Source organism: Sylvia atricapilla, chromosome 20 (genome assembly GCF_009819655.1).
Source record: "Sylvia atricapilla isolate bSylAtr1 chromosome 20, bSylAtr1.pri, whole genome shotgun sequence".
Lineage (NCBI taxonomy): Eukaryota > Metazoa > Chordata > Aves > Passeriformes > Sylviidae > Sylvia > Sylvia atricapilla.
Window position 1 is genome coordinate 8,605,574 of NC_089159.1, and position 136,481 is coordinate 8,742,054.

The 136,481-nt window shown below is 41.8% G+C and overlaps 3 protein-coding genes across 3 annotated transcripts in view; all 3 read left to right on the top strand.

The window, feature by feature from the left end:
- The window catches only part of MED13 (mediator complex subunit 13), a 51,442-nt gene extending 29,630 nt beyond the window's left edge, over nt 1–21,812 (top strand). The window contains exons 9-30 of the mRNA XM_066333507.1: nt 350–1,033; nt 3,540–3,756; nt 4,580–4,664; nt 5,000–5,121; nt 6,288–6,378; nt 6,558–6,772; nt 7,206–7,402; nt 8,572–9,488; nt 10,884–11,051; nt 12,085–12,308; nt 12,836–13,025; nt 13,519–13,987; nt 14,585–14,804; nt 15,376–15,567; nt 15,674–15,897; nt 16,328–16,470; nt 16,596–16,754; nt 16,845–17,030; nt 17,191–17,339; nt 17,564–17,737; nt 18,788–18,888; nt 19,539–21,812. Of these exons, the coding sequence (XP_066189604.1) occupies nt 350–1,033; nt 3,540–3,756; nt 4,580–4,664; nt 5,000–5,121; nt 6,288–6,378; nt 6,558–6,772; nt 7,206–7,402; nt 8,572–9,488; nt 10,884–11,051; nt 12,085–12,308; nt 12,836–13,025; nt 13,519–13,987; nt 14,585–14,804; nt 15,376–15,567; nt 15,674–15,897; nt 16,328–16,470; nt 16,596–16,754; nt 16,845–17,030; nt 17,191–17,339; nt 17,564–17,737; nt 18,788–18,888; nt 19,539–19,671 (5,260 nt within the window). The 3' untranslated portion in view covers nt 19,672–21,812. The remainder of the gene's footprint in view (nt 1–349; nt 1,034–3,539; nt 3,757–4,579; nt 4,665–4,999; nt 5,122–6,287; nt 6,379–6,557; nt 6,773–7,205; nt 7,403–8,571; nt 9,489–10,883; nt 11,052–12,084; nt 12,309–12,835; nt 13,026–13,518; nt 13,988–14,584; nt 14,805–15,375; nt 15,568–15,673; nt 15,898–16,327; nt 16,471–16,595; nt 16,755–16,844; nt 17,031–17,190; nt 17,340–17,563; nt 17,738–18,787; nt 18,889–19,538) is intronic.
- Nucleotides 21,813–24,191: 2,379 nt separating this feature from the next.
- Nucleotides 24,192–39,294, top strand: INTS2 (integrator complex subunit 2). Its single transcript, XM_066333508.1, has 24 exons — nt 24,192–24,772; nt 25,239–25,377; nt 25,985–26,087; nt 26,247–26,360; nt 26,688–26,818; nt 26,906–27,079; nt 27,530–27,756; nt 28,275–28,400; nt 28,933–29,004; nt 29,104–29,218; nt 29,881–29,949; nt 30,112–30,246; nt 30,670–30,846; nt 31,057–31,165; nt 31,840–31,944; nt 32,402–32,566; nt 32,724–32,925; nt 33,445–33,570; nt 34,133–34,322; nt 35,280–35,531; nt 36,419–36,526; nt 37,135–37,240; nt 37,377–37,553; nt 37,996–39,294. Exons 1-24 carry the CDS (start codon nt 24,480–24,482, stop codon nt 38,163–38,165), a joined length of 3,585 nt encoding a protein of 1,194 aa, XP_066189605.1. The 5' UTR covers nt 24,192–24,479; the 3' UTR covers nt 38,166–39,294.
- Nucleotides 39,295–40,597: 1,303 nt separating this feature from the next.
- On the top strand, nt 40,598–87,915 carry BRIP1 (BRCA1 interacting helicase 1). Its single transcript, XM_066333510.1, has 20 exons — nt 40,598–40,637; nt 41,171–41,299; nt 41,913–42,024; nt 42,403–42,597; nt 43,321–43,448; nt 43,938–44,072; nt 49,073–49,363; nt 49,834–50,046; nt 50,338–50,537; nt 53,317–53,449; nt 53,990–54,141; nt 54,225–54,396; nt 54,509–54,646; nt 54,996–55,157; nt 71,861–72,020; nt 72,412–72,533; nt 82,358–82,470; nt 83,873–83,955; nt 85,338–85,646; nt 86,356–87,915. The coding sequence occupies exons 2-20, from the start codon at nt 41,207–41,209 to the stop codon at nt 87,201–87,203; spliced, it is 3,759 nt and encodes a 1,252-aa protein (XP_066189607.1). The 5' UTR covers nt 40,598–40,637; nt 41,171–41,206; the 3' UTR covers nt 87,204–87,915.
- The last annotated feature ends 48,566 nt before the right edge of the window (nt 87,916–136,481 follow it).

A 136,481-nucleotide genomic window follows, 5' to 3' on the forward strand; every position in this document is an offset into this window, starting at 1 on the left:
CATCAGTGCTGGCACGAGTTGAAAGTGATGAGGTGTTCATGTGACAATCTATTTCTGCTAAAACAGTTATAAAATACTGTCTTAATTCTGAGCATTATTTGTGTGTTTGGCTCGTAGGACAGATGTAACAATTTTAAAAATGGTTTTCTAAAATCGTGCAGTGCTGCTCAAGTCACTCAAATTCTGGTCAGAAAGAAGAGGCAGCTTCACTTCGTAACCGTTTCAGCCTCAGACGTCTCTCCTGGGCTGTTTAATGGCCTAGAAGCAGGTTCTTATCTAGCGAAAAAGAACACCACAGACATATTTGAAAGATTAATGTGGAGTCTTTTCCCCTGTATTAATTCTGCAGGCACAAAAATCTCAAACCAAGAAATTCAGGTCAACAGGGGCAGGCCCCACCTGTGGGCCCCCAGCAGCCGGCGGCTCCGAAGCACAAGACAAATGAGAAGCAAGACAAAGGGGATAAGCCACAGAAACGCCCTTTGACTCCTTTTCATCATCGTGTATCTATCAGTGATGATGTTGCCATGGAGGCAGATTCAGCGAGTCAGAGGCTTGTGATGACTGCACCAGACAGCCAAGTGAGGTTTGCCAATATCCGAACTAACGACGGAGCCAAGGGCCCTCAGCTGCACGGGGCCGAGCTGGCAAACTCGCCGCAGCCGCCGCCGCTCAGCCCTCACCCCTGCGACGGCGCCGACGACGGGGTGCCCAAAGCTCCCTCCACGCCCCAGAGTCAGCATTTCTACCAGATGCCAACTCCAGACCCCTTGGTGCCCACGAAAGCCATGGAGGACAGGCTGGATGGTTTGTCCCAGCCTTTCCCGGCCGCCTTCCCCGAGGTGATCGAGCCCACCGTGTACGTCGGCACTGCCGTCAATTTGGAGGAGGATGAAGCTGACACGACTTGGAAGTATTATAAAGTTCCAAAGAAAAAGGATGTGGAGTTCTTGCCGCCCCAGCTTCCAAATGATAAGTTGAGAGATGATCCAGTAATACCTGCTGGACAGGAGAATGTAACATCGGTTACAGAGTAAGTGGTGCTTGATCCTGGAGTAACAACACGAGAAGTGAGGGAACAGGAGAGCAGGATTTTCTCAGTATGAGGAGCAGTAATGCTGAGGGTGTGAGCACAACTCTGGGTACAAGAAGATAATCCTTGTGAAATGGGAGCACAAAGCACAGTCAGAGATCTGTAGCAGGACTTTCCAGCTTTTTCTCATTTTAGCTCTGATTTAGCTGACAGCAATGATATTTATTTTTATATTATAAAATTAATCTGCAGCCAAACAATGCTTCTTATCTGGGACTTAAGTCCCTTCCTTCCCTCTCCCCCAAAAAACAGAAATAACTTTTTCACTTTAGTATTTGCTTTCTTCATTATTTGAAGAAAGTATAGATAGTCTCAGCTGCAGAGATCCTGTTAAAGTTTCTTCTCTCATTTCTGCCCTTGTCTTCACTTAGAAGAGCTGATGTTACAAGCCCCAGCTTGTAAAACATTCTGCTTTGCTGCTTGCTTCCACTGGGATAAAAGAATTGAGCACTTCAGATACTGTTTTAAGTTTTAATAAATTCTGGAGCTTAGGGCCACTGGAGGAAATAAAACTCTGGTGGTTTTAGTGTTAAAACTTAGGTTTGAGCTCTGTTTTACTGCAGAATGAGCCAAGATAAATTTCGCTTTACCGATTAGAGCGAAAACAAACCCCCCAAGAACAATCAGCACCACCAAATCCCCAAACCATACAAAACCCCTGCAGCAGAAGCCCTTGGCCCTGTGTCCCGGTGCTGCTGGAGAGAGTAGGGATTGTTTTGTCCCTGTCATCCCTGTTTCACAACACTTCCCTGTGAGGACACGGCCCTGGGAAGCAACAGGTGCTGACAGGGCTGTTAATTGCAGGCAGAGCTTAACAGGATTGGGACGTGCACGCAGAGGTGACAAACTTGGGCTCAGGGCTGTGATCGAGGAATTAAGGACTGCACCCAGAGCTGCCTCTGTTCATGCACTGCTGTTGGTTATTTTTGGTCCAAATTTTCTTACTCCTGTTCAGGTGAAAGGAAACTTGCTGTGATAGGTATCAAATTATTGAGAGCTTTGGTTTTATTTTAGGAGCTGAGATGCTGAATCTGGGGTGGAAGAGCAGCTGCTCACAAGGCAGAAGCCTGGAGTTGGTTTTTGTCCCGTTGCTGGTGGTGGGAAGCCACTGGTGGCAGCACTGGAATGGCTGGGTGGGGAAGCTGGGACAAGGAGTAAATGTGGTGTAGCTGTTGCTCTGTGCTTACACACAATTTTACACAGTCTTTGTGATCACTATTTAAGAGACTCTTTCAACATGTACATTGTACATCTATAGGATTTTTTAGTCCTTTTTTTTTTTTTTCCTTTGCCTTGAATTCAGCCAAGTAGATCAGGAAAGATGTTTCCTTTTTTTTCTTCAAGACATGATCTTTCCTAGTTTGATTTGACAAGTTACAGAAAACCCCTGGAATATCTGGCTGTTAACTTCTCTTCCTCTGTGCTGGTCAAACCACAGCAGAGGTGTTTAATTCCCCATTCCTAGAAAGTAGTTTCCATCTCTTCCCCCCTCCTCCTTTTTTTTTTTTTTTTTTTTTTTCCCTGATGGCAATTTTTGCAGGATTTAGAAAACTTTTTATTGAGCATGGAAAAGCAGCATGGATGAATTTACCCTTGTTGTTGGCTGTGAGATGTTTTTTGGGACAGTTTGTTGCTAGGAAGTGTCTTTGACAAAATCAAACTGTTTCTATAATTGAGAGGAATGTGCAGGAACTTCTCATCTTGTTTGAGGGAGCATTTTCTTCACCTGGTGCTTTTGTGTGTTGGGGTGCAGAAAATAAAACTGGCTCAGGGGCACATCTACAGCTCATAATCATCAGTTTTTTCCTTGCCAGTGTCTTTCTTTTCCTGGTGCAATATTAGATTTGTTAAACCAATACTCCTGAGAGAAAAAACTTAATTTCTGTGTACTTACCAGCTCCAGTTTTGGCCCAGAATGTTAACAAAAGAAAAATGCTGATAAAGGCAAATGTGGTTTGATTTTTCTCATTAGTAAATTAGTTACTAGTGTGCTGCAAGCTTCATTTGTATTGATCTGAGTGATAGAAATGGCTCCTGAGCACAGTGGCATTTGTGTGCTTTACTTGTGATTATTGCTTGGGCTTTTTTCGGGAATGCAGTGAGTAATTCTTTAGCCTGGTGAGTTTCTTTTAGTGGATGTGGAGACTTGAATCCATTTGTGCCTTATAATAAATGACAGCCATGACCTGGGATAAATTACTAATCTTTATGTGAATTGACAGTGCTTGAGGAGAGAGGGGCAGGATGAATCACAGGGCTGGATCTGATGTGTGGAAAAGAGGTGATATTAAATGAGTAATGATTTAATCTTCATCCCCAAAAGTTTTCTGAAGCTGGGGTGTGAAGGAAGGAAGTGGGAAGATGAGGCTGTGTGATAGCAGAAATAATTCCACGTAATAAATGCTAAATAAACGATTTTGTGATTTTTGTTTTTTCTTCTGTTCAGATTAATGGTGCAATGTAGGAAACCTTTGAAGGTTTCAGATGAACTGGTGCAACAGTATCAGAGTAAAAACCAATATTTAACAGCGGTAGCAACGGAAGCTGACCAGGAACCTGAAATCGATCCTTATGCCTTTGTGGATGGAGATGTGGAATTCCTATTTCCTGACAGTAAAAAGGACAGGCAGAACATTGAGAGGGAAGTGGGGAAGAAACACAAGGTGAGTAAAGGAGCGAGGCTACAAATCAGTGATGAGATTAAAACAAATTGCCTTAGGCACTGGATAGAATTTAAATCCTTCTTCATGTATTTAGAAGCAAATAAAAAAACCCAAATTATATTCTAGCAGAAATGATCAATGAAATGAAGCAGCATGTCTCTAACAGCACCTCAATGTTTTTTTGGCACACTGGGGCTGCCATTGCATCAGGGTTTATGAGGAAAAAGCAGCTGGATCAGTCTGGCTCAGTGGCCTCCCTGTGGAAATAGGTGCTGGCAGGTGCCTGGGGAGAGAGGAAGAACAAGGCCAGTGCTTTGTTCATGAGTGGAAAGGTCTGGGGGTAGGTGAGGTGAGCCCTGACTTGTTTCTTGGCCAGTGAATTGCAATTTTTATTTGTTTTTTGTGCTTTAGTGCAGCTATGTGAGACTTGTACTTAAAGCAAAAGGGCACCTACAGAAAAGGAGAAAACAGAACTGCACTGGGGGGTTGTCTGTGAAATAAATTAGCTTGTTAGAATTAGTTATGTGTGGATGCATTCCACTCAGGAACTGGTACAGGTAACGTGTAGTATCTGATTGCAAGGGGGTTTTCTGTAAGGTGCTGCAGCAAGAATCCACAACTTGCTTTGTAAATTTATCCCCAGGACAAACCCTGTGCTGGCAGGCCAAGCTCTGCTCCCCTGAGCTCTACCCAGCCTGCCCCTGCTGAGCTCACAGGGTAATGAGAACCTGATCCTTCTCCAGGGACACAATTCCCATAGGGGCATCAAATACCTCCAACCCCACCCATTAATTAAGCAAACTTTTCTCTCCTTTTTTAATAGGCTGAGGATGGGACATCCAGTGTTACAGTTCTATCCCATGAAGGAGAGGATGCAATGTCTCTGTTTAGTCCTTCTGTCAAGCAAGGTAAAGAGATTTTTCTTCCTCTCTGTCTGAATTGTGTTACATTAAAGGTGTCCTGCATTGTCAAGAGGATCTAACAGGCTGCTAAGTTTTCTATTTTATGGTTTGCATTTCGCTTCAGTCTGCTTGGAACATTTCTTTGTTGCACCTTGCAAACAAACGTTGGCTATAAAATCCCAACGCTCTAAAAGGGAAGGGCCCTCACCTCTGTGTAAGATGGACAAGTGGAAGCAAGGCCACCTCACCCCTTTGGTTTCCTTTCCCCCCAGCTGTGGAAAGAGCCCCATGTGAAGTCTCTAATGCAGGTGCAGTGTTGTGATGCTGGTGTCTCCCCACAGATGCCCAGCGCCTGGCTGCCCACGCCCGCACTGCCTCCACCAGCCTGTTCCACGAGACAGACCTGGTGGTGTCCTACACAGACCTGGACAATCTCTTCAATTCTGATGAGGATGAACTCACAGTAAGTGACGTGCAGAAACTCCTGGCAGGTGCCAGCCAAGAAACCAGCGAGGAACAACTCTTGTGTTTCTGTGGTTTGGGTTTGATTTTTTTTTTCCTGGAGTTTGTAGGAGAGGTTGCAGAACTTTCACACAAACAAGAGCTGTGGCCCCTCAGTGGCAAACGGACCGTTCTGGTTGACTCATGCAGGCAGATTTTTGATGCAAACAACCTTTTGATGTTACTTCCTTACAATCCCCACAGTCTGTGCTGTCTGAACATACCTTTAGTTTGAGTTGTACAGATTCAGCGGGTCCTAATGTGTTCTTTTCCTGTGGTCTGGGCTCTGGTTAACTGCTTCCTCAAGGTAATATTGAAACAAAACAGCAACTTCTGAAAGAGAAAAGGCATTTAAACACTGGACATTCTGCCAAATAAGCTGCTTCTCTGCAGCAGCTATTATCTTGGAACAGTTTCTCTTGCAGCCTGTGATGGCTCTGAATCCATTATCTTTCTAGTTTCTATTTCAATACTGTTTGTAATCAGTTGTCTTTTCTGAACTGTATTTTGCTCCATGCTTAATCCTAAATCCCCTTACCCAGACAAAATGCCCATCAACTTTAATGGGAGCTGGAGCTGAGTAAGGGCTGAAGGGTCTTAACAGCCATCAAAGGTCATCAGCCTGTAAAGGAAGGGTGCTTGCTCTTAAACATGGCCACTTACATTCTGTAGGCATCAGAACTGTTTTAAAGATGGTAAAATATCTCTTATTCTTTTATTTTTGACAGTTTTTCTTTCCTGTATTTCTTGTTGCAGGATTTGTGTTTGTCTTTTCTGTTCCTGTGGTAACACCAGTGATGTTAGTGTGGCTCTGGGAGTGTTATGGTTTGTTCTGGTAGACTGTGGGCAGCTCTAATTTAGCTGCTTTTACTGTCTGCTCATAGGCTGAGGGCTATTTTGTAACTGGCTTTTCCCTTCAATAACGTTGTGAACTGTTGGGAGAGATGCTCTGGGTTCCAAGAATTAAGAAGAAGTGTAAACCCAACCTTGGGCTTCTGAGCTATTTTAATTTTTCTAAATATTTTACAATGTCTCAGCTTTGTATGTGGAAGTGAGATTTCCTGTTAGCAGGAAACATGAACATGTGTTTATGTCTGACGTGATTTTATGACAATACTTCTTTCTTAGCCTGGATCTAAACGAACAGTGAACGGCACTGATGACAAATCCAACTGCAAAGAGGCAAAAACAGGAAATCTAGACCCACTGTCATGCATAAGTAAGATTTATTTGTGTTTTCTTTTTGCCTAAAGAGAATGCTAGCTCTAAACATTTGACTCTTAATACCTTGTGGCAATTTGGAAATGTACCCTTCACTTGCCTTTGGGAAATTTTGAGACTCAGGGAACACTTCAGGAAGTTTTCGTGCTCTAAAGTCTGTTTCTGATCTGAAATTAGGCACTGCAGATCTCCATAAAATGTATCCAACTCCCCCTTCACTGGAACAACATATTATGGGCTTTTCTCCAATGAACATGAACAATAAGGAGTATGGCAGCATGGACACTACACTTGGAGGAACAGTGCTGGAAGGGAATAGCTCTACTGTGGGAGCCCAGTTCAGAATCGAAGTAGATGAGGGTTTCTGCAGCCCCAAACCTGCTGAAATCAAGGTAGGCACTGCTGACAGCCCTGATCAATGCTTGTGATGAGTGATCAATGCTTGTTGATCAGTTTATTACTTAAATCTGAATAGGGATGGGGGGAGATTTGGGTACAATTTCTAACTTGGCCTGCATTATCTGGGGGGAGGTAATACACTTTGTAGTAAGTGTGTAATTGTTTTACCATCTAAATTTAAGGGAGTAATAGCTGAGTAGCCATTTAGTGGGCTGCAGAACTGCCTTTCAGTCAGTGCAGTTCACTGAGGTGTGTTTTGGTGTATTGTGAATATCGTGTGTACACATCTCAGCTTTCTCTTGCAGCTGTGTCAGGATTTTGGGTTAAAGAGCTGCTGCTTTAACTCAGTCCTGTTTTTTGGAGAAGCATTTCGTTGCTGCAGCGATCTAATTTACACACTAATGCTTTCCCATGTCTGACTTCCAGGATTATTCTTATGTTTATAAACCCGAGAACTGTCAAGCTTTAGTGGGATGTTCCATGTTTGCACCACTGAAGACTCTTCCCAGCCAGTGTCTTCCTCCCATCAAACTGCCTGAGGAATGCATTTACCGCCAGAGCTGGACTGTGGGCAAGCTGGATCTGCTTCCTCCAGGCCCTGCCATGCCTTTCATCAAAGATGGGTACGACCCTGGGGGGTTCAGCTTTGTGAGGTGCTCACTTTGCCCCCCGCTAAATATTTATTTTGTCCATCAGTAATGGGAATATTTGTATATACTCTGTGTTTATACAACTGACAAGAGCCTTTAAAAATGTCTTGCAGGCTAAACCTACTGCAGGAGACTCTTCTCAAAGAGCTTCTTAACTGTACATACATTTTATTTGTTGTCTCCTTTAGAGGTTTCTTGGGGAAGCTTAATGGTGCAAGTCCAGGTTTAATAAGTAATGAAGATGGTAACAATCAAGATAAATGTAAACTTGGGACTTTGTTTTTGCTGTGGTGTAGTCAGTGCTGGAAGGGCTTAGTAGGTGGTGCTGCTGTTTCTTAAATTATTTTCTTAAGTAGCAGTAAACTCAGCTGTGCAGGGAGTAGGAAAACACATTCTGTGCTGTGTGACTGGGGCTGGTCACAGCAGAACTGCAGGGGACATTTCTATGCCCTGCATTTGGTAGGGATGGTCTTGCTGCCAGCTCTTCTTGAGGAAAAGATCTTTCTCTCTTCTGCATTAGCAGCTGGTATAAATGCATTAGGCAGCAAGGAGGTGTTACAGATTTCTTGACAGAAATTTATGAATATTGAATCTTGGATTAAATACTGATGTTGCTTCTGTTACTCATTAGCAATGTTTCCAGATCTCATTAGCCTTACAAGGCTTTGGAGATATTCAGGTGCTTAGGAAAGAAAATGTTAGACCTTTCCAGGTGCTACTTTCCTCGTGGATTCAGCTGAATCTGCTGTCAATAGACCTGGTCTATTTTCTTAGTATGTGTCAACACAACATGTAAATAAAACATGAATAAAAAAGGTGTCCTTTAGACTCCATACAACCACAGAATTGATAATTTATTCTGACCACACTTGTTTCCTGGGAGCTTTCTGCAAAGGGAAAGACGAAAGGAGGCAGGGAGAGATTCTTTAACGGTGCTGTCAGTGGGAGTCCTGCAAAGTCATTTAGAACAAATGCTCTTGAAGTTCCTTAGGGAATGAAAATCTTGCTGTGGATTATGAAAGACTAGCTTAAAAAGGCAAATATTAATTAGGAAAGGCCCTTCTTTAGAAATCTGAGTCTTAAACTTCAAACCCAGTATGCCGTGCACTTAAAGCCTCTCCTTCTCTTGCGGCCGCCGGCAGCGATGGGAGCGCCATGGATCAGGAGTACGGCCCTGCCTACACCCCCCAGACCCACACTCCGTTTGGGATGCCCCCGAGCAGCGCCCCTCCCAGCAACAGCGGGGCTGGAATCCTCCCTTCTCCTTCCACGCCTCGCTTCCCAACGCCCAGGACGCCCAGGACTCCGCGGACGCCGCGCGGGGCCGGCGGGCCCGCCAGCGCGCAGGGCTCCGTCAAATACGAGAACTCGGATCTGTACTCGCCCGCCTCCACGCCCTCCACCTGCCGGCCCCTCAACTCGGTGGAGCCGGCCACGGTGCCTTCCATCCCCGAGGCACACAGCCTGTACGTCAATCTCATCCTCTCCGAGTCCGTCATGAACCTCTTCAAAGACTGCAACTTCGACAGCTGCTGCATTTGCGTTTGCAATATGAACATCAAAGGTGCTGATGTTGGAGTTTACATTCCCGACCCGACGCAAGAGGCCCAGTATAGGTGTACCTGTGGTTTCAGTGCTGTCATGAATAGAAAATTTGGCAACAGTTCCGGGCTGTTTCTCGAAGACGAGTTGGATATTCTGGGGCGAAACACGGAGTGCGGCAAAGAAGCAGAAAAACGCTTTGAAGCTCTCAGAGCTACTTCCATTGAGCACGGCAGTGGAGGGCTGAAAGAACCCGAGAAACTGCCCGATGACTTGATACTGTTGCTGCAGGATCAGTGCACCAACCTGTTCTCACCCTTTGGAGCAGCAGACCAAGACTCCATGGCCAAAGTTGGTGCTGTCAGCAACCTGGTACGTGTAGAAGAAAGGGATTGTTGCAATGACTGCTACTTAGCCTTGGAACATGGACGGCAGTTCATGGACAATATGTCAGGAGGGAAAGTTGATGAAGCACTTGTGAAAACTACTTGCTTGCACCACTGGTCAAAAAGAAATGGTAAATATTGAAAACGGCTTATTTTCTACTTGTCCACCTGTTTGGGTTTTTGTTTTTGAAGGGTCTTTTTTTTTGTGTGTGGTTTTCCTTTGTGGATTTTGAATGCTGATTTTGCCACCTGTGTGCTTGTACAGACTTCTGGTTGATGGTGTTCAGAATAACCAGCCCCTCTGTGTCCTGTGCTGATCACCAAGCAGAGTGAGGCCTTGGCTGCCCTCAGCTGTAAATTCCCAATATATTTCTGAAGTGTAACATGAGACCACTGTCAGTGCCCACAACACTTCATTGGGTTTATCCTTTAAAGAGCTTTTGGTGAGTGGCTCTACAGAGGCTCTGCAATGATTGATGCCTGTAGGAAGTGCAGGGGGTTCGAGTGGTGACCGTATTGTCAAGGCCACTGTGGCAGAATTAAACAGCTCTGATTCAGTTGGCTTCCCCCCTTCTTTAAGGAGGAGAGGGGGGCAGTAGGTTAATGGCACATGTGGCAAAAAAAGCATTATTGTAGCCTTCACTGTGTGTTGGGTCTGCCAGAAATCCTTGGATTTTTTTCCTTTGAGGGCCTGACTAATGATGCAGTGTCTTCTGGAATACCCTTCATTGTGTATATTTGCTTGCTGTCCTCTAATAGAATTTTCAAGTGGCAACTCTTAACAGAGTTAGGGTAAAAGATAAAGTTATGAATCACAGGTAGCTGCAGTTATAGTTGTAAATGAAGATGAGGAGGAATCCTGGGAGAACACAGCCAGGTTCCTGTGCCTTGCTGGGGAATTAACTTGGAAAGCCCAGACTGTAAATAAATTGATGTTTTCAGGCACACGGGAGAAGACTCCGTGTTACTGTGACTCTGGAGTTTGGGATAAAAAAGATGTAAAGATACTTTAAAACAGAAGACTTGGAAATTGTAGGCATGCCAAATTTTGTGTCAGCTTTTCATTCTAAAGGCCTGTACCTGAAATGGCCCAGTGGTGGCTCTGGATGAAATGGGCTGAGTCTGCTCGAGGCTTCCCTCGACTTCTCAGAAACGAGCACTGGGTGGCAGCCTGCAAATCCGCCTTTGCTGGGAGGGACAATCCGGGAGTTTCAGGCTTCTGCAACTTGTTTGGGGGTTTTGGGGTTGTTTCTGTTTGTTTTGTTTTTATTTCAGGGTGTTTTCCCTTAGTTTAACTTTCAGCGGGAAAAATCCTAGAGGCAAAAAACAAAACTAAGAAAAAAAGATCCATCGGTGTATTTTGTCAGGGGAAGAGGGAGAACCATAAAATCCGCGTACGCTCGACTTGATCTATCCCAACTTTGGGTGGCCCGCGGGTGTTTTTTAGGAGAGAACGTTTACAGTGGAGGTGGTTTGGGGCGGGTGGCCGTGGTGCAGCTGCTCTGAGCACGTTTGTGTCCCCGCAGTGGTGGATGTGAGCATGCAGTGTTCCCAGGACATCCTGCGCATGCTGCTCTCGCTCCAGCCCGTGCTGCAGGACGCCATCCAGAAGAAGAGAACGGTCCGGTCCTGGGGCGTGCAGGGACCCCTCACGTGGCAGCAGTTCCACAAAATGGCTGGGAGAGGCTCCTACGGTAACAGCTCCACGGAATCCTGCTCTGTGCAATCTCTTTCCTCTGCTCCTTCCACCCAAACTCCCTGCCTGGTGCCGCTCAGCCTGTTGGAATTCTGAATGGCACTTGACCTTTCTTTAAACTAACGAGAGCTTATTAGATAGAGGAGAATTCTTCTCTTTAGAAAAACAGAAAATATTTATGTTCCTTAAAATAGGCAATGAATTAAAGATGTGCATTTAAAATTTACAGCTTCAGTTGCACTGTTTGTATACACCTGACGCTTCAGCCAGTGAGGGACTGAAATTGCAAAGATGGGTTTAGTGGTAAAAACAGGGTAACTGCTCAGATTTTTATATTCAGACTTTTCCATTCACCCCATTTTAATCACTCTAAAGATAGAGAGTTAAAAATACTGATTTTGAAATGCTTGAGACAGCGTGCTTTATTGCTCAGTACTGTGTTCAAGATCTAGGGTTACTCAGTGTCTTGTCTCTGATAAATGTTTGGAGTGGTCAACACGTGATGCATTTACAGATAGGTGAATTTTGTGCACTCACGATTTAATGACTTCATTAGCATATGAGATTGATTTACCACTGTGTTACAAGAGTGACCTTTCACCAGCAGATCCTCTGTAGCTATATTTAGAACATGAAAATTATACATTTACATGTTCTTAAGTTTGTTTCTTTCTCTGGCCCTTTACCTATCTCCTTAGAATACTGACATTTTTTCCCTTGTCTTTGGCTCTGTGGGAAAAGGCTTCCTGGACAGTGCAGATCTGTTCCTGATTGCCTGTGTACTGATAGAAAGATGAAACACTGTGGAACTTCTTCCCGAGGCCCTGAGATATTTTAAATAAAACCGATCAGCTGATGGGGTTTTTTGCAGAGGGTTGGAGCCTACACTTTGGATCTGTAAAATGAGAACTATTCCATTGACAGCCAGTGCTCCTTCCTGCGAGATGCTGGGAACACCAGCGCTGTTCTATTCGTGTTTCCTTGAAGTTCATTTTAAGCTTTCTGCTTAAAAACACGCCTTGCTTTTCCAGGAACTGATGAGTCCCCAGAACCACTGCCAATCCCAACGTTTTTGTTGGGATACGATTACGATTTCCTGGTGCTGTCTCCATTTGCATTGCCCTACTGGGAGAGGCTGATGCTGGAACCTTACGGATCTCAGCGAGACGTCGCTTACGTTGTGGTGTGCCCGGAGAACGAGGCTCTGCTCAACGGAGCCAAAAGCTTCTTTAGGGATCTGACTGCAATATATGAGGTACAGGATTTGTGGCAGTTTGCAGTGAAATGGATTTGGGGAAAGGCTGTTTCTAATACGTGCTCATAAGGACTTATCAGGCTTGTCGGAGCTGATAGCGACGCCTGCTCAGAATGCTATCTGGGAAAGCTGCTCGGAGGGATTTTAGGAATGGGCACTTGCAAGATAAGGGCTGTTCGTGCTGCTGCTCCCCGTTCCTCTCAGTAAACGCCACCCGGTGGCAAAGCTCTGCATTGCCACGTTAATTGTGTTACCGCCACTTATTTAATTAATTACATGCTTGGATTGCTTGGATTGAATGAAGATTAGAGCTGACTGTTATCAACCTGGTTTTCTTGCGTTCAGGAAAACGCTGACAATAACCCGTAAAATCGCTATCCAACACTTCCTACTGGTGGAATTCTAGAGTTCAAATGTTACTTTGGGATATTGTAAATAAATTGAGAGTTCTCTGCCTTTCTATGATATATCCCTTGTGTGATATTGAACAGCTTTTAAAGCTTTGGGTTTTTTTACCTTCTTTGCAGTCCTGCAGGCTTGGTCAGCACAGACCTATCTGTAAGTTACTGCCTGATGGGATCATGAGGGTTGGACCTACAGCCTCCAAGAAGCTCTCGGAGAAGTTGGTCACGGAGTGGTTCTCACAGACAGCCAACGCCAACAACGATGCGTTCTCCAAACTCAAACTCTACGCTCAAGTGTGCAGATATGAGCTGGGTATGACCTTTTTCTAATGCTCCTTATTTCATACAATTGCCACTTACTCCTTTGCAGTAGAGAAGAAGGAATCATGGCTTATTGGCTTATTGATTGGGGCAGTTTTCTAGTTTTAAACTGTATTTGAGTATGTGCTAAGATGGCCCCTTACCATCCAGCAGTGCCTTTAGGGAATGGCAGTGTGACTGCCTGACAGGGATTATGGTTGTCTTGTATTGGTGACTTGGATTCTGAAACAGTGATTTTCAGCAATTCAACATATCTGGCAAAAAGTTCTATTAAAAACAGATTTCTTTGTATTTATGAAAAGCTCTTATGCAAATATTAGTATTTGAAAATATAATACAGGTATTTTAAATTGAGAGGTAAAATGTCTGCTCAAGGTTTGTTACAACTGTAGACTTCCTTAGGTGACATAAACATCAAAACAGATGTTATATAAAATTTATGCCTTTTTTTTTTTTTTTTTTTTTTTTTTTTTCTCTGGTTTTAGGTCCTTATCTTGCTTCTCAGCCTTTGGACAATTCTCTACTGTCCCAAACAAACCTGGTCCCCCCTTCCAGCCAGGCAGCCTCTGCTCTGCCCCCAGTGACAGCCCCTGCTGCCAACCCCAACACTCCGTCGTCGGCTCCCGCAGCTCCCACCAGCAGCACCATCACAGTGACCTCCAGCAGTGCCATGTCCTCTGCAGCCACTACAGCCAACTCCACGCTGACCACCACTGCCCCCTCCTCGTCCTCCTCTGCCAGCCTGGCCAGTGGCATTCCAACGAGCAAGCCTTCCTCCTTCCCACCTTTCAGCAATATGAACAACACCACTCCTGCCTCCCTGCCCGCCCAGGCTGCCCCAGTCCCAAATGGGCAAACTGGGGGGCAGCAGCAACAGCCAACACTGCAAACAGCAGGGATGTCTGGAGAAACGGCTGCAGCGCCTGCACAGCCCCATCCAGAGGTTTCTGAAAGGTAGGGAGATGCAGTCAGGCCTTCAGCTGAAAAATCAGCTCAACTGATGTGGGCTTATGATTGCACTCTCACCCCTTTGATAAAAATCCTGAGTTTAGTTGTGGTGCAGCTGAACCTTTGGGTTCCAGTTGTAGCTACAGTCCTAATTACATCTCAGTGTCTGCTCTGGTACAGAAATAAACTTCCTTTTTTTTCCTTCTCTCTCTAAAGAGAGAAAATTCACCAAACTACTCACTTCAATATTTTAAAGGGCTGGGGAAGGAGGAGGAGATAGATAATTGGCACCATCTTAGAGTTCTATTTTCTGTAATCAAAGTTAGTGTGGTGAAGACAGCTCTTAGTGTAGATATTCTTGTTGCCCAGTTGAGCAATAGTTGAGCTGTTGAGTTACTGTAATAAAAAGGCTAAAAGAAAGAAAAGGGATTCAGTTACTGATAAGCTCCTATACAAAAATGACATAAAATGACTGTTTCTTACACCACAGTCGACTCCAAGATCTTTCATATTAATATTTGACAATTTGCTCTAGTTTTGAAGTAAACCCAAATCTTTATAAAACTCAGCTGTTTGTAACTGGTTTCAAAATTTCATTTCCAGCACTATGGATCGTGATAAAGTCGGAGTCCCCACAGATGGAGATTCACATGCTATCACCTATCCACCTGCAATTGTAGTTTACATTATTGATCCTTTCACATATGAAAAAAAGGATGAGAACAGCAGCTCATCCAGTTTGTGGACACTTGGACTTCTGCGCTGCTTTCTGGAGATGGTTCAGGTTCTTCCTCCCAACATCAAGAACATCATTTCTGTGCAGGTGAGCCAACAGAAACAGACAGAGTTCCTTGGCTTTGGCCATGCTTTGGGGGCAGTAACACCCTCAAGGTGGAAATTTCATTTCCTTCATGAACATCACTTACAGTTCTCCAGCTGTTAAATTAGATTAAAGCTTTTAGAGCAGTTTGGGTGCTATTAACCAAAGCTGAATCCGGTTGTACTTTCCAAACTTATCAGTTTTATCTCAGAGGAAATGTAGTGCCCACTCCAGTGATGAAGTATGGGAAAACTGCTGGTCCTGTACTGGAATCTGCAGCCTGACCCTGCTGGGTTGTAGGCAGAGCTCCTTCCAGCAGCAGCTGCAGGACCAATTAACAGAGGGCAGCTTTTTAGGGGAATCATTAAGATTCTCTTCTAAACAAATGACTTTTTCCTCGAAGAAAACTTCAGTGAGGATAATTTCTTGAAGCCCCACAGGGCTTTAGAAGAAGTGGAAGAAATTTGACTGCAATGTAGAATTAAAAAAGCACTGTACCAAGTGCTGTGTCAAAAGCCATTGGATCTGTTGATGAAACAATGATTTACCTTTTTTCTCCTCTGCTGTGTTGTAGATTGTCCCATGTCAGTACCTGCTGCAGCCTGTGAAACACGAGGACCGGCAGATTTACACTCAGCATTTAAAGTCTTTGGCATTTTCAGCTTTCACTCAGTGTCGGAGACCTCTCCCAACTTCCACCAACGTGAAAACCTTAACTGGCTTTGGCCCAGGTTTAGCCATGGAAACTGCTCTCAGGAGCCCTGATGTGAGTATTAATGAGATTTGTGGAATTATCCAGATCAACCAACTACCTTTTATGTTAGGAATAATTTCTTCCCCAAACTTAATTTTCTGTTCTGTCACCTTTCTAGAGACCTGAGTGTATTCGACTCTACACCCCTCCTTTTATACTGGCTCCAGTAAAGGACAAGCAAACAGAGCTGGGAGAAACCTTTGGAGAAGCTGGCCAGAAGTATAATGTGCTTTTTGTGGGCTACTGTTTGTCTCATGATCAGAGGTGGCTGCTTGCATCCTGTACAGACCTCTATGGAGAGCAGTTAGAAACTTGCATAATTAATATTGATGTACCAAACAGGTAAGAACCAAACTTGAATTAATTTTTAGCAAGTGTGTTTTCTTTCATTCCCCTGAAGAATTACATTGGGTTTGGTGCTGTAAGAATGACTGACTTTTGTAGACCTGCTGTGTTGCTGAAGTGGCTAAAGCAGATGAAAATTTTGCCTAATTATGTGCATATTGTTTTGAGTTAAATTTCTAGAAGAGCATAGTTTAGTTTCATGTAATTCTTGAGTGTTACTCTGTGTGTGTTCTTATCTCCCCATCTCACTTACTGGCTGTTAATATCAGTTTTAGAATGTGATTCAATTAAAAAACCCAAACCCCTGAAACTGCAGCTGGTGGACTGCAATACTCTTGGGTCCTGTGACTGTTCAGCTTAATACAAAAAAAATCTAAATATGGCATTCAGAACTTCAGCTTTGTTTTCCCTTCTTTCTTACTTCTAGAGCTCGCAGGAAAAAGGGTTCTGCTCGCAGACTTGGTCTCCAGAAACTCTGGGAATGGTGCTTGGGGCTGGTTCAGATGAGCTCTTTGCCATGGAGAGTTGTCATAGGCCGCTTAGGAAGAATAGGACATGGGGAATTAAAAGGTAACAGCAGCCTATCTTTTTTACAAGCTGAAAGCTTGATTTGAAGCTTTAATTTTTCAGCAATATCAAGTGTGTCCATCCCTGTTTCTGGAAGAAAACCTGACTAATGAGATTTCCCTCCTCAGACTGGAGCTGTTTGCTGAGCCGCCGGAACCTGCAGTCCCTGAGCAAGAGGCTGAAGGACATGTGCAGGATGTGTGGGATCTCTGCTGCAGACTCCCCCAGCATTCTCAGTGCTTGCTTGGTGGCCATGGAACCCCAGGGATCCTTCATTATTATGCCAGGTATTTAGGAAACTCTCTCTGTTTTTGGCACGAGAAGTAAGAGTTGAGGCTTTGCAAAGCTAAAGGAGACCCTTGATTTCTCTCCCAAAGATTCTGTGTCCACCGGCTCCGTGTTCGGGCGCAGCACCACTCTGAACATGCAAACGTCTCAGCTGAACACGCCCCAGGACACGTCCTGCACTCACATCCTGGTGTTCCCCACCTCTGCCTCTGTGCAAGTGGCATCATCCACTTACACCACTGAGAACCTGGATCTGGCCTTTAACACAAACAATGGTTTGTACTCTGCATTTGTTCTTGCCTTCTAAAAACCCCTCAGCACTTCCCCTGTCATTCATTCTAAGGAACCATTTCCATTTCTATGGAAAATCACTTTTTTTTCTGAACGTATTCATAGTGAAATTGTAGGAATTCACTGGTCTTGTTCTTTTTCAAGATGGAGCAGATGGAATGGGAATCTTCGACTTGTTAGACACTGGAGATGATCTTGATCCTGATATTATAAATATTCTTCCTGCATCTCCTGGTGGATCCCCTGTGCATTCTCCAGGGTCCCACTACCCCCATGGAGGTGATATGGGCAAGGTAACTATAGGAGTAAATACAGTTTTTGTGTATGTGTGTGTTGTGTCTGTTTTTTCTCCATCTGTTCATTTCCTTAAGTGGTATGAAAGGTTTTAGATCACCTGGGTAATGGATTGTCATGTCATGCTTATATGTTTCAAAATGCTTTGTGTTTCAGAAGCTACAGATAATTTCTATTAAATTTGTGCTCTCCTAATCTGAAACCCTTGCCTGTTGTGTTCCAGGGTCAAGGCACAGATCGATTGCTTTCCACAGAATCTCATGATGAAGTAACAAATATACTGCAGCAGCCACTGGCCCTCGGTTATTTTGTGTCTACTGCCAAAGCAGGTCCATTGCCTGACTGGTTTTGGTCAGCGTGTCCTCAAGCACAAAATCAGTGTCCCTTGTTTCTAAAGGTACTGTCCTGGCAGAGACTTGTGCAGCCTGAGGGATCTGGGGGTGAAAACTGCTCTGGTTAAACCAAAGGCAGTGCATGTCTCTGGGGAGAGCTCTGGTTTTGGTTCTGGAGTGGCCAGGTGTTCAGTTTTTGACTGTTTGGAGGGTTCTGCCTTGCTCAGGGTTTCTTCCTGGCAGTCTGGACTCTTTTCCTGGCTTTATGCTCCAGGATTTTGTAAGAACAGGTCGAGTTCCTGGACAGAGCTCTGGCTAAGGCTGGACTCCTGTGGGCACTGGTGGTAGAGAGGGAGGTGCACAAGTACAGTGTAATAACTGACTTACCCTGGGTGAAATAATGAATAAATGAATCTCTCTGTGTATTGCACAAAGCATAAAAGCTGTTTTTTTTCCACGTTGGCTTTGCCAAGTTATAACCATTGTATCATCTGTCTGGGTGTTGTCTGAGCCCCTTATCTCCTTATGGCACAATCAAGACACACTTGGCACATTAAAGGCCCTACATTGGTTTACAGAGAAACTTTCTGTATTAACAAATCAGCATCTCTAATACTGTGCTTTGTTTTCTAATGATCCAGAGATATCTTCTGCAGCCTTGTTTGTGTCTGGATTAGCAGTTCCTCTTGGCCTGAGCTCAGCTGTGGCTTTGGTATAGGATATTATTTTGAAGAGAGGATTTATTATTTACACTAAGCAGCTCTATATATGAAACATAAATAGACCAGGCCTATAGAAAGCAATTGAACTTCCAAGTGTTATTAGACATCTTGGGCCACTTGAGTTGTTTTTTTAATTATCACTTACTGTAGAAAAGGGATTTAAAAACCCCCTAATATATATTTCACTACTAGCACTGTGCTTTTAGCAGAGATCTGTGAGAGAGGATATAAATATTCTGATAAGTCCTGAACTGTTTGATGGCCTAAGGATAAGATTTGTTTAGGCTTGTGTGTCAGACAGAGAAGGTGACTGCAAGCTACAACAATATGGGGGGAGGAAATGTGGTGTAGTTGATCAGGCAGTAACTTCTGGCTTCCTTCTTCCTTCCTCAGGCCTCTTTGCACCTCCACGTGCCTTCAGTGCAATCAGACGAGCTACTCCACAGTAAACACTCCCATCCACTTGATTCTAATCAAACTTCTGATGTGCTCAGGTATTTGTCATTGGTCACTTGCAAAAATATTGTGCATTTAATTTTTAATGCTGCTGCAGTGAAGCTGCATGTTTGTTTTTCCTGCTGGTAGTTTTTTTTCTTTTGTGCAGCTGATATCCTTAGTGCAGATAAAATGCTGTGCTTTAAGTGATTGTCACAGAACAGTGGAATTAAAGCCAAACATCTCTAAGCCCTTCTTTAACATTCAGCCTTTGAAAACGTTTGAAAAACAACTAATTCCTCAAACTAGAAGGGAGTTTGAGGTGTAGCAGAAAAGACAGAAATATTTAAGGCAGAATATTGCACAGCACTCTTGTGGAAAATCTGGAGTGCTGAAGGACAGGAGCCCAGGCCTATGTAAACATGGGATGCTAATTGAGAAAACATCAGAATATTTTTAATTTTCTGGGGGTTTTTTATATGTGAACCTCTTGGTCTGAATTAAGAATAGACAATTACAATGACAATTTTCCAGCAAAAGCAAGTTTAGCTCTGAACTGCTCTAATAATTTGGAAGACATATTATTTCTGAATGCTGGCAAACCTATTTTATGTTTTTGATGCCAAAGAAGCTGGATTATAGTAAATCAGGGCTGTAAAATCGTGGTGAGAAAATGTGTTGGCCTGACAGAAGGCTGTTTGTTTTTCAGGTTTGTTCTGGAACAGTACAATGCACTCTCCTGGCTAACCTGTGATCCTGCAACCCAGGACAGACGGTCATGTCTCCCAATTCATTTTGTGGTGCTGAATCAGTTGTATAACTTTATCATGAATATGCTGTGATCTTCATCTGAATTTTGCAAGACAAAAAATGAGGAAAAGGGATTATTTCACTGCAGGACTAAGTTATAATTCTTCTCAGTGCAAGTTGTTTGTGATGGGGTATGAATCTTGTTACTTCCAGCAAATATTGTTCTGACTTGTGAGAGGGGCACCCATCGCCCGGCTGTCTTTGAGTCACTGACTATGGGGGACGCTTCAGAATGATGATCAGAAAGTGTATTATAACATTTTTAGTAGCAAAATTAACCATTTTTCCCCAGCCACAGTATTTGTGAAGAGTAATGAGCCATAGTACCCAGTCATGGTTAATGAATTTTAAAAGCATGGAGATGAGAAGAAACATGAGGAACAATTAAGTTTCAACCTATGGCTTCGGAACATCAAGATGTTCTTGTATTGGATTATAGTACTTAGTATTCAAAAATGCCTGCATCTCTTATTTATTGTAAGTTTTTAAATGTATAAATTGTCTTATATTTCTTAACCTCTTTTATAAAAATTTTCCTAGAAGGTTTATACTGCCTTCTTGCTTTAAAGCAATTGGTCTAAAATATATGTAATCGTCTTAATTAAAAGTTGCAGTAGGTTGCTTTTAGAGTATTATTTTTTTGTAAGGGGTGGGTGGGGACAGTAAATTTGTATTGTCTTGATGTACAGTTTAATGGGGATAGAGGGGTTAATGTCCATACCATTGTGTGTGGGGGATTTACAGCTAAGCTGTAGTTGCAGAGTACATGTACAGTAATGAAGTTCACTGTGTTTATATAAATTGAAAAGGTACCGGGTCTTACAGCATTTTATATCACACCTTTACAGAGTAACAATGGCAATATATAAGTGATATTGTAGGTGGTTTAACTTGTAGTGAGAATAACATGAATAAACTCTTCAATTGAAGTTTGTGTTATGGTTCAGGGCTGTGGCTAGATTCTCAGATCCACTTCCAGGACACAAGTTTTAATATCACAAGAATATCTCTTGTGCATTGTTGCTCCCTGGATACTCTTGGCACTGTGCTCATTGCATTGTTTGCTTCCACTTTTGTGATAAAATGCCAATCTGAGGCAGAACACGCAGAAAACTCTGACCTTATCCAAAGTCTCCTGCCAGGCTGAAATTTAGCCCAGCTCTAGCCATTTTACAAATGCAAAAATAGTCAATCTTGACTTTAAGATTGGTGTGTGTTTAACTAAAATGTGGTGTATATAGATTCTCAGTGAATTCTGGTATTCAGATTTTATTCCACTAGTAAAAAAAAAAACAGCACGAAACCCTGAACATTTTCCTTTTCCATGTAATTTTTGGCACTGTGGTGAAGGTCCCAAGTATCAGTGTGTGGCCTTCCCCATATCCCGTGTTCAGGCTCTGGCTGGGGCATGTGCCAAGGAGGCTTTGCCCTCCCCAAGGAAGGGACTGACAAACCCACAAGGCTTTCCTGAATGTCTCCCTCTATCTACAGTCACTATTTTTTTCCTCAGTAGTTTCCTTCCTTTTTCCTAGCACATGCCAAATGTCTGGTGCTGCTCTAAAATAGCCCCTACGGGTGCTGAAGAGCAGCTGCAGATGCTTTTTCTGGGTTCCTTATCTGACTGCCAGATGAAAAACTGAACTCCTGCAGCGCTCCCGGGAGCCTGTGTCACCATAACCCAAGTCCTGGGTCTTAATATTGTCTGTCTCGCTGGTTTAAACCTGTAAAGGAGCAAGTTTTAAGATCCATTTGTGCACCTGCTGTTAACCCTCTACAAGGAAGAATTTGCTTGCATTTACCAAACTTAACTGTGCTCATGAAAATCTTGTTTCGTAAATGCAAAAGACCTGCCTGAGGTGATTTTTTTTTTTTCATATGAACAGTCTGACTGAATCGTGTACATACAATATTAGCAACTTTTTTGGGTTTTGTATAAAGGAGTTGTACAATTGGTGATGAGAATTTTCAGTCATTTCTTCAGAACAACATGAGTGCAATCAGAAGTTAGCATATTTTGATAAATAAGAGTTAAAAACTGGGTCTGTCCATGACTTTATCTCGGTAATGCACCGCAGATTAAACGGCACATTATTGTCTTACAGAAGGGTTTTCTCATTTGGTTGGCATTTTTGAAGTGGAAAAGTGCTCCTAAAACTGGAATTTTCGAAGTGTATATCCTTTTTTTTTTTTTTTTTTTGAGATTTGTTGCTAAGTGTTCATTTCTAACCCTGGCTCAGTTAACCAAGTTCCAAGGGCTGGGTTTTGGTGTGGCTTTGTTTTGTGTTCAATCTGAGTGGTATTCCTGAAGGTAAGTGAATCAGCTGCCTGAACGTTGGTGTCACTGTATTCTGTTACCTGGACCAGCCTTCCCTGTGAAACTCCTACTGTGAAAGCTGCCAGTTTCCTGCTCCTCTCCTCCACCAAATACAAATTAAAGTAAATTATAATATTATAACCACTATAAAAGATTAAAAGGGCCATTTCTGGAGTGATAGTCACAGCCGGCAATGTACATATCAAACCTGCCAGCACCAACTACTATATTGGGCTTACTTTTTTTTTGTTAGCTACTTTCATTTAACTATTTTAAGTGCACATAATAGCTGGTTTATAAATAAAATTGTCACAATCCAATAAGTCGAGGTTGTTTAGCAAGTACAAGCTTAAATAGTTGAAAATTTCTGCTACAGCTTTTTCAAGATGGCCTTGCAAGAAAATGTTGTTCCTGTCAGTGCTTTAAGTAGCTGTGGAGATTTCTCTCTTCCAGTGAAAGAAGAAGCTGAGATCCTTCCATTCCAATTAAAAATACATATTTTAACCCAGATATTACTGTATTTAAGCCTTTTAGTCACCCTTGACTCACTACTACTTGAATTGGGTTTCTGAAAACCCAGTTGCTAAGACCAGCGAGGCCACCAGCTGTACTTGTAACAACCCTCACATTTTAAAAGTAGCTGTAACATTTAGATCTTTCTAACATTCTCTGAAATAATTTAAGATAAATGGATTTATATTTAAATCCTCAGCTATGTTCTTACTTAGCTGTCAGTTATGGCGCAGATTATTGTATTTCTATATTTACCTCTGATGGTAATTTTAACTTTGTGTGTTGCTATGAAGACTTGCCAATGTCTTTAATCAAGCACTATTTGTTAATACTGTAATATCAACATATTATGTTGCATTATTTTAAAGCTTTCAAGATTAAGAGTAAAAAATTAAAAAAAAAAAAAAAAGCTATTGCACCATATAATTTGCTGCACAACAGTATGGCACCGCATATCAGTCTGTTGGGATAGTAATACTGCATCAACCTTGTTTTGATCTGGGTTTCTTTGGAGAATTCATTAATGGGGTGACATTGTACAACGTTCTTGTCTTGCAATCTCCAGATGGGAAGGTGGTTTTGTTTGTTTTTCTTTTTTTTTTCTTTTCTTTTCTTTTCTTTTTTTTTTATTTTAAAGTAAAGGGCCCAGGACTATGCTTCATACTTAAAGGGTTTTTTTTAACTATTATTTGTGGGTGTACGTTTTATTTTCAGTGGAGTAAAGCTTAATTTACAGTAAAACTGGATTTGGGACCTACCACAATCCTCAGGGTCACTTTTTCAGGATGCTACTCATGGAGCTTTAGGTTTTTCCGAGTCAACTGGACGTGAGGACCTTGCCGAGCGCTGGCGTGGGATGGCGCAGCCTGTGGCCTGGTGCCTGGACATGGCACCCCTGGGGCACGGCTGGACACAGCGGGGAGCTGCTGGCACGGCTGGACACATCATGGAGCTGCTCCCACACCTGGATGGCACGGCTGGACACACCACGGAGCTGCTCCCACACCTGGATGGCACGGCTGGACACACCATGGAGCTGCTCCCACACTCTGCTGCTATGGCTGGACACAGCAGGGAGCTGCTCCCACACCTTGGTGGCACGGCTGGACACACCACGGAGCTGCTCCCACACCTGGATGGCACGGCTGGACACACCATGGATCTGCTCCCACACTCTGCTGCTATGGCTGGACACACCATGGAGCTGCTCCCACACCTTGGTGGCACGGCTGGACACACCATGGAGCTGCTGCCACACCTTCACGGCACGGCTGGACGCACCATGGAGCTGCTGCCACACCTTCACGGCACGGCTGGACACAGCAGGGAGCTGCTGCCACACCTTCACGGCACGGCTGGACGCACCATGGAGCTGCTCCACATCCTGGCATGGCTGGATGCACTGGGAAGCCATTCCAACAGCTCAGCTGGACACATCATGGAGCTGCTCCAACGCCTCTCTGGCACGGCTGCACAGGTCCAGGAGCTGCTTCAATGCCACTCTGTCATGGCTGGACAGGTCAGGGAGTGCTCCCACACGCCTCTGGCACGGGTGGATGTGCCCAGCAGTCTCACATGGCCGCCGCCGTGTGCCCTCAGCCGAGCCGCCCTCGTCTTTATCGTGACAGAACACAGAAACAAAAAACCGATTTAAGGAACAAACACTATTTCTGCCGAATGCCATAAACACTGAGTTGTACAAATTGTGATCGAGGAAATGAAGAAGAAGAAGGAAAAAAAAAAAAAAAAGGTTTATACTTTTTAAAAAAAAAAAAAATTCAGATGGAATAAATTATTCATGAAGCCTTGATTGTGCTGTGGGTTTATTGAGGGGGCGGGCAGGGCCGTGCCCCTCAGCCTTTCCCTCCCCTCAGCTTTTCCCGCCTCTCCCTTGCCTCCCCTCAGCGTCTCCCGCCCTTCGCCCCTCCCACCGTGACGTCACTTCCCGTTTCCCCCGGTAGTGGCGGCGGCGGCGGGTGGGCGCGGGGCCGTGAGGGCGCCGCTGCCGCCGCCATGTCCGAGTGCTCGGCGCTGCAGTTCGTCAGCCCCTACGCCTTCGAGGCCATGCAGAAGGTGGACGTGGTGCGCCTGGCCGCGCTCAGCGACCCCGAGCTGCGGCTGCTGCTGCCCTGCCTGGTGCGCATGGCGCTGTGCGCGCCCGCCGACCAGAGCCAGAGCTGGGCGCAGGACAAGAAGCTGATCCTGCGGCTGCTCTCGGGCGTTGAGGCGGTCAACTCCATCGTGGCGCTGCTGTCCGTGGACTTCCACGCGCTGGAGCAGGATGCCAGCAAGGAGCAGCAGCTCCGGTAAGGCAGAGAGCGGAGATCCGTGGCGGAAGCGCTGTGTGGCTTTTCCAGCTGTTCCATTCGGAGCCGCTGTTTTTTAAGTGCCGGACGGAGCCGGCCAACTCATGTCCCTTGATAATCTCCTAGGAAAGCCCTGGGGTTCAGTTGGGTGTCCTGAGGATCTGTTCCCCGCCGTGCCCGGCCGAGGGTGTGGGATTCCCGGGCAGGGAAGGGCTGGGCTGGCTCTGTGGGATGTGGGGACAGCTCCGGTGGACGCTCTTTCCTGACTCCCGCCTATTCTGGGGAATAGAAGCGCTTGAAACTTTTGTGATGTACTGAATTAACTTTCCTGTACTGCAGTTAAAAGTCTTTACAGATCTTTGGCGGGGTAGAAGAGATCCGTAGAGAGCTGCTGCCGTCCTTTAACCGGGAGCCTTTCTGTCTTTGCACAAACGTTTAATACTTGTTGTTTTGAATTGTGTGCCAGGCACAAGCTGGGAGGCGGCAGTGGAGAAAGCATCTTGGTGTCACAGCTGCAGCACGGGCTGACGCTGGAGTTTGAGCACAGTGACTCTCCTCGGCGGCTCCGGCTGGTGCTGAGCGAGTTACTGGCCATTATGAACAAGGTGAACTTCCCCACAGGAGGATATTTGTGGGGTTTAGGTTGCCCTCTGGACTGGCTGACGCATTGGTTCTGTTTCTGGTGCTGCTGCTGGTGTGAGCACTCCTCTCCAGTCCTTACCTGCTTTATCAAGATTCAGAGTCTCAGTCTGATTGAACAGTGGCTTGTGCTTAAACTCCTTGTGACTTCTTAGAGGAGGTCTTTGGTGATGTTATAGAGACTCTAAACAAAATGTGATTTGGTGATCTGTCAGTGGAGAAATAATTTGGAAATGAACTGATGACTTTTCTCCATCCCATTCTTTGCAGTGTGGTATTAGCCATCATATTTCTCTTCCCCCATTTCCTTGCTCACCATTTTATTTTCCTTGTGTAAATTTATAATGTCAGTGGATTGTTTTTCTTTCTTCTGAAAAGAGGCAGTGATGCCATCTGTGTTGAAGTATTTCCAGCAGTAAATATTTCTTATTCTACAAACTTTTCCTGCTTGTTCTGTGTTGATAGATTTATGTTTTTGGCAGTTTTTAATCTATTAAGCATGCTGAATTTAAAGGCCATTTAGACAAATTGCTTCATAAAACCTGTTCACTGATGATAAGTGTTGTCTTGCAGGTGTCAGAATCAAATGGTGAATTTTTCCTCAAATCTTCTGAGCTCTTTGAGAGTCCTGTTTACCTGGAGGAGGCAGCAGATGTTCTCTGCATTTTGCAAGCAGGTGTGGTATTTCTGTATTTATGGCATTTTCTGACCTTTCATGAGCATAACAAAACAACTTTGGGAGCTGTTGGGTTGATCTAAGCTGTGCAGCTCCTGGAAACAGGGGTTTTGTTTCCCAGTGAAGCACTGTGACTTCTAACACCCTCTTTCCATCCAGAGCTGCCATCACTGTTACCAATAGTGGACGTGGCTGAAGCTCTGCTGCATGTTAAGAACGGAGCCTGGTTCCTTTGCCTTCTGGTGGCCAATGTCCCTGACAGCTTCAACGAGGGTGAGCTACAGCTTCTTCTCCAGCTTTTGAAGTGATTTCTAGCAGTGTGGTTAATCCTGGGCTAAGCCACAGAGTTATACAGGTTTGCAGTGCTGGCTGCTGCCCCCTGAGCATGTTGATTGCCATTTTGTGCAGGCTGATTGCAGGCCAGGCTGGCTCTGTGTGTGTGTGTGTGTCACAGCTTTTCCTCTGTAGGTCACTGTTACAAAGGCTGACTGGGGCTAGGAGCCTCATCTATCCCTGCTGACAGTTCTTGTCCATTCCTTTGGGGCACCTGATGTGTGGGGAAGGGGACAGGTTTCCTGAGGGCTGCTCTTGGATCTTCAGTCTGCAGGGGTTTGATTAAGAACGGCGAGCGGCAGGACGAGGAGAGCGTCGGAGGCCGGCGCAGGACTGAAGCTCTTCGGCACCTCTGCAAGATGAACCCTTCCCAAGCCCTGAGGGTCCGGGGCATGGTGGTGAGTCTGTCAGGAGAGACACCGTTCAGAGCCTTCCCGAAGCTTCAAACCCAGCCAAGATCGCTGAGCCTGAGTGTTTTTATCCAGGTGGAAGAGTGTCACCTGCCGGGTCTCGGTGTGGCTTTGACCTTGGATCACACCAAGAACGAATCCCCCGATGATGGAGTGAGTGACCTGGTGTGTTTTGTGAGTGGTTTGCTGCTTGGGACAAATGCAAAGGTTCGGACCTGGTTTGGAACTTTCATCCGAAATGGCCAACAGGTAGGAAAATCCTTGAGGATTCTGCTTTGAAAGAAATATTCTTGTAGCTTGCTGTAACTCTTCTGGATGCGTGCTGCAGATTTGTCTGAATGCACATAAATCCTGTTGCATGTCTTGGATGCAACCAAGACCTTTACAAGGGAACCTCCTCTTATGGGGCTGTATAAATCATGTCCCTGAAAGCAGCAGCTATTTGGTTGCTCCCCTGAGAGGTTTTTGGGCATGGAAACCAGAGAGTTAGAGATTTGTAATATCTCCCTGATAAATATGTTCATTCTTAGTGTTCACAGTGGGAAGATGCATCTTGCTCAGGTGACTTAGTTAAAGCTTGGAACTGAAAACTATATTTAAAAACAATAACCCTCTTCCTTTGACTGTGGAAACTTTTATATAAAACAGTTTCAACGGGCTGAATTTGACATTGTTCTCACCTTTTGACCTCTTGCACAGAGAAAAAAGGACAACATCAGCTCAGTGCTGTGGCAGATGAGGAGGCAGCTGCTGCTGGAGCTGATGGGGATCCTGCCCACGGTGCGCAGCACGCACATTGTGGAGGAGGCTGATGCTGACACAGAGCCCAACGTGTCCGTGTACTCTGGGCTGAAGGAGGAGCACGTGGTGAAGGCCAGCGCCCTGCTGAGGCTCTACTGTGCTCTGATGGGCATTGCTGGCCTCAAGTAAGGAACCTTCTCGTGCTCTGGGGTGTTGTTCATGGCCATTTCTGCAGAGGGTGAGGGCTTTGGGCACTTCTGGCTTAATGCCTCAAAGCTTGAGGCAGGACTCACCAATTTCAGTCCTCTGTTGCTGCAAAATGAGGCTTGTTAACAGAACTCTAAACCCTCGTGGTTGGAGCAGTGTGTGGAGTTATCAGCTATTTTCTCTTCTAGCAACATACATTGTATGGCTTTTGAATTTCTATTCCTTTGCTTTCACTTTTTTAGAGAGTCCTAATGTAGCATCTTTATGCATTATTAGTTTTAATTTGTGTAGTTTGTACTAATAGGCAAGATTATATCCTGGGGAAGTTTTCTCACTGTTGTCTCTTCACAGAGACTTTTATGTCCTTAAGTTCAGAGCAAATTGCCACCTTGATGGATTGAATAACAGGGAAAACTCAATCTTTGGGCATTGTGAGAGACTGGAGATGTGTTCCCTGTTAACCCCCCAGCTTTGCTGTGTTCTCTGTCCTGCTCAGGCCCACGGATGAGGAGGCTGAGCAGCTCCTGCAGCTGATGACGAGCCGCCCTCCCGCGACCCCGGCCGGTGTCCGCTTCGTGTCCCTGTCCTTCTGCATGCTCCTGGCCTTCTCCACCCTGGTCAGGTACTCTCAGGACAGGAGGAGCTTTGGAAGATCTGTTTTAGAACCATTAAGGCAATGCTCTTCTTCCCAGAGCTGCAGAGGGTTTTTTTTCCTCATTCTTTGTAAAATCTCTGTATGTTGATGGAAGGGATTTGTCTCACTCTGTGGTGAGTGGATGGATATTTCACTCCTGTTTTGTAGCAAGTCTTTTCAGAGGTGAGCATGAACTTAATGTGAGTGGTTTTTTGAAGACTGAAGTAGGCCTGACTAGTTCACTTTTCCATGGAACAAACTCCTGGCTGAATTCCTGAGGGAGAGGCAGTGCAGGTAATTCAGGGGTGTAGCTTTCTCTTGGGTGCATTCCAAAAAGGAAGTTGCCTGACAGTTGGACTGACCTTTGTGCCAGGTATCACTGCTTATCAGCAGTTGGATGGTAAACTGAAAGTGACAAAAAGTCTCCTGGTGTAAGAGTCCTCAAATACTGGCTTTTCTGCAAATGAGACTAGCACTGTTTTTTTGGGAAAAAGATCTATTATGGATTTTCTTTGTGCAGCACCCCAGAACAGGAGCAGCTCATGGTGATGTGGCTCAGCTGGATGATAAAGGAAGAAGCTTACTTTGAAAGGTGAGAGCAGGCTGGATTTCTTTGTGATTCCAGTAATCTCACATTTATTTATGTCCTATTTACTTATGTCCTGTATTTCTTCCTCTTTGTTATCCTCAGCATTTCTGGTGTGTCTGCTTCCTTTGGAGAGATGCTTCTCTTGGTGGCCATGTATTTCCACAGCAACCAGCTCAGTGCCATCATTGATTTGGTCTGCTCCACCTTGGGAATGAAGGTGAATCCTAAACTATTTCTGGCCTGTACATTTGTCTGTTAAAATCAGCTTTTTTACTGGGTTTTGTTACTTTGGTATTTAGTTCACTTTTGATAAAAACGAACTTTGGTTTTGCTAATATACCTGAAGTAAATATAAACTGAAAAATGTGCAATAATTCCTCTGGAGGAACATTAAAATGTACATAGCTCTTGATACAGAGGAATGTGATGATAAAGTATCTTCAAAAAGTGCTGCCTTGTTGAAATCATTATTTCCAAGAAATGATCTTTTTAGAAGACTAACTGAACTAGTTTCCAAATTGAGCTGCAAAGTTTTTATTTTAAATAGTTAAGAGAAATATCTATATATGTAAAAATTAATTTCACTGAATTGCCAAAGGAGATTTGCCAACAGTTTGCTGTTGTGAAACTGTGTCTCACCAGATGTAAAAGCTGGGAAGGGAGTTTTTAGGACGAGGAAGACGTGGAATGATAAACTTGTGACATTGGAAAATATTTCTGTTTGACATTTGATACAGATGTCAGTTGACTGGGAAGTTGACCAGGAAAACAGACAAGTTTTAAAAAGCTAAAAGTTACCAGTTTATAAAATAAATTTGCAGTCCTTAGTTATAAGAAAGACAGAACTTGCAATTCCAAGTGCTTTCTCCTGAATTTCAGATTGTTATTAAGCCCAGCTCGCTCAGCAGAATGAAGACAATCTTCACACAGGAGATTTTCACTGAACAGGTATTTTCAACCTATGGATTTTTTTCTCCCCTTTGCCCTTTCCCTTTGTATTCCCCAGAAATGAGGAGAAGCCACTCAGGGCTGTGGCTGTGTGACTTTAACACCTTGTGCCTTGTGCTGAGTGGTGTTTTTGTTTTTGTGTCCATTGTCTCTTCCCTCCAGGTGGTTACAGCCCACGCTGTCCGTGTGCCTGTGACAGGCAACCTCAGTGCCAACATCACTGGCTTTTTACCTATTCACTGCATTTACCAGCTCTTAAAGAGTCGTTCCTTCACCAAGCACAAAGTATCCATTAAGGTAAACCTTTGTTTTATTTCTGTTCGTAATTCTGCGTGCTGATGAGGTTGACTTACAGGAGCAGAATTCTTGATGAATCTTGTACCTTCCTACCATGTAATTTAAGAATGAACTGTGTTTTAAGATGGGGTGCCCATTTTTAACTCTGTAATCCAGAGACCACAGCTTAATGAAGTTAAAAATAATAAGTCTCTCTCCCCCATCTGTGCTTAATTGTAGTCAGAATGATTTTCCAGCCACGACAAGTTCTATTTGTGAATCAAGGTCCAGGATAGAGTTTATGAAGTGCTTGAAGTGCAGAAGTGCTTGAATTCTGAGCAATTCAGAAGTGATGTGACACTTTCCAAAGTGAAAGCCTCCTTTATTCAGAGGGGTTGCACTTGCAGACAAGGTCCAGCTGCTCGTGTCACTGTTCTCTTGTAGGACTGGATCTATCGGCAGCTCTGTGAAACCACCACCCCACTGCACCCTCAGCTGCTTCCCCTCATTGATGTCTACATTAACTCCATCCTCACTCCTGCATCTAAATCCAACCCAGAGGCCACCAACCAGCCTGTCACAGAGCAGGAGATCCTCAATGTTTTCCAGGGACTCTCTGGGGTAATCATCTTGTTTGGATCTTTATTGTACTTGATGTGGACACGGTTCAGGATTTTTTGTGTTAAGCTGCGTCACTTTTTGTTTTCACTGCCTGTAAAATTGCTGTCTCACTGCCTGTCTTCCTTGCTGTCAATGTGTTTTGAAGTGAATCTTGGTACTCAAGATATTCAACATAAACCCCCTGAGCTTTGTGTGTGGTTTTCTGTGCAGGGAGAAAATCCTCGTCCCACCCAACGCTTCAGCATCACCACACAGCTGCTCGTCCTCTACTACGTCCTGTCCTATGAAGAGGCACTGCTGGCCAACACAAAGATCCTAGGTAAATTGGAGACCATCAGGGGGAAACAGATGAACACAAAAATTAGGTGCAAAGAAGGGAAAAATACATGCTTCTGTCAGATTTAAGCACAGCATAAAACTTTCAGAAGTTTGGATTAAATGAAACGTTGCTGTAGAGATTCAGGGCATAAAGTTCCTGCTAAAGCTGTGGAGTAATTTGTTTTACAGATTAAAAGAGGTCCAAGTTACAAGAAATGTTTAGGAGCATCTAAGGAATGGAATAACAGCAAAGACTTCATTTATGTCATCAGACATGCACATACTTTTCTTTGAGTTTGCAATTTTATAGTTGGTAATACTTAATGATCCCACATTTACCTGTGCTATAGAGACTTTAAATCAGTACTCAGAGACTGTTGTGTATATAATTGATGGAATTAAGTTTCAGTGAAAATTGAGTGCTGATACCTGGTGTGTGGTTTTACCAGCCCTTTTTAAGGTGCAAAACTTCCAGCATTCACAGGTTTATTTTCTTCAAGTTATTCAAGCAAGCCTGAAATACTATAAAATCAATTACAGTTACTTAATATTTTCTCTTATTTTACCTGGATAATATAGAGATGAATTCTTTACATTTTCCTTACTGATCCAGTTGGGGAAATACTTGTTTTTAGCTGTAACTGCTACGTGTGGTTTTTGTCCTGTTCCCTGTAGCTGCAATGCAGAGAAAGCCCAAGTCCTACTCCTCAGCACTGATGGATCAGATTCCAATCAAGTACCTCATCCGGCAGGCACAGGGGCTGCAGCAGGAGCTGGGAGGTAAAAACATGTCTTAAGTGGTCTGAGAAGGTCTAAAGTGCATAAAAAGGGAGGCTCAGTGTTCTCAGCTCAGTGGCTGTTGCTGTTTTCATAGCTTGCTTTCCTTTTTATTGTTTTTAAAATCTGTCAGGAGTAGCTACTGAGATTGGAGAGGTAAGAGTCGCAGTAAAAGTGTGAGGAAAGCAGTTCCTTTTGGAGTGGGTCTTACCTCCCTAGGGCAGGTTTTAGGGTAGGAATCACTGAAAATGTTGACAGTTCCAGGCTGAGTTTAGGAGCTGCTTCCCAAAGGGTAACTTTTCCTCTCTGTTGGAGTTGGAGCATGGGGCTGTGACCGTGCACCTCACTGAGCTGCTGGGCAGCGACTCAGTTCAGGGGTTGAAATAAAAGGCACAGAAGTGTTCAGGTGACAGGTGCAGCTGCTCAGAGCCGAGCTGTGAATGTCCCTGCTGTCCCCAAGGGTTGCACTCTGCCCTGCTGAGGCTCCTGGCCACCAACTACCCTCACCTGTGCATCGTGGACGACTGGATCTGCGAGGAGCAGATCACCGGCACCGACGCCCTGCTCAGGAGGATGCTCCTCACCAACATGGCCAAGAACCACTCTCCCAAACAGCTCCAGGAAGGTAAAGAGCTTCGTTCCAAGTCAGTTCTTTCCAAATGGGTTGGAATAGAGGAGATTTGGAGCTGTGTGATTATACTGCATTTGGGTGACCAGAATGCTTCAATGCATGCTGAAGTTTAGAAGTCCAGTTTTACCAAGATCCTGTTTTTGTTTTGCAGCCTTTTCCATGCTGCCTGGAAATCACACCCAGCTGATGCAGATCCTGGAACATTTAACCCTTCTCTCAGCTGGAGAATTGATCCCCTATGCAGAAGTGTTGACCTCAAACATGAATCTCCTGCTGGAAGCTGGAGTCCCACGGGGGATTCTGCAGGCTGTCAATAAACTCTGGATGGTTCTGAACACTGTCATGCCCAGAAGGTATCAAGGCTCAAAATACTCTTTGGTTTCTTGGTGCACATAGGGGGGAGGCCACGTTTTCTGTTAAAAGTAGTAACACAGTGCCTTTATCTGGGAGATTGGAGACTGAATAGAATGTGTTGGAGCTGCTGGTGTTTTGTTTTGTTTTAGTTTGTTGACATTTTGAACCTTTGCATTTAAAAAGAAGGTGATTCTTGTTCTTAGGAGAAAGGAGGTCTTCAGTTTAAAATACAGGGGTATGGTTTTATAGTGTTCATTGTTTGTGCTGAATTACTGAGGGAACAGGAACTCTGGTAAGAAAATGCCATTTATTTGTGAAGTGAATGCTCTACTGCAGTGAAAACCGCTCTAAGTCCAGGGAGTGTAAGTTAGCTGCACCTTGGTTGACTTCAAATCTACAAATGGTCTACAAATGGAGTTTTTGCCACTTGATAGGCCTAGAAAAATGACCAAATGCTTAGGGAGCCCCCTTTTCTTATACAAATTTTCTATTAAATCATAAAAATATTCTCATTTTAGGTTGTGGGTGATGACTGTCAATGCCCTGCAGCCTTCAGCAAAAATAGTGAGGCAGCAGAAATACACCCAGAATGATCTGATGATTGACCCCCTGATTGTGCTGAGGTGTGATCAGAGAGTTTACAGGTGAGTGTCTGTGCTGCTGCGCAGTGAGTGCTTGACATAAAGGTGTCCAGCAGAAAACTTGTAAAAGCTTTCAGCACCTCAAAACATCTTTTCAGACTAATGACAGGAGCTTGGTAGTTGGGTCTGTGTTGAGCTCCACCTGAGGACTGTGGAGCTGGGCCTGCTATTTCAGCATTTTACCCTGACCAGCTTTGTTTTCAAACCTTTGGGATTTGCACATGGATTTGGGTGTGTGAATCTGTGGTAAACGAAAATTTCCTGTTGGAAATGGCTGCTGCCACTGGTGCTGCTGGGCGAAGTTTAGCTGTAACATCTTTCTATCTCTTGTGCCTGTAGGTTATTCCTACAGGCAATTCCATCCAGGTTATTCCATCCTTTTGGGCAAGTTTGTGCCAGTGGGTGCTGCTGATGGATCTGACAGAGGCAGATTCGCTTCATTTCCCCAGGGAGTCTTTGCAGTACTTGGAAATTGGTTCCTCCAGATATCAGTGATGCCTTTGGGAGTGCTTTTAGTTTGTTCATGGTACTGAAATGTCTTTGTTTTGCTGTATTCCCACCTCAGGAGTCCTCCTCTGATGGATATCATTTTGCACATGCTGAATGGATATCTTCTTGCTTCCAAAGCTTACCTCAATGCTCATCTGAAGGAAACAGCAGAGCAGGACATTCGGCCATCCCAAAACAATGCAATGGGTCCAGAGGCCCCAGAAGTTACAAGGGAAGAGTTAAAAAATGCTTTGCTTGCTGCTCAGGTAAGAGGGAAGAAATAGATGTTCCATGATGTGAGGAAGAACAGTGATGAAAGAGAAGTGCAGAAACAGGAAATTAAAAAATGAGATCTTTTCAATTCTTTCTTTTTTTTTTTTTTTTTTTTTTTTTTTTTTTTTTTTTTACCAACTTCTGTTACCATGGAAAAGAAGACTACCTCTGTATTCAGATAGATAAATATTTTCTTTTTGCTGGTCTGAAGCATTGTGCTGATCTACTGCTTTGATAGGGGTTCTGTCAGAACAGAAGAATTCTGCTCACCAGCCCTTTTGCCTTGATGCTTGTGTGATCCAGAGGCTGTTTCTGTGGTTGGATTTGGTGCAGCAAAGCATCAATAAATGTGACAGAGCCATGCCTGATCATCTGAAGGATGTTTCAGAGAAGCAGCCAGCACTGGAAAGTGGGAGGCTGAAGGCTGGTTCACCTCCTCAGCTTGACATTATGGAAATTCTTGAGTAATCCTGTTCCACAGACATCTCTTCATCCCTCTGTCTGGAAAGATGTCACATAGGGAGTTCCCATTATAATAGGATTTTTGAGTTAAGAGGAAGTTTTATATTTAAGTGACAGGGTGATGTATATTGTGAATTACATGGCCCTGTGCACATTTTGTCTGCTCTGGATGCTTTAAGGATATTTATTTTGAAGCAATTTGAGATTCCACTGAATTTACTCTTTTTATCTGAGATTATATTTTGTTAGATTTAGCCTTTTTTTTTTCTTTACATCTTGATTGAGTTGAAGTGTTGAAGTTTTTCAAATCTTCTACGGGATTTGTGATTCTTGAGCTGAGTCCTTTTCATTCTGTACTTAAATCTGTAGGTAGAAATCCTGATCACGTTACAATCTTCTATATCTTAAATTATCCTTATTTTGTATTTAATTTGCTTTATTTTACTGGTTTTTTTTTTTTAAGCATCTTCTGTGGCTTTTCTCCCCAGGACAGTGCTGCTGTGCAGATCCTGCTGGAGATCTGCTTACCTACAGAGGAGGAGAAGGGCCAGAGCAGCAGTGCTGATTTACTGAGGGATGTGCAGAGCCCCCCAAGCCCTCAGGGAGCTGCTGAGGCAGAGGAGGAGGAGGAAGAGCAGAGTTTGCTGTGCAACCTGAGGGAGGTGCAGTGCCTCATCTGCTGCCTGCTGCACCAGATGTACATTGCTGACCCCAACATCGTCAAACTGGTGCATTTCCAGGTCTGCTTTGCCCTGCTGCAGCTGTTCTGCTTTGTCTGGGTGCTCCTCAGAGGTGATACCAGCCCACCCTTCTCCCTCCTGTCTCCCCCAGTTTGTAGAGCTCACTCTTCTCCCTGTTTCAGTGCTTGGTGTCTTGGTTGTGCTGAGAGGGCAGCACCCAAACTCTGCCCATTCCTCCTCATTCAACCCCTCCTCTGTGCCCTAATTACCTTGTTCCACTTCTTTTGTGGGTTACTTCACTCTGGCTGGGTTTCTAAATTAATATTCCCATTATTCAAAACTAATTTGGCTTCAAATGTAAATATCTCCATATCTTTCCTTTTTGTTAGGGCCCAGTTTGTCTCTTTAGAATGGAAGGAGAAGCTGCAAAAGCAGCTGAGCACCTTCAAAAAAAGAAGAGGGGAAAGATCAGCAATTTTTAAAATACAAACGTGTTTTTAATGCATATTAAATTGCTCCCTGCCAGATGGCAGACTCTTTACAAGGAGTTAATTTGCCTTGACCTGGAACTGATTAAGTGATAAAAAAGTCATTATGGGGCAGTTGTGAAATGAGCAACTTGGGGCTGATGGTGAAATTTGGAACACAGGAAAGGCACAGAAGGAAAAGGTCACTGCAGTCTGCTTTCCTTTGGGGAGTGGAGGGAGAGCTTCCATGCAAATAAATCACTGAATATTGAGGATAAAGAACTGATTCAGGCCCCAGGTTTGTACCCAGCCTGCCTCTTGTTGCCTTGTCATTACAGACCTGCTGCAAACTCTGAACAAGAGGGAGTTATAAATATATTCATTTTGAAACAAAACATTAACACTGGTGTAATTTCAAATCTTAGTTGAAGCGGAAATTTTAAAACACACATTGACACATCTATTTTCTTAATCCCACAGGGTTATCCATGTGAACTTCTGGCACTGACAGTGGCTGGGATCCCATCCATGCACATCTGTCTGGATTTCATTCCTGAGCTCATTGCCCAGCCTGAACTGGAAAAACAGGTACTGTGCACTCACCTGGCTGCAGGAGCACTGTGGGTATTAACCCTGATGGAATACTGGCTGAGAATAAAACAGTCACTGAAAATGTCCTGTTCTAACTTGCCTGGGATATTCAGGCAAATGTTCATTAATATTTGTAGCACTTTCACCTTAAATTAAAGGCCTGGCATTGAGGGCAACTGGAATTTGCTGGGTTAAAGATTCCATGTTTCTACATCAAACCAGCTTTGTGGTTGCTCTCATTTAATTCTTTCTAGTATTAAGTTACTGCTGGTCAACTGAGGTTAAAACTGGAATATATCAGCCCAAAATATCTCCTGCCAGGCTTGTGTTCCACATTGGGTGTTGCTTTACTGCTCATCATTAATGTTGGAGCAGTAGTGTCTGGGGGAGATATTGAAACACTTTGATTTATATTAAAATATATGTGGGTTATTTTTCTTAATACCAGCAGAAAAATAATTGTAACAGCTATTGTTAAAACTTCTTTGCCTTCAATTTCCTTTGTGATAAAGCAGAATATTTACTCACTGTTAAGTTTGATGAAGGGCTTTGGGTAGAAGCTGTAAAACATCCTGTAACTTGATTGTTTTTGTCTCTTTTGGCAGATCTTTGCCATCCAGTTGCTGTCCTACCTGTGTATCCAGTATGCCCTGCCCAAATCCCTCAGCGTGGCTCGTTTGGCCATCAATGTCATGGGCACCCTGCTCACAGGTACCACAAACTCCCCTGCCCTGGCAGCCAGGAGGATTTCTCTGAATGCAGTTTTCTCTGTCTAATTGCTGTTGTAGAATGAGCAACAGTTCTTGTTTTGGATTTTGTAATAATTTATTTTCCCTTCTCTCGGCAGTCCTGACCCAGTCCAAGCGTTACACGTTTTTCATGCCCACCCTGCCTTGCCTGGTGTCCTTCTGCCAAGCCTTTCCTCCCCTCTACGAGGACATCATGTCCCTGCTCATCCAGATTGGACAAGTTTGTGCCTCTGATGTGGCCACACAGACACGGGACTTCGACCCCATCATCACCCGTGAGTCAAGGACCTGAGAAGGTTCCCCAAAGGGAACTTTTCCCCAGGGAAATGGGACAGAAACCTTGTGGGGTCTCTGGAAAATGGGACAGAAACGTAGTGGGGTCTCTGGAAAATGGGACAGAAACGTAGTGGGGTCTCTGGAAAATGGGACAGAAACGTAGTGGGGTCTCTGGAAAATGGGACAGAAACGTAGTGGGGTCTCTGGAAAATGAGACAAAAACATAGTGGGGTCTCTGGAAAATGGGACAGACACGTTGTGGGGTCTCTGGAAAATGAGACAGAAACGTTGTGGGGTCTCTGGAAATAACCTGTGCTGAAGCCTGGGATGGTGCTGGCTCAGCTTTGCAATCTCATAACATCCATATTTGTGTTAAGGCTGGAAAATAGCAGCTCTCAATACTTACGTAGGTGTACTTTGCTTCTCCTGCTTTATTTCCAGGTCTCCAGCAGCTGAAGGAGAAGCCACACGATTTCTCAGGGCTCTGCAAAGATTCCTCCAGCAAAAGCTGCTCCAGGGACACTGCAAGCCTGGACCCTGATGTTCGGCTGTGCCAGTGTGTGGAAAACACCATCGTGGAGATAATTAACATGAGTGTCAGTGGGATTTAGGAAAAAAAAACAAAGAACAATCCAGGGAAGTTGTGCTGTAGCTTTTCCCTCTCTTTATGGTGCCTAAATTTGGAAAAAAAAAGCTGTGAAAGTGGACTGAGGAGCTGCAGCAAAAGTCCACATTTTTTATTGCTTCAGTCATGGCTGAGAAGAAAATCCCTTCAATAGGATTTTGGTTGTTTCAGTGAAAACTTCTGATGAAATCAGTGGGTATTTTCCAGGAAAACAGCGATTTTTGGGCTTGCTCAGCTCCTGAAGTGACACAGCAACACACCTGGAAGGGTTTTTATAACACCAAAAAGTGAATGTTTATTTTATTGGGCAAACAGCAAAATGATGAGTGAGAAAAATTTGATTGAAGTGCTTTGACTGAGATAAATGAGCTGCTGTTCCAGAGCCTTGCAGAGCAAGTTGGAATAAAGTACTCCAAGGAATACTTGAAAAAGTGGTGTCAAAACCCTGCACCATCACACTGAGTTCTAAGAAAATGACAGAATTTATTTGTGTGTCAAACTGTTGGTCAAGGCTTCAGTTCATGAGATCAGGAAGTTAATTTAAAGATCAGCCAGCCTTCACTGAGAGTTGGAAACTGGTCTAAAAGCTTCTTAAAAAAAAGTGCTGATAGTAAAAATGAGCCACATAAATGGGATTTTTAAATACAGCTCACATGGTTTTGTGGTTTTTTACTTCTTAAAAAAAAGAGATGAAAAAGACTAGAAGAAACAAGTCCAGAGGTATCTTGAGCTGTCATCAGGGTAAGATTTAAAAAAGAAAAGGATGCTGAGGGTGAGTGTGCAGAGGAATAAAAGGAGGGACAGGTTTTAGCCATGCCAAAGCAATTCCAAGGCCAAATCCCTTCTGCTCCATGCTGGGGTTGGTTGGTTTGTGTAGAAGGCTGCAATTCCCACATGGAAATGTGGGGAACTCCTGTGGGTTTGTGTTCCAGGATTCCTGCTGTAACAGCCCCATCACCATCTGCCTACCCAGGGTATTTTTGTCATCTTGATGTAAATGATGTAAATAATCTAAATGTATGTATTTTTTTTTCCTCCTCAGTTCCAAGTGTAATTTTATATGCTGTAGTGGTATTTAAATAAAAAAAGCAACGACAGTCTGACTGAAGTTCAAAGGGGGTTGCCTGTTTTGCTTCTCAGTTTTTGAGGTTCATCCCAAATTTCACCTGTGGGCACAAACACCTGACAAGAATAGGAGTGGTGAAAAGACACCAATTTGCCAAAACCTGTTAATTTTCCATAGTGTTTTCTGTGCACTCTGCTTAAAACAAGGATGATAATCATGATGATAATGACAATAATAATATTATAGTAACAATAGCGGTAATGATACCAAATAATAATAACACGTAATACTTATAGTATATTATAAAACATAATTAAATATAAACCCAAAGTGATGTAAATAATAGTAAGATGTAATACTTATACAATACTATAAAACATAATAAACATAAAGTGATATAATAATAAACATATTATTAATAATAATGATAATGATAAAGGCTAATAACAAATATTGTATTTCACAAAAAGCTCGGTTGCCTAGCAACGCGTACAACCCGGAAGCCAACGAGGCGCCCTGTGATTGGCTGCCGGCGCGCAGAGGTAAAGGCGGGAGCATTCCAGTGTGCGCTTTGCTGATTGGCGGCGCGCGGCCCTTTCCTGTCAGCTGATTGGCTGGGGCGGAGGCGGGAAGGACGGAAGGCGCTGAGGGGCCGCGGGGCCGCAGGTGCGGGGCCGTGAGGGGCGCGGGGGAAGCGGCTGCCGGCGCCTCCGCCTCGCCGAGCACACAGAGGAACTGAACGGCCAGGTGCTGCTCTGTGGGCCGGGCTGGGGCGGCCCCGCTGCTTCCTGAGCGCCGCCTGCCCTCGGCAGGCAAAGCAGCTCTGCCCGGGTGGTGGAGATGTGGCTGAGGGGAGCGCCCGCTGCGCTCCTGGTGGATGTGGTCACGCCACGAAGGGTCTCTGCGGTGTCGCCGGCCCTGCCACCTCCTCAGGGCCAAACTTAGTTCGGAGCTGTGCTCGTTAAAGCGAGTCCTCCTCCCAGAATGGGCTGGGGAAAAGCCTTGGAGCGAGGTGGCCTTTCCTTTTGGAAGGAGGGGTTGCATGTAAACTCCTCTCAGCCGTCTCCTTTTGCTAAATTACTTTTTCCTAGTGGAAAGCTCGACGGTGAAACTGAATCGTGCCATGTATTGGTGCTTTTTGATGGATATGTTTAATTATTAAAAGTCAGATGAGGACACAGGTCAGAGTTGATTTGTCCCAGGGAATCTGCTGGTTGAAAGTTGCTCTCTTACTTTGTCAGTGCTGGAAAAGTATGAGCAAGAAAACCCCTGTGTTGTTCAAAACTATTGTCTCTCAAAGCCATTTATGCCTCTTCAATATTTGTAGTTCAATAATTTCATCTTTTTAACACAGGGAAATTTTCTGGCTTTTAATATCCAGAGATATTCAAGGTAATAATCACAGAATAGTAAAGTTAGTGATACTCCTCTTCCCCTGACTATTTGTGTTACTTGTGGAAGAGAGATGCTTTTAAACATCTCATTTTTCAAGTCACTGTCCAGTTTTATCTTTTGGTATTACAAAATATACAATCTCCTGTGTGTTTGTAGTTTATGGCCTCTTGCAGTTCAAGCTGATGGACCTCTAGAGTTAAAAAACTGGCTGGTTTTAGTGACTTAATATTCTAAAATACTTTTTCCTGCATGGATTTGAGTTCCATCTCCAGTCTGACTGATGGAATCTGAACTGGTGTGTGCAGCTCATGTGTTTTTATTTAAATTGCTGATGTTACTCTTTGGCTGGTGGCAACTTGTTCTTGCTTGTAATGAGGGCAAAGTCTGAAATGATGATGTGTGGGATAAATTCCTGTATCCCAGTTCTGTTAACATCCTCAACTGTTACCAGGTGAACAGCTTCTTCTTTTCAGTTGGTGCTGCATTTGTTTGAGGTTTCATGAGTTACTAATTCTATATTTTAATTGCAGTTTTAAAACCTGAACTAAACGGGAGAAAAACTGGCCATGCCTTCAGACAGGGCAGAATATACAATTGGAGGGGTGAAGATCCTCTTCCCCTGCAAGGCTTACCCCTCCCAGCTGGCCATGATGAATGCTGTGAGTACAATTTCTACTGGCATTTGCCAGACTAAGAGCTTGTCTGTTCCAGTATTTGGAATTCCAAAATTCCAAAAATGTGGAACTCCAAAATCTCTTTCCAATAGAAAGCTGGCACGTTAAACTCAGAGCTTGCAGCATCTTGAGGATTTCAGCTGTAGCCACTCAGTGTTCTCTGTGCTGTGGAATATCTGGGCCCTGATTAGGGGATGGTGAAGTGCAGTTTGGATTTGGGAGCATTTATGTCAAGGAACAAGTTCCATGTGGTGTAAATATGTGGTTATTTGTCTAGGTGTGCTCTAAGAACAGTTGTGTGCAGATGTTCCAGTTTTGAGGGGGGGAATGATTTAGTAAACACATTGTTTAAACTGATTAATTATGTATAATAGTATTTCAGTGAGTTTTCTTTTCTTTTGGAGAACTTTTCAAAATGAATTATTGCGTTTATATTTAAACATTTTTAAAAACCTTTACCCAGTGACAGGACAGCAGGACACAGCCTTAAGATGTGCCAGGAAAAGTTTAGTCTGGACATTAGGACATTATTGCTGAGATTACCTAAAGACATCTGCTTTGTTTTCTGTTCATTCTGTTTCTTTTATTCTCTTTAAAGATTGTTAAAGGCTTGAATACCAGGCAGCACTGTTTGCTGGAGAGCCCCACAGGAAGTGGCAAAAGCTTGGCATTACTTTGTTCTGCATTGTCGTGGCAGCAGGCTTTGTATGGTGAGTGTCTTAGTGTCTGCACAGGTTTTATTACAAACTAGAAAATGACTAATTGGTTTTTATTTAAACATTTGGGGTCAGGTCTGGGTCCAGCACTGGACACTTTGCCTTAATGGCAGCACAGAGCAGTGATGCTAAGCTGGGGTCAGATCCCCTGAGGGAATGTGGCTGCTGGAACTTTGGGAGAACATCCTCGTGGGTTGATTGGGAGGAGGGAGGTGTTTTCCTTTCTGTGCACTGCACTTCTGCAGAGGCTGCCCACGGCTGGTGCAGCTCCTGACTGCTGCCTGACCTTCCATCTTCCCTGCTGTGCACCTCTGGCTCTCCTGCCCAGTCTGGAGTGGTTTTTAATGACGGACAAATTACTTTTTACCCCAGAGAAACCAGCGCCGAGCTCATCGTGTGACAAGGAGGGCAGGAAGGCAGAGCCATCCCCACCCTGTCGCTGCAAGTGTCACTCCCAGCCCAGGAGCAACGGGGCTGCAACCAGTGGGACTCCCAGTGCTCCTCCTCCTGCCTGCAATCCTGACACAGCAGCTTCCAGAAATCCTGGAAGCCCCCTGACAAACACAGGTAACTTCATCTGGAGGCATCGAAAATTCTGCAGCTTTCCAGCCAGGGATGTTTCTTTTACCATCATAATACCAGACATGGTTCTGCCCTGCATGAGATCTGCCCAGTGGTTCATGGGTCTAGAAATGTCTAACACAGTTTCCTATGTATATTAGATAGAAAATGTTTATATTTCCATGTATATTTATAGTAATTATATATATTAAAATATAGTAATTATATATATATATATATAATATAGTAATTACATATAAATATAATTATATAGTAATTATATATTAATAATATAATAATTATATATTAATTAACTGTCTAACACAGTTTCCTATATATATTAGATAGGAAATATTTATATTTCCATATATATTTATTAAAATTATGGATATTAATATAGTAGTTCTTTATTAATTGTTGTAGTCATTCTATATTAATTAATATACTAGATATACATTGATTTATATACCCATTATATATTAATAATATATCACATATTAATTAGTATACAATAATTTTATAGTGTATTATATTAATAAAACAATAATTATTATCTTAAGTACTATATATTAATATAGTAATTATATAGCTAGTAAATATAGGTATATAAAATATATATTTCCATATCTATTAATAGTATTCTCTAGTAATTACATTTTAAAATGTTTATGTAATCCTTATTTAATGCATCCCTAGTCATGGACTTCTATTTTGTTTTGTTCATTACAGAATGTAAGGAAAAGGAAACACTAGCTTCAAAACTGTCTGCCAAAAAGAAGTCATCCCTTTGTGACAGTGAGAAAGATGATTTTCAAGTGGACAGGAAGAGGATTCGTCCTTTAGAAACAGAGCAGCAGGTGAGCAGATTGATGGGCACTGGGATAAATCTGGGTGTAGTTCAACCAAACTCTCAACTCCCAGTTCATGTCAAAGGGGAGGATGTGGGGAATAACTGAGTCATGTCACAGTTAAGAGTGACAGGGTTTTATTCATTTTTATTCTTGTTACAGGGAGTCCATTGTTGCACTAAATTGTTCATTTTACCCTGTCCTAAAATCTTTCACATTTAAACAAGTAATAGCCCCAAAATATATTTATTCCCACTTGATGGTATTGTAATTTCTGTAAGTTTTGTAACACTCAGAAAGCAAAGCAGAAAATCTCAGCAATACCTACAGATTCTTTTATAGTTAAAACTTTATAGCTTTCTCTGCTGACTTTTGTGTGGCTTAGGTTTGGTTAAACTGTTGATGCCCAGTTACTAAAAGCTGAAACAAGACCTGGAGTGCCAGTGTGAGCACATCCCTGTGCCCAGTGCATTTTTACACTGTTTCTTTCCCCAGCAGGTCAGAAAACGTCACTGCTTGGCAAAAGGAGTGCAGTTGGTTGATGCTTTAGAAGTTTATAATCAGAGAAAAAATGGAGAGCTGATTGTTCACTCTGAAAAAAGCATGAAAACAGCTACTTTTTCTCCTCAAACAGTGAGTAATTCAGTAGTATCTTTTACATCAGGAGTGGTAGTTCAAGAAGAGTTTTAAACAATATTTTATGTGAAGGGGTTATGCATGAAATGCAGCTGAGTGATGTTTGAGCAAACATTGCAGCTAATGCAAAGGTTCCTCACTGTTTTGTTTTTTATTTCCACTTTCTGTAGCTGAAGTATCACATCAGAAGTTAAGATATAGATTTACACCTGTTTCTGCAGCTTTGTTAGGCATTTTCTGCATTTCTTCCTGTTTGAAAACAGATTTTAACATGAATGTTTGTTGGAGCAAAAGCAGAAGAAGAAGAAATGTGAGGCAGTGGAGGGCTGAGTGTGAGGCCAGGTGATGTCAGTGATGTAGTAACCACAAAGGAAACCAAAGGCTCTAGGATTGCTGTAAGACACTGGGAGCTAAATATTTTCTCAACAAAAGTGGATTTGTATTCTAGGCCATTTGATGGGAGGTAGTTTCTATTAATTTTGGAAGGCTCTGTAGATTTTTGAGTAAGATTTGGAATGCTTTGTGCCGCTGAGCTTCTGTTGGTAGCTTGAAATCCAAAGGCCACCAGAGTGTGCTGTTGATTTTCAAATAAAAAGAGCTTCCCACCTTCCTGATTGTAAAACGTCCTTTGGTGCTTCAGTGTGGGTACATGAAAAACTTGATTTAAAACTTCTAGAATTTTCTTGTCTAGAGGAAAATGGAAAACTAAACAGTATACTGTTGGCTGCATCTTTAGAAAGAAGTAACCTAAGAAGAAAGAAAGAGTTTTTTTCTGTTGAAGTTAAGAAAAAAGGGATTATTTCTGTTAAAGTTAAGAAGAAAGGAGGGTTATTTCTCTCTTAAGTTTCTTTTCAAGCATGAAAGAATGAGGTATTATTTTGCTGTGATCAACTTTTCTCTTAGTAGAACAAGAACTTGTCTGGATTCAAGAAGATTGCAGAAGGTAAAGCCTTATTTCTCATGAATTGTTCTGAGCCTTACCTGCATTTGGTTTAGAGCAGGAAGAGCATCACAGCACAGGCTGTGAGGTGTAAAAATGCTTTTCTAGCCTGGCTTAGGAAATGAAGCCAACAGAGCTTCATGGACAGTGTATTAATGTGATAACAGCATTGTCTTGTTCACTGAGGCAGCCCTGCCTTTGAATAATAACCTGTGTTTTACAGTGCTCAATCCTCTGCTTAAAGCAGATTTTTTAGCGAGTCCTATTTATTCTCCAAGAGGGAGAGTGGGTTGGTTGTTGTCAGAGCACAGAGGTGCTGCCCAGCCCTGCTGCATCACAGCACCTGCAGATGTGAGTGAGGCTGTTCCCACTCCACAGCCTGGGAATCCATCTCTGCCTGCTGCTATTAGCTCCTGCAAGTTCCAGAGTGAGTCTAAAGGGGAAATTGTACCCTCAGGGTACTCTCCTGATTACTCCTGTCAAAGCATATGGCCTGAGAAACTGGGGCAGCTGCGTTAAGGAATCCCCATTTCCACCAGGGGAAGAAAGTAAACAGTAAATGGAGAGTAGTGTAACAAACACTTGGGGTATCAAAAAACAACTGTGAAAAGAATCTGTCTTAATGTGCTAGCCCATTGCAGTTTAACATATTGCTTACAACCTGCACAATGGGGTTTGAGTGACTTCTGTTACACATTCCAGGGGACTGGCAGCCTGTTACAATCAGGGTCTGGACTCCAGAATGGGCTAATTTACCACGATGGGATGAAGAAAGTTGTGGATTTGTATTACACGCTCTCACCTGACACCGTATCTGATCCTTTTCCTGCTGATTGACGTTTTGAATGAGCTCTTTGAAGCAAGTTCCAGCTTAATTAAAACGTTTGCTTGGTTAGCAGTGATCTGTGAAAGCCTGTGATAAATATTGAACCGGGTTCACCTGCTGGTGACTGGGGGAGGATAAACAGCTGCTTTGTGTGCTTTAATCAAGAGGCTGCAGCAGCAGCAGAATGCTGCCCTTTCTGAGAGCCTCCAAAGGAGCAGCTGAAAAGCTCTGCTAATGTCACTGCTGATATCTCCCCTAGATTGTGCTTGTGTGATATTTCACACAAGAGACATTCACTGCTGCAGCATTCGGGTGCCTTTGTAGCTGGGAAATGTAGATGGAGATATGAAGAACTCCTCTTACCTCTTTGTGTTTCAAAGATCACAGCCCCAGTGTTTGTTTAGCTCTATTTTACACACAGGACAGGCTGGTGGACTTGATTATTCCTTTTTTAATCGGACTTCCATGTTTTTTGCTATATAAATATTGATGTGATAGGCTGTTTTATCTAGCCCTGACAGAGGTACAAACAAGCTGCATTAGCCTAAGGTCCATATAGGCTGATATCTGATCTCTAGTGGCATCTGTTCCTGGGTGTTTCTCATTAAACACTGCAGAAAGTACAGGAGGATTTTTTTTTTTTCCCTCTTCCAAATGAAATCCCTCGTTCAGATTCCAACAGCTAAAAAGAGGTTTAGTTCTGAAGCCAGAGGGTATTAAGAAATACGATTCTGTTGTCTTAATATGAATTATTTCTACTCAGCCTCCTGCCTTAATTCCTTCATAGATAAATGGAAACATTTTCTAATTTTGTTACATCTTAACCAGTATCTCTGTGGTATGAGTTGTAAAAATTTGTGCTTTGGGGCATCACTGCCAAGGAAACCCCTTGTTCATGGGGAGGTTTTTTTTCCTTTCTGCTGTAGGAATGAGAGAGGAGCACCACATCAGGTGTTGCTATATGATATCCACAGTTGGTTCTTCTTAGAGAAATACAGAATTAAAATAATTCACCTTTAATAAAATCTAAAGGTGTATTTTAAGGATTCAAGTGCAAATTGAGTCATTTGAGTAATGTCGAAAGTGAAGAACTCAACTTTTAAACTGTGCTTTCACCAGTTTTCTAAAGTTTTTCTTCATTATGAAGGACCATCTAAAAAGGTCCTTTATTTATTAATGTATTTGGGGCTAATGGTGTCTGTGGCTTTCAGAAATGCTGTGACTACTGCAGGCAGTTTTATTTCTTAACTGCTTACTATAAAATCAGCCTGAGTTTACAACTTTCTCAATATTGTGGGTTTGAGTGCTTTTTGAACATAAAACTTTTTTCAAAGTTAAAGGTAACATTTTAGTACTGGAATAATGGCTAAAGTGCTTCTTAATACCAGTATTATACCAATTCCAAACCTCTTAAACCAAACTTTTAAGCCCACCTGTAAAACACTGTAATTTATAAGCCTCACACATAAGAAGACTTTATTTCTTTTTTATGAAAAGAATAATATCTGGTATTTTAAGCTCATCATAGGAGAACCTTCTGTTCATGTTTTTATAAATTAATCTGAGCTGCATTTTTCTGTTGTTCTAAGAACTCTTGCAAAACAGCTGCCTGATGGGTCCTAATATTTTTCTATTATTTTATTTTTATGGCTTAGCATAGCAGTGAAATATTAGTGGTAAACTCTCATCTTAGTGTATTTCCCTCTGAAAACCCAATCTGACTTGGATGAAAATTAAAAAATAGACATGTTCTTACAGGCCCTACACAGTCACTGCTCCAGTTCAATTAATTTTTAGCTTTGTAATGTGGTTTTCATTATTTCCAGGAGCAGAGCAGAGGCTGACTGATAGAAATATCCAGGTAACATTTGCACTGAAGCTTTGTGTGTGAGCACAGAGCTGGGCATGGCACGTATGTAACATATACCATATGTCAGCTGTTTCCTGCTTGCCTGGTGACAAGAGCCCCATTCATAACTCCTCTTTTTATCCTTTCAGTGAATAAGTAATTATTCAATATAGGAGGCAGGATATTTGGAACTGGCTATTTAATGTGGCAGCACAGGGTAATGAAATCTGCTGTTCCTGGCAACCTGAGAGGGGAATGTAACAATTCCAGCATGGGTGTAACTTTATCTGCTTTGAGGCCTGTTTATTTGGCACATCAGTGAACCTTTTATCCCAGTGAGTGGCAGCTCCAGAGGGTTACATTTACATGCTTTCTATCATGTATTGTAATATTTAATGGCAGACAAGGCTGAGTGGGGCTGAGGGAAACACAAACTTGCTTCTCCTTGGAGTGGAAGCTGAAGACAGCTTGATCCCCAGAATTGTGGTGTAACACACAGCATGACTTAGCATTTGTTTAGAATGGATAATCTGACTGCTACAGTTCAGGGGAGGGAGGAGTCCTGCACTGGGCAGCTACATGTTGATACCTGCACCACCACCTGCAGCCCAAAGACAAACTCCCTGACACTGGCAGAACTCGTTATTTTTCATGAGTGGTGTGTTTGGACATGGTTACACTTGAGTTCCTTCTTTCCTATGTGTCTCTTCAAGCTCATTTTGACAATTTCATGTCAGTTGTTCCAGTATTTAATGTTCTGAAACACGGTGCTTCTCAGGAAGGAGAAAAAAAAAAAAGCTCTTAACAAATATTTTACAGGATTAGGTTCTGTTTAGAATTATTGTCTATGTTTCTTTTATTCTCCTGGTTACTCCATGGCCTTTGGCAGAAAGGCACAGCAAACATGTTTCTAATGGAGAATGTGTGGTGTAGTCTGTTTTATCTGCACACAGAGTTCCTGAACTGTCTGCAAGTTCTTCTGCTTGCTTTAAGGAAAATAGTTATTTTAATTTGAGTGTCTGTTCCGAGTTTTCTTCATTTAAAGGGTTTGGATTCTTGCTTTTTAACAGGAGTGTCCTGAGCTGAAGCTTCAATGTGACAAGCTTCATTTGCATTATTCACCTGTCAGTATTCCACTGGATTGATAATTCTTTGATTTGGTTATGATAAAATTGTGATTGCTGGAAGGGTGGGGCTTTTTAGGGATTTCCAGGCACAAGGATGTGGTACTTTAACATTTTGGAACTTTTTTGCATCTCCAAGGGCAGCCCTGGTGACTGACCCAGCCCATCCCAGGGGACACTTTCCAGACCAAAAGCAGATTTAGCACATTCATCTCACAGTGGGATTTTGTGAATCATTCTTTTTGTCTGGCTTTGCAGCCTCCTGGCCCTTGCACTGAGTGTTCCTGTTCTTCTGGGAAAGAAACTGGTAAAGACCCCAGCCACACAAAGAAGAAAGAAAATGGAGATCAGTCGTGTGTTCCCAAAATTTTTTTTGGGACAAGAACACACAAACAAATAACCCAGATCAGCAGGGAGCTGAAGAGGACAGCATATTCCTGTGTCCCCATGACAATCCTTTCCAGCAGGGATTATACCTGTATCCATCCAGTGGTGTCCAACAGTGGGAACAGGAATGAAATGTGTGTAGAATTGCTGGAAGGAAAACACGTGAGTAATTCTGTTTGAGAAAACGAGCACTCATTAAACAAAGTCAGATTTAACAGCTGCAGTGAGTAACGTTTTTTTACTTCTTTATATTGTGTTGGTTAAATGCCACCTGGTGACATTAAAATTAAATATTAATTGTTAGAAAATGTTGATGCACAGTTGCAATACTGCAAAAACTTACGGTGACAGGAGTAAGATTTATGACTGCCAGGTTAATGTTGCAATAAGACTTAAATTATGTCTGGGTTTATAAATGAAGGAAAAAGAAGTGTCCCTTATGGATGTACATTTCAGAAACATGGATTTACCTGACATGAGGTGTTATTGTCTGGCATAAAAAGCAGCTGTTAGAAATGTCTCCAAGAAACAGCCAAATGCATGGAACATTGGAGGACTTTAGGAAAATTTTAACCTGCTTGGTTTTCATTATTTCTTGTACCCACTGAGTCTCTGTACTTCTTTGCTTTCAGGGCAGGTCCTGCTCTTATTACCATGGTGTTCACAAGCTCACTGAGCACCATGCCCTGCAGCCTGTGTGCCAGGCCTGGGACATTGAGGACCTGGTGAGCCTGGGCAGGAAGCTTCGTGCCTGTCCCTATTTTGCAGCCAGGGAGCTCATGATGGGGGCAGACATCGTGTTCTGTCCCTACAATTATCTCCTGGACCCACAGATCCGGGACAGTGTAAGTATATTGGTGAGCAGGGCCAAGAGCTGAGTTAAAAAGGAGTTACCCACTGGATATTGTGTTTCTGTGGTCAGCTGAGATCCTGTTCATGTCCAAAATACTCTCTACAAAATAACTCCTGGGGTTTTACCCCCTCTTGGATATTTTCTAGCTTATGGAAATGGACTCAAAACCTGAAAAGCTTCATTTACACTGTGATACAGAATATGCATTTTTAACAGCATCCTGTCAGCTGCTGTTTCTCATGTCTTTCACTCTGCTTTACTAGACAAGACCTTTCTTTTCCAGATGGACATTAAGCTGAAAGGCCAGGTAGTCATTTTGGATGAAGCCCACAACATTGAGGACTGTGCTCGGGAGTCCGTGAGCTTCGGCGTTAGCGAGAGCCAGCTCCGAGCTGCCCGCGAGGAGCTCGATGTCATGGTCAACAACAACATCAGGCAGGAGCATCATCAGCCCCTCCGAGCTGTGTGCTGCTCCTTGATAAAGTAAGGCAACTTTTCTTCCTTTTTATCAGTTAATATTGGTTAAAATCACCTTTAGATGGCATAAGTTACTCTGTTGCATCAGGTGAAACGCAACAAAGGTACACTTAAAGCTGTGCAGTTGTTGGATTTATGTTGATTTAAGGAATCCACAGGGTTTGATGTATTTAAAAAATCCGCTGGTCTCACATGGAAACGTTGAAGTTCTCTTTTGAAAAGTCTTGAATCATGTGCTGCTCTTTATGGGGGCTTTTTTAGACTCTTGGTTTGTAAAGCTCGGTATGAAAATTTTTTTAAGATGGATTTTGTATTTCACACGTTTCTGTTTGCTTATCTGACAAATAATAATAGCATTATTTTGTCAAAGAATGAATCAGTTCATGTTTATAGAATGTTTTCAGAGCCTTGGACAGGAAGCATTTGGAATGAGTTGGAATCTGTTCTTGGAATCAGATTGGAATCCACCAAATTCTTCCTAGTCGAAAGTGAATTTGTCAGTCATGCCCTTTGTTTCCTCTGGGAAACAGCTTCCTGGGAGGGGAGAGCTGGACATAAGTTGAAAATCATGAGAGGGGATTTAATAAAAGGAAATGGACAGAAGCCCAGGGAGAAACAAGGGTCCAGGGCAAAGTCTTTTGGGTGAAGTAAAAGTATCAAAGTCAGCAGAATAAAGTGAATAATACTACAAGTGGCTTTGCAGTTAACTGAGGTTAGTGTGTGCAGTATCTTCATTTTGCAGCACAGCACAGGAGAGTTTCACTCTCCCATCCTCACTCCCTTCCCAGAGTTAATGTTTGTGTCACACAGAGACAAGGCACTTTTTCTGCTTGGCAGAAGCCAATTCTCCTACCTTGGATATTTCAAATGTTAAACTTCAGTAAAAGATAAGAACAGCGTGGCTGAAGATTTGATTGCCTCAAGCTTTTTAACCTTATCAGGAAAACTAAGGTTGATTGTCCTGGCAAATCTGCCAGCAGCATGAAAAGCAGTTGCTGGAAAGCAGCAGAGTGGGTGTAAAGAGGCAGTAATAGGTAAAATGCCCCTGCACATTGACATGGCTTTGCCAAATGCATGGGGAGCTAAAAAAAAAATTAAATCTTAGTTTACTTGTAAAGATGCTGGGCCCTCATTCCAGAAAGCACTTAAGGATGGGCTTAGTGCCACAGAGGTGCTGCAGTGACCTCTGGGAGGAGTTTGCAGCTAGAGCAGTGGAGGTGTGCTGGCAGGCCCCGCTGCTGAGATGCACATTTAGCAGCACTGATCAATGGAATATGCTGTGTCAACAGTGGAATTTTCTGGTACTGAGGGAAGCAGCAAATACTCTTCCTGGAATTGAGGGCATGTGCGCAACATCCATTCATTCTTTTCCTGGAAATACTGCATACAGCAATTTTCACTTTAAAACCAGAGATAGCTTTCTGGGAATCAAGCTAATTTTATTTATCTTTCCTGCTTAGCTCAAAAAATAATATAACAGGCTTTGCAAGTAAATGCTTTAATGTTTGATGGAGTTTATTGGAGAATTTAGGGTGGTTTTTGGTGCTTTTTGTCCATTCTGTTAAGTTTGTATTTGCATTTATTATTTCAAAAGTATGTGATGGTGTTTGAAGTTCGTAACAGGGAAACATTTTACACTTCCTGTAGTGTTTTATCCATTGTAAATCTATTAAATTCCTGTCATAGGGGCCTTGTCCTAATTTCAATTCCAGGTCTTTTTGATGTCACATTGGAGGAATTGTGGCCAAATTCTGCCTGTGTTAGTGATCACCATTCCTTAACGAGATAAAGGAAATTACAGCCAAAGAAATGATTGTTGTGGCAGTATTTGTGGGGTTTTGTTTGCATTTAACCTGGCAGAAGGGAAGTTATATTTTAATTGTTCCATGGATCAGATTATTTGTGGTGACAGGGCAGGAAATCTAGAACTGAAACAGTCCCAGAGCCTTGCTCTTGAGTTGATAATGATGAACTGGTTTTGCAGGTAAATCTTTTGAGCTGTTGCAGCACTGACAGCTGTCTGTTTGATGCCTCCTGCCTTCTGATGGAGCAGACAGCTCCAGCCTTTCCTGGGAGAGAGGGAGCTGCCTGCTTTTCCAGCAGAGACAAGGTCTTGTGGTACTGCAGGGATGAGGGAGCACGTGCTCACTCAGAGAAAATTCCAGCTCTGCCACAAATGAGATCAGCTCTGTGTTTAGCTCCTGCTTTTAGCAGTCAATCACATTTTGCATTGTATTGCAATTATAATTCTGCTTCTAGTTGCAGCAGTTGCCAATACCTGTGGGTAGGTATAAAAGTGCACTTTTTATTACCCCACTTTCCCTTCCATGAGTAAATATGAAAAGTGTTCATTTCATGCCTCAGGATTTGTTCTTAATTGGAAAGTCAGCAGGTTACAGGGATGATAAAGCAACCTGCAGCAGTTGGAGTAGTGATGAGTGGCTTTAGATATGCAGCAGAAGTCTTGCTTGAACGAGCCTGACATATCATAAAAGGAAATTACATTTTAATTCCTTTTCTTTATTATCTATTATATGAAGTATAAACATGTGGGGAGAAATTTTCTTCTCATTCCAATGAGCTGCATCCAAAGCAGTTCCACAGGAGTTCAACAGTGAAAAACAGGCATAAAGGAAAAGCAGAACCTCTCTCCTTACATGTGGTAAAACATTTATCATCATCTTAGAAGTCTGGTGCAATTTTTGAGGTTTGCTTTGTACGTGCAAAGTGTCTCTAAATCTCTAAAATCAATGCTGAAATGATTTCTGCTTTTTCTCTCTTTCAGCTGGTTGCAGGAGAGCTCTGGGCAGCTGGTGGAGAGAGCCTATGAAACTGCCTGTAAGGTGTGGAGTGGCAAAGAAATGCTCAGCTTTTTGCACAGGATGGGAATAACTGGGATTACTTTTCCCATTTTACAGGTAATGCTGTGTGCTGTATGAATGAGCACCACCGTGTGTAATATTGATGGTGTTAAACATCTTAAAATGCACGTAAGTTAAATGCAAACAGAGCTTTTCATTTACTGCAACACTGAAAAGTTGTCTGAAAATGATCCCTGCTGAAAACTCAGGAGTAATCCACTGGAGCTACTGGAATTTGTGGAGAATCAATGTTTTGAAGGATAAAATTGCTCACATACAATTATTTGAATTGAACCATTCAGCCAGTGGTGTTTTTGCCTGTTCTATCCAGCTGCATTTTTATTGAGTGTTGAAATGTTTTTACCCTATTTTCAAGTTGACTCCTCCTTTCTGTGTAAGCCAGATATGTTAAAAGCATTGTTAAAAATTGAAAGTATTGCTCCCTTTCCCTTGGCCCTTCTTTGCCCCTTTCCCTCTGACTTTATAGGTATTTTAAATGAACTTTTAAAGCAGTGAGCTGACAGTCTTGTATCTTTATTAACTTTGCTTTTGAGAGGACACTTAGAATGTTGTTAATATGGAATTTACCTCTGGCAGAAACATCTTGTTGCTGTCCTGGAAAAAGAGGAAAACGTGTCTATGCATGGGAGAGAGGAACTTATTGAGGTGCCAGTTGTGAGCCCTGCAACACAGATCGTGCTCAAAGGCCTGTTCATGGTCCTTTCCTGTCTCTTCAAAGAGAACAGCAGGTCAGGCCTAACATTTATGAGCTGAATGCTCACTGTTTGATTGCTTCATTGTCATTTTTACTGATATTTCTCTCTCTCTGTAGGTTTGCAGATGATTACAGGGTTGCTCTACAACAAACTTACACCTGGATGACTGAAAACCAACGTGATGATGCAGATACAAGTTCCTTCTTCACGAGGCCCAAGCACAGGAAGAGTTCAAGGCAGAAAACTCTCGTGCACATGCTGAATTTCTGGTGCTTGAACCCTGCTGTGGTGAGCTGAGTGTGAAAAAACCTAAAACAATCTGAGTGATAACAAATATGCATCAGATCTCAGAGGGGTTGTGTGGGTTTTCTAAATTCCTGCTTTTCTTTCTCCCACCTAGGCTTTTTCTGACTTAAATGAAGTTAGAACGATTGTTCTGACATCAGGCACACTCTCTCCCATGGATTCCTTCTCCTCAGAGCTGGGGGTGAAGTTTTCCATTCAGCTGGAGGCGAATCATGTTATCCGGAATTCCCAGGTAAACTGGCCGTGGCTGCTCCCTCTCCTGAGCTCTGATGCTGCCCATGGTACAAAACCCAAATCAAAGGGGTGGCAAACCCATTCTGTCAGTTAAAAGAAAGGCCCAGGCTTAATGCAGTGCAAAAAAGACATTTCCAAATTAATAAAGAGGCGATTTTTAGACACATTTCCCTGAAAAACCTGCCCGTGCTATATTGCTAACAGCCACCACGTATCAATTACCACACTTCAGGTACCGAAACTACTTTAAGAACTGTTTCTTTCACACTTAAAATTTCCTTACTGAAGCTGCTGTGATCCGTGCAGCCTGGTTTAGCATTCCCTTTCTCCCTGTGAATTTCTCCCAGGTCTGGGTTGGCACGGTCGGAGCGGGCCCCAACGGGCGCAAGTTGTGCGCGACGTTCCAGCACACCGAGACCTTCGAGTTCCAGGACGAGGTGGGAGCTCTGCTGCTCTCCGTCTGTCAGACACTTGGCCAGGGGATTCTGTGCTTTTTGCCATCCTATAAGGTAAGGAAAGCTGAATTCCTGTTCTTCCCCTCATACCACACGCCTTTGAGAATGCGCTGTGTGATCTGCTTTGTGCATCAGCATAACGAAATGTTTATCAAATAAATGGACTGTGATACAGTGGGATTATATTGTTATTGCTTGGCATTCAGGTTTGTTTTCAGGAGCAAACATGTTTGGTTTTCCTCAGCAGATGTACTTACTAACACAGCCAATCATTTCAATTAGCATTACCATCAAACCAGCCAGATCCATAGCTTTTCCTTGTGTCGTTTCCCTGAAGGTTTAGAAATCGTTTATTAATGAAAAAAAAAAAAATCACATAATGAAATGATACTTTCTATATAACTCAGCAGCACGAGTGCCTTTGCATGTTCTCTCTGTGCTATCAGAATGCAGAATTCATCCAGTTAGCTTCTCCTTCCCTCGTTTCTTGTTCCATTTCAGTGCATTGGAGATTGGAGTGTATTTTTCTTTAGTCAGGGGAATTGCTCACTGACATTGGCTGAAAGGAATCAAATTTCTCCATTTCAAACTATGTAATATCTAATTTCACTGACAACAGTTATCTAATTATGGTTAATCTGGATCTCCCAGTAGTTCTGCTTTCTTCTCTATTTGTTGTTACTGTTTATGGTCAGGAACAGGAATATAAACCTGCAAGATAATTCTGTAACTCATACTCATTTTTCTTGTGGTGCTTGCAAGGGTGTGACTTTCTAAATTTAAAATGATTACTTATAATTTTTTAAAAATCATTTTAACAGACAAAACACAAAGACCTCTCAAAAAAAATCTCAAAGAAATCCTACTAAATGACTAAAAACCCCAACATGATGGAAATAGAATTTCAGACCTTTCCCCTCATCCCTAAGCATCCTAAACAGAGAATATTTTACAAAATGAAATAAAAGCTTTTTATTCTTTTTTTACAAACCCATCATCTTTCGTTATTTAACTGGCAGGTTGCAGAGGGAGGGTTGTTTCTTGCCTGGGTGTCTTCAGGAATTGGAACCACAGTGCAATTCCTGACAGTAACCATTAGGTGACCACATCAGACCAGGTAATGTAAGCCCCTGAAGAAAGCGGATTACCGACCATAAATTTATTTAACCTCACAAAACTCTGCGCTTCCATGCAAAGGAAATGATCTGACAGGAAATCTCCAATTTATTTAAAGAATTTAACTGGAGCATCTTCCAGTTTCCAAGCCTTATCTTTCCAAGTGTGTCATGTTGGAGACTTAATCTGACAAATATTTATGAAATATCGGCCTGACAAATATTTATGAAAGTTTTGATGAGAATAGTAATGTGAATTGCAAGTACAGAGAGACTCGGTAATGACATTTAATAAAGGAGGAAAACAATTTCTGGCCAGCTCTGGAACCTTCCCCCTCCCTGCCCTTCTGCCTCACTGAAAGGTCACCCCACACACACGGAGTGTTCTGTTCTTTGTAGGAACACTCCCCGAGCCCAGCAAAGTATTGATAAATAGAAATTGCAGACAATTGAAGGATGATATTTTGAAATCACATTGCCAATATTTTTCTATGGATGCCCTTTTTCTTCCTACTACTTTTATTCGGGCTTGGGTTGCCTTTAAGTCTGAGATTAATATGTTGAAAATACAGAATAATGTAAGCACATTAGTGCAGGGAAAACAAGGTTCCTTCATCATCACACAGAATATTTGCATTTCAAAAGTGATTTTCACAGGAAATTGCTGCCTCTCTTTAAAATGCTGTAGCCTTCAAAGGAATTTTTCAAGGCTGTCAGGATCTGATTAATACACATGGTCATGTACCTCACTTTTATGAGTTAAGCAGATTTTTTGATGGCTCAATCTGTTTTATGAATTGAGGTTCAACTTTGGAATAAGTGACAGATAAAGGGTTTTTTTCATATCTGGAAGGCTGAGGACAATGCTCTGAATTTTAAGTACTTTCTATCCAGGTAATTTGATGGAGCTGGAATTTAGTTTGGTATGTACATTGAATTTCAGTTTGGAATTACTACCTACAATGTGAATGGAGAAAAAAACAGTAGTAGAGACATTTCCCTTTATCTTAACCAGGTATTTGAGTAAATGTATTTTTAATTGAAGACTGACTGTTTAAAATGGCAAATATATGGAGTTAATGCAGTGGAAAAAAAATACATGAATGGGCAAACAACCCATCAGCTGTACATCCCCACATTTGGTAGGTGTCTGGTTCGTGTGGGGTAATTCACAAACAACATGGAAATTTTTAGTATCATTGTTGGAGTTGTGGCACACTGACTTTTTTAAAAATCAGCTTGCTCTTAACATTCACTAAATTCCAACCCTCCATCATTTTTAAGGCTCCTAAAACCGGTGATACTATGCAACAAAAATGCATTTATGTGAAAATCAGTAGCAGCTCCAGCAAAAAAACACTCTATAAAAGAGAATATCAGAAGGTGAAAAGATTGCTCAGAAATCTAAGATGCTTTTAAACAAGATTAAGATAAGGCCCATTAGGGCTCATGTTGCCAACCTGTCTGCATTAAGATATATCTTGCCTTGGTGCCTGCATCTTGGATGATTCATTCAATATGTGTCATATCAAAGTCAGCCTAGCCAGCAAGGAGAAAAATGCTAATGCTTATAAATTTTAGTGATAATCCATCATGATGAATTAACTGACCTTTCTTAGTAGCTTTTTTTCTTTTCTTTTTTTTTTTTTTTTTTTTTTTTTTTTTTTTTTTTTTTTTTAAAAACAAAAGAAGCTTTGGACAATGATGTTAATGTTGGTTTGGTTTGGTGTGTTCCCTGAGGCATTGTTGGTTAATTTGGGTTTGCTAATTGAGGAGTCACCACCTGGAAGCAAAATTTGTCCAGTTGTAGTTGAAAAGGGTTTGAATGAGTGTTTTCAACAGGAAAATTCAGGAATTGATAAGAATTCTCTGCTTGAAAACCCGAGTTTGTAGCAGGGAGTTTGGACTGGATCTCATTTAAGAGTTCCTTGTAACCCAAACTATTCCATGATCAATTAGCATAAATTAGCATATGAATGATTAATGCTGCATTGCACTGGCTGTTCTCCTTGAGGATTTTGGAGTAAGGCTATAATGATGACACTTGCAAAAATAAATGCTAAATTTCACAGTAGAGATTTTATTTGTCTTCAGGAGCTGGTAGTTCAGAGTTCAGGCTCTGTCAGTCTCATCCCATTTCCCTGCTCTCTGGGCTGATGATGTGTTCTGGAGTGGGAGCAGCCAGGATTGGGTGACAGCAAATCCCTTTGGGCTGGAGCTCCTCTCCCTGTGTCAGGTATCCACCAAACCTGCCCAGGACTCTCAGGCAGGTGTTGTTTGCCCTTGTGCTGACAAACCATTCTTGGCACCCTCCCACAGCTCCAGACAGGCAGGAATTAACAATATTAATTAACTCTGAGCAGCGTGGAGCTGCTTTCAGCAGACTGGGAATCTTCAGGTTCAGGGGAGTTGTTTGGAATCAACAGGAGGAGCCTCAGTTTAACCTCTGGCTGTGACCACGTGGATTTCAGCCCTGGCCTGAGGTAAATGTGGCACCCTCAGATATGACAGGCTGAGGGAGGGATTTCATTTCATGATTAATTCTCGACGTCTGGCTCTTCTTCATTTCAGACAGAGCCTTTTCTTATTGAGACACATGAGATTGGTAGAAATCCCTGTTTTCGGGAAGTGCTTCAGTTACAGACAATGAATAGAGCTCTGAAAGGACAATATTTTTGTTCCTAAAACTTTCCTGAAACATGGGTTTGTAAATAAATTATAAGAAACCCATTTTTTCTGCCATCAATAAAACAAAGCAATGCTGCTTTCAGACAACTTTTACTTATTTAATAAATTACTTCAATAAATTTCCAAAGGATGGTAGTCTGTTTAGCTCAGCCTATTAAAAGCATTAAGATTTGAGCACTGGCTGTTAAAATGAGTAAATGGCAATATCACAAAGTTAAACAAATGCCAAAAAACATTTTCCAGAGTACTGGGATTGTAACAATACCATTAATGAGGGCAAAGAGGTTTTAATGCAATTTGCACATTCTAAAGTTTCAAAAAGAGGTTTTGAGTTAGTGCATTATTAATGTTCTGAACATCTGGAACTATGTAAGAGCCACAGACATTGAGCAAGTGCAGGGTTTCCCCACTAGGCCTGATGCTGTCTGATTTCCTCCCCAGCCAAAAGCTCGTTTTTAGAAGTTTGAGACAGTAAAATGACAATATCCAGATAAGAGAGAAACATTCCACAGCGTCTTTTCGCTTGGATTATGTGTGGAGGAAAAATTGGAAACCATTAGGTTCGTGCAATTAAAAGGTGAATTTGAAATTAAATAGGAAAATAGCTCTTTGCACCATAGATGGGGCTCCGAGGAATTATCCACTAAGTCCCATAAAAATGCTGCACTTTTTCTGCTGGGTGTATTTCTGTGTTTTATGCTTCATCAAGGGTAATATTCTCCTTGATGTTGCTGTTGACAGCTGTAGGAGGGCTTTGAAGAAGAGATTTACTCCTGTGTGTAAATATTTGCACCGTGTTGGGATCTGTTTGTGTCATTTATGACAGAAATTTCTTCTTTAAAGTTACATCAGCATTAACTTTCTGCACAATTTTAGTGTTGGAGAATGTAATTGACACAGTTACAGCCTACAAACGCTACAGGAAGGGAGAATGTCTCAATGTGTCATCCAATTTTAGATGTTTTGACTGCAGCCAATGCCCAACATCCTTGGGATGGAAAGGAAGAAGCCTTTAAACAGGTTTGGCATTTCAGGAGTGAGTTACGAAATAATCATAAATTAATCATGATGCTCACTTTCTGCTCCCAGGGGAGAGGTTTTCTCTTTCATTTGTTTGAGCCAGACATCTGCAGTGCTGCTGTGACAGCAGGTGAGAGAGCCCAAAGGTGCAGGGGGCTTTAGGGACAGAATCCTGGCACCTTCTGCCTCAAAGGGGAGCAGGTGATGAGCAGTGATGAAACAACCCCTGAGGCTTGTCCTGGCACTCTGGACTGAGCAGTGCCCTGGAAGTGCCAGGAGTTGTTTTGGTGTCCACTGTCACCACAGTGACCCTTTGGGGTTTTATTTCTCTTTGGAAGGAAAGGCTCCTGGCCAGGTTTAAAGCTGGTCCTTCATCTTTCCTCTGGTGGGAATCTTGGAGAAGTGATTCCTGTCTGATGGGCCATGATTTGGGGAAAATGTGCTCTAAAAAAGCTGAATTCTGATGGCTCCCAAATTATTAATTTCAACATTTGCACCTAATAAATGCAGCTAGAATTTCATTTTACTTGTCTATTATTATTTCTTCATTGCTTGTTTTTTGCTCTTCCCCTGCACTGGGAGTTTTCTTTTTGAACTTTAGCTCAGCTTATTTATGTTTTATGGTTTTTTTCCCCCATTAATCATATACAGTATCTACTTTCAGTTTAATTCTCTGTTTTCCATCATTTCAATATCAGTCACAGAAACTGTCTCTCTGTTGAGGCGCTCACAGTCATCCAAAAATACAATTATCTGAGGTGCTTCTGAGAGCTCCAAGAGCTTCTGTAAATCTTAATGTGATTCCTCAAGTCTACAGTTTGCTTTTCCCATTGACTTGGGCATAGAAATGTCTGTAAAAAACCTTTGTGTGAGAGGGAAGATTTTAACCATTCCCTCACAGCACTATGCTCTGCTTTGGACACTGCTGTGAAATTGCTTCAAATAGAAAAAACCACCAGCAGAAACAATGATAAACTCCACACAGAAATAATTGGAATGAGAGTTTTGGTATAACCAGGTGTATAATATTTATCTTTAATGTCATCAGTTCAATCCAACTCTGCCAAAGTAAATTTGCAGCTGGAGCTGGCAATTCACACCCTGGCTGGATCATTTCTTGTGGGATTACAAGAGGCTACAGCAAACTCACAGCCAGAATACTGCTGGATTCTGCAAAGGAACAATTGAAGTGTTCTCCTAAACTTTAATGATTTATTAGAAGGTTTCAATTTTAGAATTTTTTGACCTTGAGTTGTCTGAGTTTTGTTAGTTTTGGTGGTTGTTTTTTCCCCACTGCTTGGTTACCCAACAGCAGGCCAGGATAACATTTTGTCTTTGGGGATAATAACTGACAATCTGCATAATTGCAAAATTGTTTTTCTTCTTAAATAGTATGAGAGGATCATAGATGTACACACCAGTTAGGGAATTATTTTCCTGAATTCTGGGAAATTAGACAATCCAAATGTTAGAGGTGCTTTGAGACCTTAGAGGAGATGATCTGGGAGCCTGTGGCTGAATGAGCAGGTTCTTCCCCCTGTCCCTGTGACTGTTCTTGTGCTACTCTGTGGATCTCCTGAGCAAAGGAAAAGTTTTTATCCCTTTTATTCGTTTTTTTCCTAGCTAGTTTCCAGGTGGCTTTGTGAACTGTGGTGGCTCATCAGGAGGTCAGAGAAGTGTCAGAGGCAGCTCAGGGGAAGAGATGATATTGCACATTCCTCCTTTTTTGTTTTCAGTTTCAAGGATGAAACATTTTCGTGTTTCTGGGGTTTTTTTTAACATATTTTCCAGTGCTTGACTGTAATTGGAGTATCTATAAAGATCCTCCTCTGGAAATGCTGATTTTTTTCACTGTGGCTGATGTTGTGAAGCTGTTGGTGTGAGTTTGCAGCTTCCTTAACTCGCTCTGCCTGCCTGTGAACTAACCAAAGGACTGGAGAGGCACTCAGGTGAATCTTCTGGGTGACTGGAAATGTGGGTGAGGTGATATGAAAGGAATGCCCTGCAGTGACTGCTGCTGCTGTGCAGAGCACTGGGACTGGAGCTCTTGGCTGTCCCTGCCCTGAGACCTTTCCCACTCTGTTCCTCCTTGTGCTGGAACGTTCCCTCAGCCCAGGGGAAATCCCCACGTGTGCTTTGAGTCCCGCATTCTCTTCTCCAACCCCAGCCTGCAAAGCACGAACAAACACCCTGCTCATGACTCTGCTGAACTGCTGTGGTGACCAGCAAAGGCTGTGCAATAATTCAGGTGCCCTGTGGCACTTGCTTTTTACACGGAGCAGCTCCTTGCTGCTGGTGCTGCTCGTCAGATAAAGCGCGATCCGGAGCGACAGTCGTGGCAGATTATTGGAGATTGTGTCGAAAAAAATCATCTGCCACGCTGGCAGATGAGCGTTTGGCCTGTGGATTTCACACCCTGAGAGTTGGGCAGTTGAATATTTTATTACGCTGTTAATTTCAATACCCTGAGCAGACAGCATCGGGAAAATGAACGAAAAATCTATTATTGTTTCTCACTGCTGAGCTCTGACTTGTCAAAGTGCTGCAAGCTGAATTGTTGTAGCTCGTTAACACATGCTCCAATTTCCTTGTAATTAACACTTGCTGCTTGCATATTTTCCCTCCTATTTAAGTAGGAACTGCATTGAAAATGAGTTTTCACAGTCGAGAAGTTTGCACTCTGTGAGTGATGGGAGTCCTGATAGTAAATAACAGAGTGAACATGTCTTTTTCCTCAGGAGCTTTTAATAAAAGGGAAGGAAAGCAGTTGTGAACAGGGAATAATATCCATAAGCAACATTATTCTTTAGAAGGTGTGTCCTGCCCAGGTTATTTGAACATTAATGTTCTGAACTTTTAGAACCTGCAGAGTTCTCGGTCCCTTTGCCGTGTCTGTGAAAGATTCAGTGCCTGATGCAGGAGAGATGTGACTTCTTCATGTGTGAAAAACTCCAGATATGGGAGGAAATAACTGGAAAGGATTTATTTAGGGAGCATGTTCTGCATCAGCAGTGTAACAGCTCCTCCAAGAATCTGAATGTCAAATGTTTTGAAGGGAATACTTGGGCTACTTCAAATTCAGAAAAATTTGACATCATTGGGGGGGCCTGGGAGCCATCAATTGGTGGCTTAGAAAATGAGAAAAATCAGTTTGACCTCCTGATAGGGTAAGCAAGCTCCTGTGTGAGAACATTTAATTAGTGAGTGATGTATTCTTAAGAGTATTCCTTGCATTTTGATTCATTTTACAGCTCAGTAGTGGACTAATCTTTAGCAAAAATATTTCAAAACAAGTAACTCGCAAAGTGCTACAGTAAAAACTACATTTTCAGCTTTTACTTCCTATTTTTGATCAGGAGATGAGAAATTCTTTTCCTAAGAATCAGAAAAGTCTGTTTATTGCTTTCTGTTTGTATTTTTTAAGGGGAACAGAAGGTGAGGAGGGAGAAGGGATCGAGTCCAGGTGCTTGGAAGAAATGCTTAGCTTATTTATTTAATTAGAATTGTCTAATAACTGTGATGGGGGGACCTTAAACATTTCCTGTTGGGCTTGGCTTAGGGAGCAGAGGCAGCTCAGAGCTGTCCCCTGGCACCTGGGGCAGGGCCCAGGGCCAGGAGTGGCCTGTCCCAGCTCCTGGGGCAGCTCCTGGCCCAGGGTGAGGCTCCCTTCTCCCAGGGGCTCTGTGCTTCACTGCTCATGTGCCACTAACACAACCTGGGGTTCTTTTATTTCCCTTTATTCTGAAAAAACAAACAGGTCAGAGATGACTGAGCTTGGCTTCTGGCTGGGGAAGAGCAGCAGTGACTGCTGACATTCAGCATTCAGTGTGAATATTGACTTCATCCATGACCAGTTCATCATTTCCCTTTTTATTCCACACCAGGATTTAAACCATCCTTTTAAAATCTTTTTTTTTTATTCTTGAGGACTCTCTGCATGAAGGCTTTTCCCTCCCTGGGATGGGAAGGTGTAATGATAGCCTAGGGTGGATGTACAAGCACTTCCTGGAACACAGAACTTGCTGTCTTGGTTGATTTTAAAACCACAGAAAGAAACCCTGTTTTGAACCAGGTTGTTCCTAAACAGCTGCCACGGAGCTCAGAGCCTGAACAAAGATTCTCCACCTTCTTTGGGGGACAAACATGTTGGGTTTTTTTGGGAGAAGATTTCTATAAAAAAAGCTTCTTTAGCTGCAGAGGCAACATATTAACCGTGTTATTCTAAAGTCTTTGGCGTGCAAAACATTTCATTTTTCATTACTGTTGTCGCCGTTCACGTTTTCCATTATTTAAGGAGCTTCTTGAAAAATTGATGGTATGTTGGGACCAGAGAGACATCCTGTGGCTGCAGTGTTGATTTATGGCACATGGAACACACTTCAGTGCTTCAGTTTCCTGCTGGCGAGCGGCACTTTGTCACTGTCCCCAAAGAAAAATCCTGCCAGTGAAATCCCCCGTGCTGCCCCCAAGCTGAGTGATGCATACTTTGCCTTTGAAAATGATGATGAATTATTCACCTTTGATTGTGCTGGAGTGTGCACATGGTGATCAGAATCTTGTTCAGAATACGGAGGTTTTTCACCGTGGTCAGGGTTCAGTTGAATTATGGAGTTGTGTTGAGCAGTAGCTTTATCTATTTAATTTTTTTCCTTTTTTTTTTTTTTTTTTAATTTTATTTTTTATTTCCTCTCATTGTCTGTGTGGGTGAGCACAGGTTTTACCCCACGTTTCCCACCATATGTGGGGATCTCAACACCATTCTTGGTTCCAAATATTTGAGTTTCTTTCATGTTTGTTTCAAATTCCCTTTGAGAAAATAAATCCCGTACTTCTCAGTTTAAAAAGACACATTTTCCATGGAAATTCTTACAAATCACACTTCCATGGTTTTAAAGTTTTATCCTTCAAACTCATTTTCTGCTGGGAAGAAATAGATTAAGTGGAATAGCACAGTGCTGTAGATTTCTAATCCAGGACAGGATTTTCCCCTGGCTCTTTCCTGGGATTTTTTTTCCCCAGGAGGAGTGCTGAGGACAAACTCCATGAGTACCTGTTAGGACAATTCAGAGTTTCTGGGATCTTCCTTCAGAATTCTGGGAGGAATGTAAAATATCACAATCAATGTGGGACACGACTCCAGGTCCCTGTGCAGCCCCTTTGAGTCATAATCCCATTTTTTTTTTTACAATGTTCCATTTTGCTCTTATGGAGCATTTCATTCCAGACGCTCTGTGGGTCTTTGGGGAGGGAAATCAGGCAGGAATTCAGCTGGAATTTGTACTGAGGGAACCAGGCAGGTTCAGAACTCTTCTCTGCATTCCTGGGTGATGCTTCCTGATATAATAAATAGCTGGGAAATGTGCAGAAAAAAGCAGGTGGAACCTTTGCTTAATAAGAGCAATGCCCTTGTGAGGCCTATTTCCATTAAAATCAATTTAAAATTGATTAAATTGATTTAATTTTGGTCCATAAAGACAAGATTACCCCGTGCATGTGTGTTTATGTGGATGTTTAGTATTTCTCTCCAGTTTCCTGTTAACAGTGAGAATTTAAAGCTCTGTTTTGAAAGTGAATTTTACCTCAAAAATGAAATATTTTAGCACAGATATTTTCACGTTCTCTTAAAATGAAATCTGTTAGAATTGGAAGCTGAAAAAATGAAATTTGAAGCTTAAAATACCTGGGTTTTTTTTGGTGAAAAATCACTTTTCTATTTTGCATTGGCTCAGTCATTCAAATGAATGAATTTTAAATACCTTATCTTGTGTTAGAACCCTCCCATAAACATGAGGAGGGGCTGTGAATCAGTCTCTTGCTTAACCTTTCATGAAAATCTAATTGAGTGCAAACAACTGCTTTAAATAATTCAGTGGCCTCAGTTATTCTTGGCTGGTGGAGTCCCAGCCCAGAGCAGTGCAAATGTCTGGGTGCTGAGCAAAATTGAGGCTTTTCTCTTTTTTTGTTGGTGAAAAATACAATTAAAATGACCTTTTGAGGAAGTGTATGGGGCGTATAAGAAGAAAAAAAGGTGAAATGTAAATTAATTCTGCCAACTGGGTGAATGATTTGTGGCCCAGAGGTGAATATTCTTTCAGTCCTTCTCGAAGTGGGGAATCGTTTTTGGTGGTTTTGATGATTGTGGTTGGGTTTCTTTGCTTGCTTTTCATCCCTTTTGCTTTTGTTGAGGGATACTGTGCTTTTTATGGGGTTATATTTTTAATAGTTCTGGAGTGCTTTGCAATCCAAAAGGATTTCAGAGATTGGGATAATGGACATTAGAGTTTATTGTTAGTTAGCCCAAATATTTTCCCTCTTGTTTCTGGAAGGAAACTCAATTTTCCTTTCACACCAATCCTTCCAGGCAGTTTGTTCTTGTCCCTTCAATCTTTTATTCCCATTTTATTTCTGTGTTTCCTTTCTTCCTTCTGTTGTTTCCTTTCTGTGTACTTTTAACCTCAAAGACCCTTTTTTTCGTTGCTGTTGTTGGCTTTTGTTTTGGGCTTGGTTTGTTTGTTTTTTAACTAAAAGTGGAAATGGAATGAATCAGTGATCCTCTGACCCCACATTGGTAAACTCTTTGTAAAATTGCCTTTTTTTCCCCAAAGTGAAGAGTTCCAATATTCCTGGAGCTCAGTTGCCTGTAGGATTCTGGGTTGTTTGGTACCAAGTTTGGGCAAAGTTTTTAGTTCAAGACCTGTCAAATAACTTCTCCTAATTCTCTACTTTTCCAAACCATCTTAATCCTTGAAGAAATTAATTTAATAGAAACCTGTAATACCAAAAAAAGTGGGTGAAATCTCCACTCTCCAGGGTCCCTTTGAAATAACAGGACTTTAAGGCCCCTATGTTTTGATTTAATGACTGGATGTGTTTTAGGATTATCACTAATAAAGGGACAGTTCCATCCCTTTATAATGGAAGCAGAACTTTCATCCAGGTGATTCTCCTGGGACCAGAGGGATTGGAACAGAAATTGGAACAGCTGACTCAGCACATCTCCTCCTGGCAGCTTTTGAAGGGAATGCAATAATATCATTTCTGGAATTAGAGTCATGATAAAAACATCTGGGCCTTGACATCAGCAGAGTGGAAAATATGATGTCCTCCAGCCTAAGAGCTTCAAGTTGCAGCAGGACCTGTCAGAGTGTGTGGGGTTCTTTAATTTTTATATTTATTTTCACTGAAAGGAGGAGAGGAGGCAGGTGGAGGCTGAGTTGTCCTGTGATACAAACCCACCTGTACTTGGTTTATTTGCTGCCAGCCCAAATGGTGGGAAACATTTTGTAGCAAATCAAAGGAAGTGCATTTCTTCTCGACAGTCTCTCTGAATTTAAGAATTTTCAGAGTTTAAAAAAAATAATTATCTTCTTTGATTGGTTGTGCCACCTGTTATTTTTTTCTGGCAAGATACAAACACTGCAGAGCAATGCTGATAGAGCAGCACTGGGAGGAGTCTCTCTCCATAGTGGTGGGGGGGATGAGAGCCCTGTTTGGTGCCAGGGGCTCCCTTTGGGTCACAGTCACTCCATTTCATTCCCAGGAGCTCCTTTTGGGTGCCAGGGGGATCCTTTTATTCCCAGGACGTCCCTTTCATGCCCAGTCACTCCCTTTTGTTCCCAGGGGCTCCCTTTGGGCCTCAGTGACTCCCTTTGGGTGCCAGGGGTTCTCTTTGGGTCCCAGTCACTCTATTTCAGTCCCAGGGTCTTCCTTTTATTCCCAGTCACTCCATTTGAGTCCCAGGGGCTCCCTTTGAGTTCCCAGTCACTCCATTTCAGTCCCAGGGTCTTCCTTTTTTATTCCCAGTCCCTCCCTTTCATTCCCACTGGAGCAGAGTCCTGTTGTTCTGTCAGAACCAAGTTCTCCTGGAGAAAACCCAGCGTGGAGCCTCTGAGCTCCTGTTGCCATCTCTGGAGTTTTGTGCTGCCTGCAGAACTTCTGTTTGACCCTTCAGACACGTTTCCAGCCCACTGGAGACACGCTTGGATTTGAAGCAGTGCTTATTCACAGAGAAAATCCTGGGAGCAAACACAGGGAAAAGGCTTTTAGATCAATGCTGCTCCCTCGGGGAGCTCAGACTTTTTGCACTAACAAGTGGTGCCAATACTGTGATTTTTATTAAGAAAAACCTAATGGCTCTTCCCTTTCTCTCCTCCAACTCCCTGAATATTTGAATAACAATGGAGAGTGCGACTTCATATCATTACTCAGAAGCAAGATTTAAAAAAGCCAAGTTTGAAGAAGTGGGGCTATTTTAGAGTATAATGGCAGGTTTTTAAGAAGGGCTACAAGATGTTTGTGTAAGTTGTGTTCGCCTTGAAATACCTTTTGTCCAGTTATTGTATAAATGTGGGGGAAACAAGAACAGCTCGTGGTGTTACAGGTGCACAAGGACACAGTGCAATTGCAATGATAATTATTTTGAAATAATTAAGAGTTGGTAAATTACCCAGTAAAGTCAGAGCTATTTTACGCTGCTGTCAGGTGCTTTTTAGGTCATTTTTCCTTTTTGTCCTGTACTGCTGTGGAGCATCTTTGGATATTTTTTAGGAGTTTTGTTGTTTCCCCAAGCACTTTTGATTATTTCTGTGGTACCTTTTTTCCTCTGCTGACGAGGAATGTGCCATTCATGATGTGAATCAATGCTGAAATCTTTTATGTAAAGAAATGAGCGGGACAAGAGCTAAAATAAGCCAGAATTTTTCTGTTAGACCTTCTCTAAATTGTTTCCTACCCCACAACTCCCTGTCAGCAGGTGATGGATCCTGCAGGAAAAGCACATCCCTGAAGTTAACTCCCCAAGTTTGATCCAATGGTGCAAATTACAATCAACTTGCCTTAGGGTAAAACACATTAAACCTGGGTTTGCTTCGTGACCTGGGAGCCCCCTGATGGGGTTTTTGGCACTGGATAAAACCAAGCAGCAAATGGAAAAGGGGCAAAGCTTCTCCTTTGTGGGCACACTTGGGAGTGCAGCAGAAGGGAAGGAGGTGGTGAGGAAACAGCTCTCCCCATCCCCAAACTTCCAGGATCCTTCACAAACTGCTTCAGGAGGGAATGCTGGCCTGGATGGATGGCAGAGCCCCACACTGAGCTCCAGGTTGTTATGGATCAAGGCTTACAGGTGGCTTTGAATGGCAGAGAGGAATAAAAGGGAACAGCTCTCCCAGTAAACATCCCTCAGTGCATGGGGAGATGACAGATTCTTTCTAACAAGATTTTCTGCTCTCTTGGAGGAAGACCATTTGTTAATAAACCATTTGAGAATCCATTTTTAAGGGATTTAATAAAATATACACAGGCTGCCTTCCAGTGCAGGAACTATTATTCCCTTGGGTAGGAGGAGTGACTGACTGGGGGCATTAATGGTTCCTTCCTGTGATTCCTGGCATTAGATCTTGCTCCCATTTGCACTTTTCCAACCCAAAGTGAAATTATTTTTTATGAGAAACCCGCACTTGGTTCCTGGCTCTTCTGAGGCATGTGTGTGTTCTATATTTTATTTATTTGTATTCAGTCAGCTCCATAATTCCTGTTGTTTTAGTGTCTGTCCATGCCATGGGTCTTGTGTTTTTTGTGGATACAAGGAAAGTTTCCATATCTAGCAAACTCCATTAATGGAAGAGGTAATAGCTGTTGTGTGAATTAAATGAATTGCTCCATTCTTGCCAAAGATTTCATAAATAATTCCCATATTTCCATCAAAATCACAGATTTTTCTGTTGTGATGGTTGCTGTCAATGAAACAAGAAACCTGAAGCTTGGCCCAAGAGGGGGACTTGCTTGGGGGGTTGGGCAACCCACAAAGAGAAAAGATGTTTTCTTAAGAATTTGGATCAAGGTTTTCTCCTGCCACCTTTGCCTTTCTGAATATAAATTTTACTTTTTCAAATGCAGGAGAAATACAGTGGAATTGAGGGATTAAGGAGTTTCTGTGAGGAATCTTGCCCTTCTAGCAAGAACATTTCCTAGGGCTGTGCTGGTGAGAAATCCCACTGGGTGGGACGAGAGGAGAGGAGAAAACCAGGGGCGAGTGACCCTTGGAAGTCCAAGCCTGGATGGTTTTATCCCTGGAAATGTGAAATTCTGCTGTGTCCTTTGCCTGGCAGTGCCAGGAGGCAGCTCAGCAGGGATTGCTGAGTGGGGCCCAGGCAGCCCCAGCTCCACAGCAATGAAATGTGGGAAGTGAGTGATGTTCCAGTCCCTGGCACATCCCAAATGGATGTACTTAGAGCTGTAATGTGTTTGCTGCTCTGCTTTCCCAGAATTATCTCCACATCACATCCAAGAAGTGAGGCCACAGCAGCAGGCTGGCATGGCAAGATGGACACTCATTGCTCAGTCACAGGGTTACAGCCTCTCTAGAAAAAGAGATTACAGGCAGGATGCTGCCAGGAAATGGCAGAGCTGGGAGGGAAGGGGACAGACAGGAGGACAGACACATTTAGCAGAGCTGATTTGTTCTGCAGCTACAGCTCTGTGTGTGGGGGAAACTGCTCCTATACTCATCACTTACTCCCTCTGTGCTCCTTGCTAATGGTGTCACATCAGTAGTAAATCAAGAGTAATTCCCTGAGCAGAGACTGGGACAGACAGGGGAAATGCAAAATAACAGCATTTATCCCCCTCTTGTAAGGAACCCATCCAAATTCTTCATGTCACAGAAGGACTTCAGATCTTTAATGCTGAGAACATGAAAAATGCAAAGGGCCTCGTCACCAGTTTCCTATAAATTTTCAAATGTGACAACAATTAGTTGTCATTAGTTCTGCTTCACAGTAGCACTTAAAGTGTGGCTTTGGACCTGGGACAGATTATTTTGGTAACAATCAGCCATTCAAGATCCTGGAGCTTGGCTGGAGTGCACTGGAAACGAGTGGGCTGCAGGGAAGGGATGCTGTGGCTTTGGGAGGAATGAAGCAGGGCAAGTGCAGGTTCCAGATGGAGCAGTTTATGGAGCCTGGAGCAAAATATGGAAAAGTCTTCAGGAGGGGAGTGGAGGGAAGTGCAGACACATTCAGAGCACAACCCTTATTGCAGGATCTGGGAGTTTAAATCTCGTCTCTGACCCTCAGACACTGCACAGAGTCAGTAACACACTGAAGATCACTGAGCAGCAAAAGGGTGAAATGGAGGATTGAATTCTGTCCACTGAGCCTTTGGTTCACTCTGGGACGTGTTGCCTTGTCCTTGTCTCCAGGGCAGCTCAGGGAGGGACTTTTTTGCTCCCTGACTTGATAAAATTCAATGTGGAAGTTGATACATTTGCTAAATAACCCCCAACCAGCTGACTTCAGGTTCTGTGCTAATTTTAAACGTTTGATTTCTATAATGCAACATTTTCAGTATTTGCAGTAAAAGCGGGACAAGTTTATTTGCTTGAGAGATTTGAACACGTTCTGACTCGGAGTGAAACGTGCACAGTTCAGAATGTGGTGGGTGTAACAAATGATGGGCTCTTCAAGAAGCAGAGGAGCCTGAGAAATCCTACATGAATATTTCCTCCCCCAACTTCTCTCTGCAAATTTTTAAATATTGCAGTGTTCTAGAAATTTAAGATATTAAGGTTTGTTTCTAATTAATTTGGAATTTGTTTCTGATCTTACTTAGTAATCAAAAAACCAGGGAACTTCCATTTTTCTTTGGATGACATTCCTCTACTTTGAAGAATGCCACCGGAAGTTCTTTAGTGACCACTGTCATACATTTAGAGAGTTTTACTTTGACAACTCAAAAATCTACATTATTTCTAATTAGCAAAATGAGTGCCCTCCCTGTTTCCCAAGTGCTGCACTGCTGAGGTTCTGTGCATGGAGGGAAAATTTACATTTCCAAATACAAAACCTGAATAATATAACTTCCCCAAAAGAAATGCCTTTGTGTGCTTTATTTGAGCAGTTCAAGTAGTTGACATGGGTTTTTTCTGTTGGTTTTCAGATGCTGGACAAGTTAAAGGATCGTTGGATGCACACTGGCTTGTGGAGGAAGCTGGAGGATGTTAAAACAGTCATTGCAGAGCCCCAGGGAGGGGCCAAGAGTGACTTTGATGAGCTGCTGCAAATCTACTATGATGCAATCAAATCTAAAGGAGACAAAGGTACATTTTGCAGCCATTCAAAATGGCTGATGCAGACTCCTCAAGGAAAATTCAAGATTTCACATTTAACATTTTGCTGTAGGTACACATTGTTCTTGCATAATTAATACATTTATTATAGGTATAATTATATATAGTTATAAATATGTAATTACCCCTGTATTATCTAATGTAAAATTATTTGATGGTCAAAATCAGGATATTATTGATCAAAGTGGAGTTAATCTCCTCCCTCCAACAAGTCTCTCTGTGTTTATAGCCACTCACCTTTCCAGCCAGTGTATTGTACTATTTTATAATCCTAGCTCTTGAACAGATTTTGGTGACAGTTTCTCCTGATCCTCATCTTCTCCCTGGGATAATGTGTGTGATAATTGCTGTGCTGTTGCAGATGGAGCTCTGCTGATAGCTGTGTGCAGGGGGAAGGTCAGTGAGGGGCTGGATTTCTGTGATGAGAACGCCAGGGCAGTTGTGACCATTGGAATCCCCTTTCCAAACGTGAAGGATCTTCAGGTAGGACATCACTGCAGGGTTAGAGTGGGGTTTTATATCATCTTCAACACACTAAATATGCACAAAATACCTTTTCTCTGTGTTTACCTTTGAACTTTTCTCCATCCCATTTGAATCCTCTGAGTTACCTTGCACAGGTAAGAGATGGAGCAGCTTTAAATATGGCATTTTATTGAAGCAAACAGGTGGAGAGATAAAGGTTGTTTAATTATGCTATTATTTTGCAATATAACTGTATAACTGTCCCACTGCTTGCACCATCTCACCTTTCTAATCCCATTACCTTCTTCAGTGTAATTATGTGTCCCACTTCAGCACAGAGGGGAACTGAAAACCTTTTCCAAGCTTGTGCTGCTTTATTAGCTTGCAGTTTTGAAGCATGAATTTATGACACAACATAAACTCTTCCTGGATACTGAGGACAGCACTATTTGGAATATTCAAGCTTCATGTAACTTTAGGCAAACACTTGTAAGCTCCTTGTAAAAACAGCATTTTGGAATGGCTGCAGTTAAATAAATCTGAGCCTGTTTGTGTTTTGCAGGAGGTGGTGAAAGCAGCATCCTGTTGCACTGCTGTGTAATTGCCCACCTCAACACTTCCTTCCTTTTGACTTGAGCAGGGCTTGTCTGACAGATGATGTTCCATTAGAGCAGCCACTGCAGAGCTGAAAGGAACAGAAAGCCAGTAAATATAGAAAAGTCTTTTTCTAGGCTTTCTGCTTTACTGAATAAAAGGCTTATTATTGGTTAGTTTGTAATGCCATTTCTGTGGCATTTTTGGCCTGTGCCACTGAGGTGCTGCCACTGCTCCCAGTCCCTGTCCCTGCCCTGTCCTGTGTGTTCCTCTGAGACCTTTTGGGACTACTCTGTGAAGCCAAGAAACAAAGTGAAGGATCACAGGATAAATAAATACCGGGAGCAGCTGGATTCTGGTTCTCCCTAATGCCAAATCAAACAAAAAAATCATAGGTTTGCACTTGAAAGGCCAAACAGACTCAGCTTTGGTTTGAGAGATGTGTTCTGAGCTTAAGTGAACAAGCAAAGGCTTCTTTGTTGTCTGCAGCATGTGCCTAATTCCAGCCTTGCTGGGAAAAACCCACATCCTACAAGGACCAGGGAGGCTGTGTTAGTGCAGTTCTTCCAATGTTTGCAGAATTCCTTGGAGCACTTACTCAGCCACAACATTTTTTGTCCTACTAAAATATAATGCACTCTACTGTAGTGTAAAAACTCACATTTAAAGAGTACTCAGCCTCTTTTTCTAGAGGTAGAAGTGCTGGGTTTTAAGGGCATGTGCTGACAAGGTGGAAATCCTTTGTCTGTCGTATGGCTGGAACTTCACAATTAATACCAAATGATTTCCTGAAAGTCAATGGGTTTGGGTTCTAAATGATACAAAGTGAGGTTGAAAAAAAAGTGTTATGGGTGAATTATCTTCACAGTGGATTATGGTTTCATTTTACCTTGAGTTCAACCAGCTATTTCAGATAACAATCACAGGCACTACAGCCCATTTCTGATAACTATATTTTAAAAATCAGCGTGCTGTTGAACTATTTTTTTTTTTTTAATTAGACTGAAGAAAACCCCTAAATTTTTCAGTAGGGCTAGAAACAGTAGCTGCCAAATTGCAAGCAGCTCAAGGTCTGAGTGTGTCTGTTCAGAGCTGGGAGTGCCCAAAGCTCTGCAGTGATCAATTCTGGATGAGAGAAGGGCAGGCACCAGTCTCTCAGCATGAGATTTGCAGAGCTCCTTGCAAAGAGGCTGGAGGAAATGGGTTTTATTTTAAATACCTTTATATTGAACAGGCTTTTGGTTTTGCTCAAGGCTTTAGGGTTATCAGATCCCCAAAAATTCTGTATTAATGCTAATTTTTTTTTTAACCAGCTGAGTTGCAAGAAGGATAAAGTGAAGGAGGGTCACTCTGAAGAAGGTTATTAGTACCTTTGTAGAAATAGAAAAGAAATTTGGAAGATTAGGCATCTTTTTTCAGCTCAGGAAAGGAATTGGAATTCCCAAATTAAACAGTGAAAGTTTAGAGAATAGTTACACAGCATTTGGGTGGTGTTTCTTTGGATTTTTGAAAACTGGGTAAAGCCTGGAACTTCTGGGGAGGACCTTGAGTTCTCAGCAGACAAAATCCAAACCACAGTGACACAGGTCAGGATGGACTCAGACAGAAAACTGTGCATCTGTGGCTCTCCCACAGCAATGGGTGCTCAGCAGAGGTACCAGAAGAGGAAACTGATAAGGTGATTAATAATGACATTCCTTTCAAAATAGGAAATGCAAGTGATTAACAATTCCCTTGGAACAGCCATGAATTATATGCTTCTGGGATTGGCTTAAATCACTAAAAATGCTCGGCTTCTACATGAAAAAAAAACACTTGAATGTCTGCTTTTTGGGTTAATAAAAGTCCTCTTAAGCCTCAATTCCATAACCCCTTACTCCTGCACAGAGCTTTTACTTGTGTGAGTAATCCCTTTAATACTCCCAGGACTGAGCACAACCAGCAGGGTTTGTGGAATTGGGCCTTAGGAGAGCAATATTTTATGTTGGCAGTTTGATGTTGGCTCATCTCCACTAATATGACTTGTCTGTGATCAACCTGCTTTCTAAATATGTTTTATGATTTGTAACTTGATTGAGCTGTAATATTAGAGAACATAAATAATGTGACAGCAAGGGATGGATAATCCCACAGATGTGTTATCTGATGCTAACATACTGTTAATTAACTTCTCTTAGATATTTTGAAGTGTAGCATTTTGGATCCAGACATCAATCTTGGGCAAGAAACTCATTGTCAAGCGTGATGAATAATATCCAATTTTAGTTTTTCCATATGTTTGTCCTAAATATATGCCACAAATCCTGGTATTAAAGGGCAAACATTTGAATTCCTTAAGTAACTGTGTGCTCTTATAAGTTCCAGTATTTTCTGGGGAGGCTTTAAAGAGAATGATTTCGTTTCACTTCAACATTTTTAGGCATATTGTATCTTAGGTTCACTGCTTTTCACAAAGAGAAGAGTCTAAAACACTTTGTCAGGGTTAGGGAGAAAGAAATGATTCAGAAATAGGACCTGATTATAAACAAAACTGATTGAAGAAAGAGGCCAACCCCCTAATTCTGTGTTATTGCAGAGGGTTTCACATTGCTGAAGAATCAGGTTGCTAAAACAAAATAATATAAAAGAAAATGTTCAAGGATTGCTCAAAGCTCTGGTGCTCTCAGTGGTAGAGTTTGGCTCGAGTAAAGCAGGAAAATTTATTTCAGAGCCAAAAATGACTTCTTTGGCTGTGACCAGGATTTCCTCTGCCTACCTCTGGGACCTGAAAGTAGAGGTAGGAAAATCTGATTTTGGAGCCAAGTGTGACTTGTTTAGTTCAAGTCATAATTTACTGTTCTTACCTTGGGGAGCTGAAAATAAAGAGCTCGCTGCGAAATGTTGATAATGGGCAGCTCTGAAGTGCAGGCCCTGAGCTCCCCTGCCCAGAGAGCGTTTCTGCACTTCCACCTCTCCAGATGCTTTTGATCCTGCTGCAGGAGAGTGAATTAATCATGGAACAGCCAGCAGAAACTTGACCAAAACACAGCAGAAAATGCAGAAAAGTCAAACTCTTTCACATCAGCCGATGGGCAAGGCAAATAAACTCAGTGAGACTGAGAGTTCTGAGCTCGAGTTTGCCTTTAATGGGAATTATTTCCTTTCTTGTTTCCAGTGTCCTGACTTGCAACACAAAGGAAATCATCACTTCAGTTACAGTTTCTGGGCTTGATGTAACTTCGTGATACAAAATTTTTGCAGCTCTTTGGCTGAAGTTTCCTCTTCTCTTATCTCGACAAATTGAGATATTTCTATCGTTTCAGAAAAATGATGTGTTTCAGTATTGAATTTCTGCTCCTTATGGAAGTTTTTAAGCCTATATGTTTTGTGTCCCTTGAAGGGAGAAAGAGTTATGTGCTACTTAAGTGATTGCTGAAAAAAATAATTTTATTTATCATATTCTAGGAAAGGCAAGATTTCTAAGAAAATTATTCTTATTTTAACATTTAATTGAATTGAAATTATTATTATTCTTAACCAGAGTTAGGAAACATCCCTTGCTCTGTATTTCATCTTGCCTTTGCATCACTTATTAATAAAGAAATACGGGCAAAACCAACGCAGAAAATTATATTTTATGGGAGGTCATTGTTGTGTTATATTTGCTAGAAAATTTCTTGTGAAGTTAAGAATTTTTTAGGGGGAGAAGGCTTTTAATTTCCTCTTTATTCCAGTACTGTGAGGAAAAAAAAAAAAATCCCAAATAGAAAGCGGGGAGGAGAAAATAATTTCTGGAACTTTCATGGGTGCTGAGATACCTCAAAAGCCTTTTTCTTCCCTCTTTTCCCCAAAGAACAACAATTAGAAACAGTCCAAACCCTTCTTGCATCCGACAGAAATTGTGTTAATTAAGAAAACGAAATGCTTTGAGAGGCAGAATCTGTGGGAGCAGCTGTAAGCTGGTGAGGAACAGAGGAACAATTCCCATCCTGTTCCCATCCTGTGGCTGGGAACTGTGAGCTCAGGTGACAGTGGGGACAAGAGGATGCCATTTCTGCCCTGCTGCTGCCAGGATAATGCCAATAATGTTGGCCCAAATCACAAACCCATCCTTGAATATATCCCAAAGTGAGATAATCTAGTGAATCCAAACCCCCCCTTTGCCTTCAACAGTTCACTTTTCCAAACAACAACAACAAAAAAAAAATCCAAGTGATTTTCTCGTGTTTCTCCTGTCCTTAGCAAGTCATGATGACCTTTGAGTTTCTGCTGTGCTGTCAGAGTGTGTTGGGGCTCTGGCAGTGGGGATGAGTGACACTCCTGCTCCCCTCGGAGCCCCAGTGCTGGACCTCAGGGGAACCTCCTGGATTCCTTCCACTCCTGGTTCACTGGAAACGAACTGGATTTTCTCTTCAGAGCAGAGTTTTGGTTGGGTTGGGTTTTAATCAGTGTGCAGTCCCAGGCACAGGGAGGCTGAGTCCATGGGCCTTTGTCAAAGGGAAAACTCCCAGACCTGGGGATGCCACAGGGTGGAGCTGACAGCACCAAAAGTGTTCAGTGCTTGCAGCGTTCCCCACCTCTCTCAGACTGGGATTCAGGGTGAGAGCACTGGGAAGGATTTGGCCATGAGATAGCTGGTGAGGTCAGGATGAGAGGAATTGAGCTCTGCACAAAGCAGAGGGGCTGCCCTGGAGGTGCCACTTCTGAGGGACAGGGCTTTGCTTTTGGCTTATTTGCCTTTACCTTGAAGCCATACCTCACATTTAAGCTTTTGGGTTATGGGGAAACAAGCCAGCAGTGTTTCCCTCTGTGTGGCTTATTTGCCACTTTTTCTCTCTCTAGTTTTGGTTATATCTCCATTTAATCCTAATATTTTTCTATGTCCCCTGTGAGACAGAGCAAGTCTGAGATCTGGATTGCTTCCTTTTTTTTTTATTCAGTGTTATCCAAGGAAGGCAGTTTTGATAAGTGCACGTAGGAGTTTCCAGGCAGAAAAGGTCACCTGAGCAATCTCTGTGTAACAGCATCCTGCTGATAATTGAGCAGTACAAATATTGATCACGTCTCATTCATAGTCTGGGGGATTTCATAAGGAAATGCAGTATTTATATATGAAAATAAAAGTCTTATATTTGTGCCTAGTGACCCTACTTGGTTATATGGACTCATTAGAATGACCTTAATAAATTACTGGAATTGACAGAATCTAGTTTGGTAAAAATCAGCTAATAAGCATTTTTCTAATTCCGTATGATTTATGTATTAACACTGCCCTTGGAATGCTTGGAACATTCAAAGATAAAATCCTGCCATAATATCCTTTTCCTGTGGGTGAATAAATGGAAATATTGTGTTCAGACACAGCTTTGAGTGGGTCTGTGAGGGGTGAGGGTGTTTGAAGCTTGTTCTGTGACTCACCCAGGTCTTTACATGTGCATTATTTGTCCTAAACCTCCCAGCCCTTGTTACTGCTTTTGAAGTGAGTGAAATGCTGCACTGTTCAGTGCTGCTTCTATTGAAGAATGTTCAGATGTAAAAAGAAAAGAAATGGGTTTTCATGTCTTAACTTTCCTGCGCTCACAAACTTTTATGGTTCCTTGGCATTCGTCAGGAGGAAAGTAGATGGCAAGTGTGTTCCTGAAAAATTCTAATTATTGCTATTTCAGGTGGAAGAGAGACTCTAAGTGGACACATGAGATTTTTAGGACTGGAGATTTGCTTAAAAAACATTTTTATGTCTTTCTGGGGATGGAAGTGGGGAGTGACCACCTGGTATTTTTTCTGCTTGTTTGTTTTTAAGACGTGGGGAATTAGTAGATGTTAAACATGAATGTGTCTTTAAATTTTTTTTTTGATAATGTGAGCAATGGTTTTTGTTTTCATTACTATTTTTCCTCTCATAAAACCAGAGAAACAAGTTAGTGGAATGGCAGAAAACATTTCTATGCATTTTCTGGTTTTTCTTTTCATGGAGGAGTGTTGGGGAGGAAAGGGCATGATGCAGGTGTGGATGTGCCACCTCCACCTGTGCAGGCAGTGACAGAACCCCAGTGACACTGGCCTTTCCCAGCTCTTTTCTCTTCCTTTAACCTACCACAGCAAACAGGAGGCAGTTGGACATGTTTGGGAGGTGATGCCCTGTCAAAGAATGGGCCTGACTCGTTAAACAAAAATAATTCCAAACTGTTACTTATATTTGTTCTTAAAAAGCGAAGTTTGTATTTGGTTCAGCGAAATAACGCATTAAAAATACCCTTCAAAACTTTGCCAGATGAAGTAAAACCAAACACAGTTCATTTTGCTGATTTCAATTGCACAAAATAAACAAATGGGCTTAGCCCATTCAACCTTCACGTTGTGGTACTGGCAGGGATAAATCAGTTTACAGTGTTCTGATTGAGTTTTCTTTAGAAATAATTAGTCCATAAGAGACTGATATTTGTGTACCTTGCTGCTAAATGCTGTTTGTTCATTCTGAATAAACCTGGCTCAGCCTGGTGTGTTGCTAAAAGGCTGCAGATCCTGTGTGGGAATATGCAGGTTATTTTGGGGGTCAAAACCAAGCTGTAGTTTTTGAGTTGCTCTTCTCAGCTTTGTGCCATGAACTAACTCATGTAATCCATGGTCAACACAGTATAAATCAATTTATATCCTGAATTCATCTGAGTTTCTTCACGTGAAGGAATATCACCACAGGTAGCTTATTTTAAAATCTAATGTAACAAATGTCATTTAATGTTCTTGTCATTGGAGAAGAACCTCTGTTGCTAATTCTGTTTGAAAAATACACTCGAGTTGTAGCACAAGCTGCCTCCAAGTATCTTCCCAAGCTTTAAAAAAAAATAAAAATTGTTCATGGCATTTATCATTTCTCGCTGCTGTTTCCCAGTTCATCTTGCAGAGTGAAAGATGTCGAGCTAATTAAGCATTAAAAGCAGGAGACTGTGCAGGTGGAACGTGGGGAGATTGGAGTGAACGTGGCTGTGCCCGTGACCTCCCAGACAGATCAAAGCCTAATCTGGGTGACAGCTACAGGATGGCAGAGCTTGCCAGGGGCCTTGTGCAGCTCTTTGTCTGCAAATCCTGCCCCAGAGCTGGGAGGATGTTTTTAAGGATGAACAGGTAAAAGTAAAAGGCTGTCTTTTGACATTTTAACTAATCCCTTCTAGCCTGTGCTTTCCTGCACATTGTGGATATTTGCTAGCAGGAGGCACTGGCTTTTTCACATATGTAACATGTCAGCTTGAATCTGGCCTGGGATTGATGGGGGGAAATGCAGCAGTTCCACAATGAAATAGATTCTGATTGCATTAAAATGACAGGCCCTGGCCTTTTACCTGCAACAGCCTCCCCCTGCAAACTGAACTCGCAGCAATGCAGGTTGGCATCCTCCCTGCTGAGGCAGGAGCACTGCAGGGACAAAACAGAACGGGTATTTTCTGGTCACCCTCTTAAAATTAATATAAGGAAGTTTTAGAGGTAGGTCACACACTTAGAGCGAAGGGGTTTGGGTTAAAAATCCCCCCAGACTCATGGGGTTTTATATTGAAAAATGGGGTTTATAGAGTTTGAGCAATGAAATGTCACTGGTGGTGTGCATACAAGCAATAAACTCAATAACACTGGCATGTATTAGAAGAATGTGGAAATAATGTATTTTATTTAGAGGATCTGACTGGTTGGCATTTTACTGCTACTTCGGTGAATTTATGCACATATTTAAATATGCACATATTTCAAAATAATGTCATTTTTCAGCATAAGACACAGGAGCAGTTATTCCAACACTGCACAGTCTGCTGGCAAAGTGAGGGGCTGGTAAAACTCCATTTGTCCCAAATGGCCAAAATCTTACTGATAACAAAATTCTTCAAAAAAATAAATCCTTATAAAACTGACCAGGACTAGAAGACAAACACAAAACACACACACAGGAGTGTATTGTCAATGGTTATGTTTTAAAGGCTTCAGTGAACTTTTCCAACATCATTCCTCATTTCCAAAGGTGAGCAGTACCCTTTTCTTTCTCCAGGTAGTATTTCAGTTTGTAGAAATGCACAGATAAAGCCAAGTTCCTTTTTAAGGAATTGTTTAATGTTCATAAACCATTCAGAAGAAATCATCTTCTGTTTGGAAAATTACAGAAGGAAACCTCACATGCCAGTCAGTAAATTCTGAGTGACTGGAACAAATATTAAATCTGTGAAATCAAACTGAATTTACTTTCTGGCTGTAAAGATTGAATTTGTAAATTTGACAGGCAATTTAAAGGGCATAAGTACATAAAATAAAATTTCTTATCCAAATGCAACTTGAAAGTTACCTGTCAGAAGAGGTTAGAAGTCTGCTGTTTTCTCTCCTGAAGCGTGTCCTTTCACTTGTCAGTTTAGAAAGGTTAATACTGTACAAAAGAGCAACAGAAAGACCCTTTTTGGTGTAGTTTTGTGCTTGTTTAAAAAAAAAAAATTCAATTCCACTCGCTGAATAGTAATAATAATAAATCCTTTTGATACAAAGAATGTTCTAATGCCAATTGTTCCAGTTCACAGCAGGCAGTGGGATTGGGAAAGGCAGGCAGGGTATTTCTTGGGCAGCTCATCCCAGGTTTTGAAGCATCAAGGATGAGTTTTTAAAAAGGGGAAAAGGGTTTTTTTCCTGCCTGATCTCCCCGTGCTCTCCAGTGAAACATTTCCAAACCTCAGGAGGTGATGCTCAACTGGGAATTTTGCTTTTGGGTCTCTCACTCCTGGTCCCTGGGAGAGGCCTCTCTGTCTCTAAAGCTCTTTTGCAGCTTCTGTAGAGGAAGAAAAGTTGGATTTGCTCGACCCTCACTTGGAAAAAGCAGGGTCTGGTCCCAGCTCTGGGTGAGGTTTTGTGATGAAGGGAAGGATGGAGAGCTCCAGTGGGGCATTTCCTTTTGGAAGAGCCAATAAATCTGGGGTTTGGAGTCCATCTCCCTGTACCTGCTTTGGGGTTTTTTCACCTGTCTGAACAGTTTATCCTCCTCTCTCTGGCACAGAGCTTTGGATGAGTGTGTGCTGTTCATGTCAATACATTTAAATTATTGGAACAGGTCACAGCTAAGGGCGATTTTAGAAGCCAGAATTGGCTAGTGTACAAAATACAGAGTTGAAACTCTGAAGCACAATTTATATATTCTCTTATTTAATCCATGTTTGCTTGTTTCCCCCTTTTAGAATTAAAAGGGTGAATCTCCTTTTCAACAGCATTAATAAACCAAATATTTGATGGTTTCTTTCTTTTCTTAGGTTGAATTAAAGAGGAAGTACAATGACCAGCACAAAAGTACAAGAGGCCTTTTATCAGGGAGTCAGTGGTATGAAATTCAAGCTTACAGAGCTCTCAACCAAGCCCTGGGAAGGTGAGATAAACATAACTAAAACTATATAAATTTGTAGGACTTGTTTTCAGGGAGATCTTTAAGGATTTATTCCCCACTTTTAGCACCAAGGGGTAAGTAAGGCCAGACCTCTAATATTGCAAATTTTGTCTCTTGAGCTGCTCTGTGCTGGCAGCTCTCTGCTTTTCAGCCCATTGTGCACTTGAGCATTGTTATAATTCAGAGATTTTGTTTTACATTCACTTCAATTCAGTTGAATTTTTATTGCTCATAGTCCAGATATACAGAGAGGAAAAAAAACCCACAAGCAAAGACAAATATTTCCTGGGCCTTAAAGCATTTGAAGATCCTTAGGACTTTTCCCATGGACTAATTGTTCACACTCTCAGTGGGCTCAGAGCAGTTGTTTGATATTTAGCCTACAAGTATTTTTGAAAGGGAGAAATAGCAGTGGGGTTTTTCAGACCTTTGCAAAAGGTCAATTCAATTATTGTGCTCACTGATCTCTTCCCAGATTTAGAAGAAGTGGTATGGTTTCCCTTTCCTAGATGGAAAAATCCCCCCAAATGTTATTAACAGGGTGGAATTAATTCAGTCTCCTTTAACAAAATTTATCATATAAATAAAGATTAGAAGTGGCATCCATATCTCTCATAGGTGCATCTGTCATGGACACTGAGGCACAGAAACAGCAGCTGGAAAACTCTTCCTATTTCAATTAGTCCTAATGCAAATGTGATGACATAAATGAAGGCTTAGAGGGAAAATTGAGAGAAATGGTAACATTAGGAAATCTCATTGTGGATTCTTGTTGTTACAGGCCTGATTTCCTAAATTCCTCTTTGGAATAGAAGAGCATTAATTATAAAAGGTTAAGGAAACTCTCAGTTGGGGAATACCAATAGCGAAATAATAACTGTGAAATCAGCTGGAACTTAAATCAAGTTTTAGTCACAATTACTTATAGTTTAATTTATCATTTGGATGGTCTAAACTTAAATGGAGAAAATAGGCTTCCATTCTGACATAAAGGTACAAATTCCTTATAAAACCACGAGCCAAACCTGAGATGTAGGGGAGGATTTTGATAAAACCAGAACATTCCTCCAAGCTGGCAGGAAGCTCTATAACATTTACCCTGCCCAGTTAAGAGTGGAAAACAAATTATGTGCTTTGATTGGCTGTTGAATATTTGTGAGATTTATTTTTAATTTAGCTGTTTCCATGTAAATTCAACAGCTGAAGGAAAGTGGAGCTTCCCTGACACCCGTAACAATTTTTGGTGCCTACAGTAGAAGAGCACTTCCTGTCCAATTTTTCATATTCCAACTGACTCAGAGCAATCCCTGTTCCCTAATTCCCACAGATGTTTTGCTGTGTGCCCTCTGATTTCATAAAGACTCTTTTTCCCCCTCACTTTTAGGTGTATAAGGCACAGGAATGACTGGGGGGCTCTCATTTTAGTTGACGACCGCTTCAGGAATAACCCCAATAAATACATAACTGGTAAGAGGTAAAAATCTTTTGGGGAAATTCCCTAATTTTGGAAAATACTGAAAAATCTGAATTGCAGAAATGTGGTTGTACAAATCCAGGTGAATAGGAAGGGTCAGAATGGGCCACAAGCATGGAACAGGAATGGACCTGCTGAATATTCAGTATACAAAAAGGGTTTTCTGTTTGTAGTTTTATACTGGGTAGAAATAAATGCAGGTGAAATAAAACAGATCCTGCACACAACCTTTAAATAAATAAAAAAAAAATTAGAAAAGAAACTGCTTGGGAATGTGTTTTTACCTTTGTTCCTGCCCTTTTTGCTGGGCAGAGCTGAGCTCAGCAGCCCATGCTGGGCTTAGTCAGCAGGTGGAGCTCAGCTGCTGCAGTTGAGTCCAGCTCCTTCTCTGATGTACTAAAAATGCATCCAAATTATTGAAATAAGCACAAGAAATTCATAGAGGAGCACAAAAAAATCCATATGTTCAAGACTCGGTAAGATTTCTTTCTCTAAAAAGTAAAACTTCACAGAAGAATGAAATTCTCTGTTGTTGTTTGGGGCTTTTTCTTGTTTATTTTTTTAAATTGATATTCAAAGAATATTTAAATGGGTTCAAAAACATTTTTTGAAATCGAGTCAGTTTTTACTTGACCCCTGTGTGCTCCAATATAATCTAAAAAGCTGTTATGCTCAAGCCATCTGATATTTAAGAATTTTAAATATAATTTTGAGAAGAGCAGGTTCTAATAAAACCTGTAGTTGTAGAACAGTTGTGATTCTTTCTGAGTTCCTATTAATTAATCTGACGCAAGGTTGTAAAGAGCTTCATTATATTCAAATCTTTATCAGACCCTGTTAATATGATAATAAATAGCTGTACTCTGTGTAAGTTGCTTTTAAATAATTCATGATAACAAGCTGGATGAACACCCAGGCATCAAAGAAATATAATGATGTTTGTGCAAGGCAGCAGTTTGAACCTAAAAAGAAATACGGGCAAAACCAATACAGAAAATGACATTTTATGGGGAAGTCATTGTTGTGTTATATTTATTAGAAATTTCCCTGTGGAGTTAAGAATTTTTTAGGGAGAGAAGACTTTTAATTTCTTATTTATTCCAGTACTGTGAGAAAAAATCCCAAATGGAAAGTGGGAAAAGAGGAAAAAGGGAAAAAAGGCTCTTAATAGAAAAAGAAGGATATTTTTAGTTTGCTGCCATTGAATAAATCAAATTCCCAGGGCCGGAAAAGAGGAATAGTTGTAGCTTCATGAGCAAATCCTTGAAATCTTTGAGACTGGGCAATGTTTGCCCTCTTAGGGCGCCGTTTCCTGGTGTGAAGCCCAGTGCTGTGTGCTGTTATTTTGCAGTGAGATGTCTCTGTGTCCCCTCAGGACTGTCCAAGTGGATCCGGCAGCAGCTGCGGCACCACGGCAGCTTCGGCAGCGCCCTGGAGTCGCTGCACGCCTTCGTGCTCAGGAACCAGCAGGGTGGGGATCCTCCCCCAGGGCTCAGCTCCCCGTGCCCTGCGCACCCCGGGCTCCTCTCACAGAGCTCTCAACAAGAGCCCACCTTTCCTCTGTCCCCTGATGGTAAAAGGCAGGAGCAAAACTGCTCCGAGGTCGATTTTCCGGCAGCCGTCGGTGCGGTTCGTGCCCCAGCGCGGGATCAGCCAAGTGACAGCATGGCAGCACTCAGACAGAGTATGTTCATTTCCACTGCCAGCTTCAAATGGGGAGGTGCATCTCCCTTCGTTTGGAAGAAAGAAATGCTTTTTTTTAAAATTACAGAAGTGCTATAGTGGAAAATGATAATTGTTCACAAATGCGGAGGAGCGGTGCTCAACAGACTGAAATTAATTCTCCTTCCATCTGGTTGTCTTAAAAGAATAATCTTTGATAAGTTTATAGTACAATCAAAAATGTTTTCATTTTAATTTCTTTTTCCATTGAACACCATGAAGATCATTTAAAATATATTTGAAACGCATCAAGTTTAAAATTATTGCAAGTGGAGCCCTGGTTGGAGCCACATCTGTTGTTTAGACATTGCTGGGAGACACCTTCCATGTGATCTCCTCTAGTTCCAGCTTCACAAGGAAAAGCCATCCCTAAATGTTAGGGAAGGTTCTGATTTCATTTCAATCCAGAAAGGTGAATAAGATAAGAGCACAGTATAAAAGATTACAAATTTCAAATCCAGCCATATTCTACCTTTATGTGCCTGGTAATTTATTCATTTACTGAAAACAGCTCATGTGCTAAGATAGTTACAACATCTGGGCTTTTGTTTGTGTTATTGTTTATAATGAACGCTGTAAAATCATTGTAAACCTTCTAAAACAGTAATTCTGATGTGCTAAACATATTGTAAATCAGATAGAACTCATTTATGTTTTGTGATTTGTCACAGGTGACCAGAAAGTTGATGTAGAGAGCCATTCTCACCACCCAAAACAGAGAAGGAAACACATGGACAGCACCCCACAAATGCCAGCAATTAAAACAGAGACAGAAGAAATGAATGGTTGGACCAATGCCGATGTTGTGGAAGAGATTTGCTGCTCTGAACCACTGACTTCAACTCCTGAAGCCAAGAACTGCAGGGCCACAGGCAGCAGACAGGAGCCTGTGAACAGGCCTAGTGACCTTCTTGATCATTTAAACCAATGCCAATCATCACTAATTGCAGAACATGAACCAAGTGGGCCAGAATCATGTTTGGAAACAGCTCGATTTTCAGTTAAAAATGCTGAGGCTCCAGTTGCTGAAGAAGATCCTGGAAAGCTGCAGCTTCCAGCTGGGCCCTGCAGGGAGTTCCCTTCAGCAGCAGGGAGAGCTGAGCCTGCAGCATTAAACGTGGATGAGGATGAGGATGAAAGCATTTACTTCACCCCAGAGCTCTATGATGATGCAGAGCCAGAGGGAGAGAGGACTGAAGCCCCACTTCCAGGCTGCTGCAGCCCTGGGAATTGGGTGGAATGTGGGAACTCCACAGTCCCTGCTGAGCTTTTTGCCACCAACACCTCCGAACCACAGAACAGGACTGAAAAAGCTGAGGCTGGCAGAAATCCCCCTGGAATCCTGGAAAATGTGAGGAGCAGGGCCGGTGCAGGGGATGCTGTAGAGGTGGCAGCTGCAGCAGGAGCAGAGCAGGGAGGATCTCAGGAGATGGGCACCCCTAAAAGGAAACTCAGCCTTTCCAGATCCCGAAATAAAGGTGTGTCATCCTATCTGCTGGGCAATGGTGGCACCTGGTGACAGTTTCTGTGGGAGCTGTGGGGAGCAGCCCTCAAAACACCACGGGGCTGCTGCCCCTGCCTTGTCCTCATGGAGCAAGAGCTGCCCTCAGGCTCCATTCCTCATTTTATTTTGGGGGTTTTCACTGGGAGAGTTTTGCGATGTGCGGTTTTCTAGAGATAAAATGAAGATTCTTCATCCTGACTTCATGGCTAAAGAACATCAATGGCTGGAAATTCTGAATAGGAGCCCAAGTAGGATCTGGCTTGGAATTATTGGTTTACCCATTACAGATTTCATTAATCCACCATTAAATGCAGTCAAATACTTGGGTTTTTCCTCAGAAAGCAAAACACCCATTTAACCAAATTATGGTTTTGTGCATTTGTTGGATTGGGGTTTTTTAGGAAAATATTTAGAAGATTATCTTTGCAGATCAAGTCAGAGAGAGGTTGAGCCTCAATACCAAAACAGGTGTATTCTTCAGTACTTTGATTCCTTCCAATTTCTTACATCAAAATGTCCAGCAGGAGCTGTGAACATTTTGATTTTTGATGAAGATGAGAAGCTTCTTCAGAGAAAAAAATTGAAGTTTCTTTAGATTTTCATTTTGTGAGAGGATCTCATTTCTTTGGTTGAATTCTGTGTTTATTCATGTCAAAACCTGTTCTCATTTGTATGTCCTACAAGCACTTTTTACATGTAACATATAAAATGTAAATTGTACACAAAACTCTTTGAATCTTGCCCAGTCTATTTTTTTGAAGTATTTTAAGGTTTCTTTCATTTACTGCAGTGAAAACAGCCAGGATTTTTCTGTAATAAAACATGCTGACTTTTCAAGAAAAGATTGTTCATTGCCATCCTACAATCATAGGAAGATACAGGATTTTTGCAATCTAAAGATTGGCTCATAGATATTGATTTTTTTTGTTTGAGAGTAGAAATTAAATTATTATTAACTGGTTATTTTCTGTAGAAGTTCCTCTAAATAATATTTTCAGTCCATTTCTCCAGAGCTGTGAACATGCTCGTATCAATAGGATTTAAACTGTGCCCTTTCTTTACACAGCAAATTCATCTTTATGAAACTGGACACTGCAAGAATGGGAAGAACATTTAATTTCTTTAACTGGCAGTATTTGGCATTAGGTTCAGTTTTTGCAATATTGATGATCAAACTTCCTTGGTTTAGGTACTCTGGATTTCACTGATGGGTTTGATTTCATTAAATAGGGAAGAAATTCCAGTATTGAAAACCTCTGACACATCCAAAGAAAAATATTCTTAATTTCTGTGTAAATAATGCTGAGGTTCCTGTTGGTCCCTGGCCTCTGTCCTGTCCTGGCAGGTGCTTTGCAGCCACATTCCTCAGTGCTCCTAAATCTTCTGCACCAAACCACTTCGTGCAGTTTTCTGAACAGACCACAGAAATCACTTAAGCTTTGTGACTTGTCTGCTCATCCAGTGGCCCACAGTCTCTGATTTGTCTTTTCAGGAGATTTGTCTGTCTTTAAATCCATAATATTAAAAAAAAAAAAAAAAAGAAGAAGAAAATCCATCTCCTTTTCCTTATCTGGAGCAGATTGTTCCTTTCTTGAGCTTGTGGTGCCTCTTCCTTTGATGAGAAATCCTCCCAGGCAAGGCCTGCTCTGTGTCAAATCACACTCATTCCAACTTTCTATCAAATTAACCATTATTTCTAAAACATGTCTTGAAACCTCAGCACCTGATACTCTGATTTCTTGAAAAAAAAAACCAAAACAACTCTCCTCTAAAAGCTCAAATCAACAGGTGGATCCAACCCCTTTGTGTTCTGCTGGGTTTGGAAGGTAAGGGGTGGACTGTTAATTTGGTGTAAATTCATTCTTATTTTGTCTTTAATAACTGTGTTGTGTGGTATTTTAGAGGTAAGAATATTCTTTCTAGGTAATATATTTATGGTAGTTTTCAGGATTAAATGCTGCCCAGTCTGCAGATTGAAGGGAAGTCAATATACTGAATTTCTTACAATTATTCATTTGGATTTATCACATCTATCAAGGCTAAAATACTAAATATGCTTTTCCTACTTTGATGTAATAGCTCAGTATAACCTCTGTTGCCTAAAATAATAACAAAATCTTGAATTTATTCAAGGATTGAAAGTTCAGAGGAGATGCAGGAGAAGGAAAGCTGCCCTTAGGCAAAGTGGCTCCTCCCGAGACAGAAAGGTACCACATCCATGGATTAAATACCTGTCGTGAGTGTTAAGGTGCAAGGGAAATTAAGAATAATTTCTTATATCATTTCTCCAGTGAAATAATACAACGAAATAATTTCCTGCTGATATGCAGAGCTCTGGTTTGCACACTCAATAGATAGCTTTTGTTTCTTGTGGGGAACACAAAGGCACCAACCATCCCATCCCCAGGCCCCTTTGCAAAAATTCCCAACAAATTGATAGCCTGCAGTGTTACAGGCTGTAAAATCCCTCCTGTTTTATATGACAGTGTTTCTATTTAAGTAAGCTTAAACACTTTTAGCCTGGTGTATATTCAATTATTAACTAATATAAGTGATAAGCATCCGCTCGGGCTCCTTTGAGTGTTTCAAGTACTGTATTTCTCTGAAGCAGTTTGGACAGATTCAATTTGATTTATATTTAAATGCTTCAATCTGCATAGTCACTTTATGCAAATCAGTATTTTCATGCATTTGTGCATAGCCTTGTTTGAAGGAGACACACAGCCAGCCTTGCAGGAAAGGACTTCATTGTGTTGTCTGTGGAGCTGAAATCCTGCCCAAAGCACAGGGTAAGATCAGTTCTGTCCTGGGCAAGGATGGGATTCCTCATCCACCCTTTTACTTCCCCAGTTTTGGATGCTGGAGGGATATTTTAGAATTGTTGGTTCGTTTCTCCAATGGATTTGCCATCAGGATAAATGAGACCTGCAGGAAGGCTTTGAGGGGAGACAGGGGAGTTGTGACAAGAACAATTATATAAAATAAATTATTTTTTTCTGGCAGTTTTCTTGATTCAGTGGTCCTGCCACCCTGACCTGTCTTGAGCTTAAATCTAATATTTGAGAGTTAACTGAAGGCAGCTTCTCCTGCCATTATGGGGGGCTGGAAGGGATTATTTGGAGCACAGTGGTTCATTCATTGGGGTTTGTTCCTTCTCAGAATTAGGTGTTAATTTGCTACCAGTTGCTGTGAGAAGTTTGGTAATACCTTGGCACAGTAACTCAGTGAATCCAGTGCGTGTTTGCGTGGAGCTATCAAAAGTCTGACTGAAAATCCAGATAATTCACTGCTCTTCTTCAGTGTCTAACCCACCTTGTGTTAATTTGATTTTAGTCTGTTGTGCTGTACGTTGTACAAAGTGGAGATGAGGTGCTTTTGGAAATTCTTTGTGGTTTTTTGAGACATTTTAATGTGGGAATGTCTAAAGGCTGATAAAAATAACAGCAACTCTTAATTTTTAAAAAATCTTCATCTTCAGGCCACTGGGCCACATGTGATAACGACCTAATTACAAGATATTCTCATCAGTTATATGCAGAAATTAGAGATGCTTCATGCTCAGACAGGCTGGATGTGATGAAACCAAGAAAGGACAAATCTCATCAGCAAACCAAACCTGTGCCTGAGGGAGAATGGGAAATATTCCATTTTCTGCACCTATTAAAACCAGGCCATTAGAAAAGACCACCTTGGGCAGGCCCAGGTCATGGAGACACCTTTTCCCTCCCTGTTTTCCCAAAAGAACCTTGAAGATTTGGGTAATCTCATCAAGAACCTTTCATTCACTCCCTGAATTTATCAATATCATCATATCCCTGGTACAGACCCTGTGAAATGCAACCACAGTGCTCAGGAAAAGCATCCCGAGGTACAGGAATGTCTGCACTTACCAGGGTGGCTGTTGTCAGCAAGAAGTTTTATGTTGTTTAAACTGAATCTCAGATGCCAGTTGATTGAGGAAAGTTAAAAAATCTGAAAATGAAAAATAAATGGCTTTATTCAAAGTGGATTCAAGCTCACAGGTCGATTTGGGAGTAATAACAAGGGGAAAATTATCTGTTGAAAAGTAAATTTTGGACACATTAAAAATTTTAAAGAAGGCCTTCTTCCAAGGGCCATTTACAGCAATAGAAGTCTTTTCAGTGCCTGCAGTGGGTATTGGACCAGGGCCTAAATTCCCATCTTGTAAATGTGGAAAGTTTGCAGCGTGGTTGAACAGTACTGTATTCAAAACCGTGTGTGTGTGTATAAGTCTTACACCCCACTTTTTAAATTATAGGAATTTTGAGAAAAGCTTGCTACAGTCATAGTGAGCTGCAAATAATCTGGAAACTCTTCAGAAATGCCAATATAAGAAGTAAAGAATCCATTAATCATTGTAAGTGTAAACGAGAGGCCGTTTCAGAAGATGATAATGTGATGTTGGTCATCTCAGATGCTGCAAGTCTTGGTCACCTTAAAGAAACTTTGAAGGTTTATCAGATGCCAGTGGAAGGTAAATTCTCCCTGATAAATACCAGCTAACATTGTCAGGCCCTTTTGCTTTAAATGAAATTAAATTAAATACCATTCATAATATTGGCACCCTTCCCTTGGACCTTTTGGGAAGCTCGTGGTGAGATTTTCCTTCCTCAAAGCTCTGTGGGCTCTGCACATTGAACAAACACTGAAGATGAGCTCCAGTGTCCCCTGCACTCCCACATTTGTTGGGTCCTTTCATAATATCCTGATGAAGAATTGAAAAAAAGGATCATGGGAAGAGAATCCTTTCCATTCCTCACGAGTGAAAAGCCATGAATTGGCCACGTGTCCCCTGTGGTTAAAGCAGAAGTGTTTGATGGGAAACCATTCCAGCCCATGGAATGTGCAACCCTTTGGTTCTTCAGGTGACAGAGACCAAAATAAAGTATTTTGTTTCATATGTGGACAATTCTGGTTCCCATCCAGTGCTGTGAGGATGGCACAGTTAATGAGATGTGATTTTTTTTTGCCACAAGGACTCATTTTTAGGAGGGATTACTGAGCGTTTTTTACCATCTTTCTGACATTTTGAAATGTGAAATGCCACTGATAAAATGACTTTTATCTCTTTAAAAAAAATCTCTCTTGATTCCTATATAAACCCCTCTTTCTTTCTTTTTGAAAGACCTGGATGGCAGTTTGTCTTTAAATGCTGTTTGGAATGAGAAGGAATCCTCTGTGATGAGTTATTTGCAGTGCAGGAGCTGTGTCCTTCAGTCCATTTCTCCAAGTCCTTTGATAGGAGCTGAGGTTACTCATTTCAGTAATAAAGTGCAGTCGTGGGTAAGTCAGATCAGTTCATTTTGTATAATAAAATGATCATGGAATGATTTGTACAGGAAATACTAAAACACTGGTTTTGTAAAAGGCAGAATGAATCTCTATCTAGATAATTTTATATGGTTTATCTGATTTCTACCACAGAGATTCGAAATGATAGTTAAGAGCTGAGTTCAGGTCACTGAATATATTTGTCTATACCTAATCTGTTGCAATGTCTGTATTATTACATCTGAGAAGGGATAGGAAAATAGCAGCCATCCATGTCTTTCATGAAAGGAAAACCAGAACAAAACATATTTACACAAGTGCTGTAGACTTGAATTTTCAGACGTGTAGTTTTCTGTTAGTTTTGGCACTGAAAAGGAAGGATTTAATCAGCCCCGAAGGATGAACATGGACACGGTTTAATGGAGTCAACAAGAAGAAATATATTTATAGGTATTGTATTTCAGTGTGGGCAAACTGAATTCTCAATAGGACCCTTTGAAATTTTAGATGAGAAAACTCTGTATTTTTCTCTTTAAAGTGGAGGGGGAAGCTCCATCCTGAGTGATCTGTGAGCCCAGGTGAGCCCAGGGCACCTCTGCCTTCCCTGCGTTCTCCTTCATTTCTTCCGTGGATAGAAACACAGTCGAGTTTAATGAGAGTTTTTGGAGACTGAACCTTTGCCAAAAGCTGAATATGATCCTCGTGTTTTGGCCTGTGTTGTGTCATTATCAGCTGTCCAAGCTGTTTGAAATGCAGAGTGTGACAGTGTGGTGATGGGACAAGGTTTGGGAAGCATTATTTGCCGTGAATTGTGGGATTTCAAACACCACCACGAAGATTTTGGGGCATTTCTAGCATTCATTTGGTATCAGACATAATGAAATGCTCCACTGAGGGGATTTATACTGGCAGAATATGAAAGAAGGGGATCCTCAGAGGTAGAATGAGTTGATTTTATTTTATCTTCTGAACTATTTGTGGCTCTTCCATCCAATCAGGTGTAAATACGGGATCAGCTGGGTTTAGCTTAAAAAATGTAAAACAATCCAGTGTTTTCTTCTCAGCCCACCTGTAGATTGAACTTCTGGGGTTTTTTAGCTAAAAATACTCAGTTAACTCCTGCAGATTTTCTGAATGAGTCTCTTCCTTTGCCATCCTTCCCAGTTCTTTCTCTACCCACTGGAAAGGAACCTCAGGACCTTGTAGACCTGCAAGAGGCTCAACCCCCAGGTCTGGCTTTGGGGAGTCATTGTGAGAGCTGGTGGCTTTGGGAGAGACACATCTAATCTCTTAATGCATGGCTTTGTTTCAGCAGAGGCCTGGGGGGGGGAAAAATACCCCATCATCTTCCACAGAGCTGGGAAACCATCTCTGCTTTGGACCTAACCATGTCTAGGTGTAGATTAATGTGCCAGGTGACTTGAATGTGGGATTTGAGGGGGTGAGCAAGGAAACCACCGTCTTTTTTTTTGGTTGGGTTTATGTTTTTTTTGATTTCGTGTTTGAAAATAATGATATTTATTTACAGAGGTAGGATGGGCTGGGGGTGAATGATGCTAGAGGTAAATGCAGCTTTAATTTTATCACCTCCTTGCTCTAAATCCACTGGCTATTGTTGTCTTGTAATTGGGGATATATTGATGTCAATGAAGGCACACAGAAGGAGTCCGAGGAGTTGAAAATGATGATTTATTATGTGCTATCATTTACCAGAGCAAACACAGATGCACTAAAGTGAAGAAGCTGTGATGCAGTCAGTCTCAGCTCCCAGTTCTATGCTCTTGAATCCAAGCTCCTGCTGTTGCTGAGCAATATATTTGTGGAGATAAAATCAACATTAGAGTTTCTACTGCTGCCCACCCTGTGGTAAATCATGTTCATTGTCATGAGGTATCGTGTGTCATCTTAAATTGCTTCGTGTCATGTGCTGGCTATAAATCAAGTACAGTTGGTTCTGGAAGGCAAGGAATTGTTCATTTAATAGAAATCACATTGCTCCAGCAAAGCAAGCTTCAAATAGGATCCCTGGATTTAAGAGCTGCTATTTACCCCTAGATTTGGTCACTCTTTAAAGAGGTTACGTTGTATTTTCATGACTTAAATTTAAGGCGGGATTAACAAATTGCATCTTGTACATTTTTTTAACCTCCTTTTTTTATCAGTTATTTGAATTGAAAATTAGATTTATAAATTTACTGCTACATTTCTGCAAATTCAATCACACCCTGTGTTCCCCCATTGACCTAGAAACCTCCATTAACATGAAATCCGCGGCTTATAAATTATTATTATTATTTTGTATTGCTTAAAGCACCCTAAATAATTGTATATTCCTCTTTGGGAATAGAAACGTGTTTGTTGGAATTGGAATAGAAGGCAGCACTTTGGAATTAGAGAGAACATTTTGTGGCACAAAATGTAGGGGTGCTTTAAGATGTAGCTTAGCTGATGTACTAAATCACCCCTCACACGCTAAAAAGGCGAACGAAACCCACAATTAAAATTTTAAACTTATTAAGGGGAGTTGCTGCTCTCACTGATTAGACAGTCAGCTGGTGAGACAGTAGCTTTTACATAACAGGATATTGTTTTGTTCAGCACGTTACCACATTTGGCAAACTTTTTTATCTTAATGCGCCTATCGGGAATTCCAGTCTGACCTCAATCTGAGTAAAGCCTCGGAGGGGCCGGAGCGGAGCTGGCGGGAGGTGCCAGGGCCCTGCTCCCAGACTGTATATTTGTTATCACATGTTAATCAGATTCATCATTCTGTTTAATAAAGATTTCAGCTGCCACGCGAATGCATAATCGGCTATGTCTGAGGGCCCGTCTTTTGTCTCGAGCAGATTGCTCAAACTGTATTAAGCATCATTAGACAAAAATGACCACCTTATTAATTTGTCCTTTCGGTGTTTTCCAGCAGATTGGGCCTCATTATTATGCAAACACAGTACACAGAGCGGCACCAGAAGTAGCTCATTAATGTTTCTTTCCCCTTTAGTACGTAACAGATTATTATTGTGAAGTGTGCATGAAATAATTGCTAATTATGGGCCTTAAATTGTACAGTGATTGTCTCGGGAGGTTTTTTTTTTTTTTTTCACCACGTTTAAGAGCACTGTGGAAAGCCATCAGAAGCTACAGGTTAACAGTGCTGAAGCGAGTAAAGGGGAAGGGAATCACAAAACATGCATTTTATCACACGTTTTCCTGCCTGGAAGGAGTAATTAGGACAGCTCTGGATTGCTTTGTAGTTACCTCTCACTCCGCTGCTTATTGTAAAAGGAATGACTCCCAGCTGGCAAATAATTTAATAGATCTGTCTGCCCCTGAATGGATGCAGGGGAGTTTGAACCGTGGCCTTTTGGTACAAATCCAGTAGGACCTGCAGTGGTAAAGCTTGAGTTAGTGTGGATCCCTCATTTTACACACCACTAAAACCCCTCCTGGGTTTCCAAACTCGGCTCTTTCCCACCGTACGCTTTTCCCAGGCTCTCCATTCGGCGAGAATTCCCCTTAAAATTGGTAAGCAGGACAGAAATGACATGTCAGGATTTGGCATGGCTCTGTAGTTTGACAACTTTGTGCTAAGTGTGTAATTGGTTTAAGCTGGGAGTGCCTCCCCCTGATCCATGGCACAGCTCCTGTAATCTGGCTGCCACCGGAGCTGATAAGACTTGGCCACGGCCGAAGTTTTTGCAGCGCTGCAAATAAAATCCTGATCCATTAAGGGTTTGCATGGATTTAGCTTGATAATCTGGTTTAGAAATTGTGAGTGGTCAGATCTTGGACCCAGGCTTTGTTGTGGAAAAGATGACATCGGCTTGGGTTTTCCTAACCTTGCTTTTGTTGACTATCTGAACTGAATGAAAGAGCGTCTCTTTCTGAAGCCAAGTGTTTGTGCCTGGCAATTATTTATTGTATGTGAGCACTGAAACAGATATCTTGGAGGGTTAGGAGGAGAATAACGTTCATCTGACATTACTTACATTGAATTATTTTAGTTTCTGACTGCATTTGGTTGGTGTTACATAGCTGCTTATGTCAGCTGATACCACCAGTTCAATGTGGTGGTGGCTTCATACAATTTGAGCTAAAATAAATGGAGCATGTGAGCTGTAAAATATTCTTTAAACATTCCACAAAGATCATTACTGAGTATTTCTGAGGCACAGACCTATATTACACTTCCAAAAAATCAAAATGAAATTGTTCTGTGGAAACCAAATTCTCTTTACTGCACTGTTTATTGTTGGGCACATGGATATTGACTTGATAAATCTCTTGACAGACAAAAACTGGAAATAGTTGCAGAAATAAGTATTTACTTGCATTATTTGAAATGGATATATTGCTATGAACAGGCTCAGCTGTACTATTAATGTAGAGGTTCTGCAACCAGGATCTTAATTTTGTTTCTGAATTTTCAGTTTTGGTGTTGCACACTGATGGCTGCAATGCGGCACCAGTGCATATAAACTGCTCTCTGAAGCAGCACTCACAGCACTGCAGCCAGTGGTCAAATCAGGCTGCAAAGGACTCATGGCCACAGTGCTTTGACACTGAAACTGTCACATTTCCTTTGGACAATTCTCCTTTTCCTTCACAGTTTGTATTTTCCTGTTCTTTACCTGCTGCTTTGAGTTTAACTGATCTATTTAGTTACCGATTTTAATTAACTCATTTAAACAGAACTATTTTTTTTCACTGTGTGATTGTATTTCATATGAAAGGCTGTGACCCACACGTCAACTCTTGAGCATTCACTTGTTGAGAATTTCCAAGAAATACTGTTCTGGTGGCCAGGGAGTATTGGAACTCACCTGAGTTTGTGTCAATGGATTAAATATTTTCCATGAGTCTGATGGTGTGCAGCCAGAGATGACCTTGGAAAAGGTTTTTCATGTTGCTTCTTTCTGCTGGTGCCAGAACCATTTGTCTCCCAGGAATTATCTGTCTGAATTGCTTTCCTTGTGCTTGACACTGAATGTGCTTCTTTTCACTCAGCCAGAATGTGTTTGTTCCTCCTGTCTCTGTGATCTTGTAGGATCAGTGCTGTTTTCAACTCTCGGGGAATATTGTTTGCTGAAGCCTTATTAAAGAAGGAAAGCAGGTTTATAACTCTGGGAAGGAGCTGATCAGTGTTTCAGTGAATGTCTCTATGTGTGTTTGCAGATCTGCTGTGTATTTATCATCACATCCATGCTGACACTGTTCTCTGGGAAGGCTGAGAGCTCTTAGGTGTCAGGGACTGAATATTTTATTCTTTAATTCCTTGAGGGCTGTATTTAAGTGAAGTTAAATCCTACAGAGTGAGAAATAAATATCAACCTCTGCATCCTGTCCTGCAGATACCACTGCTCCTCCCTGCTCATGCCTGCCAGAAAAAGCCTGACGTCCAACTTAGCAGAATTAAATTCCACTATATTGAAATATGCTTTGAAATAAGTAATAATTCCTTTAAATGTCCTTTAAAGAGAGATTTAAAAATACCAGGGCAGATCTGGTATTAGGCTGGTTCAATGTATATTTACACTAAAGTGCTGAGACAGTCACAGCTCTGTGATTTACTGTCTGCCTGGTGCCGATAATCGAGTGATCTTTCATCAGGCAGGGCCAGTGCTCACTGGAGCTGTGAGTGGCAAAATGCAATCATTTCACTTGCTTCCTGGTGCAAAAATAAAGTTTGGCCTAAGGAAGCTCAGGTATCTTTGCAGATGAAACTGGCTGGGAAGGAAAGCCTGAGCTGGAAAGGTTCTGCCCTTTCCCTTCTCCCGTGCTTCAGGCTGTTCCACGAGGGCAACTCCAGGAGAAACTGCCTTGCAAAATGCATCTCTGGAATGATTTGGATTAGGAATATTGCCATTTCCATGGGATTATTTTTATGCTGGTTTAGATCAGGCATCTGACTCGTGGTACAATCCCACAAATGTTTTTTATCGCTAAAAAGAAACGAGATCCGGGATGCGAAGACGCGGAAAACGAGCGCGCTGATAGCTGGTGCTTCAAAGCCATGGAACGTGTCCAGTAGCAGCTGCTGAAATTCCAGATTCAACATTCCAATTGTTTTATATTCCAATGAGCAGCCATTGTTGCAGGCCAGTATTTTATAGTGATTATTGCAGGCCCAGGGTGCAGCTGCCACTGACCCCTCCAGCAGCCGTAACAAAACCCCTCTTTGTTATCACTCTGGGAAATGTCTTGGCCATTGTGGGGCTGAATTCAAACCAGCATTGCAGTCATGCACAGGGAAATTAAAAGCTCCACAATTCGCTGACAGGAGTCTAAATGTCTATATTAATGGTTGTGTTCAGGTCTTTTCTAAAACTGGACTTTGGTATCTTGTTACGTAATTAAAATCGGGGTGAAGTTAAAGCATCTAAACTCATCATAAATTTAATATACTGAACTCTCCCTTCCTATAAATTTCTGTCCTATTGTAAAATGTAGATCTCCAATCAAGGTAAGAACATTTGTAATTTTAACTTTTATTCTCAAAGTGAGTGTGCTTTCAAGTAGTTGGACACCAGCTTTACTAAGTGATAGCCATTTTTCACACGTTGGGAGCCAAGTGGCTGTAGCAGAATAAAAGAATTCGATTTGTTGCAGATGTTTTCTAACTCTGATACCTCTGGGTTCTATGAGCCTTTCCTCCTTGCTAGGAAATTAGAATAAAATTGATTTATATAACGTGAATATGGCATTCTAGATTTACATAATTAAACTCCACACAGCCTGTGGTATGCAGGGATACTCCCTGTAGTAGTTCTGTCTGGCTTGCTCACTGTAGGAATTCTACTTTGGGAGCTTTTCTGCTTCTTAAATTGCAACCATACAGCAATAATATAAGGTAGGGGGGTGAAAAGACAGACAATTACCACCATTCTTCCATGTGTAATTTGTATATGGTATTGGTTATTTTTATTGTTGAAGTTCATAGTTTCTTCCTCTTGATGGAATACAAACATTTGGCCAAATTCTTTCCCAGAAGTAAGTGAAGCCAAACATAAATTTGGTTCTTTCTCCTCTCTGAATGGCTTGAAATAATAATAATAAAAAAGAATTGGCTAAGATCTGAAATTTTCCTGGTGTTTATAGAGAGATGTGTGGCTGTACAAAGATCGAGCCTTGTCTTTCTTCAGGGGAGGAACAAGGCTATCAGATGGAGCAATACCTCAGCACATTTGAATTCACATAAATCCTACGTGACTGCAAGCAGATTGGAGCTCTCTGTCCTGCAGTTTCTCACTCTGGAGGTGACAAAACCCTTCTCTGGAAGTTTAGCCTGTGTTCATGAGGTGCTCTGAAATGGTCAGGTTAAAGTTTAAATAGCCTGCATTATTACTGGGCAGGGGGCTGTGTCACTCTTCTGCCATTACATGCTCCTGGGGGTTATTTTTAAAGCATAATCGTTTTTAAAAATTGGATGTTTTCCTTCTAATTGATCTAGAATCTTCCATGTATATGCAAGACCTCTCTCTTTTTCTTTTTTTTTCTTTTTTTGTTAATACAGTGTAGAGAGCAGTGGCTTTAGCTTAAGATTAAAAGTAAAGAACTGTTCTTGGGCAGTTTTGACATCGAAGTTTTCTATTTTATAAACCTCAGCTGCAGTTCACACTTGTGGAAACTCTAAATGTCCCTCTTATTTTTAACAGCAGCCCAGGGTATGGTTGAAAGAGGCATATTTCCATTTTGGCTTTTGTTTGAGCAGCTTCCAAAACATCATTCTACTTTTTTTTTAAAAAAAAAAACTTTTCTTTTTTTTTTCTTTTCTTTTTTTTTTTTTTTTTTTTGCCTTTGGAAAATTTGCCAAGTCTAGCTCAGATTAAGTTTCTCTGTTAGATTTGTTCTTTTAAGCATCTGGATCAGAAATGGTATCCCATACTCTGTAGTAATGAAACATTTGGAAATCATCGGAGAAATCGCAGTAAGCCACGAGAGTCCTGAGCATTCTTGCTGCAAGTAAGAAATCTGCAGTTTGCAGAGTAGTTTTGGGGTGGGGTTTTTTTGGGTAAACGTTGCTTTGTTTGAACCACCCCACCAAGAGTTTACACTTCATTCCCCTGGGGCACAAGCAGGTGGTGTTATCTCTTAAATTATTGCCATCTCTTTTATCAGCGCACAACACTGAGGTTGCAGATAGGCCCCGTGCCAAATTGTAACATTCTCTGATATTTATGGGTGGAAAAAGAAATAAATAAAGGTTGTTTTTATTGTAACTCATAAAGCCACAAGCTAGGGAATGATTTGCTTTGGGTTTTTCTGAGGCATTGTGCTATTTATGCTTTTTAAAAGATGAATCCACGATGGATGTGCAAGTTCATCAAGGCAGCTCAACCCCCTCTGCTTTACTGGTTTCAAATGAATCATTAGAGTTTATAGTAATAGAGAAAATGGTTTTCTCATGTCATAAATGGCAGAGCCATTGTATAAAGTTGCCCTGCTCATGCTATACTTTGAGTATAACTTTTATTGAAGAGCAGAGTTCCTTGAAGAGAACCAGATCTGGACTCCAGGGGTAAAGAACTGGCACATCCCCTTAATTAGCTGGAAGGCCACAGAACTGGAGCAATGTTTGTCCATTGAATAGAGCCCCTCAGAAAGGATGGGGAAGGGAGGACGAGACACTTGGGGAATTTGGAAAGGAATATGTGTGTTTTGCATTACTTTTTAGGCGAATGAATTTATTCACTGCAAAGAATTAGTGCTGTAGCCAAAACACTCCTTGCATTCCCCCACAGTCTGCTGTCCACATGATCCACTGGGATTAAGAACCAGCCTTTGTTTTGGGTGGTTTGGGAAGTGCAGATGTCTGCCTGTTAATGAGTAGTTCTTGAACTTTTTAAAATCTATTTCCTAACTATTTTGTTGCTTTGAAAGTCATGCAAAGCAAGGAGAGGGCTGCCATGAATAGAAGCAGAATGTTGCCTTTCTCACAGTCAGATTTCAACTATCAGCTGATAAAACAGACCCCAAATATAAACCACTTGTTGCTTTGGGTTTTTTTTTATAAATGTCACCTTCAGGGAATGAGTCAGAGCCAATTTTCTCTTCAAGAGAGTGGAATTTTTACTCCTGTTGTCTTTTAAACTTGTGTTATCTGCTGCACTTTGTTATGTGGTGTCTCTTGTAAAATTTCTTCCCTGACAGTTTGTATTTCAGCCATTATTTTAGAAATATTTAGCCTGGCTGGAAAGACTGGAGAGTTATCAAAGGGGACAAGTCAGAGACACTTATCAATAATCCAAATTTGTCCTTCACCTCCAGGTTTGTTCAGCTGCATTCAGGGAAATCACATTTGTTTGACATTGGCTGCCATAAACCTTTAGCCCACTGCTGTGTGGGATAACCTTGCAAAAGAATTTATAGCAATATTTAATCTGTGTGTGTGTGTGAATAATCAGTTTTCTCTGTGGTATGTGCCTCAGGCTCATGGATCCATCCCTTCCCCTGGCACTGGAGGTATTTTGTGCACCAAGGAATCCTTTCCCTGCCTTCCAAACACTGGCCTGGCTTGGCTTGGGCTTGGTTTTAAGGGCTGATTTCTGGCACCTTTCTGTGTCCCTCCAGCTCATTTGTTTTTCTTTTTTTCTTTTTTTTTTTTTTCCCCCCGAATTTTTGGGCCTGTTTGCTCCACTGGGAATGTCCTTGTGTGGATGAAGGAGAAAGTAGCCTGGGTGGTGGTACAGGACGTGGGGAGCAGGAAAAGGCAGATGGCTGCTCTGCTAATGGGGCTTCTCCATTTGATCTCACAGGGAGAGGGACCTTGTCATTGTCAGAATTTCTCAAAGCTCATTGATTTTTCATTCTAGCAGGATTTGTTTGCTTTTGAACCACTGCTGTGCTTTTATCATTAGATGCTGAACCTTTCACTGGGCTGCACATTTCACTAGTTTTTTGATACTTGCTCTTGTAGGATTCCAGAACAGAACTTCTTCCTTCCCCCTTTGCATTGAGAACACTCCTTAGATTCTAAATAAACCAGGCCCAGTCATTCATTTTTATTGTTTGAAATAATCTACATGCAATATGATCTATATTCCAGTTTTAGCTTAGCACTCCAAAATACTAAAATAAAAATTTACCAGAACACTTTTGCTTTCTAATTCTGTATATATTCTAATTTTATTATATGCCAGGTTTGTTTTTTTTTCACCAAAAAAATTCTTTGAAAAAGCATTTTCCTCTTTTAAACAAAACGAAACCCACAAAAGATACTCTGGATGAAAGGTCAGCTGTTTTCTACAGCATTCTTCAAGGTCTTCATCCTCTTCTGAAGGAAACTGGGGTGAAATGCCTGCAGATCAAGGTTGCAAAGCTCACAAAGTTTTCTGAAGCTGTGCTTAAGCAGGAACAGCTGCACTCCTGTGTTGCCTCTTTTTTAATTAGTTGAACCCACTTCCTCCACTCTTTACTTCCTTATGGGCTGGATCTGGAAAGTATGAAGATAAGGATTTAATGGAGATCCATGTTTACTTACTTCAGCATTTGGATTTATAGCCCAAAATAATGTAAGTCAATTTTCTCTTCTCCTCTATTTCTCATCTTATTATTAATATTTTTAGAATAAGCTGGATCCTGATCCCTCAGAGCTTTGTTTTCTGCAGTTCCAGTTGTGCCAGCTGGCTCTGGGCTTCAGCCAAGCTCTTCTTTAGAGCTCTTCCTCTACTTTATAGCTGATATTTGACTGTATTAACACAGCCCTGCTCCTCTCACGGGAGGCTCCTCAACCACTTCTTTGGTTTGATTGCATTTGATTGCTGCTCATTAAAGTTGCTCTTGCTGTTCTTTTTGGCAGAAGCTGCCAGTGTCAGCCTTTAGAGCTCGTTTGTCATCACACGAATCTGGCTTTAAATTGTCACAACTTCATCTGCAGCAGGGCCCTGTGCAGGTGGTGTGGAAAGCAGCTGCAGGCAGGGGTGTTCTGAGTGCACAAGGACACAAACACCAATTGTTTTGAGGCTTCGTGGCGTTCTAAAGAGAAGAACTTGAAATGCAGCATTTGAAAGACAGTTTCTTCCTCTGTGCACTCCATATTAAACCAAACCCACCATACTAGACCTAAATATTCAAAACATAGCCTGAGTCTACCTCTGTTCTGTGGCCTTTGGATCTACTCCTGATTTCTTTTAAGATTATTTAGTATTCTCTATGCCATACTTAGGGAATTCTCAAAGCTTGTGGTGGTTGAGGCTTTTCAGATTCCCTTCAATCAGCCTTTGTGCCCTGGTGTAGATCAGTGTGTGACAAAAGGTCCTGGTCACATCCCATGGCAGGGACAGTGATGGCAACCTCTGGAGGAATTGTTGAAATTCTCTTTAAGAGCTGCTTCCTGAAGGCCAGGAGCGTGTGTGGGCATCAGCTGGAATCGTGGTGAAAAACCCACGAGGATGTCTGTGCAGCTTTTTGGGCTTTTAGGAGAAAAAATTTCTAATTAACAAAAGGTAACTGAGGTAGAGAAGGGTTTGAACGAGTAACAGGTTTGCAAACAGATGGAGAAATTGCTGCTTATCTTGTCCCAAATTAGATTAAAAGGCCTCTTCTAGAAGTGAGTGATAAGAATTTATGGGAATGGCTGGTTCCATACTAATATTTTTTAGGTATAAAAGAGGAAATATGCCTGATGATATTAATTTGCTGTTAACTAATATGCTACAACATCAGTAAGTGGCAGTTAATCTATCAAACTCATGCCATGACATCTCACTTGTTGTTTTAATATGTTATAAGCATGAAATGTGTTTTTCAGGTATGTTTTACATTTGCACCAGGTAATGGAAAGTACAATATATTACGTGCTTGTGCCCCAGAGGAAACTTTTAAACAAAAATAATTGAATGCAATAAATCAGGCCCTGCTCTGCCCTCTGCTTTGCATCTCTCAGGCCATAGTTATAGGGAGCCTTGTTGGGAGTGACAGGAGAACAGAGCTGCTGCAGGGCCCACTGCCCTGGCCCACCAGATATTTGCTTTGTGTTCCAAGACTGGAGAATAAAAGGGGACAGAAAATGAAACCGTTTCTTCAATAAGTGACTTCTTTCTTTTGGAAGATTTAGGGTCCTGTTACAGATTGCTGTTACCATTGGTTGTAAGCCTATGGTTTTTCAAGTAATTAGGAACATCCACAAGCTAATAAATCTGCCCTGAAATTTTCATTTGCTTGTGGATATTGTATGAGTTTGTATTTAACTGTGTCTCTGCATGGATGATTTATCAGGTGTTTATTCTCCAAAGTTTCCCTCCTAGGCACTGCTGAGATGATTTGATGCACAGTAGGTTTAATAACTGAAATGCTGAGAATATTATTCCTGTTTAGTGTGGGGTTTATTTACTCCCTTATCAGACACTAATCTGAAAGATTTCCTTGTCTTGTGAATGTGCAACTTGGTTTAGTTGATGCTTAACAAGTAGGAAAATCTCCTAAGTCACCTCTCATAGCATCTGGTGCAGAACCCTGTAGTGAATAAAAACTTCAATCCAGCAAATACTGCCCTCTCTTTTGGTAAATTCAATATCCCATTGAATCATTTCATGACCATTTGAGCTGGATTTCTCAAAAGGAGTTTTGCTGCTTTAAGGGTGGTGATGTGAACTCTCCCAGGGATATCTCAGTGGCAGAGTTTTAGAAAGGAGGAACGGTGTGGATTAGAAATAATCCAGCAAAAAATAAACGTAGCCCGGGCTTGCAGCCCTGGTTCATCAGCTCCTTTCCCCACCCCGGTGTTTGTTCAGCAGGAAGAGATGATGAGAGAGGAGCTTCACTCCCAGCTGGTTGGACAAGTCCAGTGTGGTTCCAGTGCCAGCAGCAGCCAGGCTTTGTTATCAACTGGTGCTTTAAACCACACAATTATTGATCTCAGCACAGTGAATGCTCTCCTGGGCTCCATATTAATATAAAACACACTCAGAGTGGGGCTGTCACTTCCCCTGTGCTTTTATCTTTAAGAACTACAGCTCTAGAAATGCTTTTATTCTGGTAATAATATAGAATGAAAAACCAGAATTATTTCTCAAAGTATGGCTGCTGATTTCAACCTGGTTTGGAATCTTCTCCTTTGTAGAGATCTGTTTAAAAAAAAAAAAAATCTCAGCTTAAGACCTACTTAGCTTAGAATTCAAAATATTACCAGCAGACTAAAGCATGGTAGCTGAAACCAATTGCAAACAGATGGGATTTTCTTATTCTGATTGGCCATATGTTGCCAGGGGAAAAAAATTGAAAAATCCAGACAAAACATAACTCATCTACAGGAAATGACCTTGATACTTCTTGACTTCTATATGGATTTTTTTTTTAGAGCTAACACATAGAATATTTCAGATATTCTGTAAGGATGGCAGTGTTGGTAAAATAAGAGCTATGGTGCTTGTTGAGGTGGTTCTGAGGGAAAATATAGCTCTGAGGAGAAAAAAAAAAAAGCCACAAAAACCTGACCAAAACCTCTGCCATAGACACAGGTGTAAACAGAAAGTAGGGAACTGGTGCAAGTCTAAGATGAATCATTCCAAGCCATTCTCCTGGGCATTCCTTCATGGAAATGAATAATAACTGCAAGTGTCTGAACAATGTAAATCACACTTGCTCTTGGCAAACCTCTTAAAATACAAATGTGCTCTATTCCTAATAGACTGGGAAGTTTATGGCTTTAAAATGTGCAGCTTTATGTGACTGACTTCAAGAATAGTTCATATTCACTCACTTTTTGGACCTTAAATTGCCATATTCACAGCGATCATTTGTAATTGTTAAAGAACTAAAAATTGCTATTATTAAATAGAAATATACATTAAACACTTGTAAAGACACAGGCACTTAAAATGCTTGTGTTGTCTGTTGTGTCTTTTATCTCTAGGGTGTCTAAATCCATTAGGATTCGTTTGTAGATGGGATTTCTGGGTTTTTTTATGATTTCTTTATAAACGTGTACAAATCTTACAGGTGCACAGAGCTCCCCCATATTTCATATTCTGCATTATTTCTCTGTCATCTTTAGAGCTGCTTAAAAACAGAATGCTTTTAATTGCATTACACAATTTGAAACTTGCCATAGGACAAACTCCATACCTTGGCAAATCCGTTTAGGCTCGATTTTAAACACCCTTCCCAACATTTGAGAACTGATTGCACCTCGGGGAGCACCTCAATGGGCTTTGGGTGGATTAATACCAGAACATGCAAAGCAAGTTGACAGTAAAACTTTCACTGGTGTTTGGCTGAGCTCATGTAAATATGATACTGATGAAGTGTGACCAAATCCCTGGTTAAAAACTTCAACTCCTTCCCCATAGAAGTTGAAGGTTATTATGGAGGGGTATTATGCATGCAGAAAGTAATTGAGTATTTCTCCCAGTGGAGGTTTATATTTGCTATTCAGGGGGTTCTGCTTAGTTTAAATTCGATTAAAAATATGTTACAGTAACATTGAATGCGTTGCTGAAAGTATCAATGAGCTTCATAGTTCAGTTCATCGTTTTGTTCTTAACGTGCCCAATTTTGCCCCCTTGATAGAACTGTTAGCTGTCTAAAAATACATCTCAGAGTGTTCATTATGGTTAGGACCATTTCCAGAAGGTTTCTTTAGCAGTTTAAAGCAGTTTCTACAGATGTAATTGAAATAATCTTCCCATTTTCCAAATCAAACCCTTCTGGTTTGGGGCAAACTTTGTCAATATTGTGTTTTCATTGCTCTCTTAAAAAAAGGTAAAATAGCAGAAGTGACTCTCCCAAGTTATGTCATTTGAAAATTCAATGTATAGATATTAAAAATGTTTCAATATGTAAAAGTTACAATAATTTAAAACAAACTTTAGCGAGTAGAATAAGAGAGCCCAGGAAATGCCTTTTTTTTGGGAATTAGGTTTTAAAAATTTGTCTTCCTAGTGTCTATTGGTCTCTGCCTGAATGGGAGATGTATGGAGTGTCTTTAGATACTTTTAAAAGGAGAATAAGACAAAAATCTGTTGCTATCTTTAAAAAGGAAAAACCCTGGGATCTGTTGGAGTTGCATAAAACGTTAAACATGTTCAGAATTTGCTGTACTTATGGTGTGTACAGACTTTACAGTCTGGTGCATGAGCAGGAGAATGGGATGGTTTGGAAGCAAAGTTTTGCTTGGAAATTTGTAAATTTGGACAAGAATCCATCGAACACAGAACTCAGTGAAGGATGGGACCAGAGTTCTGGTTTGGGATGAGCTCCAATAAAACTACTCCATCTTTAGCAAATGTTTGTCACCTTAAAAACCTTCACTGGAAGAGATTCCAGAGTGAGAGGTTCCAGCAGAGTTGTGCTGCCCTTGGAGCTGGAAGGGTTTTCCATGTGCAGCTCCATCTTGGTGCAGCTCCAGCCCGTTTGTCCTGGTGCAGCCAGCAGCAGAGGAGAGGAGCAGGAACCAGTGAGGGCTCATCAGACACGTGTTGAAAGGTCTGGGAGGAGGCAGCTCTGCTAACAATGCAGAGTTAAATTCGGTGCAAGCCTTCAGGAGAGGAGAAACAGCTGCTGAAAGACAAGGGAGGGCAGCTCTTTATTGTACTCAGCCTCTCTTCTCTAGAGCTGTCATAGTGAGAAATAATATATTCAAAAAAAGGGCTGCAGAGGTATCAAATCCTGAACTGCCATCAGCTTCTGGGTCCAGAGCTGCCCTCCTGGAGCCACACAGCAATAAAATGCCTCCTCTGGCTGGAGGTGCCTTCTGCTTACAGCCACACCTCTGTGGAGGCCTGGGAGAGAAAAAACCAAACCTGAAAAGGACATTTTTATCACTGCTGCCTTGCTTCGGAAAGAATCACTGGAAGCTTGATTACATTTGATTGTTTTGTTTGAAAATAATAACAACAACAAAAAAAGGGTCCTAATGAGGGGAAAAAAAAAAAAAAAGAAAAAAAGAGCTCAGCAGTGAATGAGAAGTGTTTGATGTACATGACAGACTCTGGGGCTTTTCCTGCATTGTTGAATTGAACTGGGAGACTCCTTGGAGCAGGTTGTGACATGTGCCTTGTGCGTCAGTGGATTCCAGAAGCAATTAGAAATACTCATGGAAGAAAGCTCTGCAACAAGAATTGATTTAATTATTCCAAGAACTGAAAATGAGATGTTAACAAGAGAAGAACCACCCCACCAGCCCTGGGAAGCCATAAACTGGAATCTGGGCTATGAGTCATTAGAATTGGCCTGATTTTTTTCTCCTTCTGGTCACTTCTGGCCACTCTCAAAGGAATGGTCTTGTGGATTCTTGTGGATGTTGAGCCTGGCCTAAAACAGCTTTATTCAGGTTGGTGGAGACCTTGGGAGAGGCACAGTCCAGCCTCCTGCTCAAAGCAGGATTTAGTTCACACCACCTTGCTTGGGAATTTGTCCAGTCTCAAAACCTTCCGAGGGAGAGCTGAGATTTCCCCCTTTGAACTTGGCCTTCTCCAGGCTCCAGGAGCCCATCCCCAGCTCCTCCTCCTGGATCCCTCCTCTCCCTGCCCTTCCTGGTGCTCCTCTGCTGGCTCCAGTTTACCCAGTTTATTACTGGGCTCCAGAACCGGGCACCTCCATTTTGTCACTCCCTGTCACCCCAGTGTGACTGTGAATGAAATCAAACCCGTGCCTCTCCAGTCCCCTTTGAACTTGGCCTTCTCCAGGCTCCAGGAGCCCATCCCCAGCTCCTTCTCCCTCTGCCCTTCCTGGTGCTCCTCTGCTGAACAGCTCCAGTTTAACCAGTTTATTACTGGGCTCTGGAACTGGGCATCTCCATTTTGTCACTCCCTGTCACCCCAGGTGTGACTGTGAATGAAATAATGCTGCACCCTGTTAGAGACAGGGCATGGGATGAAACTGATTGGGTTTAACTAATTAACCTGATTTTCTGGGTACCTGAATCTTTAAAGCACTCAATACTCATGCAGGTCTGCCCATGTTTTTAAATTATTGTTGTTATTATTAATATTCGGTTCAAAGGCCTTTCAAAATTCAGCCCCTTTCAATGAAAAATTTCCATCCTCTTTCTAATCTCTCAAATCCAACTTAGAGGAAAAGGTTCTACACAGAGAAAAGAAAATAAACCCATCAGAGTTAGGCAGTAAAGAAATAAATATACTATGGGCTGTAAAGGGGTGTTAGTATTCCAATGCAGTCTTTAATATTTTTTTTCCTTTTACCCTAGCAGCTATTCCAATTAAATTAAGTACCTTTTATGTGTGGTATCAGCACTGAGTGGATATTAATTTGTCTCTTGAGTTTGAGTAAAGAATATAGTTAATATACTCACTTTATAGTAAGGTCTGGCTATAAAATATTTATCTTTGGAATGAATATGATTATGGTAGGGACACGGTGCTTAGATGTTCATTGAAATGGAACAAATATATATCTCAGTAATCCTGCAGTGGTTTGTTAAAATAAATTAAATCAGTAGAGGTGTAGGTGGTAGCTTTAGGAAGGTATGAGACTTTCTAGACATCAAATAAGTGACACAAAAACAAGACTCTCTTTATAATGGAAGGGAATTTTTAATACTTTTTGTAGTGTCCCGAATCCAGTGTGATTTTTATTATTCCGATCTTTTTCAAATTTCCATCAAACATTAAAAACATTTGACCTTTGAAGAGAGGGTTTTTTCCCCCAACTTTGATTTTGATCACACTGTGCATTATAAAACACTCCTGTTATTTAACTTGTGTTTTGCCACAGGATTACCCAAAGAAAACTTACTGAGTTATCAAAATTATGACAGAGCCACAGGGTTACTTTAGCTTTAATAAAATTCCTTCTACTCCTCCTCCCTGTAGGTCTAACCATGGTGGGGAGGGAGCTTTGCTTTTCCTTGCCAGGTATTTGTCCAAACAATATCTGAAAACATGGAGTTGTCTGATGAGTTAAAACTCACCAAGAACGCAAATGGAGCTGGTGTGGGCTGGCAGCAAGGAAATATTCTGTTTTAAGTGGCCAAAATGCTTTAGAACCTTTGGAGGGCTCCAGGTCCCTCAAATTTCTCGAGTGTTTCTGATACAAAAAAATGGGCTTTTTGCTTTCTTTTGTTCTGTGGACTGGGAACATCCAGGATGTACCAGCACAATGAAAATCATGGTTTGAAGCACGATTCAGAGGGTGGGGGCCAACCTCCAGTGCGTCTCCAGCCCCCTGTGTGTGTGTGTATTTCAAATACAATCATTAGCCATGTTTCATCAGCTCTGCTCCTTATTGTACTTAACCTGGGGTCACTGTAATATTTCTTAGTTTTAATGCTTCCAGATTTATCAAAGGGTTGCTGATAAATTCTTTTAATCCAATATGGCTTATTGGTTCGTGTATTTGAAAGATCTTTAATATCCTCTTTGTACCTTTGATTCCTTAAGTGTTGCAAAAAGGCAGGAATTGGTAATTGTTGATAACAAGATCTCTGGGCCTCAGAACTGTGTCTCATTCATTTAAAGAGGATTAGGGGAGGCAGGAGCTCACAGAGCAGGAGCCAGGACGGAACAAAACCACAAATAGAATTATGGAGAGAACACACAATAGGTGGTTTAAGCGTGTCTGTTGTAACAACAGCACTTGGGTAATCACGTGTCCCACCCTGGGAGAGGGCAGCTCACTTGTAAAAGAACCCCTGGCTTCAAATGCATCTGATCAAACGCCTCCTGAATTACAGATGTTTACTTTCATCAGTTTATTTGATTAGGGGCACAATGGAAGGATGGCGTGCTGAAGGGAAAAAAAAAAAAGCATTTTGTGCAGGAAGGGAAAAACTTGCTGCTACTGGAGAGCCTCTTAATTCCTATCCAAACGAAAACTGTGCATCTCTCCTGCGTGCACTGAGTCAGCACTGAATTGCATTAAAGCCACTAAAAGGATGAAGGAATTAGAAAAGTACAAAAGCAAAACTTGTCCAGGCACAGAGCGTTTCAATTTAAAAATGATGAACCAATTAGCTCATGAAGTGACCATCCAGGAAGTGGCAGTAGCTGCTCCAAGCACGACAGTTAGAGCAGAGACAGCTCAGGCTCTTTTTTCCTAGCTCTTTTTCATATTTCTTTTTGATGTTTCTTAGAGTTCCAACATCTTTTTCCTGTTTTTCCATCAAAAAACCATTCAGCTTGGCCATGTTCTGCTGAATAATTCACTTAGATCCATCCCCAGAGAGGCCTGGGCAATCTGACAGCTCTGCACCTCCTAATGAAGAGCGCAGGTAGTGCTGCCTCTGATGGGAGTGTGCTTTGCACTGCTCAGCTGGGACTGAGAGTCACATCCAGCTCTCCAGGTTCTGGAGATCGTCACCTGATCTGGAAAAAAACTGCCACTGGCAGCTCTTTTGTGACCTGTTTAGCAGGTCACTCGTTGGAGAGGTTCCATGTGAGGAAATACAAAGGAATGACCAAGAGAAAGGAGGAGTTCCACGGTCACTCTGCATCCCTGGGGTAATTTTTGTGTTAAAAACACTCAGACCCACTCTGCCAGCATGTGGGCACGACTCAGAACATGAAACTCACTCACGGAGGGGAAAGTTTTATTGCTCTTGCAGTGAAGCTGGGTAAATTCCTCCTCAGCCATGGCTGAGAAGGGTCAGGATGGTTTGATCCTCTTTGGGGGCACAGAGCAGCATTACAGGATGGTCTAATGCCCAGCCAGGATTGTTACCAGACGTGTGCATTTTTTTGCCATCAAGAATGTGCAGTAAACCCAGCGTGAGTTCATGTGAGTTGCTGTGGTGTTCAGCCAGACTGGTTTCCCAGGGAACACGGGGCCAGATATTTCAAGCAATAAGGATATCTGCCTGATAAGTTATTTTTCTCTCTGGAATCTAAGGTTCAGATCCTTCTGTCAGCCTGCATGTTCTCCAATTGCATTCCAGATTTAGCTAATGATCTTGCAATGCTTCAGACAGAAAGTGGAAGTGAGCACATGAAGTGCCAAAAGAAACTCTGAAAGAAGTCTCGATGTAGCACAGCAATAATTCATGGCTGATGACATTACCAGAAGTGATGAGTTTCACACACACACATTGAGAGGAGATGTATTATTTCATAAAATGGAAAGCTGCAAAATCAATAGCAACAGCTGTGGGAGAGTGCCAGGACCAGCCATGGCATCCTCCTGGAATTGAATAAGCAAATGTTGCCTGATGGTTTTGTTGTTAGAGCATTGTGTTTTCTAACCCATCACAGCTCCCCATCATCCACTGTAATTCCTGCTTTTGGGAATATAGAACATGGATCTGATTTCACTGGTGCCAGAGCTGTGCTGAGGTATTGGTAGAGCTGACTTTGATCACTGTGAACGTGTGCCAGGGGGCTTCCTGTGAGTGACATGGGAATGACAGCAGAGATCCAGGAGGGAATGACAGTAGAGATCAGGATGGAAGGACAGCAGAGATCAGGATGGAAGGACAGCAGAGATCCAGGAGGGAATGACAGCAGAGATCCAGGGTGAAATGACAGCAGAAATCCAGGCCCTGGCAGTCACTGCCAGCACAGCAGCCACCCTTCCCTGGCCCTGAGGAAATGGAAATGCCACGAGGGGCTCACTCCATTTTCCAGAGAAGAACAGAGCCAGGAGCAGGGCAGGCAGCAGTGGGACAAGCAGCAGTGGGACAGGCAGTGCTGGGACAGGCAGTGCTGGTCCCTGTCCCATGGGATTCCCAGCCTGGGACCCATGGAGCAACCCCTGCTTCCTCTGAAACCAAATATTGATTCCAAAGTTAATGCTTTGTTTCCATTTTCTTACCCATTCCTCTGATTTAACATTGCTGTCTGTTCATTTGACTTCTAGATCTTCTAGAAGCAGTATGGGGTCAGTTATTAGGGTATGAGCTGTTTAATTTTTCTGCCTGTTCATACCTTGGATCTGCACTGCTTTAGGCAATACCTTTATATCTTTTATTTTCACATAGATGAATATGGGTGCACACAAACACCTGTAGATACACACACATGCATTAAGGCATGGATATGTTGTATATAGGTGATTTCCATTCTATATCAATTCCATAAGGATTTAAGCCATTCAGAACTGACCATTCAAAGCTGGAGATCTGTTACTGAAAGTTTCTGGTTTAATCTCCAGCTTTAAGAGTCTTTCTTGGCAATGGCTTTGTTTATTTTAAAGATTACTGAGAAATTAGGAGCATTTTTCCACCATGCTGAAAGATGAGTGGGAGGTTGTTCATTTCATTTCTGTGGCCGTGTGACCTGAAGTCTCACTTGTCACTTCAGATCCAGGGCTGGGTGACTTCTGGATGTTAATAAATATTTAGAAATAACACACCCAGAGAAAGGGAGCAGCGTGTGGTTGGAGGCTGTAATAGATCTTTGCTGCTGCCTCATTCCTGGAGGAATGACCTGTAATCTCAGGAAACTATTTATATAGATTGTGGTGACAAGGAAAGCACAGGGAGTTGTGACAAGTCTCTTTGTGATGGCTCCAGAGGTATTTGGAGTGTTTTATTAATGGAAGGTTTACCAGATCCAAAGCTTGTAGAAATGATAAGAATAACAAGTAGTGAACACATTGATTTTTGAACATTTACAGGTTTAAAACACAGCGTGTTTACTTGGGGTTTACTTCTTTACCCCTTTTTTGTTAATAGGCTTGCCCTGAAGAAACAGAATTTGATTTTTGTGTTACCTTTTTTGTCAGGCCGAGGCAGAAGAACAATACATTCTTATATTTTCTTTTATTTGCTCCTGGTTTCCATATGGGAAGACCAAAAGGAGGCATTACAGCATGTGAAAATACTTGAAATATTAAATAAAAACCAGTTGGAAATTCTTTCTGCAAATATTGAATATTCCATGCTTAACTGACATATACTCTTCAATGCTTTAATACATTTATTTCCCTGAATTGCTCCAATGGATGCATCAGCCTTTTGAATTTCTCACCAGCTTTCAGTCATGCAAGAGAATAAACTTTGCCAGATTTGGGGATAATAACCCTGGATAGATCATATTTATGGTTGAAAATAATACATAATAACTCCAGGCACACTTGGGTTGCTGCTGAAGAAAAGAGGCCTCTTGGTTCAGCTGCAGGTGGCAGCAGAACCCTGGTGTTATTTCCACCCAGCCCCAGGACCTAAATGAGCTTCTAGCCAATTAATAACAGAAAAGCTGATCATGCTGTTGAAAAAAAATTGATTTTTATTTTTACATTTGCAACCTGAAAATGTATATTTTAAAATTTCTTTTTCAAATAGGACTGATTTTTCTCTTTGGTGTTACAGAGCATTGTGGCCTGCCAAGGCTCTGAGATTTTCACTCTGATGCCTGCAGAAATGCAATTATTTATGAACTCTAAATCACTGATATTCTGTGTATAAAGCCAGAATAGGGAATATTAGGCATTAATTAGATTAACACTGTAGCTTTAAATACAAGCAGGTGGTTTGCCAGATATGTTTGGACAGAATCCTGTAAAATTTTGCACAATAGTCAGATATTTGGAAGTGGCACCAAAAGACAAAAAGAAGCTGCTTGTAAGTGAATATTTTATTTGCCTTCCTCTCTCTGAAGATTGTGGGAATAATTGTATTATCCGAGATAGTAGATGAAAAAATTGACAGACACAGGCAGCTTCTGCATTTATTATTTGACTGTAATTGTGCCTCATTTTTCACTGGAGTTGTTACTGAGAATAGTAACACCTTGTCTATCTTTTATCACAGTTCTTTTTCCCCCTAAAAACCTGAAATGTGACAGAAATAGGTATAACATAAATGCACATTACTTACTGCTGTGTGCTGTGGGTAGACTGACAATGCTGTGACGAGATCAAACCTTTTCGTGGCATAAAAGAATTTATTAATGTGGAGTTACTCCCGGTGCCGAGGTGGGGACAGCAGCACTGAGGACAATGGAGCTGTAAGTCAGAAAATGGGGTTTGTTTGCTTCTCTCTCCCCTTTCTCTCGTTCTTCCTGGTCACCATTCACGGCGCAGGGAAGTTCAAAGCACACTTTGAATATATCCTGCAGAACAAATAAGCGATTCACAGCTTCCCTGGGCTCTTTGACATGTTCATTTTGCCCTGCCTGAGTCACACATCAGCCTGGCCTGCGACTGTCACTGCTGCATTCAGAGAAATAAAACTTTGGAACACCCTCAACACTGGAGGGGCTTTTCTGTGCCTGATTTCCTCCAGAATTTATTCCATCACGGTGCTAAAGCAACGATACATAATAGTGGGGCACACCCAGTGCTACAGGAGATGCTTTATTTGATCTTTAGTTAAATTGAACTTCTCGCAGCTTCTCTGAATAGCAAAGAACTCCTTTGGATCAGCACGGCAGAACACACAAAAGCCTAGAGCAGCTCCACAGTCAAATGCTGGGCATTGAAAAGGAGCTACTGAAAAAAAACAAAGAAAAAAACACCTTTTCAAATCACCTCTGCGCTGTTGTCCCAGCAAGAAACTGCAACCCCAAACTCTTATTCCCCAAGCCAACATGAACTGGAGAATAATGTTTCAGCAGGTGTGCTTCTGCTGCAGTTCCAGCTGAAACCCACTCAGCTTTACAGTGCTTTGAAGAGCCCATGGAAACTGCTCCTGCCCCACATTTCTGGCGGAATGTGTTCTTAGCAGGAAGGAAAAATGGGCACTGAACTTGTGCTCTTTCATCTTCCCTTTCCTTTTCATTTCCATATGAGGGGCTTGTGCCTATTCCAAAGAGTTTTACAAATATAAATACATCGGCTGTGCATTCACCTCTGTTCTGAAGCATTTTAAAACTCCTTTTCTGAGACTCTGCTTTTCTCTCCAGCCGTTTCATTATTCTGGTGTGGAGGGGAGCAGAGGTTTCACTTCTGCCCAGTGGTGTCAGAGCTGCTCATACACCGAGGTGATTATTGTTGGGCCATCAAACTGGTAATAAAATTCCTCCTCAGTGCACAGGACTTTAAGACAGAAGAATATTTTTGCAAGGAAATAGTCCTCTTTGACTCTAATTAGGAGTGGTTTTGAGGATCAACCCCAATTTTGCTTTCAGAGATGTTATTTGCATATTCCCTAGGCTGGTTTACTTCAAAGCTTTTATATATTTATCAGATTTTTTGAAACCCATTTCTTTAAATCCACATTTTGGTCAATATTGGCCTAGATATATCAAATTCAGCTCTTCAGTTCTGGTCTTTTGAGTTGGCTGCAAGTTCAGTTTTGTCTTTTTTGCCCTGCAGAGGGGTTAATTATGAAATTAAAATTTTGGTTTAACAAAACATCTTCTACTGGTTTATTGGAGACTTGAGTTTTATTAATTTGGATGAGCTGGTGCTGTTTTAACTGGGCAGAGCTGTGTTGTAAATTCCAGCCTGGTTGGGAATGCTGAGTAGAGCCTGAGTTCATAGGGGATGGACTTTGGGTGTGATGGAGGGTCTCTGACAAGGCAAAAGACAAACACCAACCTTCCAAAGCTTGCTACAGATAAATTGATATTTTAATTGAATTGCATAGGTCCTATTCCCCTTCTCACCTCCTGATTTGCTCACTGTGAAATGAGTTATTCAGTCTTTGCTTTGAATCCTAAACAAAACGCAGTCTTGTCTTTATAAATGTTTTATGGCTTCTCTAAGGTCGGTCCTTCCTTTTGTTCTTCAGACCCTTTGGATTCAGTCCCCAAAGGATGGGGATTTGGCTTCATCATAACAAGACCCACCCCACTTTCTCTTTGAATTTCTGCAAATCTTTGTCCTGATGTATTGAGACGACTCTGTTTGTTCTCACAGTAACGATTTCTGGTTCATGTAATTTTATAACATTTTTGAAAGTGGGACAGAGAAACGCATCATTTCAATCTCCACCACAGAAGCTCTCAACTCCACCTTTCAGATCAGTGCTTTCAGTACCCAGTCTGACCATTTTTCCCCTAATAGAAGCTCAGACAAGTCTATAAAGCTTTTATAAGTTAATGAAGGTTTCACACCAGCTGCTGATGCCCTAAGTCAGGCAGTCTCCAGTGAGGGAGACTCAATCTCTGCTCGGGATTGAAGTTCCCTGCAATCAGATTGAGACTTTCCAGACTTGAGAGTGCTCACATTTTTCATAGCTTAACTGTAAATCATCTTTCACTTAGAAGATTTAGAGACAGACTGAGGAGCTAAACCTTGGAGTTTGCCTTCCTAACTAGTGGAAGGCATTAGATGAGCCTCATTATGGTGTTTCCTAAAGGATTAGAGAAAACAGTTTGGTAACGTTCAAAGTAGGACAAATACCATTACAAGTATAACAACTTTATCCTCCTAATGATTTAGGTGGAGAATTAGGTGTGATCACGGGACACTTGGAAATGGTTTGGAGGGACAGAGTGGAGGAGCAAAACCTTTCAGCTATGAAATGGTTTAGGAATAAGCGATACGGGAAATAATTTGTTGGAAGCTGTTGTGACTGGGAACTGGAATATGTTTATTGTGGTATCGGTCAGTGATTAAAAAGTGCAATTCTTGGTGTCAGTGCTGTGTGAGTGCTCCTATCACTGAGCCTGCCCACATCCTTTAGAGAAAATGCCCTTTGCTTCAGAGTTTAGGCTGCTGAAATATTTGCTGTATGAAGTACATTTAGAATTATAGATATTTGCTGTATGAAGTATATTTAGAATTACAGATATTTGCTGTATACAAGTGCAGACTTCGTATTTCAGTATGACATAAGAATTCAGTTCCTGTTACACTGTGATAAAAATGAGAATTAGTTGCCATCAGCTATCAGTAACACGTTATTGGCAATTCTAAATGTGTCATTTCAGTTCAGCTGAGATTTGGATTCCTATAATTTTTTCAAATGCTATTAAAGTTGTGTTAGAGTTGTATTAAAGTATTAAAGTACTGTTCCTAAGGTGCCTTTATTGCTTCTTCAGTTTGGAGGTTTTGTTTTGTCATTTAAATGGTGAAGAACTCCCCACTGAAAATGCTGTTTATTTGTATGTAGCTTGAATAAGTCTGCTTTAAATAGTGCATTTATATTTATAGTAATATTTAACTACATATAATTTATGTTTAATTTTTTTGTTAAAGAAATATCACAGATATTTTACCCTATAGAAATCAGTGACAGAGCTGTGGGGGTTTTTTATTAGCCTTAAAGCAGAACCAGGAGGAAATTTTCTTTTTTTTTTCCCTTCTCAGATTTTCCCTTTTGAAAGTCAAGGGACCTTCCTGAAAATGAATTGTTCTTTTTGTTGTCATATAAAACAAACTGAAAGGAAGGTGTAACAGGACACTGCTCACTGACCTGCTTTAAACATAATGCTGTGTAAATTAAAGCCAGAAGTAGTGAGAAATGCCCCTCTCTGCCAGATTACACTAGAATTGCTGTATTTTTGCAATTATTATTATTATTTTTGTGCAGACTCAAAGCCAAAGCAATGCCCACATACCCCTGGTGTTATCTCAGCACAGAAAAGGGGTATTAGTGGGTGGATATTTTCCTGGAAAGAACATCTTATTTCTATTTCTTTTAGATAGCAATTGAACCTAAAGGACAGATCTTGTTATCTAACTAGTGACTCTAACTGAATATCTTGTTTAAAACAAAAAAGCTGCTTTTTGTCTCTTGTGTAGTGAGGTTTGGCTGCAACCTCAGCAGTGTAAGGAAAAGTCTCTGGGAATATGATTTAATGTTCCAAGTAACAAGTCCTTCTGCTGGAAAACAGCACCCAAAAAAGATAATTCTGCGACGCACGCTGATGGATTTCCCCCCTCTGTAAAAAGGGTGGTGTAATTTATTTGCAAGCTGCTTGTGTTTTATTTTCGATAGTAGAGAGAAGCTCTTAGCATTATGAGCTTTGTCTGATTAAGCGCACAAAATGACAAACAAGGTTGTCCTGTGCTCATCTTCTTCCTTCTTTAGGCAGATAATCACCTTTAGAAGGCTGGATCCTATTCAGCTACTCTGTCAGTCAGCAATACCAAGACCCTCGTAAGCCGCATTTATCAAACTAAACACTTGATCTGCAGCGGCACATCAGCTGCTGCCAGGGCCTAAAGACACAAGATGAAAGTTGCAATTAGGATTTAGGGGAGGGCATTTTATTATCTGAGATTTGAAATAGGTTTTTTGTTAGTTAATCCAAACATCTTTCCAGAGATGTTGACAGAGCCCTTCTGTACATGGACTTACTTCAGCTTAAGTGGGAACTGCGGTGGATGTTGCCAAGATTTAATGCCTCAAAAAGGGGAATACTTGTCAAGGGCAGGACAGAGGGAGGGGACAGAGCAGTGCCTTGGGCAGCCTCCCTTCACGTGGCACTGCTGGGGCAGCGTTCTGCTGGCCAGCTTTTCCTGAAAAATAACATCTATTCCTTAATAAAGGAAAATTAGTAGCTTAACCAAGATTAGACTACACCCCAGCTGCTTTTATAAGTCTGTCGGTTGTGTATGAACTCTGCATGCCCAGGGCTCAACGTGTTTCACACAGGGGAAACAAAGCTTAAAGAGCAGAATAAAATCCTTTACCTTTCTCATGCTCCTTGCTTTAATAGCAAGGCATTCTTTTTCTTATTGACATTTGTCACCAGAAGTTTTATATTTGTCTTGTATAAAAGGGGGATTTGTGTGTGTGACAGTCAGTGGGGGCTGGATCCCAATGGTTTTGTGCCATGTGGGTTGCCCTGGGGCTCATCCCATTGGCTCCAGCTCTCGTGTATTTTGATTTCTCCCAGAAATGGAGCTGGCTCCTGTGCAGAGGGAACCTTGTGAAGGTTTTCTCTCCACTTGGATTCAGCAGTGTGCAGCTCCCCAGGCTGGAGCTGCTGTGACCACACTGGATCTGCTGGATCTTCAGTGCTTTGGTGTCCCTAAGGTCACCTCTTCACTCCATTCTATTTGAAATTGGGAAAGGAAAATATCCACAAATCCCAAATTTCACCACCACTGTGCAAATTCAAACAAGCAAATCAAAAGATTCCTATGGAAATTCTCCGAGTCTCTAACTCCATAAATGATTCTTTGACAGAACTAGTGATTTTATTAAGCTGAATGAAATAATTGTGGCAATTTCACAGTGATTGTAGAGCCAGAGGAATTGCTGAGGACAAGGCAAGGCTGCTGCTGAGAGTGTGGCTGTGCAGTCCCTGGACAGCAGAGGTCCTCCAGACCCAGCTGTTCATCCCCAAGTGGCAATTCTGCACCAATTACCTTCGATTACTCACTCTAATATAATTATTAGTCACTCTAGAAAATAATTTTGCTCGATGATTTTGTCATGGAGATAAACAAAACAATCATCTTGTTTGCCTTGATTTTTAAAATTATAATTGTGGAATATTTGCTGTTGTTATCTCCTCTGCAGTGGTGCAGTAATATTTTAGAAAGACACTTGGAGGGTTTAAATCCTCTGTGAAGTGTCTTGAAGACACATCCAGCAAGACTTTAGCAAAGTATTTCTTGTGCCTCATCTGTCATTTAGCAGCAGTGCTGCTGTCCAGAGACACAACTCTTTAATTATTGTCAGAAAACACACAAACATCTGAAATGTTATGGTTAGAATAGAACTGATATCCAGAAGTTATCAGGTCACTTTTCAGTATTTTCAGAATTTTTACCTCAGCTTTGAGATACTGATTTTGATTATTTGAATGTGCACACAGCAAGCAAAGAGTTGGCAAAGCCTCTTGAATTTATGGACTTGGGCAAGACTTAAATATTTATGCACTTATAGAGGGAACTGTATTATCAGCCTCTCATTCGTAGATTTATAGAAATCTTACCAAAATATGGAAATTATATATACTGACTGTTTTTTCTCCATTTACTCTACTGGCAGAGCACCTTAACAAGCTCTGTCTGAAAACCACTCCAACTTTGTTGCTGGTAACTTCCCTGTAACCTGGGCAACTAAGCTCTGAGGAGAAAACAAGAATATAAGTAAAAGTAACTGCAGTTTATTTTAAAATATTTTCCATTATTAACACGTTTTTAATAGCAGGAGACGCCCAGTTTTTGGCTTCATTATTGAACATGCTGGAGAATGGGGCTTGTGCTGGAGAGCAGCTGCCAGCTTTGTGTCTCCACTCACAATTATTTCCAAATTGTTACCCTGCTACTGCTATTAACTGCGTTGGTCATTCACAGGTTTTTAGGAGGCCAAAAAAAAAGAAGAAAAAAGGGCATTTTACCATTTTACTTCAATTTGGTTCACTACTGTCTTTAACCTGTCGTGTTTTCTGGACAATCTCATGACAGTGCCTTTTTTTGTAAAAAGCCCTCTGAATGATGGATTAAGATCTGTCTTGGATTTTACATGGATTAAGCTTTAAATTAACATAAAAGAATAACAATGTGAATCAATTTGATCAAAGAAAAAGTGTCACTAATTATTTAAACAGGACACTTAGTCCCGAGGTTTAAAGGCAAAGGAGCGGATTTCCCTTGCATGTGGATCGAATCAGAAGTATCCCATAATTGACTCTTTACAAGACCTTTCTGCAGAGTAATGGACTAGATATTAAAGCCTTAAGTATTTAAAGTGAGTTTCCGTCCTTCTCTAAATGGAGCTGCAGCACTAAGAGCTATTTTACAAGTCTGACACATTAGTGCATCCCTGGGAAATCCCGGCCCCGCATTCCCCGAGCTTTCAGCCCTTCCACGGTGTGAAATGGGGAGCCTTGAACCTGTGAGGAGCATCCCGAGAATAAATTCCAGATGGAGCAGTCTGTTGGGAAGGATAGGGCTATTTTTTTTTATTTTTTTATAAGCATTTAATTGGCTTTATCTTTGCCACCTATTTCTACTTTTGTTGGTGCCTCTTGGGAGATTTCATTCTCTGGTGGCAGAGGCTGGTGTGGCCTCAGAGCTGTTCTCCTCTCTGGGCTCTGGGGATGTCCTTCTGCATTTCTGGCCGTTCCAAATGCATGAGATGAATGCTGCTCCTTCAGTTGTACCTGAAGGAATTCTTTATTTTCCCATACCAGTTTTATTTTGGAGGGGATGCAATGAATTTTGGGATTCATTCCTTGTTTAAGTCCTTGTTTGCCTTTCAGACTGAGGTGTTCTTCCTTAAGGGAAATAAAGGTAGTACCATTTATCCAATCCTATAAAAACAATCACAAATAGGACAGGAAGACATGAAAATGTTGTAGATGCTCCCTGATGTAGATTGTTTGCAGGGTTGAGCCAATCCTTTTTTCTGTTTTTAATTATTACTACATATAAAATGGCGTGTGTTGTATTAGGGAATATTTCTGTCAGTAGAAACTTTTGTTTGTCTTGATCCTTGTTGAAATTGTTGCTGTGCTCTGTGTTAGTCCATGAACATCCTCCAGCTCTTTATTTTCCATTCATCCATGCTCCAAGGGGTTTCACCCATGTTGTACCCCAGCCCCATAGATATGGTACAATAATATTGCACTGATAGGAAAAATCAGTTCCTTTTTGTATGGAAATCATTCATATATAAATATTCCTTTGCTGCCTGGTTGATACTGTGTAGACTTACAGGATAATGTTCTTGGGAAAGCAAAATAATCCCTAATATGATACAGAATTTATTTTTAGCCAACTTCTGGCTCCTGCTGTCAGGTAGAGACCAAATCACCCTGAGATCAACAGCAGTTCACTCAGGGAAGGAGCCTTGGGAAGGCAAAAATTTTGTCCCATAGGCACAGTTTAAAACTCCAAAAATGCCAAAATTTGACTATCTGACCTTCAATTTGTAACATCTGGGACTTCAAACCAGACATAAACAATATTGAATGAATTATATATTTTGTGTTTCATCAAAATAACCTTGTAAATACCGAAGCCACAAATTATACTTTAAAATGAGAGTGGACATTGACTGTGATTACCCTGAAAGTTGAAGTATTTCATACACAAAGATCAAAGAAATGCTGCTTAACTCTTGCAGAGGAGAAATAATTTATAAAAGTTCGTCTAAAACTTCAGGTTATGGATTTAACTGTGCCTTTTTGTGGAGGTGAAGAAAGAGAGCCAAGTGTGGAAGTATTTATTTTCACAATTATTCCTGGGCTTGTCCTCTGCTCCGAGGAAAAGACCTCCCGTGTTTTGGGAAGCCGTGGGAATGTTGGGGTTTGTTCCCTCAGCTGCAGACGGAATGAGGAGCTCAACAAAGCCTCATTTTCTGCCTTTGCCAGGGTGACCTTGATCCCCCAGGCTGGGCTGGGGTTTGGGGCCAAGGCTGGTGCTGCAGAGCCACCTCAGTGTCCCCAGCCCTGGACACGAGTCTGACAGGGCTGAGGACACATCCAGTTTTGTCCCTTCCCCAGTCCAACACGGCTGAGGACACATCCAGCTTGGTCCCAGGGGTTTTAGGGTTCCTCAGCTCCCTCCAGGCTCTGTAGGACACAATTAAGAGCCACATCAGCTCCAGCACCAGCCACCATCCAGCGTGCCCAGCCTGCACACAGCTCACTTTCCCCAGTCCAACAGGGCTGAGGACACATCCAGTTTTGTCCCTTCCCCAGTCTAACAGGGCTGAGGACACATCCAGCTTGGTCCCAGGGGCTCTGGGGCTCCTCAGCTCCCTCCAGGCTCAGTGGCACACCCAGACAGGCTCTGGCCCTGCTCTCAGTGCCATGCCCAGGTAAGTGGAGTTTGCACAGTGCTGCGAGTGCCTGACAAAGCAGAATTCCCAAATTCCCACAGCAGCTCCCTGCCTGCTGCACGTCCCCCTGCCCAGGCTTGTGTTTGTACTCAGGGCTTCCATCCCTTTATTTTCCCCTGGTGATTTCACAGTGGAACAAAATGGAGCTCCTATGGCACAGAGTTTTTTCCATTGACATTCCAACTTTCCATGCCATAGAGGCAATACTGGAGCTCTTCTGCTGCTTGGACTGTAGGGGTCTGAGTTGTTAAACCTTGTGCAGCTCAGGGGTGGATGTTTGTGTATCTGTCTTGAAATCAAAATTGAAATCTATTAATTAAATTCATTTGTGAGAATTCTCCTGATTTAAATCACGCCAGAAGGTGATGCTGAGACCCTCAAAGGTCCTGAGCATTGTTGTACTGAAAAAGAGTTTGTAGGTTTTTTTGTTGCTTCCAAAGAAAGTAAACCCAAGAAAACCCATAGCTTTTAACTTGGTCTTAAAATCTTACCAGTCTAATTTTTCAGTCATGAGATTTCTGCCTGAAGTACTTTTCTTGGGCTATCTTTGTTTTACACCAAAACAAATATTTTGAGAAATCCAGTTTCCATTGATTTTCTTCCCCAGAAAAGCAGCTAGGAGCTAATAAAAGGAGGGGAGCTGGTCCAAGGAAAGCACTGTGGCTGTTGGAGACCTGCAGAGCTGGGCTGGGGAGCAACAAGAGCTGCTGTCAATCCCTTTCCTTTTCCTCGTTTGCAAGGCACAGCTGGGCCTGCACCCACGCTGGGGCTCCTTTCCAACAGCATCCAACGCAGATTAAACCAACGAATATTCGTTTATATTTAAAAATTAACCTAAGTAATCACCAAGAAATTGATGAAACTAATCGTAAAGCGAAGCCTGATCTCAGAAAAAGAGCAAAGTAGCTTTTTGTCCCATTGATGCTGTTCTCAGCTCATCAGAGCATTATATAGGTTAAAAATAAGTGTTAGTTTCTAATTTGGAGCACCCAAAAAGCTTTACTGAAGGAAATAACCAAACACAAAAGGCACCACTTGCTCAGAAGACACAGGATGAGGGAGGGCAGGATCCTGTTTGTGTTGATGGCAGAAGTTGGTCTTAACATAACCTCCATCACCAAAATGCTAAAAACACCCTCATTCACCTTTTATCATAAAACAGCCACTAAAATAATTACCTTAAAGGTGTGCACTACACAGACACTAGAGGTCCATCAGGGGAGCAGCAGCATGCTTTGTGCCACGTTTTAAACAGCAAAAACTCATCCAAGTATTGCATTTCTTCGGGATCCTCAGCCCCGTGAAAGCCTCTAAGTGTCAGATTATTGAGGTGTCTCTGGGCTCTTTATTCAGATTCCTTTGTGTGCTGCCCCTCCATCTCCATCCCATCCCTTCCCTGCGTTCCATGGTTGGTTCTGGTGCTGCAGTGGTGTTTCTCTGCTGCCTTCCATCATCACTGCAGCCTTCTGTTTTTCCAGGCAGTTCCGTGGAGCCATTCCCATCTGAGCCCAGCAGGCTGCTTGTGATTTGACACACAACAATGGCTTTTTTTCAGCTTTGATTTCATTTCTAGGCGTGCTACAAATGCCCTTAGACTCTACCAAGCTCAGCCAGTGAGTACTATCCTCAAGATGCAAGTAAAAATTGCTGATGGCTTTAAGCTCTTGGAGTCTCCTAAAGCCTGTAGGCAGTTGCTGTGCCCCAGGCCCTGCTTCCCTGGATCCAGTGCAGCCTCCAGAACATTAATTTAACATTAATAAACTTCCTAGGGGTGTTGATTGAAGATGCTGGAAATGAAGGTATGAATTCTGCTTCAGAGCCTCAAATGTTTTAGTTCATCTAAATAATCATTTAGATTATTTTTAAGTAATGTGAGATTTGGTTTTCATTTTCTCTTCATTTTATTTAAATGGGCTTCTGCATTTTCTTTGCTGCTGTGGTTAATCTGTGCATTAGGAGGGGCAGAAGTTTAATTTCTAGCATAGAAGGCATTCATGCTGCTTGGGGAGTTGAATCCATCACCCTGTGTTTATTTGTCAGCTGTTTAGGTTTCCTTCACTTTGCCTCCCAGTCTTTTCTCTGCAACTGCTGTGTGCAGTCTGAAATAAGTTCAAGCTGTGTATGTAAGTGTGTGTACACAGGTCTCTGCTTCCATTCTGGCAACCAGACCTTGACTCCTTCCTCTCTGGGTTTTCCTGAAGGACGTGACTGCAAGTAAAGATGTTTGGGATGGCAAAACATCCAGAACCCCCTGAATTATATTTGGAAATTTCATGCTATAATGCATGGCATCGAGACAGATCAACTCCTGAGCCAGCACACAGCAGTGTATTGAATATTGTCGATTGAATAGATCTAATTGTCCCTCCTGCTCTCCCTTTATGGATTTATATGTTGATGGGAGACTGCTAATGTAGGTGACCACTGAGAACATTCCTTTGTCTTTCCCAAATTAAACTGCCTTAGGTATTCATTTGTGTGATATTTCAGCCTTGTGAAATTCATTTTACTCCCTTCTCACCGTTGCCAATATTCTCTATTATTATCACTCTCACAGCCTATCAATGAACTTTCTGCCTGTATAAACTGATTGACTATCCTAAATATTTCCAGGACTGATGCATAGCTCTGGTATCACCAAGTTTCCAGGGCTGATTTTTGGGTTTGATTGACAGCTCAGTCCCCCAGTTCCTCCTGTCCCTGTCTCCCTGTGGGAAGTGCCACTCAGCAGGAGCAGTGGCACAGAAAACCTCCTCATCTCCCAGCTGCTGAAAGCTGCTGTGCTGCAGCCAAGGCTGAGCTCCAGCACACTGCAGAGCTCTGGGAATCCCGATTTTTCCCTGCAATCAGCCAGAAAAAGGGTTTGAGAGGCTCCGGGATGAATGGCTGAGCAGGGCTGCAGCCATCTGCCCCCAAACCCTGTGGCTGGAGCAGGATGAGATAAAGGAGGAATCCTCCCTTCAGGATGGATTGTCCAGGCACTGCAGCTGACAGGTGAGCACTGCAGCTGTCAAATACTGACTTGCCACAAGCACTACATTTCTGCTCTTAATATTGAAAGTGTGTCAGAATTTCCATTATAAACCACTTATTTTGTGGGTTTATAGCTTTGCCATAAAAATACACCTTGGGTTGAGCCCTGGCACGCAGCCATTTGGCTTCTTCTAACACAATATTAATTCAGAACATCCAGACAGTGTTTTTAAACACCAGTATCTGAGAAGTTGTTGCTTCTTTTTTTTCCTTTTTTTCCTTTTTTTCCCCTCAAGTCCCTTGTTTTCTGCAGGACTCAGAAACCAAAGGTGGCCAGATGTAATTGCAACAAGAATCTGCAACATCTGGAAGCCCCTTTTGGAAGGACTGAGACCTGTGATAAGAAAGAAAGTTCTGGGTACATTTGGAGAATTCCAAATGGATTTGGAATTTGGACATAGACCCCTGAGACTGAACTGACAAGGTCTGACTGCCATCATCACCCAGAGAGCTTCCCAGAGAATGGCAGAAGGCAGGGAAGTCTTGGGAAGATGAAGAGAGCAGCTGAAACATTCCTTTTGGAACCAAATCAAAGAATCTTAGGTCACATTTGAAGCCCACAGTGCAACAAATGATTGTCAGCCAGTGATCTCTCTGAGATGAGAAATGAGCACTAAAAACAAACCTGTAATTTGAAATTTAAGAATGACTGTGATGGGGTATTTCAGATCAACTTACAAACTAACAAACCCTCTCCATGTGAGTGAGCTCTGGGCTTCAGGAGGAGCACGTCTGGTCCTTTCAAATCCCAGCCCTGATGGATGGAAAGGTGGGCAGAAACTGGAGCTCCTGGCAGCCAAATCCTGGAACTCAAATCCTGCTTGGAAAAATGAATGATGAAAAGGGGCAATCCTAATCTGAGCCCTGGCCTTACTGTACAATTAGGAAAAGTGATAATCTTCGTTTGTAAAACAAGGAAAATTGGCAGCTGTGGAAAAAAATAAAGGAAGTCGTTCAGTTTAATATTAGACTTATGAAAAAATTGGCCATAAAAAGCTGTTCTGGGGCTGGCCAGGACAGAGCCTCAGAAATGTCTGGGAATGTTCTTCAATCAGTTCAGGGAATGTGAGGACATGAAGCTGAAAGTGCTGAGCTCCAGAGGAATGAGGATAAAGCTTCAAGCTTTTCTCTGGATTTGGTCAGTTTACTTTCTGAATGGATTTTGGGATCTGGGAAAGGAATGGAATAAAGTCCCCTTCCTCAATCTGCACTTATTGGACAAGGTGGGCTGAAAAATAATAAATTTGGCTCAAGCAGGGAGAGTGACTGCTGGCAGACACAGGGCTTTCCAAAGGCAGGGAAATTGATGGAGAAAAGTCATCCTCTCTGAGCAAGGAATGGAACTGGAATGATGGATAGGCTACGGGAGGATTTGGAGATCGTTATGGCTGGGAATAGAGTAATACAAGCTGGAAGTATTGTCTTACCAATGAAATCCCTGGAAATTTGCTTTAATTATGTGGCTCAGATGAAGCACAGAATTTGCAGATAACTGATTTGGAGTGAGGAGATTTTCCCAGTGCAGCAGGCAACTACTACAGCAGCTACTTGTGGCAGTATCAAAGTAAAGGTTAAAGTGGTGGAAATCGTATTTTAAGGGCCAAGCATTTGCAGAAACTTTTGCTGCTGGATCTGAGGGAAAGGATGGTTTTTCTCTTGCACTAAACAATTTAAATTCTGAATATCTTTCAGTGCAGAGCTGCAGCAAGATTTCAAGTGATTTCCTTGCAGCAAGTGAGCTGTAGTGGGTGTACTTACGGACAGACTTACTCTGCCTTTGCTCCAGCTTTCACAACGAATTGAAACCTTGAAAATACAACAGCTTGGAGGTCAATACAAGTCCTAAAAGTCCAGGAAATACCTCCAGGATCCACAGAGCCTCCAGGACTCTACTGAGTTTAGAGGTGCCATCGCTGCTGGTACCTGTGTGAACAGCACTGAAGTCACCACAGCTATGCCACAGCCCCAGTTCCAGGGCACTGTTTAGATTCCCACAAGTTTTTTCCAGTTCTGTGAATCCAATAAACACACAGGCTGCACACAGTGGTGTACCACAGATGGATTCTGAGGGAAACCAAGCCATTCCCAGCACCTCGCTGGCAGAAAGTGCTACTGGGCACCCAGGGGGTGAACTGGGATGGATAAATGAGCTTTCAACCGTTTTTGGACCTCACTCCCAGTTCTGATTAAAGTCAAATGGTGGCTGGAGCGGATCCTGCAGAGCCAAGTTACAGGAAAAAGGGGAGGGAACAGCTTCCAGAGCAGGACAAGGCCTAGTGCAGCTTTAAAAGATGACTTTTGGCCCAGCACCTGCTGCCTTCTGAGGATGGGAAGGAGCTGTGCTGCAGCCTGCCTGGATCACATTAGCCCTGGATGGTATCTTGGTACCAAGTACAACACGGAGGTGAGAACTGATGTATTTACAAATGGTCTGTAACACACCGAGAGCTGTCAGCCTGACATCAGCTCCAAAGGTTGGAGGCAGCAGTGATTAATTGTGAGTACACAGCCAGCCAGGGAATGCTTTTACACACAAAAGGCCAGAGCAGAGGCAGGACCATCCTCAGCCGCTGCCACTCAGGTGAAGAGAGGTTGTAAGGATTTTTTTTTTTTTTTTTAAGGATTACTGCTACTATTTCAGGCAGATTTTTTGTGGCTTTATTCATATTGTAAAACCCCACTGCGTGAGTTCGGTGAGAAGGAAACCATTTCAGTGGCTGGCACAGTGTGTGATTTAACGTCTTCAAAACCGGTTTTTTAAACAAAACCTCTTGTAACTGTTCCCATTTTCACCTCCTCAGGTTCCAAACACCTTCCAGGCTTGACACAGACACCGACACTCCCAGCACTGACAGGGGGAATCAAAGCACTGGAGGGGACAGAGGCTTATTACAACAAAATGTTCTGTTCTCGGGAGAAAAAATTCTTATTCTGCCCAAAGAGCATGTGACAGTGGTTAAATGCAGAGAAGGTTTCAGCAGTGATTCCTTTGGAGAGGGTTTGGCCAAACCCTGGCAGGCTGCAGGGCACTGGAGGACGTGGAAGGCAGGAATTGGGATTTTGTGGGGTGAGACAGGCTCAGGCTCATCCAGAGAGCAGCTTTGGAGGGTCACCCCAACATTGGCCCATCCCAGAACATCAGGAAAAGGAAACTCAGGTTTGATGTCCAGTTGTCCAAGTGGCTCTCCTGGAATTCTGTGTTCCTTCAGGGCAGTGAGCTGCAGCCTTGGGTGAAGACATCAGCTCCTGCTCTGGGATTCCTGCTGTGGACTCTGTTAAACACAATTGTGTTAAGGAAACACGTGGCTCTATCCTCCATTAGTCTCTCCTGACATAAAAATACGGCCATAAATTCAAATGTATGAATTTGTTAGTGTTCAGGAAGATTATTCTGCTATTAAATTCTCCATCTCTAGTGCTGGAAGAAGCAAAGGAGATCTGTACCTTAGTGAGGGGCTGTTACAATACCGTGTGACTGGAACACAGGTGGTTTTATCCCTGTTCATGTATAAAATATCATTGTGATTCTTTGGGTCAGTGCATGTGAACTAAGTAATGGACTGATCATTTTCTTGCTACATTAAAACCAAGTGCTATGAAAATTTGAGGGGATTTTGCTACAGCAGAGATTCAGCTTTTAAATTTTTGTATCTAAGCCATGCTTCCCAAAATGTCTGATTTTTCTGTAGCTAAACCACCCTGGAGATGTCATGTTACATTTCAGGTGTCTCACTGACAGGAGCAGGAGCAGATAGCAGAGTTACAGGACTGAGGGGAAATGGGTTTAAACACATTTTTGTTAAACACTGATGTCTCAACTTCTGCACATCACTGGTGGCTGAAAACTGCAAGGAAAAAAGCTTGGAAATGGGGTGCTTATAAATAATCAGATTCTAACAGCTTTGTTTCATTTTAAAGCTGTTGGAAGCTTTCTTCCAACAGTGAGGAAGGGTGAAACACTGGCAAATCAACCCTGTAAAGATTCCCAGCAGTTTATAAACCCTCTGTTGAACGAGCTCCCGTGGAAATCCTGGTCCTGCTGGGTTCCTCTGGGTTATCCAGGAATGCTGACCTGCCTCACAGGGACACCTTTCATGAAACCTGAGGCAGGGATGTGTTTTCATGTATGAGCTGCTGATGTGGTTTTTAATGCAGTGCAAGTGCCAGGTACGTTTTAAAAGCAGGAATGGGAAGGAAAGCACTGGCTGTGGGAGAGCCTCCTGCAGAAAACAGCACATTGTCATTAAACAACAGACTCAGGAGTGACATGTCCCTGGTATTGGGGTCTCTGAATCACTGACCCCACATAAATGTGTATATATGTATTTATTTATGTTGGGCTCTGCAGTGCCATGAGGTCTGAGCACCTACACAGAACTCGGGCAGGTTTAGGTTTAAAATTTGACCTGCTGGGGGCTTCCTGGAAGAAGGTTGGAGGTTGCTGGAGGTTTCTGATTTTGGTCTCTGTTGTGATTTCTCCTTCAGCCCTGGGAGCAGCCCCAGGAGCTGTGCTGGAGATCACTCACGGGCACTGCTCTGGGCCTCACTCAGTGTCCAGCTCACAGATTCCTGCAGCATCCCTTTAAACCTTCACAGAGCTTGCGTGGTCCATTCCAGGGAAGTGCTGAGCTCCCTCAACTCAAAACATCTTGCAGAATGAGGCCAAAGACTCTGAGGTAGGAAGAGGTGTGAGGAGAGCTTTATTAGTATGGCACGTATTTAACCCATAGGAAAACCCACAAATTTTACTCATTTTAAGTGTATTTCACACTTTTCGACTATTTGAAATAACCACATTTGTAAAAACTTCTTTTAATGAATAGAGCTCTTTATGTACAAAGGCAAACCCTTTTTCTCCCCCTTAAGTACAGTCCTTTTAAAATACTATTTCTTTTGTAGGTCTGGCTGCTTCCCTCATCTGTTCATTATTGCTTGCTGCTACAGAACTCTCCAGAACTGAAGAAACCAAGCAACTTAGATTCTGTTTTATCTTAGAAGACTTTTTGCTGATCCATGCCATGTAATTCATCAGGACTAATAAGACAGATAAGTAAAGGACTTAAAATATTTATTGCCAACCCCAACCAGGCTGGTGTTCAGCAAAATATTTGTGTGTGAGGGATGGGAAGGAGGTACCTGGGTACAAATTCTGGCCCCATTGAACTCAGTGGGGGTTCTGCCATTTGACTGCAACAAAGCAAAGGCTTCACCATATGTTTAAAAGAAATATTTCACTGGGATTTTCCCAACGCTGGGAAATGTGTTTTTATCTTCCTTTTCACTTCTGAAAATGTTTGTTTACCTTACATGCCCTTCAAAGTAATTTAGTATAAAATTCTCATCAATTCCATTTTAATCCAAGTTTGAATTGCCTCATTCTTGAATTCCTTGTGCATTTAGAGACCCCACATGGGCAATGTCTGGGCTGAAAACCTGGCAGGGGAGCATTGGCATATTTTGTCTTGCTGCGATTTCAACTGAATTAAAGAAACCCAGAAATGAAAACATTTCCATTTGTTTATGTAACCAAAAAAAGCCCTATTAAATTGGACCTGAGCTAGCAAGAATATCCCTTAATGAACACAAACCCTTTTCTGCAAGAGGGACATAAACACACATCCATGTCCTATCTCCCCTATCAACAGCAAACCAGAGCAGGTAAAAACAAAAAAAACCAACAAAAAACAACCCTCCCACTATTTATCTTAGGAAATATCCACCCCTTTTAACAGGGGAATTTGGAAAATATTTCTCTGGCCAGCGTGGAGAAGGTGAAATGCTGCAGCACAAAGCACAGCCACGGGCACCGCGAGCCAACAGACGGGGCTGCTGTAAAACAACCTTTTAATAAGGCATTAAAATGCCATCGACTTGGACACATTAAAAAAAAAGCTATGAAAACAAATGCCTTTCAAATAATTAGGATCTTATGCCTGAGAGCTGTGTTGATCTCCGTGCAGAGATTTTCCTGCTGCTGAAATCAGACCAGGCTGATGGTCTGAGGGAGGAATGAGCGGCGCGTAAATCGGCCGCGCTCGGGCTGCTCCTGCCACTCACAGCCAGCCCCCAAAGCATCCTCCAGCCCCTTCAGCTCCTCCTTTCTGCCCCTAAAGTCTCCTTTCTGCCCCTAAAGTCTCCTTTCTGTCCCTTAAAGTCTCTTTTCTGTACCCTAAAGTCTCCTTTCTGTCCCTTAAAGTCTCCTTTCTGTACCCTAAAGTCTCTTTTCTGTACCCTAAAGTCTCCTTTCTGTCCCTTAAAGTCTCCTTTCTGCCCCTAAAGTCTCCTTTCTGTACCCTAAAGTCTCTTTTCTGCCCCCTAAAATCTCTTTTCTGTACCTTAAAGTCTCTTTTCTGTCCCCTAATCTTATTTCTGCCCCCTAAAGTCCCTTTTCATCCCCTAAAGTCCCTATTCAGTCCCCTAAAGTCCCTTTTCTGTCCCCTAAATTCTCCTTTTTCACCCCTAAATTCTCCTTTCTGCCCAGTAAAGTAGCTTGGAATCCACTTGGTTTAGGCTGCCTGAATATTTTTTAATTGAATCTCAGGTTTTTATCATGAGCATGTGAAAAGTTGAATTTGCTGATTTTTAGGGTGAGTCTGACTGGCCAGAAATAGCTGCAAACTCTATTTCTGGTCTTGAAAATCTGCTGTGGGCTTGTTTTCACTTCAGGTAATGTGCCTGTATTCATTTAAAGGGTTAGCAATAGTTTGTAGTGGTTGCTGGTGTGTGAAATGTTGTATAAATTAATCCTTTAACGCAATAAAATAATTCTTCAAGAACAGTTTTATCACCTGGAATGTATGGAAATACAAAAGGAATTGGAATAACTGATCATTCACGTCTGTGTGTTTAAGTCACAACTGTTGTCATGGTTGTTATTAGCACAGCTCAGAAAAGCTACACTATTAAAAATTGTATTTGGGAGGAATTATTTATCATAAATACATTCATACATTAAAATGTATTTGGAATTATTTATCGTAATTAACATGATCAAATAAATTAATTAGGCTATTGCCTAATGTTGGCCATCAGATTCTCAGCTTTGAGTTGGAATTTAATGCAATTTTTAAACTGAAATATCCTTAAATGAATATTGGTTTTCTTACGTAATAAAATTCCTGTTTTGATCTCCATTTTACAGACCACAAACATCAATAATTCAGAGAAATTAATGTTTGTCCCTTCTGTATTCCATCTCATTTCCTGTTTTGTCATTAGGTAACAGTTCCCCCTAAGGCACATGGTTTTTTTTAAACTTCTAATCCAGCTTGTGCCTTTCTTCCAGATCTGTAATTGCAGATACTTTTCAATTTTCTGTTTTCCCTTCCCATGCTAAGAGCCCTGTGTGTAACATTCCCAACCACCAGAACAGATCCTGACGCTGATTTCACCCATCAATCAGTTTTATCTGACTTTCTGCTCCCCTGCCTTTTCCAAGTGTGAAAATCTGCACTGCAGAGGAATTTTATGGATTGCAACCCTAATTTTTGGAGTAAAATCCTAAAGAACTGCTCTGGTTAGGAAGCTTTGGGCAGAATTTTCAGCTTGCTGTGAATTGCTGTTAAACCTGTGTTGCCTTTTGGCTGGAAGTCCATCCCAATTAGTGACCCTTCCATGAGCAGTAGCAACAGAGAAGGGATTTGCTTGTTTCTTTTTTTTTTTTTTTTTTTTTTTTTTTTTTTTTTTTGTTTCTTTTTTTTTTTTTCAAGTCAGTTGTAAATGATTAGTCCAAAAAGAGCAGCATAAAACTGCGAGTCCCCTGCAGGAGTCAGCTGGAGGAAATTAAAGGATCAACAACAGAAGGGAAGCACTGAGGTAGGATTGTTCCAGGCTGCAGCCACAGGCTCTCACATGCACTCAGGAAATTGGCTCCATCAAAAGGCGAGGATGCAGGAGTGAGGATGAGGAGGATGGTGCAGGTGATGGTTCTAAATCATGCCTCCAGATCCCAGCGCTTCCCAAGGCAGAGCTTCCCTCCCCTCCCTGCAAAAAGCAGCGTTTTTGCAGGTAAAAAAATGGCATCTTCTCTTTATGAATCAATAAAAGCTCGGCAGAAAGGTGAGCTATAAATCTGATGTAACTCAATAAATAACAGAGGTTCAGTTTCCTCACGATAATATCAGTTGGATGGGGATTTTGACTGCGCTGTGCCCTGTGTTTGTGTGTGAGAGCTGTGAAACCAATGTCTGGGGAGTGCTTGGCAGCCAGGTAAAGCTTTCCCTTTAAAGTCTAAAAGTCAATTCATTCGGCAGAATTTTGCATCTTCTGGGCCTGGGATGAAGCTGAAACCTTTGCTGGTGGAGCAGGAAAGGATCACAGGAGGGGAAATGCATAAATCTCCATCTGGAGCCAAGTCTGCTGGGAAGGAGATGGGGGAGCAGCAGTGCCAGAGCAGGCTGAGAGAGAGAAATTCCAAGGGAAAAGTGGAAGAAAGGAAGAGGCATGTCCCAGGAATTAAGCTCTTCTAATGCTCCATACTTTCATCAGAAGCAAACCACTGGAAAGCTGTAACCCAAATAAGGAAATTAGAGCAAAAATTAACAATACTCAACGATTCAGATGTCAAAAGAAGCAGCGGAGTTATTGGTGTTAGAGGTTATTGCCAGAGGGGAAAACTCAGCATGTCCTGGGTAATTAAGCCTCATTGGAGAGCATGGATCCCTTCTCCAGGTAAGAAAGCCTTTTATAGCATGGCATCTTTGCTATTGTAATTAAACACCATGGGCTATTCTGCATATGAAGTCTTAAACACTTCAGTCCTTTATCAGGGGATTTTACTGGCCAGGCATGTGTGTTCCTATGGCAAAAAAAAAAAACCCCAAAAAACCCGGCTCCTATAAAAAAAGAAACCCAAACATTTCTTTTTATTACTCGACTTGCTGTATTTTTTTATATACATTGAGCCAAAATTCATCCCTTGTGGAGCTCAGTTGAAGCCAATAAGGGGCAGGTTTGGCCCATGTCTGTATGAGAAAGGTGGTGACAATTAAAATATATTGTTTAATAATGAGAGCTATGGTAGTGAAGTGTCTTTGTGTCTGTGAAATTATACACCACGACACCCAGCCAGTGTGGAGCTGGGACTAGCAAAACATATAAGGCTGGTTTCTGATGGAAAGGCAAAAGCACTCTGACTTTTATGATTATGATTAAATATCACAAAGGCATTTGAAGGAGGCTAATTTAGGTAACATCTCCAGAAGTCTCGTTTATAGTGCAGTATTTTACCATTTGAAAATATTTCTTGACTGTTTTTATATGTGGCTCTCAAGGACAGCACGACTGGCTGTTATTAGCAGTAAGTAAAAGAACAGTTTTTATTTCACTTATATTTGAGGGACTTTCAGTAATATTACAAAAAGGAATGTACCCTATTAAATGAAATGTGAGGACAGCCTTTACTATCACTTTACACTGGCAATTCCCAGTTGTTCCCTGCTCAG

Bases quoted from the DNA above. Each gene is read 5' to 3' on its own strand.
- BRIP1 (XM_066333510.1), top strand. From the start codon at position 41,207: ATGCCTTCAGACAGGGCAGAATATACAATTGGAGGGGTGAAGATCCTC. The intron at 49,364-49,833 runs GTGAGTAATTCT...CTTTGCTTTCAG, and splicing joins AATTGCTGGAAGGAAAACAC to GGCAGGTCCTGCTCTTATTA. The intron at 72,534-82,357 runs GTAGGACATCAC...TTCTTTTCTTAG, and splicing joins CAAACGTGAAGGATCTTCAG to GTTGAATTAAAGAGGAAGTA.
- INTS2 (XM_066333508.1), top strand. From the start codon at position 24,480: ATGTCCGAGTGCTCGGCGCTGCAGTTCGTCAGCCCCTACGCCTTCGAG. The intron at 26,361-26,687 runs GTGAGCTACAGC...TTGGATCTTCAG, and splicing joins CCCTGACAGCTTCAACGAGG to TCTGCAGGGGTTTGATTAAG. The intron at 26,819-26,905 runs GTGAGTCTGTCA...GTTTTTATCCAG, and splicing joins TGAGGGTCCGGGGCATGGTG to GTGGAAGAGTGTCACCTGCC.